This window comes from Ochotona curzoniae, unplaced genomic scaffold (assembly GCF_017591425.1).
Source record: "Ochotona curzoniae isolate NIBS_2020 unplaced genomic scaffold, NIBS_Ocur_1.0 contig_2404, whole genome shotgun sequence".
NCBI classification, from domain to species: domain Eukaryota; kingdom Metazoa; phylum Chordata; class Mammalia; order Lagomorpha; family Ochotonidae; genus Ochotona; species Ochotona curzoniae.
Window position 1 is genome coordinate 5,102,433 of NW_024465451.1, and position 141,915 is coordinate 5,244,347.

The 141,915-nt window shown below is 52.6% G+C and overlaps 3 protein-coding genes across 4 annotated transcripts; 1 reads left to right on the forward strand and 2 right to left on the reverse strand.

Annotated features, from left to right (window-relative positions):
- Nucleotides 1–1,705: 1,705 nt before the first annotated feature.
- GJA4 (gap junction protein alpha 4) lies at nucleotides 1,706–3,173 on the forward strand. The gene has a single exon (XM_040974407.1). The coding sequence runs from the start codon at nucleotides 1,718–1,720 to the stop codon at nucleotides 2,717–2,719; it is 1,002 nt and encodes a 333-aa protein (XP_040830341.1). The 5' UTR covers nucleotides 1,706–1,717; the 3' UTR covers nucleotides 2,720–3,173.
- Nucleotides 3,174–44,993: 41,820 nt separating this feature from the next.
- SMIM12 (small integral membrane protein 12) lies at nucleotides 44,994–48,253 on the reverse strand. The gene is made up of 2 exons (XM_040974183.1): nucleotides 48,182–48,253; nucleotides 44,994–45,856 (listed from the first exon to the last, which is right to left on the reverse strand). Exon 2 carries the CDS (start codon nucleotides 45,849–45,851, stop codon nucleotides 45,573–45,575), a length of 279 nt encoding a protein of 92 aa, XP_040830117.1. The 5' UTR covers nucleotides 45,852–45,856; nucleotides 48,182–48,253; the 3' UTR covers nucleotides 44,994–45,572.
- A 6,247-nt stretch (nucleotides 48,254–54,500) lies between these two features.
- DLGAP3 (DLG associated protein 3) lies at nucleotides 54,501–114,970 on the reverse strand. Of its 2 annotated transcripts, none has more exons than XM_040974409.1 (12): nucleotides 114,814–114,970; nucleotides 93,510–93,589; nucleotides 91,011–92,168; nucleotides 87,052–87,257; nucleotides 86,744–86,816; nucleotides 73,379–73,592; nucleotides 72,829–73,142; nucleotides 72,392–72,477; nucleotides 57,612–58,096; nucleotides 56,324–56,415; nucleotides 55,955–56,098; nucleotides 54,501–55,446 (listed from the first exon to the last, which is right to left on the reverse strand). In XM_040974409.1, the coding sequence occupies exons 3-12, from the start codon at nucleotides 92,115–92,117 to the stop codon at nucleotides 55,228–55,230; spliced, it is 2,940 nt and encodes a 979-aa protein (XP_040830343.1). In that variant the 5' UTR covers nucleotides 92,118–92,168; nucleotides 93,510–93,589; nucleotides 114,814–114,970; the 3' UTR covers nucleotides 54,501–55,227. The 2 variants fall into 2 exon arrangements, with proteins under 2 accessions (XP_040830343.1, XP_040830342.1); XM_040974408.1 differs by lacking the exon at nucleotides 114,814–114,970 and adding an exon at nucleotides 111,073–111,559.
- Between the last annotated feature and the right edge of the window lie 26,945 nt (nucleotides 114,971–141,915).

Genomic DNA, 141,915 nt, shown 5'->3' on the forward strand with positions numbered 1-141,915 from the left:
CACCAACCTTCCCAAGAGCTCACAGCCTCCCCAGCCATTCTTCACCACACCTGGCCGACAGCCTCCTGCCGCAAACATCCCGGCCCCAGACTGTCCCGTCCAGGTACCTGTCCAGAGAACTCCCGCCCACCCACCCCGGATGTGCCCAGGCCTCGCTGGGTACAGGAGGCGGAGACCAGGGCTGGCCGGTAGGTGGGGTGGGGAATTCGAGGCGCAGGTGAGCAAGCGCCCCACGTGGACTCTCAGGGGGGAGGTGCCCAGGCACCGGGATGGTTGAAAACTCCGGAAGAATCCTGGCTGTAGGACGTTGGCACTGCACCCCACCCCCTCTCCCCTCGAAGTTCCCACGTGCTAAGGAGCCGGGCCTGGAAAGCCCCGCACACAAGTGGCAAAGGAGTGGTCCCTGCGCACCCGCGTCCCGTCTGCGCGCCTTCTGGCCATCCCTTCCCACGTCCAGCCACCAAGCAAGCTCTGGGCCCAAGAAGCTGTGCAAGGGGCCCCGCGAAGGAGAGGCCGCGGGGCCACCTCGGGCTGGAGGCGGTGCAGAGAGCCGCACCTCCCGGGCCAAGCCCGCCCTGCTCCCGTCTCTCCCCAGCCGCCGCCCTCCCCCGCGTTTCCTGCCCCCAACCCCGCCTCCGTGCTATTTAAGGCGCCCCCGGCAGTGCTGTCCGGCAGGGCTCCCACGGGCGCCGCTCCGGCATCGTCCCCACCTGCACCTGGGCCGGCCCGGCAGGCAGGCGGTGAGTGGGCGGCGGGTGGTGCCACCTTGCCCTGGGGGGAGGTCTGGCGGGGTACCAGGGCTCGCGGTTCCTACCTGCTTTCACGGAACCTTCAGTACGGTCCCAGGAGGTAGGAAGCCTGCGTTTCCCAGGGAGGCGTCACAGGTTATGCCTGACCCTAGGGCTTGGTTGCTTAAGAGGGCGGGGACTTGAACCCAGGACTGCCTCCGGAGCTTGGGCAGAGAAACAAAGTGTTTGGAGAAAAATGGCACCTGCCCCCTCCTGGTTCTCAGGGAGCTGGGAGCTGGTGGCCCGTGTCCCCGTGGAGTTGCAGATGGGGAGAGGGCTTGCAGGAGGGTGGGGGAGGGGGAGAAGAAGGCTGGGCGCAGGTGGTCCTTGTTGCTGACAGGTGGAGCTAAGATGATGGTGCTGGCCTCCCATCCTGACTGCAAATGCAAAGATGTGAGGCCAGCTGAGTGGGCAGCAATGAGGGAGACAGGGACCAGAGGTTTGGAACCCCTAAGCCTCAAGCAATGCACCTGTGCCCCCCCACCCCACAGGCAGGGGCAGGGGAAGGCAGCCTTGGGCAAAAAAAAAAAAGCATGAAGGATGTAGCCCCAATGGGTAACCTTGGGTCAGTTCCTAAAATTCTCCATTCCTAAGGAACCTGAACCCATTCCAGATATAGAACTCGGCTCGTCAGGGAGGCAACATCTGACTGGGAATGAGAGCGGACAGATACGTCATTAGACAGGGCCTCTGGGCACACCCTGCCACCACCCAGGGACCCCGCAAAGAGGGCAGTGTTGGGTCCCGATGCTCTGCCGGGTGAGCCCTGGGCCAGTCCAGTCTCTCCCTGAGCCTAGGTTTTCTCGTGGGCTGAGCGAGTATAGCTGATAGCATGGCAGGCTCCTGGCTAGAACAGGCGGGAAGGAGCAGCAGGCAGCCTGACGCACCATGTCTTCTCCCCTCTCCCCCCAGACGGTGGCCCCGGAACCATGGGTGACTGGGGCTTCCTGGAGAAGCTGCTGGACCAGGTCCAGGAGCACTCGACGGTGGTGGGCAAGATCTGGCTGACGGTGCTGTTCATTTTCCGTATCCTCATCCTGGGCCTGGCCGGGGAGTCGGTGTGGGGCGACGAGCAGTCGGACTTTGAGTGCAACACTGCCCAGCCGGGCTGTACTAATGTCTGCTACGACCAGGCCTTCCCCATCTCCCACATCCGTTACTGGGTGCTGCAGTTCCTGTTTGTCAGCACGCCCACCCTGGTCTACCTGGGCCACGTCATCTACCTGTCCCGGCGTGAGGAGCGGCTGAGGCAGAAGGAAGGGGAGCTACGGGCCCTGCCGGCCAAGGACCCCCACGTGGAGCGAGAGCTGGCGGCTGTGGAGCGTCAGATGGCCAAGATCTCTGTGGCGGAGGACGGCCGCCTGCGTATCCGCGGGGCGCTGATGGGCACCTACGTGGCCAGCGTGCTGTGCAAGAGCGTGCTGGAAGCTGGCTTCCTCTATGGCCAGTGGCGCCTCTATGGCTGGACCATGGAGCCTGTGTTTGTGTGCCAGCGTGCACCCTGCCCCTACCTCGTGGACTGCTTTGTGTCTCGCCCCACGGAGAAGACCATCTTCATCATCTTCATGCTGGTGGTTGGACTCATCTCCCTGGTGCTGAACCTTCTGGAGCTGGTGCACCTGCTGTGCCGCTGCCTCAGCCGGGAGCTGCGGGCCCGGCAGAGCCGGGGTGCCCCCCCGGCCCAGGACGCCTCCTCGGACCCTTACGCCGACCAGGTCTTCTTCTACCTCCCCATGGGCGAGGGGCCCTCGTCCCCTCCATGTCCAACCTATAACGGGCTCTCATCCAGTGAGCAGAACTGGGCTAACCTGACTACGGAGGAGAGGCTGACTTCCTCCAGGGCCCCCCTTTTCCTGGACCCACCCCCCCAGAGTGGCCGGAAATCCCCCAGTCGCCCCAGCAGCTCAGCTTCCAAGAAACAGTATGTGTAAGAGGGGAGTCAATGGGCTTAGGCTTCTGTCACCCATCCTGAGACACGCGGCTGCTTTGAGCCCTTGACGAAGGCCCCGCCACGATGACTGAGCTTGGAAAACCCAGTGCCTGCTGGCCACAGGGCCTCCCAGACTGTTGTTTTCTGGGATAATTGGGCCATCCTGGTGACCAGAGGGCACAGTGGCTTCCCCTCTAGAAGGCGGCTTTGTGGCAGGCACAGAGCAAGCTGGCTTGATGTGCCTTTGACCAGGGGTGTTATGTGAGCCCTTTGCAGAGGAACCTGCAACCAACTTACAGCTCCCTTCTCTACCAGCCCCTTCAGAATCCACCTGTGCCCAAGCCAAGGCTGATGGAGGCTGCAGGGTTGGCCAGACAGAGCCTGGGCTAGATCTGGCCCTGTCAACGGGACTGGGGGCTTGTGTCCATCACTCCTTCCTAGTTCCACTGTTTATGCTTCCAGAATAAACTGGACTTGATCACAACTAGGTGTGTATGGCCGCTGTCAAGATGTGCCTTGGGGCAGGGGCTGGGGGAGTCATTTCACCCCAGATTCCTTTTCTCACTGCTGTGTACTCTGTGCTCTCTGCAGCTCCAGGCAGCACCTGCTGAGCTCTGTGCTCAGCCTCTTTCAAAAGCCCCGGCTTCTTCTTAAAGGCCTTGGGCTGTGTCCTCTCGGCCCATCTGGTGCCCTGTTAATCCACCTGTCCATGAACTGGTGACCTTCTCTGTCGCCAGCCCCTGCCATGTGCTTGCCTATAGACATCCCAGACCCTAAACATGGCTTCTGATTCAAGTCCCCCATATGTCCCACCTCAGCCTGGGGCCCTTGGTATCAGGAAAGGAAGTATATCTCATTTGTTTTCCTAACTGCAGCCCTTTCTGGTGTGCCCGGCAGCAGGAGTGAGTCAAGGGGATGTATCACAGTCCTCCTCACCCTGTGTACCCAAAGCTCAGTGAGGGCGGACCAGGATACTACATGGATCCGGGAAGGGGTTGAATTCTGCCTTAGTGCTCACAAACTGCAACAGCAAAATGGGGACTCCAACTGTATCCTGACGGGCAGATGGGAGCTGGTGGGGGCAGGCAGGGAGAGGGCCCAAGCTATGGGCAGAGGACATGGCCTTATAAAAGCATGACAGAGGGGCATGGCCAGGGCAAGCTGAGTTACTGAGAATCTGGGGAGCATAATGAGGGGAGAGTGGGAAAGCCCAGAGCTGGCCCGGTTGCCTTCGCACATGGAAGGTGCCCAAGTTGAGTCAGGACAGCACCCAGCAGGAGCCCCCCCAGAAGCAGGTGGCTGTCCTTGCCCAGCTGGCAGGGTGAGGGCTGGACTGGGGCTGGAAGAGGAAAGGGGGTCAGCTCTGTGTGGCTGTACACACCCTGGGCACCATGGTGTCCTTGGAGGAGGCTAGCAGCTTGATTCCTCTGCCATGTATCAGGACAGGGTCCCCACAGCAGCTCCGGGGCCCTTGCCCCACTGCTGTGTACGCTCACATGCATGCCCGCCTGAGGAGGTCTGCCTCTCACACTGTGAGCCACCATTGCCCTTATTCTTTGAGTCCCTGATGCAACCCGGCATGCTCCTTGTGGTCACCCACAGCGCTCCTTTGTCTGCCCGGAGCATCCTCCCTGCACCCGCACATGCTCAGAGCCTTGGTCAGAAGGAGGAAACCAGTAAGCTTTAGGCTTAAGGGGCTGGGTTCAAATGGTGCTCCCAGCAGAAGCAACCATGTGGTCAGCAGCCCGCCTCTACCCTTCTCTGCATCTTTGTTTTCCTTAACAGATAATGTCAACTGCCTGGCAGTGACAAGAAACAACATGTGTAGCTGGGGAGGGTGTTGTGGCACTGCAGGTTAGGTTGCCACTGGCAGTACCTGCATCCCCAATCCAAGTACCTGGGTTCAAGGCCCAGCTCCTCTGCTTCCAATTCAGCTTCCTGCTGATGCGCACCGAGGGAGGTGGCAGGTTACGTGCTTGGATCCCTGCCGCCTGTGTGAGACCCAGAAGGAGATCTTGGCTCCTGGCTCTCAGAGGCATCTGGGGAGGTAAATCAGCCAACGGAAGATCAATGTGTCTTGTTCACTCCCTGCCCCGCTAGGACTTCCAAGCAAAGAAAAATAGGCAGATTTTTGTTTTATTTTGTGAAAGTATGACTGCACCTGGCTCACAATAGTCAAGCCGTGAATTTCAGCTCATGCCGGCATCGAGGTTAGTGCAGGTCCTTCCTCCTCCAGGAAGCCCTTCCTGACTTCTCTAGCTCTCACCCACTCAGTGCATGCCCATCTGTGTAAGTCTGTAAGCACCACAGGGACACACTCACAGTCCCCTATGGGCATGGGCCAACATCAGCCTCAAATGTGAAAGGAGGGATTCGTGACGCTGTGTGGAAAAAGGTTACTGACATCATCTCCGAAGAGCAGGAGCCTGCAGACTGAGGTTTTTTTCTAAGAGACGCCTCCACGGGACAGGGTGAGAGGCCAGAGGCCGCGGGTTAGAGGTTGGGCTCTCAGGGCCAGCCCCACCTACAGGCCCTGGGAGACTGCTGCTGGCTCGGATGGGTAGGAGAAGAAAGGTTGGGTAGAAGAAGTACCCTCTCTGGGCATGGGGTTGGAGCTGGGGTCAGGGCAGGGCTCAGGGACTTGACTTTCGGCAAGACTTTCAGCCTGGGCTGATGACCACATAGAGGGACGGCATGGCTTCGCCAGCGGGGGGTGGGGATGAATGGCATAAGCCCCCCCCCCCCCATGGTTAGGCATGCTGGGGTTTCCTAACACACTGGGCAACTTAAACTGGAGTTTATTCTGTCACAGATCGTGGTCTGAAGACCAGTTCCATCGGAGCTCTGTGAGGAAAAAACCTGGGCCAAGCCTTGCCCCCAGCCCCTGGCATCACCCCCAGCCCCTGGCCTCACCCCCAGCCCCTGGCATCACCCCCAGCCCCTGGCATCACCCCCAGCTCCAGCAACCTCACACACCATCCTGGCTGCCCACTGTCTCCATGTCTAAATACCCCCTCTTTGCAGGAACGCGGGTCCTGTCAGAAGAGGGATTCACCTTTGCTCGACTACTTCTGCAAAGGCCCTTTCCCCAAAGAGTGTTGCCTTCAGAGGGGCTGGGGTGGGATTTTATCATGACCTTGTGCAGCAGGGTGCATTGTCCAGCCGCCCCGCCTCACCTCCACACACCGTCGATCAGGGCCTCCACTGCAAAGGCTGTGCTGGCCCTGGGCGTGCCCACGGCTGTGGGGCCTGCAGGAGCGCAACCGGCTCAGCCCTCAAAGCTCCCTTTTACTTCTACCTCCCTGCAAACCTACACCTCACCACCATCCAAAGCAAGTGGACCAAGAAGCTGCTGCTGCTGGTGGCTGTGGGTCACAGAGCGGACCCCTACCCTCAGTCCCCCATCCCTCATGCTCACTAGCCACTGGTTCTCTTCCCGGGCCTTGGTGTCCCCCACTGTGCCATGCAAGGGTTGGCTGTTTAGGGTTGAGAAGTACTACAGGGGGTCCCTCCTCACCAGGAGGCAGCTGCAGAGGGGTATACTGTGAATCAGAACAGACGCACTGCTATTTCTAGAAAATGCGCAATTCCAGTCACTCGGGTTCAGATTGGCTTCCTGAGTAGGGAGGAGAGGTTACTGGGAGTGCACTGGGACTTTTGCAAAGCCCGAGGTCACCTGCCCTGTGACCCAGGGAGCATTTGAACATCACGGGCTGCACATAAACAAGGCAGAGAGCTGTCGGGCAGGATGACAGCAAAGCCTCTGCCCACCCTAAGGCGTGTGTGCACTGACCAGTATGAGCACCACCGGGCGGCTGCCCACACAGCCTCCTGCTCACCAGTGGGCCCTTGACTGGGTGGGGCGGGGAGCTTTATTCCCCCTTCACACCTCTCAGTGTGACCAGGGGGAGTGCAGAAGTCTCAGGGTTCTTGGGTTGTCTTCCTCCACCTGAGAGTGTCCCCAACAGCCCCCTGCATGCCCGGAGCCGCTCAGTCGCACCCACCGCACTGCAGCCACACGCAGGGCCCCATTCTCATCCCACCATTCAGCTGACTCCAATCCGTGGGACTCTCCTGCCACCGTGCACTGTCGCCATCCCCATATCATGTCCCACACTCGCCACGTGCTGGCCAGAGTCCAGACTATCCCTCCTCCTGCTCCAAAACTCCCTCCTCCGTTAATACAACTTAGGCTTCCGCTGACTTTTGCCTTTCCTTTTCATTTGCAGATTTGTTGTTGTTGTTACAAAGAGAATATGTGGTCACTATATGTAGACAATAAGGTGCTACCATCTAGGACCCACAGCTATAAATATTCAGAAGGAACTTTTCCAGCCCCTCTATACATGATTCTTAATCGAATTGGAATATACAGATACACCTACAATTTTGTGTTCTCATTTTGGGTTTTTTTGTTGTTGTTGTTTGGGTTTTTAAGATTTTATTTTTATTACAATGTCAGATATACAGAGAGGAGGAGAGACAGATCTCCCGTCTGATGATTCATTCCCCAAGTGAGCGCAACAGCCGGTGCTGTGTCAATCCGGAGCCAGGAGCCAGGAACCTCCTCCAGGTCTCCCATGCGGGTGCAGGGTCCCGAGGCCTTGGCATGACCTCGACTGCTTTCCCAGGTCACAAGCAGGGAACTGGATGGGAAGTGGAGTTGCCAGGACCAGAACCGGTGCCCATATGGGATCCCGGTGCGCCCAAGGCGAGGACCTTAGCCTCCAGGCCATGGCACCGGGCCCTCATTTTGTTTTTCACTTTGTATTCCATCATATGCCTTGGCCCATGTCGCAAAGTGACTTTGGAAATACCCACTTAATGCTGTATCTGTGGCTTTGTCACTAGCTGCTTGACCATGACCCTGACATTGGGTTTTTAGTGCCTGCCACTAGCTATCCTCTGTAATCAATTGTACTGTGATGTAGGTGCCTGTGAGTGAGTGTTTTCCAAATTCCCATTTCCCTAAAAGAAAGATATTCCTAGAAGTGACATTACTGGGTCAAAAGGTATGAAATTGTGAATTAAAAGAAATTTAGGGGCTTTTCAGGATTGTGAAAGTACTTTGTTGAAGATGATTCAGAAGCATGAGTGAAGGGACCTTGGAGTGGGAGCCCTGGTGGAGCTGCAGCGGAGGGCAGCAGGCCCGGGGGTGCCACACCACCCTGTGGAAGGGCAGAAGTTTACTCTCTGGCGAGGGTAAAGCGGCGTCTTGGGATAAGGAAGTGCCAGGCATAGCGGAGGTGAGAGTGCCCAGAGCAACAGGACAGTGAACCTACAGCCTGGCAGTGAAGACACCCACATCCCACACCAGAGACCTGGGTTCAAGTTCCAGTCCTGGCTCCCTGCCAACACAGAGCCTGGAGGCAGCAAGGATGGCTCCCTGCCCCTCAGCTGGGTGACGTGGGTTGAATTCCTGGCTCCCAGCTGCAGCCTGACCCCACCGTGGCTCGTGTGGGTAGGTGGGCAGTACCTCTTTGTATTGTCTCTGCGTGTCTCTCTCAGACGCATACACTTGTATTTGAGAGAGAAAACAGAAGTGAGGTGGAAGTTTCCGTCCTACACGTGGGCTGGCAGCTTTCTCTCCACTGCCAGCTCTCAGGACACTTTCCGGAGGTCAAGGCTAAAACACCTGTCCGAGCAGGTGAGTGGCAGCACCTGCAAGGTGAGAAGGGGAGCCAGGCAGAGCCAGGGGACGCAGGCTCTCAAGAAGAAGAAAGGAGCCAGATACAGGTGTGGGCCAGGGCTGTGTTTACTCTCCTCTGCCGGGCTGCTTTTCAGAAAAAAAAAAAAAAGACTCCCATGTTCAAGGGCGCAGGGGAAAGTGCTCCTTTCAAGGTGCTCACGGCAGCCAAGTTAGAGTGCTTCATCCCTTTGCTTAGTAATGATTGAACAAGCGAGAAAAACAGGTCGCTCCTCAGAGGGCCGCCCCGATGACAGACAAGGGCAGACGTTTTCACATACATTCCTTCAGCACTTTGTGACCCATTTTTTAAATCAAGTTTTCTTTTTTGTTTGTTTGTTTGTTTTAGATTTATTTAAGTTTTTGTTTTTGTTTGTTTTACTTGAAAGGTACATTTACAAAGAGAGAAGGAAAGACTCACAGATCTTCCATCTGCTGGCTCACTACCCAAATATCTGGAGCTGATCTGATCTGAAGCCAGGAATCAGCAGCTCCTTCTGGGTCTCTCACATGGGTACAGGGGTCTAAGCCAGCTGCTGCTGCTTTCTCAGGCCATAACCAGGGAGCTGGTGTTGGTGCAAGTCCTCACTTTTTTTCTAGGTTTCTTTGTTTGTTTTTTTGTACAATCAGATATACAAAGAGGATGAGAGGCAGAGAGGATCTCCACTCCCCAGGCAGCTGCAACAGCCAGAGCTGAGCCGATCCAAAACAAGGAGCCTGGAGCCTTTTCTGGGTTTCCCATGTGGGTGCAGAATCCCAAGGCTTTGGGCCGTCCTCCACTGCTTTTCCAGGCTACAAGCAGGAAGCTGGATGGGAAGCAGGGCCACTGGGATTAGAACCGATGCCCACATGAAATCCCAGGAGTACAAGGTGAGGACTTTAGCCACTAGACTACCACTCCGGCCTGCAAGCCTTCTTTGAAACAGAGTGCTACTGTCTGAATTTTCAGTCTTCCCAGATTTGCATGTTGGAATTCTAACCCTCAAGGTGATAGCAGTGGAAGGGAATCAGGCCTCAAAGGTAGACCCTCATGGATGGGATCAATTGCCCCATAAAGAAGGTGTGAGAGCGACCCTGCCCTTCCCAGTAGGTGACAAGGAGAGAAGGAAGCGCCCTTTGGGCCCTCAGTGGGCCCTCTCCACACACGTAAATCTGCCGGCATCTTGACAGACTTGCCAGCCTCCCAGACTATGAGAAATGACTATTGCTTCTGTGCTGTTTGTTTTCCATCTGCTCAGAAAGGCTGAGTAAGAGAGACAGAGAGAGAGGTCTGCTGGTTTACTCCCCAGATACCGCAATAGCTGGGACTGGGCCAGGCCAGAGCCAGGAGCTCCATCCTGGGCTCCCACATGGGTGGTCAGCGACCCAAAACACCTGGGCCATCATCTGCTGCTTTCCCAGGTCCAGCAGCAGGAAGCTGGATTAGAAGCACAGTAGCTGGGACTCCGCCCCAGGAGACGTAGCTACCCTACCACGCCGCAGTGCTACCCATGTTGGCTCTCATATGTGTCACATGTAAGGAAAACATGTCGTCAGGCCCGCAGCAAGCAAGCAGAGCCTCGGGTCGGCCTGCTTTCCTCGATGTGACTTTTTATTTGCCTAAATATGCTGGTTAAAAACTCCCTATGCAATGCTGAGTTTTGTCTGTTTGATAGACTTCTTTTTCAGAGCAGTATTAGGTTCACGGCAAAATCAAGAAGAGGAACAGACACGCCCTGCATCCCCTGCCCTCACTCGCCTGCCGCCTCCCGTGATTGACATGTGCCCACCCCCCAGAGCGACATTCATGACCACTGATGACGCCACATGGACACGTGTGCATCCTCCAGGGTCCACAGTGCGCATCCTCCAAGGTGCACAGTGCGCATCCTCCAGGGTCCACAGTGCGCATCCTCCAGGGTCCACAGTGCGCATCCTCCAGGGTGCACAGTGCGCGTCCTCCAGGGTGCACAGTGCGCGTCCTCCAGGGTGCACAGTGCGCGTCCTCCAGGGTCCACAGTGCGCGTCCTCCAGGGTGCACAGTGCGCGTCCTCCAGGGTCCACAGTGCGCGTCCTCCAGGGTCCACAGTGCGCGTCCTCCAGGGTCCACAGTGCGCGTCCTCCAAGGTCCACAGTGCGCGTCCTCCAGGGTGCACAGTGCGCGTCCTCCAGGGTGCACAGTGCGCATCCTCCAAGGTCCACAGTACATGGGAGGGCTCACTCGCGCTCATGCAGCTCTGTGCTGACTTTGTCTTAAACATGAGCACGCAGCTCAGGATGGCAGGCGTGTGAGAAAAAGATCTCCTATGAAACAGTCTGAAATCAGCAGAATAAAGTTTCCAGAACAAAGAGGGATTATGCACGGAAAATAAAGAAAAATGGTTTTAAACTGCCACTGCTTTGTTCGGGAAGATTAAAAAAAAAAAAAGTCAATTGCATCCAAGAAATAAGATAATGCTCCAAAAAAGAAATACTTGCAGAACATCAGGAAAACAAGTGACTGGAGAGTGGAAGCGCAGCAACAGGACTGGGAGGTTGCAAAGAAGGTCGAACTCCCTAGAAACTAGAGCGAAGTACAGAGCCGTCTGAAAAAAAAAAAAAAAAAACACGACTAAAAGGCCACAGCAGGAGGGGCACAAATAAAACAGGAGTGTAGGTAACCAAAGAAAATTCTAGAATGTCTGGATTAAGAAGGTGCTGAGTGAACAACCCCAGTAGGAAGAATGGAGGTCCTCATTAGCAGGTGTTCCCAAAGCACCAGAGACAGAGTGATGAGCTGGCACGTTTCCAGAGAGACAGCATGGTGCCAACAGCATCTTCAGAAACACAACATAATTAGATTCAGCAGCAGGAGTAGTAACTCCGGGACCAGCACCATGGCATAGCACGTTAAGCCTCTGGCTGCAGCACCAGCTCCCATATGGTTAGAATCCAGGAGCCAGTTCTTCTTCTGAACCTGGCTCCTGGATTCTAACCAACCCAGCTCTGGCTTCTGAGGTCATTTGAGGAGTGAACCAACAGATGGGAGAAGATCTCTCTCTCTCTCTCTGTGTTTCTCCTTCACTCTCTGTAACCCTGCTTTTCAAATAAAAATAAGCGAATATTTTAAAACAAGAGTAAAAGCCACAAGACAAAGGAACACAGTGCTTTCAAGCTCCCAAGAAACGTGCTTTTCCCCTAGAATCCCACCGTCACACCTGCAATTGTCCTGGTAGCAAGGTCCTTTGGAATGCGTGACACCAGCTGGACTGTGTGCCTTTTGGACAACTGATTCTTCAAAAACGTCTTCACTGTCCTCATCAACTATTTTGCTTCATCATGAGTCTGTTCTAGTAATATGTATTTCCTCAATCCCCCAAAAATATAAGTGGCCAGGTAGCTGCAGATTATTGTTATTGAGTCTTTCAATTTTGTTCATACACTCACTAAAACCCGTAAGTGGAATTTTATCTTGGCACGTGTGTGTGCCAGGTGGAGATGTTCCATAATCACGGTTTTGCTCATCTGGGAACCTCTTGGGAAGCTTTCCAATGAAAATCCCCGAGCCTTTGGACAAGTGGCCACCACTGAGCTATGGCTAAGCACAAGCTTTTCGAATTGGGAATTTGGGGCAATCAGATTGATACATCTGACATCTGCACCAATTAAAAGCCATCATGTCCGCCTCAGCTCACTGACCACACTGACAGGGACCATCCTGTTAAATCCAGATTCATTCAGGGTCAGCCACATCCAGCTTTGTTCAGATGGGCTTTACCAGTCTGATAAAGCTAAGAAGCTAAATGCAATTAAATGGTATTCCCTGGCGGAAATGACGCTGGTGGCTGGAGCTATGTGCCTGAGGCCTTGTCAACCGCTACTCCAAAAAAGGACAGGGCCCTTGTTTCCACCCTGCCCTCTGGGTGTCACAGAGAGCCCAGGTCTGTGGACCCTCCAGGCTGTTTCCTGAGTGCTTTGGCCAGTGCAGCTCAGTGAACAGGAAGGAATCTCAAACGCCAGACATGGGACCCTAGGGTCGAGGCACCATGACGTCTCTAGAGCAAGGGATCCCAGGTAGACACAGGAAGTGAGAGATGTCCAGGCATCAGGTGAGTCGCACAGGACGAAAACTCAAGCTGTAACTGCCTGAAACAACAGCCTAAGCCTGTGGAGCTCCCGTTCTGCCCCGGCCACATCCTACAAAGAAGGGAACGCCAAGGCACTGTACCCAGCTCCGCTCCTCCCGCTGCCCCCGCCAGGCCCTGGACGCCCCAGGAGCACTGAGCCCACGGCAGCAAGGTGTGTCCGAGCCAGAATAGCGATGACGAGCAGATGGTGAAATTAGGCAATTGCTGGTTGAAATTAGGCAATTTCTAAGGAACAAAAATGTATTTCTTACAGTTTTAGAGGATGAGAAGGCCAAGTTCAAGGTTCCAAAAGGCTTGGCATCCGGAAAGGGTCCTGATGGTTACCACGGTAACCAGAGGAGGGCCAAGTTCGCTTCCAACTAAACCCGAAACAGACAGCAGAATTCTGGCGGTCCTCTGAGGCTGTGAAACCACCATTGCACCATTGAAAGGCACAAACCCATAGCCCCCTATTAAATAAGGGCCAAGGAGACTCCCCATTTCAGCTTCCGTGTCAAGGGGAATTCAAAAGACCCCTGCCCTGCTCTTCCGTGCTTTTCTTCCTCTGCCTATCTTTTTGCTGCTCAGGGAAGGGAAGCCTGTGACCGAGGTTCCCTGAAATAAAGGCCAGCTAAATTCTGTTTATACATTTGGTTGAGTTATTCTTTCCGTGGTGGTCGGCAGATCTAACAGGTCCAGTTTCTGCTTCCCAGAGAATGCTTTGCTGCTTCCTGTCCCCTAACGTACATGCATGATGTCTCTGCTGGGAAGCACAGCAGGGCGTTGGGGGCCTTGTGAGATCCTCCACTCCTTTTCTAAGGTGGCTGACCCCATTCCACACCTCCGGAAGGGCCTACTCTTTCTACTGTCACATCTGTGTTGAAATTCAACAGGAAACTCACATTCAAAACACCCACCCACCCAAATTCAAGTTCTTCTCAGCTGCAATGTGCATTCCTCCTTTCTCTATGGCCTCAAAAGGCTTAACTCCTTCCAGTACCAACTCAAAAGTCTTACGTCCAAAGTCTCAGTTGACCAGCATTTAAATTTTCTAAAATTTTAAATTCCTGTTTCCCTTTGGATTACAAGCCCCGTCTGTGGTCATCTGTCTCTTCTTGGATTTCATTATAAAAGAGAAACACTCAACCCTTTCTTCTGAGGTCTCACTAGAATCATCTTCATGGGCCCAGTGCAGTAGCCTAGAGGTTAGATCCTTGCCTTGCATGTGCCAGGATCCCATATGGGCACTGATTCATGTCCTGCCTGCTTCATTTCCCATCTAGCTCCCTGGCTGTGGCCTGGGAAAGCAGTAGAGGATGGCCCAAAACCCTGGGACCCTTCACCTGTGTGAGTGACCCAAAAGAAGCTCCTGACTTTGGATCAGCTCAGCGCTAGCCATTGCAGCCACTTGATGAGTGAATCAGAGGATGGAAGATCTTTCTATCTCTTCTCTCTGAACATTTGCCTTTCCAACAAAAACAAATAAATCCAAAAAAAGAAGAAGAAGACGACGCCGACTCATCTTCATGCCCTCCACAGCTCGCAGGCGTCTAGTACCTACACATTTCTCAATCCCAACGCGGCTGCTACAGGTTTAGGTTTTTGTTTTGACACGCTACCCCCAGTACTGATTTCTCAGTTCTTTAGTATTGCTATCCTGAAACAAGAGACTGGGTGATTTACAATAAACAGAAGAGGAGAAGCTCAGGATTAAGGGGCTGTCAGGTTTGGAGCCCCCCAAGGGCCTGGGCTCAGCTTTCACCACGCACTGGACCGCCGCATCCTCAGCAGGTGAGTGCTAGGCCTGCACGTGGTGGAACCCCGCCTCGTCCTCACATGACAGGGGAGGGTGGGAATCCCCTCTCACTGGCCGGCTCCCACCGCTCCTAGAGACGTCACTACCCCTCAGGCCTTATCACCAATACCATCACGTTGGTCATTAGAGTTCTTCTGTGTAAGATTTATTTATTTTTATTGGAAAGGCAGACAGAGAGAAGGAGAGACAACAATCTTCCATCTGCTGGTTCACTCACCAGGTAGCTGCAATAGCCAGAGTTGAACTGATCTGAAGCCAGGAGCTTCCTCCAGGTCTCCCATGTAGGTGCAGGGTCCCAAGACCTTGGGCCATCCTCCACTGCCCTCACAGGCCACAAGCTGAGCTGACCCCAGGCAAGAGGGCAGAAGTCTCTTCTGGTCTCCCACATGGGTGAAGGGCCCCAAGACTTTGGGCCATTTTCTACTGCTTTCCCAGGCCATAAGCAGGGAGCTGGAAGGGAAATGAGGCAGCTGGGACATGATCTGCTGCCCATTTGGGATGCTGCAGTTGCAAGGTGAGGACTTAGCTATTGAGCCATTGTGCCAGGCCCTGGTCATCAGATTTCACCCAAATTTTGAAGGAATTGCACATATTCAAAGCAGAGCAACCGGACTGTTTGCCATAAGCAGAGAACTGGATCAGAAGTGAAACAATCAGAATTTTAAACCAGTGCCCATATGGGATGCTGACACTAGCAGGTGGAAGATTAGCCTGATATACGATTATGTTGGCCCCTAGACTAAGTAGTAATACGATAGCTATAGCTTAAATGAATACCTATTAAAAATCACTGCAGGCTTTTTGGGTAGTAATTGACCTAGGGCCTGGTACGGTGGCCTAGTGACTGAAGTCCTCACCTTGTACGTGACTGGGATCCCATATGAACTCCAGTTCTAATCCCAGCAGCCCTGCTTCCCATCCAGCTGCCTGTGTGTGGCCTGGGAAAGCAGTCAAGGGCAGCCCAAAGCATTAGGACCCTGCACCCACATGGGAGGCCCAAAAGAAGCTCCTGGCTTCCAGCTTTGGATCAGTTCAGCTCCAACCATTGCAGCCACTTGGGGAATGAATCAACGGACAGAAGATCTTTCTCCCTGTATCTCCTTCTCTCTGTAAATCTGACTTTCCAATTAAAAAAAATTTTTTTAAGAGAATTCAATTCCTGCTAGCTATGCTTTTAAACAATCACTGTTTATTATGTCCCAGCCTGCCAGGGCCCAACCATATCACTCAGTCTCCTTCCTGAACCTGCTAGGCTCCTTATATCTGCTGCAGCAACAGGATGTGGGTAACAGGGATGTGTGCCAGTGAAGGGTGGGCTGCCTTCTGCATGGTCCGTATGTGCTGGAGGATGGAGGGCATCCGTGGAGGACTCTGAGACCCCAGAGAATGAGGGCACCACTGCATGACAGGAATCGGGGTCCCCGAACAACAACCCGGAGCAGAACAGTTGCCATAGCACTGGATGGTGAAGTAAGGAAAAATAAGCCTCCATCATGGTCAGTCTTGGGTTCTTACTTTTACTGTGACTACAGCATTAATCTGATTACAGTAACCCATCCTACTGCTTAGAATAGCTGTTGCCCCCTAGCCTTTCTTCTCTAAACCCAGCTTCTGAAACACCCTCATTTGCTTTGGGCTCAGCTGCCCACTCTCCAGTTCCCCTCCTGGCCAAGGATATCACCTCCACTTTCACTTCCTGTTAAAACCCAGTGTTGACTCTCACCAATGAATCAAACTTCAATCAACAATCTGAGGCTCATGACACAGCTTCATCCCCAGGCTGTGAGGCACAAGAGAATGAACACAGCGTGGTGCTTCATTTCGTTTTTCTTTTTTTAAAGGCAGAATTCTAGAGAGGGGGTGGGGGGAAGACAGAGACACAGAGAGATAAGCATCTTCCATCTACCGATTCACTTCCCAAATGTCTGCAACAGCCAAGGTTGAACCCAGGAGCCAGAAGGTTCATTAAGATCTCCCACATAGGTGCAGAGGCCCACACATTTGGGCCATCTTTTCCTGCTTTACCCAGACACATTAGCCGGGAGCTGGATCAGAAGTGGAGTACCCAGGACTTGAACCGGTGCCTATATGGGATTCCAGCACTGCAGCCAGCGGCTTTACTCCCCTGCACCACAGCAACAAAGCGCTATGTATCTAATCATGTGACCTTGCCATGTGGCTCCATCTCTGAGCCTCAGTGTCACTATCCATAAAATGAGAGAAGAAATGTGAAGAATAAATTAAGTTCTGGGTGTATAAGGGCCCAGCACAGCTCCCCACCAGCCTTTTGGTAGACTTCACATTACTTTCCTGAGTCCTGTGGAACACCAGAACTAACCAGGCCCCTGAAGCCAGCCTGCAGTGCAGAAGGACCTGTGAGCAGGTGGAGAGATGTGCTCCTGGTTCAGCTCCCTTCCCATTCCCATGGAAACAAAGCTACAGACCTCTTCTTGGAGATTCTGCAGCAACCTCATCTAAATCACAGACAACAGCATCACAGTAGCAGCAGCAATCACACACAACTTACAACTTGTGGGTTTATTGCATTGGATGCGTCCCATGAGAAAGCCAGGATGCTAGAAGCACAGTTCGTTTTCAGAGCATTTCTATGAGGAAAACAAGGTTCAAAGAGATTATGCAACCTGCAGAAAATCACACAGCCCCCAGGAAGCAAAGCTAGAAAATGAAAGTGTTCACATGTCCAGTCTTTGGTTGACGTAATGAGCAAGGGTTCTCTGCCTTTGCCCCACACTGCACCACATACAGGCTGAGGACACAGACCGCAGGGAGACAGGTGCCGAGGGGCAAACAGACACAAGCCCCAGACAGAATGGAACCTGTGCCCTGCCAGTTCTGGTTCCCTTCCCTAGGTCTGCTGTGTCCAGCTACAACAGTCCAGAAATGCTGCTCTTTTCCTTGGCCCCCCGAGGTGGGAGACTAAAAAACAACAGCTTGCCCCAACAAGCTAAAAAATAAGATGGGCAGGGCAGGCTGGGGGAGGTCTGTGCCTGTCCCCTGCAGCAGCCTGTCTCTGTGGCTGGTGGAAACAGCTCCCCCTGCCCCCAGCAGCCCATCCAGGCCATTGTTCCTTTGTTGTGACAGGGGGTTCAGCTGGGGCCCTTGGCGGCCAGGGACTTCCTCTGCAACTTTCCACCATGCTTGCACAGCTGGAGGGGCCCGGCGGCCGAGAGCCAGCACTCCAGCACTCGCTCCAACAACAACAGGCTGTGTGCCCACTGGCTGCCTCCCTGCGGGCCGGCCTGGAGCCAAGGAGGCCACCCCACTATACCCCGCCACTGGCAAAACATTTTTGCTTGTTTTCTGAGGGGGAGGCAGCAGCCTGTGCCCACCCTGAGCAAACACGAAAGCTGATAAGCATGGATAGACTGGGCGGCCAAGCTGTCCAGAGGCAGGGCTGGGGGCAGGCAGACCCTGGGGGTCACCCAGGCCACACGAAAAGACAGCACAGACAGAAAGCTCCTGGGCGCTCCAGGGACAAAGCATTCAAGCCAAAGTCCATCTTCACAGACACAATGGCTGCCCTCAAAACCCATCGGGCTGCCCTTTGAGGGTGGGTAGACACCTGCTCCCTGGCCAGGCCCTGTGCCTGTCCTACCAGCAGTACCACGTTCCATGCTCACAGAGAATGTGAGACATAAGGGCTGCTGCCCATCAGTGTTTCAGAGGACATAATGGAGGCTCCCAGAGGTTAAATGACTTGCCCAAGGTCACGCACTCACTGGTTCCCATTTGAGACATCAGTATGCACCTGCCCAACCATCAAGTTCCTGTCTGGTCCCATGGTCTCCTGCATTTATAGGGCTTCTGGTTTCCAAAGCACCTCTCAAACTGCTGCATTAAGGACCACTATCCACTTGCCACGGCTCCCACTGAGATTTTTTTTTTGTAAGATTTATTTGTTTTTATTTCAAACTCAGATATACAGAGAGGAGGAGAGACAGAGACGAAGATCCTCCATCCAATGATTCACTCCCCAAGTGACTGCAATGGCTGAGGCTGCGCCAACCTGAAATCAGGAGCCAGGAATCTCCTCCAGGTCTCCCACATGGGTGCAGGATCCCAAGGCCTTGGACCATCCTCGACTGCTTTCCCAGGCCACAAGCAGAGGCCTGGACGGGAAGCAGGGCCACCGGAATTAGAACCAGCGCCCATATGGGACCCTGGCATGTTCAAGGTAAGGACTTTAGCTGCTAGGCCACCACGCTGGGCCCACCACTGAAATGTTTGAGCCAGGAAGTTCCCACCAGACCAGTTAGATCAATATCATGGTTTGGGCCCCTCCCCCAAAGCCAGCAGTAAGGATTTGAGCTACCAAGTGCTTTAAACATCTCACAAAAGGAGAGGGAGAGTTGAGCCTAGTGGCTAAAGTCCTTGCCTAACATGCACTGGGATCCCTTACAGGTGCCAGTTTGTTTCCTAGTTGCTCCACTTCCCATCCAGCTCCTGCTTGTGGCCTGGGAAAGCAGTCAAGGTCGGCCCCAAGCCTTGGAACCCTGCTCCCACGTGGGAGACACAGAAGAAGCTCCTGGCTCCTGACTTCGAATCACCTCAGCTGCAACTGTTGTGGACACTTGGGGAGTGAAGCAGCAGGCGGATGATCTTTCTCTCTGTATCACTCTCTCTCTCTGTAAATTTGACTTTCCAATAAAAATAAATCTTAAAAAAAAAAAAAAACACCAAATGCCTCATGGGGCTTTAATTCAGAAAGCTCTTTTGATTCCAAGTCTTTGTGACAAAGTAGGAGCATGCTCTGTCCCTAAACTTTCTATCAGAAGCTGAAAAGGGCAGCGCGGCTTCCATTCTATACTTACAAGTGTGCAGGGGTATACCACCGAGGGGAGGATGGGAGTGGCCCTCCCAGGTGTGAGCAACAGACAGGTGTCAGGTCTGCACTGAATTTATCATCCCTACTTGCCAGCTGTCTGGGCAAGTCTGTGCCCCAGAGATGGGCTGTGCCACCCCCGCTCCTAAGGGCACCTCTGCATTCTGTAATCACACAGGCATTGGGAATCAGTCAGGACTGCCAGCCAAGTGCTCTCAGCACAGTGGCTCACAGGCCTGCCAAGGTACTTGCTAAGATACCTGCAGCCCTCTTCAGACTCTGTGGGTTCGATTCCTGACTCCGGCTCCTGATCCCAGCTTCCTGCTGATGCAGCAGTGCCAGCCCAGGGGAGTTCTTCTCACCCACATGGGAGAGCCGGACTGAGTTCCTGACTCCCTGCGCAGCCTTGCCATTGCAGGCATTTAAGAGAGAGAAAGAGAGATCAGCATACAATTTCTAAATTTAACCCCTAGAAGTGCATGCTGCCTCAAAATCTTCCACACGTTATCCTAAGTAACCATGTTTGGAGTTGTCATCAGAACCGATCCCTGGCACCTAAGATCCCCAGGACCGAAGGGTCTGAATCCAAGCCCTGATCAAGAGTGTCGCTGGGCTGTTTCATGGACTAGAGAAGTTTGGGGAGGGGCCCTGTCCCCACCTCTTTGAGTTCACAGTCCCCACTAATCTTTCTTCACCAGCTTCACCTCTATTTTTGCTCTGTCATCCAATGACACACCTGCTTCCTGCCCACAGGGCACGTAGGGTCCTGGCCTCCCAATTGGATCCAGAAAGCCTTGGCCTCCTGCCTGGCAACCTGTGGACTGTCCTCTCCGTGTGGTCATGGAGCACAGTCCCACGGGAGCCCTGGAAGGTGACTTCTCACCTTTATTTTATGTCCTCCATCTAACCTTGACCTCCCCACCCCAGAAGACCTGGCCTTGAGTCCTGATGGTTATCTGAAGTGATCTTAGAAAACCTGCTTCTACAGCTTTGGTGTCTCCCTCCACTGGACTATTAACTCCTAGAGGACAGGAGCTGGTTCCATCTTCTCTCCTGCTGGATCTCAGAAGCAGGTAGGCTTTTGTCTTCCCAGGCTAGCCACAGAGGCCTGACTGTATCCACAGGGTACAGCCTTGGCCTTCAGGATGGCTCTGGCTCAGTCCCAGCACATGTGCCATTCGCCACACCGAGCATCACCGAGCCCACCCCACCCCACCTCTGGGCCTCCACCCCTGCCATGCTCTGTTGTCTCCCTGTGTTCTCATCAGTCCTCAGCTTCCTTTGTCAGACCAGCTAGCAGGAGGTGGGGGAGCAGAGTGCTTGAGGGCTCCAGCCTCAGTCGGACAGGCCCCCTTTCCGGCATGCGTCGACCAGCTATGCACCTAAACTCTGCCAGCCAGAATCCACTTGTCAGCAGAGGGGCGGAAGTTGCAGTACCCACCTCGAGGGTTCTTACAGGATCAGAGAGTGATCAAGTACGCCAGATGTGGGGCGAGCTCTTGGGAGTGCTGACCCTTGTTGATTCTACATTAAAGGGCTGTTGTTACATTAAAGGGGAATGTTCCAGTTCACCTAGCTTCCCCTTAGCCGGCCAGGGGCCTCAAGAAAAAGTTCCAGCTGAGGTTTGCACAGCACTCACGTTGGAAACCTCTGGTCTAGCACTATACATTTTGGCTGTGTGGTGGTGGTGACTAGACAACCCACGACCTCGGCCATAGGGATTTGCTTCCCCACTCACAGTGTCTCGTTTCTTCACTCGCCTGCCCTTGAGTCTTAGACCTGGCCTTGGGCTTGCTGGGACCAACAAGGGCGTGTAGAGTTGAAATCAAAATGGAGTAAACGTGGCTCATTGCTAACTGCAATTCTTTTTACTTTTGTAACTTCTGCTTTACTTGCTTGGCTAACAAACTGTGTGAGCTTGCAGGCCTAATGGCCAACGCAACCTTTAGTGCCAATGGTCCCAATTCCCATAAATCAAGGCCCCAGCACTATTAACCCATAGATAATTCAAGATAGGGGTCTGCTTGTCATAGGTGGCGCCAAGGTTGGAGTCCAGAGCTGAGGAGAGCAGGCAGGGGCTGGCAAGCCAAGATAAGCAAGGAATGCATGGCCCTTCCTCCCTCACCTTTCGAGCTGTTATAAATTGTGCCCCCCACCCCCACCGCTTGAAGCTGTGTCAAATTCTCCTGTAAAATCTTTGTAATTGTACTGCTCGGGGCTGCACTCCCGTAAGGAGTGTTGGTCCTGACTGGCCAGTCAGTGGGTCAGTCAGTTGCTTCACCTCTCATTTTATAATAAAACTTTGTTGTTATTGTCACTGCTGAATGTAACATTCTGTTTTAGTGTTCGAGTGGCTGCAACAGGCTCAGCAGAAATCACAGGGTACCAGTTCACATCTCAGGCCCCCTGGATCTATTGGCACCAACCCCAGGGCCACAGTGTCAGCCAGCAGGCCCGTGAGACACACGTGCAGCCGAGCCAGGCCACATCAGCCAGCTGAGGTGAGGCAACACAGGCCAGCCTGTGTCCCCCACCCCTCAAGCCTGTGAACGAGCCCAGCCAAGAACAACAGAGCTGTTAGCCAACACTCAGCATGTGCTCCAGACCTGAGAGGTGCTGGTCCTCTCTGCTGGGTGCCACTGACGGTCTGTGGTTCCTACGTGGACTAAAGCCACTCACACCAGGCCACCCCACCACCACCACAAGCCAGGCATGCACCCCACTGTGCTCCGGCCTCTCTGCCAGCGGCTGACCAGCTTCTTCTGCTCCACCAACAGAAACCCGATCACCATTCGAGGCAGTCACTTCCTACAATCTGTCCGTGTTCTCAGCTGAAGATCTCAGTCTGTGTCCGCCAATCCTAGGGACAAACTCCTAGAGCCACACACACAGAAGCAGCTGTTTCTCTCCCAGGCCCATCTGCGCATTCATCTAAGTGTGTACCAAGCCCTTCAAAGCCAGAATGGCTGGCATAGAAAGCTTCTCTCCACCTTCCGTGTGCCCAGGACAAGGACTCTTCTGCTCATGCTACCAAATCTCAAAGGTTTTACTCTGGCCCTCTCCTGCCTCCCCCATCTGCCCCACCCAGAGGCAGACCACAGTCTCTAGGGCTGGCTTCACTTCCCTGGCTGGGATCGCTCCAACAGCTGCCCCCCTGTCTCCACCAGCTTCCATTCAAGCACTGTCACCTGGCAGTGACTCAGGCCCAGGCACTGCACTAAGAAGGCGAGAAAAGAGGTGGCTCCCGCCCTCTAGGAGCTGGCTGGGAGAAGGGACTGCCTTCCAGCACAGGAGCTGGATACTGACACTGTCCTCTGATGGGTGTCTCTTGGCACCGGGCCCTCTGTACCACATAGCACCTCAACAACTTGTATTGTGTCCATTTTTACAGAGAAGCAAACTGAAGCTCAGAAAGTCCAGGGGCCTACCCTAAGCCATAGCTCAAACATTAACTGCTTCCAGCTGTTGGCTTTGAATCCTGGGCTTTTCTTACCACAGCAGATTAACTTTCAGGCTGTTAGCATCCCTTCCTCTACTCAGCAGTCCCCCAAGGCCAACAGCGTGGACCTGGCCAGCACACCCCGGGTCCTTCTATGTCCTCTGGCCTCTGCTGTTTCCCTGGCCCACGCTGCATAGTCTCACATCTTGATCCTCATGCCGCATTCCCCTAGCTCCAGCTCAGGTGTGCCATCTCCTGGAAGTCTTCCCTCCAGCTGTGACTCCCTCGTGTCCCCCAGCAGAGTGTCAGGCCCTCTGTGCTGGCCCCAGCCAGTCTCCCACACCAGGCTGAGGGCCTTGGGATCTACAGACCTAGTCTCACCTGGATTCCAGGCTGGATCTTACAGAGAGCCCGGTGCTGTAGGACCAGACAGACTCTGGCTTGGACCAGATGGGGTGGCAGATAGATAAGAAGTGAGCTCAATCATGGGACAGAAATCAAACACTATGTCTTTTTATTTTAAGGTGTATTTTATTTTATGTATTTGGAAGGCAGCGTGACCAAGAGGGAGGGACAGAAAGACTTTTCACTAATTCATCCCCCACTGGTCACAATGACCAAGGTTAGGCCAGGCTGAGGCCAGGAGTTTGTAACTCTATCTGGGTTTCCCACGTGGGTGCCAGTAACCCAAACACTTGGGATTCTTCTGCTACCTTCCCAGGCACGTTAGTAGAGAGCTGGATTGGAAGTGGAGCAGCCAGGATTCAATGGGCTCTCAGAGACGGGGTTCCAGTGTTGCAGGCTACGGTTTAACCTGCTGCACCACAATGCTATTCCTTCCCACCCTGCCCCAACTAATATCCCTTGGGCATGTGTCGTGTCCTCAGTCAGAACCTTTGGTTGTAAGCAATAGTAATGTTTCAGGATATCCTTGACACCCATGTGTCCTGGCTCCTGGCTTCTGCTCAGCTGTTAAGGACATCTGGGGAGTGAGCCAGCTGGTGGAAGTTCGAGCTCTCTCCCTTTCTCTGCATCAGTCTGCCTCTCACATACATCGATTAATACGCCTCTAAAAAAAGAGGGCTCAGGCCTGGTACCGTAGCCTAGTGGTTAAAGTCCTCACCTTGCACACACCGCAATCCCATATTGGTGCTGGTTCGTATTCCAGCTGCTCCACTTCCCTTCTAGTTCCATGCTTGTGGCACAGGAAAGCAGTGGAGGATGGTGCAAAGCCTTGGGACTGCATCCACATGGGAGACCCGGAAAAAGCTCCTGGATCCTGGCTTCAGATTGGCTCAGCTCTGGCCGTTGCAGCTGCTTGGGAAGTAAACCAGCAGATGGAAAATCTTTCTGAATCTCCTTCTCTCTGTAAATCGGACTTTCCAATAAAACATAAATTAATTTTTAAAAAGCCTGAGGCTCAGAGAACAATCAAGAATCTAGGCAGGCTCAGCAGAGGAACCCCCAGCCACAGTGATGTTTTGGGCAAAGTCCTGGCGCATGCTGCCGCTGCCCCCACATCTATGGAAATAAACTCTTGGGCACCCCAGCATCTGTGGATGCCAAGTGCCAAGCCTCTCTCATGTGCCCTGGTCCAAGCTGCCAAGAAGTGGGAGGCAGTACCATCTGGCTCCCAGAGAGCTCCCCTCCAAACAGGGGGACACGGAATATTTGGCAGCAAAGACCATGGGATCAGCATCCCTGGCCTGCAGGAGACAACGCTCTGCAGGGTCAGGAGTATAAAGGAGGATGTTGGCCAAATAAGTGCCTTGAGAAACACTGGCAACATGAGGCTTTTTTTTTTTTTTTTTCCAATTGCAGGACTTCTCCAAGTCTTTTACATGCTACCAGGCACTGAGGACGCCATGGAGCAGACACAATTGTCTGCTTTTCCTGGTGCACATGACCAGGCAATCTTGCCCTTGGGCAGTTGTCTGCAGGATTCATGTTCAGCACTCAGGGGAACCCCGGCCTAACCCAACCGTCTGGTGTTCAGAGTGGGAAATGGAGGGACTTTCCTGGCCTCCCTTGGTTCCTGGTCTCCTGTCAACCCAAGACACAAGGATGGAAGCAAGGACGTGGGCCAAGAGTGTGTAGCGGCCGCCTTCCCCATCTGCCTGCCGCCATGAGCTCACCCTGCAGGTGCAGCTGAACAATGCTCACTCCCTTCACCTTCGGGTCTCGCTTCCACACTCAGGAAGCCTCACAACATCCCGGGCAGCTCCAGGCATCTGGACCAGCTCTCCAGCAGCTGAGGGAGCTGGCGGGAGGCGGAGGATGCCCCGGGCCCAGCTGTGAGGCACGGACTCTGGACTTTGAAGGCCGGTCCTGCTTCTGCCACTTGGCTATGGCCTTGAGCCCATTCTTGGAGCCAGGTTTTCTCCAGTGGTGGCAGACAGGAGGATTGCTCAGCTGGGTGTGAAGCATTCAAGAGTCCTGGCTGTATTAGAGACAGGACTTGAACCAAACTCTCCTCTTTCTCCTCATGGCAGACTTCTCAGGTATCTCATGGCAGTGAGTTTGCCCCTGTTTGGTTATTTGGCAGAGCTGTGGCTGACCATGGAATGAAGCCAGCACAGCTGCATTCTAGAAGTATTTAACTGAGAGCTGCTGGAGGCCAGGCACTGTGCTTGGATTCACACACATACCTCACACCAGCCTTTACCTGCTTCTCCAAGCCCTGGCCCTGACCCTCCAGGCTCCCCTGGGGTCTCCTCTTGAAATTCTATTCTTCCTTCAATATTCAGATGAGGTGCCACCCCCTCAGGGAAATCTTCCTGGCTCCTCCTTCCCCCTGCAGGATGAGCTGGGCCATACCCTGACCCTGTGATCTGAAGCTGACCTGCTGTTACCTGCTGGCACACCTGTCTCCTCTCTGACAGACTGCAGGGGACCCGAGGACACTGACCCCAGAACACACTGCGGTGTAGCCAGTGGATGTGTGTGTGTGTGTGTGTCCCAGATCTCAGCTTGGGCTTCATCTCCCTCTAACCATGGAAGCAAGATGCCCCACATCTTCACATCTTCTCACGGAGTGCCTGAGCACCGAGGATTCTGTTGGGAGGACAGAAGGGCTACACATACCCACAGCGAGATCCCCCAGTGCACGCGGGGCCCGTGTCTTTCCCCATCTCTGTCCCAGCACTGCTGACCTTGGTGGTGGCCAGAGTGATGCTCCTGCCCCAGCATGTGGACATGCAGACCCCGGGCACCCGTGTGCTTGCCAGGTTGCCAGACAGGAGAGAATGCAGGTGGCAGGTGGAGCTAAAGCGTGGATCTCCACACGGGAAGGTTGCCTGGACAGAGTGTGACACTGAAAGTGTGGCGAGGAAGGCAGAAGCCTGGGTCACAGTGATGTGATGTGAAACGGACAAGCTGCTGCAGTTAAAGATGAAGGCAGCCACATGCCCCACCATGCCCATCCCAAGCAGTGCAGCTCTGACCTCAGACGTGCACATCTCTCTCAGCTGAGCAAAACCCTGCAGCTGCCCCAGCCGACCTTGCTTAAATTAAGGCAGCTGGGCACCCAGACCCACTCCTGCCCAGGAGGGCTCCCACCCTAGCAACTCCTGCAGCTGTGCCTTGCCGCCTAGGGTAGGGCTGGTAAGCGCCAGCTCCTCACCCGACCCCAGTGAGATGACAAGGTGGCCAATGTGTGTGAGCGTGTACCAGGGGCTGAGAAACATACACCATCCTAGCACCTGCCCTCAAGTGTCTCAGAGCCCGTTGGGCAGGCAGGAGTGTGACTCGGCACAGTGGCACAGTCTCGGGGGGCGGGGAGGGGCCCGGGAAGGGAAACCAAACTGCACAGGAGGGATCAGGGAGAGCTTCCTGAGAGACGTGGCACTGTGATGGCATTTTAACTATCTATCTATCTGAAAGGCAGGGCAACAGAGAAGAGAGACAGAGAGAGGTCTTTCCTCTGCTGGTTCACTTGCCAAATACCTGTTAACAGCCACAGTCAGACCAGACCAAAGCCAGGAGCCAGGAATTCCACCTGGGTCTCCCGCATGGATGACAAGAACTCAGGCATTTGAACTACCACCTGCTGCCTCCCAGAATACATGAATAGAAAGCCATACGGAAAACGAAATTGCCGGGATTTAAACCGGGCACTCCGGCACGAGATTCAGGCATCTCAAGGATCAGCGCAACACCAGGCCCACCCCTGTGCTTTCAGAGTGCAGTATAGGCCCCAACTGAGGGAAAGCTGGGATCAAAAACACCCCGAGGCCTGAGAGAGCAAAGCAGAGATCGGACAGGAACCCCAAGGGACAGGGCCACACCGACCGCAAGCTGTCTAGGCAGAGAACAGCTGGCTGTGCCGTGACTGGCTGCTCCCGGCCCAATGTCGCTCCGGCCTGGGACAGAAAATAGCCTGGCTGACCCACAGTGCACGAGGCATTTCCTGTGCAGCCCTGGGGACCCCTGAGCCATCCTTTCTCAGGGGTGGGGCTAGCTGGGGGAGGGGTGTGAAAGCCGAGCAGGAGGGGGCAGGCAGTCCTGAGCCCAGAGCCCAGATCAAGTCAGCAGAATGAGTGTCAGCATTGCCCTCTGCATGGGTGCCCGCGTGGGTGAGAGTGCCGCCAAGTGTGTGCGTGGCTAAGCCTGGGCACTACACAAACACACAGCAGATCACGGTGGCTCCTCCCTGCCTTAGGTCCCAGGGCAAAGGGCCTTTTGGAGGTCACAAGCTCGGAATCAAGAGCTCCTCCTTGGGAAGCTTCCAGCTTCCACATTGCAGCTGACTCTTTATCCTGGTCCCCAAGGACACTAACACGCTGTGCGCTCCCTTCATGGGCCAATGATCTGATTCCAACTTCTGCTGGGGACCAAGTGACCCAGCCAGAAATTTCTCTGAGGGCTTTTCCCAGGGACGGGGGTGGGGGGGGTTGGGGGGGTAGGGAGAACCCAGAACTCAGCCCATCTGGCTTGGGGGGCAAGGGGGAACATTTCCTCTCACACCAAGCACCCCAGTGACTTCTCCCCCTCACTGGCCTGAGCACCCTTGTTAAGGCCCTGTCCCCAACCCCAAGGCTCCTTTTTAGATGAACTATGTTTTTTTTTTTTTATGACTTATTTATTCAAAGCAAGAGCTAAAGAAAGAGACAGAGAGATCTTCCATTCCCAAGTCACTCCCCAAACAACCCCAACAGCTGCGGCTAAGCCAGGCTAAAGCTAGGAGGCCAGAACTTCATCCGGGTCTCCTGCATGGGTAGCAGAGGTCCAAGCATTTGGACCATCTTCTGCTGCTTTCTCAGGTGCATTAGCAGCGAGCTGGATCGTTGTGGCAGCACTCCAACAATAGGATGCCTGTACTGCAGTCAATGGCTTCACCCACTGTGCCACAATCTAGAAACCAGCTCTGCCCATCCTGTTTGATGCAGTTTGTTATTCTAGCCTCTACCCCATGGATTGTTACTATCATGCATTTGAATCCAGTGCTTCCTGTTTGTCGGGCGTCCAGCAGGGGCAGGGCTGTGGGGAGGGAAGCTGGGCCTTTCTTCTCCTCCTGGCAGACATGCTCACTGTAGGGGCCAGGGCCCACAGGGGAACACCTGTTTTCAACACATTCAAAGCCTGCAGCCTCCTGCTCCCATCTAAAGTCTGAGTTCCCCACCCACATCTCTGCCAGGTTTGCCCCCAACCAATACTTCCATCAACCAGAATACTTTTTAAATAATATATGTATATTTAAATATATTAATAATAAAAGTATTGTTTTAATTAATTAATAATAAAAATATTATTATTATTTTAAAGGTAGCATTCTACAGAGAGAGGGAGAGAGAAAGAGAGATCTTCCATCCACTGGTTTACTCCCCCGGCATTCACAACAGCCAGCCCTAGGCCAGCCTAAAGGCAGGAGGAGCCAGGAGCTTCTTCCAGGTCTCCCATGTGGGTGCAGGGACTCAAACACTTGGGCCATCTTCTGCTGCCTTCCCAGGAGCATTATCAGGGAACTGGATGGAAAGTGGAGCAGCTGGGCCCCACAACTGGTTATCCACATGGGATGCAGGTGGCACAGGCAGTGGCTTTATCTGCTTGGTCTTGAGACTCACAGAGCTCCCCATCAAAGACCATGCAAGAGCAGCTGGGCTGGAAGAATCCAGGTTTAATCTGGCTGGATTATGCCAGGCCTTCCGGGTCCTCGGGACCTGCTCCTCTGGATCCCAAGCAGTGACATAAAGAAAAAGGGAACAGATGCGCTGTGGAGTAAGAGAAGGAGCTGAGCACCTGCTGAGCACCTCTCCTGCACCCCTGTAACTGACCCATGATGGCAGTGAGTGAGCAGGAAGGCTGAACTGGATGCAGAAGCATCCTCTGGATGAGGATTTGGGGTGGGATGCATCCGTGCGCTGGAGGTGAGCGCTGGAGGGAGGGGCCCACCTCCTGAGATGTGGCCAAAATGTTCCAAAGAGGGTGGGGGTTAAGTAAGTCTCACAAGCCACCCTGCCCTGGGTGCCCAATGGCAAAGTGTGAACTGGATGTGGTGATAGGAGCCAATTCTCAGTTCCCCAGAGGACACCAACAGCTCCCGTTCAGTGAAGCCACTGGTCCCCAGGCCGGCTGCTGGTTCAAAGGGCAACAGAGCAGAACTGGATGAGTAAGGAAGATCCTTGTGTGGTGGCTTATGGACCAGGATTGTCACGAACGCACATCACAGGCAGTGAACACATGGGAACAGCCCTAGACTCTGAGCAAGAGAAAGTTGCATCCTATAAACCAAGGCCCGGCAGGCAGCTGAAGTGGGGCACATGGCCAAGTGGCTTTGCTTGCATCCATGGCGTGGTGAGGCCAGAAAAACTTGTGTCTTGTGGCTTCAGAGGTGGGACTGGCCTCAAAGAGGTCACGTCACTTGCAGAGACAGTGGGGCCGCTGCCAGGGCCCGGACTCTCACAGCCACACTCTTTCCAATCCACCTGTTCACCCGTATCACCTCCAGTGCTCACTGATAGGCTGAAATCCTGGGAACCCCCTCAGCCATCATCACCTCAGTCCCACACCTAAGACCCCTGCACTTCCACTAAGCAATCAGCACACCAGGGGTGAGTGTATGGAGCAATTAATCCATATCCCATCATCACAGCACTCAAGTTTGAGTCCTGGCTCCAATCTTCATTCTCGCTCCCTGCTCATGTGCAGCAGGCAGTGAGTGGCTCCAGTACACGGGAATGGAACCAAACTGGGTTCCAGTCTGCTGGTTTCCACCTGGCCTGGCCTCAGCTAGTGTAGGCATTCAGGGAATGAACCAGCAATCAGGAGATCTCTCTCTCTCTTTCTCTGCCTTTCAAAGAGAAGCAGAAGCAAAAGGTACTGGCCTGCCACTGCCCTGAGTACTACCATCTTCTGTTGCTTGAGCAATTATGAGCTGCAGCCTGGACACTTGCCCAAGGTCCTGCCCAGCGCTCTGGGAAAAGAAAAGTCATGGTGGGGGTGAGGGGCAGGGGCAGGGAAGGAGCACCCTGTGGGTTGTCCCTTGGGACTCTCCCGACAATGGCGTGGGCCACCTCATTGTTTCTGGGATCAGGAGCAGAACCCTCCCCGGATGCCCCTGCCCCTGCCCCAGTCACTGAGGGAGGCAGAGGCAGGAACGGGTGGCAAGGGCAGTCGTTGGCATCTTTGGAAACCTTCTGGTGCCTGGGAATCACCTCTGTGACCACAGCTTCATGTGGACTGGGAAGGGAAGAGGAGGGGTCAGAAGGGGACGCGAGAACAGTCTGTTTGTGCCAGGGAAGGAGAGAGGCCCGGGGCTTGGATGAAGACCCTGGCGCAGCAGAGCAGCATGCCTACCCCCCACGCCCCGCCCCTACCTCACCAGACTGCACAGTGTGGCCTCAGGGCCTCCAACTGGGCAACAAGCCATGGAAGTAGAACATTTTCTGCACCAGTCTCCCGAGACTAGAAACAATTGGCCCCTCATATGACACCAGATGGCTCCTAACCTTAGCACCTGTCAAGCTTCTCTCAATTCCAACCACTGTGAAAGACCCTGAACCTGCCTGTCCCATGTGAACAAGGCCCACAGGAGCCTTCCTAAATCTTTCAGCACCAGTGGCTTCAGCTGCCAGGCATGCTCAGACCTCTTGCATAAACAGGTGGAAGAGGACAGGAATCTGGGACTTGAGCTGCTGCAAAGGCAAGATCTATTCCTGCCTTGACCTCTTCAAGCCGGTGTGGTATTCGGATCAAACAAGATTCAGAAGTTGAGTTTCACAATGACCAAGCCTGGCTCCCAATATGGTAGAGCCTGCTTGCACAGCCCAGTATGCTAAGGAAAACTGAGGGGCACTTGCAGGAATAACAGTCTATACTTGGGGCTGAGTTTGTCACCAACATCAGGATATGGCCATGGGGATACTGATGGTTTGCGATAAGCAGTCTAAGCAGGGCTGTGGCTTCCCTGGGCCTGAGCAGTCACAGTTCATAGCAGTGGCACAAGGACTGTGGAACACAAGGAATACTGCCAGTCTGTGAGGCTCAGAGACAATCTTCTCTGGCACCATGGGCCCACTTGGGCAGCTTTCTCTGTCCAGTCTAAGAGGTCTCTGGCATTTCAGCACGAAGCTACATATGCTGTGGGCCAAGTCCCTGGTGGTAGAATGTATTGACATGAAGTGTCCAAATGCCACCATGCTTGCTCAGCTCCCCATGCCCTCTTTCCTTGTTGGCTCCTTTCCTTCTGCTTGCCAAGCCCTGGGGTTATAGGACATCCCTTACTAGGCACAATCTGCAAGGATGGCAGTGTCCCGGGGCTTCAGCTGCTGGGCACATATGGCCACTGGGTACACATGGGCAGGTGGCAAGCAAGGAGCTCTAGTGTTCTTTTAAGTTCATTTCACCTGCAAAGGCCATATGCAGCTAGGGGCCACCACCTTGAACCAAGCCATCCTGGCTCTTCTTGGCGGTGGGCTGGGCAGTGAAGTCTTCTGAAATCCCAACACCAGACCACATCTGAGTGGGGCTCCAGCATCAGAGTCGGGATGGCAAAGAAGAAGGAGGCGCTGAGCAGCACATACATGATCTTATTTCCTTATCACAGAAACCTACAAAGTAGATCCGGCTATCTCCCACCCTATAGCAGAGCAGACTAAACCTCAGATAACTCACTGCCTAGTCCACCATGAGAGACAGCCAGAGCCAAGCCCTGAACCCAATGTCTGACTCTTACGTTCATGGTTTTCCACTCATTAAACAGAAAGGTGGCAGGGGGAAGGGTGGGGAGGACCTTTCCTGGCACTGATGGGCCTCGGGGTTGAGCAGGGTCAAGCCCTGGGCTGTTGGGTAGTTGTCTAACTCACCTCTTCCTGAGCAGCGTCTGATCTGCTGCAATGACATTATTTGGCTGGATGTGAACTTCAAGAAATCACATCCACCCAGATGTATACACAGGGCCAAAGGCACGTGGCCAAGGACAGAGTATCTTACGACTGTGCTGTCCATTAGTGCAGATAATGAACGGTTGGTTTGATATTCTTGGCGTGAAGGCAGGCAGGGCATGGCTTTGTTTAGGCTGATAGTGACATTACCTCTTCAGACCCCTGCACACTGATTCCCTCGCTCACCAGTGGAGCAGACAGCGGGGTCAGACGAGAGCTGGAAGGGAAGCAGACGAAGGCGGAGAAGGAATCAGCATGCCTCAGACAAACACAGCGTGCCAGGTGCCAGGTCACCGAGTGCAGCGGGTGACCGCAAGTCATGAGCATCCCTCTAAGCTGGCTAGGATCATCCCACCTTTTACAGGAATGAGAGCAGGGCTAGAGAAGCAGGGCAACTTTCTGAAAGTCAGAGGACCATTTCAAAACTGGGTCTGCCGAACCCCAAACCCCAGATCTCTTCCCTAGCACACTGGCTCTGGGCCAAGAACCTCAACCCCGCCACATCCACCGCTAATCAGGTACTGGGACACCTTTCCCCAGGTCAAGCCCCTCCTGCAGCAGAGCAGGCTCCCACGAGCAGGAGAGGACCCCAGCCCCCAATCCCATTGTACACATGATGACAATGAGAGGCAGGCGGCCCCTTTCTTACCCACCACCTTCCTCCCTGTCCCACGGGGTGCTACCAGTTCAGCACAATAGTGCATTCTGTGTCCAAGAGCCTCTACTGGCGGCCCCCAACCTCCCGCAGCCCCTTCGGACAATGGCAGGGTCCACAGAGCCTGATAGGCAGTGACAAATGTATGTGAATGACCAGCTCACCAGGAAGTGGCCTTCAATAGTCCGATAGCTTCCTGTATCCTGACATTGTGAAGGCCCACTTCCTGTGCTGTCTCCGAAAATACAGCCAGCCGAAGCCGGGGGGCAGGGGCAGGAGTCGGTTTTCCCTGAATGCCCCTTGACCGGGCACGCCTAAGACACTGGGCTCTGACCCTATCCCAACCCCCCCTGCAGAGATGCCCACAGCCTCACCTGGCTGTCTGCAGCGCTCTGACTTAAGATCAACTTATGGCCACTCACCAGTTCTTCCACCTCACGGCCAGCCCCACCCAAGCCCAGTGAGAACAAAATGACCTATTTTTAAAGATTTCACAGCTCTCTGTAGTCTCACCCCTGCCCGCCCCCCTGCCCTCCCAGCACCCAGATCTGCATTCCCCCAAAGCCTCCCTCGTGACTCCACGCGCCCCTCTGCAGCCTCATAACACCCTTCCGGGGGCAGCACACTTGGGTCTCAGTGATGACCTTTGAGAGGCTCCCCAATGCTTCCTAACTCCTTCTTCCAGGAACTTTATCTCCCCAGGGAAGAGAGCCACTATTCCCTTGGCTTCCTCTGTGTTGCAAAAAGCAAAGCAAAGCAAAAGAGCTCGGGGAGCCGGAGCAGGGAGGCCTCCTTTATCGCTGAGCGCCAGCCGGATTTAGCAGAAGGTTTTCTCAGCTTGTGCCCTGCCCCGTCCCCTCTGCACCTCACCTCCCAGCTGGGGGGAGAGGGTGGGGATCCGAGACCACGGAGCAACCAGCAGTGTAGCAGGGGTCAAGATGGGGAGTGAGTGAATGCCTCCTGCGGAGCCAGGCACTGGTGCTGGGTGCTATCCTCTTAATCACATGAAGATTAAAACAGGGCAGGGGCGGGGGGAGAGTCAGGTCCCTTGGGTCAGGGTCAGAGCTACGCAGAGCTATGGGCCCCAAGGCATGTAGGAGGGAGCCCACAGTACCCACAGCAGAGACTGGGGGTGGGTGGGTGGGTGGGTGGGTGGCTGGGGGTGGTAGCAAAGACACAAACAGCCCCCTCTGACACACCAGCTCCCGGGCCCTACACCCCTTCTTTTCCCGGACATGCAAAGTCCACTCTCAACTTCCTGGCACTGCAGAGGGAACCCTGGCGGGGGGCTGCACCCAGTCCTGCCAGCAGCCAGTCTCAGCGAGCATTGTTCTCAGCTCCAACAAAGCGGGCACTGAATCAGCCTCAGGCCATTGTGGTCTGTCCAAGTTAGGGGGGTTGGCTGGGTAGGGGGGCAGGTCAAGAGGTGACAACCCATTCATTCCCTCCGGGCCACTGGAGATCTGAGGGCTACAGCTCAGATTGTCAGGAGCCCTGGGCCGCAGCAGTGCGGGAATCAGGGAGAACAAAGAGGTCTCTGGAGATGGAAGAAGAGGGCAGGAGGCAGTACTCTCCGACTTTCCCAGCCTCCACCCTCCACTGTCCGCACACAGGGCCATGTGGAGCTGGGAGGGACTGCCAGCTTCCCTGGGGTCAGGCGCCCCTGGCTCCCCTCTCAGCCACCCACCTCCAAGTCTTGGTTTCTTCTTCAACAAAGGAGACAGAGCAAACCACAACCACCTGTAGGACTGGAGAAACTTCAGGAAGCCCCCCACCCCGCCCCACCCGGCGTCCCAGTCCAACATGCAGTCCCACGAGCTCCCAGGCATGACTTGTAGCCCACCAGACAGGCCTGCTTGGAAGAATGACAGGGAGGCTGGGCTCCAGGGCGAGGCTGTCAGCTGTGGCTAGTTCCAAGTCCCAGAAAGCCCTGAGCCCCTTCCCCACCCTTGCCTTCAGCTTCTATCAGAAAACCCGCAAGCAAGGGTGGGTGTTCCCTGCTGTGATTAAGATGGAGACTAACAACCAGATGTGAGGATGCAGTGTGGTATGCATCTCTGTTTCCAGACAAAGATGGACTTACAGTGAAACTGTTTATATTATATTTTGACAATAGGATTCGGGACTCTCTGCCATTGTCCATGCCCGCAATGATGAACATATGACTGAGTATGAAGAACTATATGTTAGTAATGATATAAAGGAACTGGGGGGGGGAGGGAATTGGGGAGGGGATAAGGGAATATGGAATTGTATCGTAAAATGATAGCAATAATAATAAAATGTGAAAAATAAATTGAGTAATTAATTTTTAAAAAAAAAGATGCCACCTGGGACTCCACACCCCCGATCGGGCCTGGTTCCAATTCCGACTGCAGCCTCCTGCCGATGTAGACTCTAGGAGGCCAGCAGGTGACGTGACAAGCCCTTATGGGAGACCCACATGGAGTGCCCGATTCCTGGCTTCAACCCGGCCCAACCCTGGTTGTTGCCTTCTCTTGCTTCTTTGTCTCTGTCTTTGTCTTTCAAATCATTCATTCATTTACTACGAAAACAAAAACATGAGCTTGTGCGGGGTGGAGATCTCTACTGGAATATCAACATGGATCAATTCAAATCAGGTAGGTAAATCTGGAAAAAACAATGGGAGTGCTGTTTGCATTTCAGGTGTTCTGTCTACCACTCCCCGCCGGTGGGCTACGAGGAGCGCTGCCAAGCTCAGCTGAAATTGGGGGTGCCACCTGCTACAAAGTCCATGGACTTGGAGGCGGAAGGGTGTCTGGGCTCTGATAAGACCGGGGCAGGACAGGGCCGAGCCCAGGACTGCTGACTGTTCTTTCACCCCAGGGACCACAGGGATAATCAGCTCACAGAGCCTTCCGGTCCTGGGCATTTGGTTCCCAGCCCGAGTCCCCTGGGGAGAGGGGAGGAGGCGGAGCCATCACCAGCCTCACCTCCCGGCCGGGCAGGCAAGCAGGACACCACGTCCAGGGTCCCGCTGCTGCCACTTGCCTCTGCCAAGAATATTGGAGGCTTGTACTTACTCCAGTAACTCAGAATCTGCCTAGAGTTAAAGAGGTGAGTAAAGCAGAATGTAGTCATTAGGGTGGGCCCAAAGCTGGTGCTACTCGCGCCTTTGTGTGTGTGTGTTTTAAGGTTTATTTGTTTTTCTGGAAATTCAGATATACAAAGAGAAGGAGATACGGAGATAGAGAAAGATCTTCCACCTGCTGATAGAGAAAGATCTTCCACCTGCTGATTAACTTCCCAAGTAGCTATGACAGCTGGAACTAAGCTGATCTGAAGCCAGAAGCCAGAAATTTCCTTTGGGTCTCCCACACAGGTGCAGGGTCCCCAGGCCTTGGGCCATCCTCGACTGCTTTTCCCAGGCCACAAGCAAGGAGCTGGATGGGAAGTGGAGCTGCCGGGACATGAACTGATGCCCATATGGGATCCTGGTGAATGCAAGGCAAGGACTTTAGCCACTAGGCTATAGCACTAGTCTCGCAATGTGCAACTTTGTAAATCACAAAATGTGAAACCAAATGGAGACTCTTCTAAGTGCACACGGAGGGTTACTACTGCGAAACAGCAGCGGGAAAGCGGTCCCTGCAAGCCACGGAACGAGGCCGTGGGAGAGGCCGTGGCAGCACGACCTCGGCTTCCAGCCACCAGGTCGGTGGTAAACTCAATTCTGCATTGGAGTCATTCTGTCCCAGGTGTTTGTTGTGGTAGCCAAGCAGAACATGCCACCCTCCCATGACTCCCAGGGATCAGGAGCAAGGTTCTGGGGGACGCATACTCCCACATTCCTAGCCTCGCTGTGGCAATGACCCATGCAGGTGCCTGAGCCAAACTCCTCAGCTTCCGGAGCAACCTCTGGGAATCTCTTGTCTTCCACAGGCCAGTCAGGTAGCCAACCAACCAAGGCAGGGCTAGTGTGTGGTACAGGGGAACCACAGGGGACCCAGCAGGAGCTGCAGGTGCTGCAGGAGGCCAGCACACTACACACTGAGACTGGGGAGCAGGGAGTCAGTAACATGGGGGGCAGAGAAGCATCCGATGACAGCCAGCAGGCCTCTATACTGGCGAAACCAGCCTCCACTACAGCACCACTTTTCCTGACACCACCTTTTCCCCTCTTCACTCAGGCACCCCCTTATAGTCCAGAGGCAGAAATCCCAGGTCCCAAAGTGTGGTTAAATGCATAGAGTGGAACCAAAACTATCTATCACAGCAACCAACCTGCCCTAAGGGCCACCTCTGCACAAGCCCAGCTCCTAAGGCCTGTGTGAGTCAGAGAGCAACATCCGATCCCCAGGCATGTGAGCAGGAAACACACAGAGAAGACAAACACTCAGAGGACGCCAAGCTGCACCGAGCCAGGCTGAGCGCTGCCCAGGAGCAGGGCAGCTCTGCAGCAGGGTGTCTTGGGAGGGATGGGGATCTGAGCCCACACTAAGGCCTCCCTTGCGAGTGTCAGCAAGGTAAGTGCCAGCCCAGGAGCGGGGCTATAGGGACAACAGCTGAACTGTCCCTTGTCCTCAGTCGGCCCGGTGATAAACAAACATGACTCCCATTTGTGGGAAAGATGGTGACCTCCTAGCCTTTCTGCATGTGGGGGAAACAGCCAGTGGAGCATCAAAGGGCAGAGCTACTCCTGAAGAGTACATCTTTGTGCACTGGGAAAATGAAACCGGGAAGCAGGCAGGAAAAGCAGGCTCCAGCAGAGGCAAGTCACGGCCGGCAAGCTGGGGCTGGGGGACAGCTCTGCCTAGCGGCCAGGGGGCCCTCAAGGCTGCTTCCCCTCACCCTGGAGCCAGTGATGCTGCAGGTTGGGGGCTGACCGGCTTGGCTGTGCTGGGGACGGGGAGAAGCAACTTAGGGCTACGGGACCAGTTCTGATTCCAGTTCCCTTCCTGGATCCTCTGTGAGCAAAAGGAGGGTGAGTGCTATTCTCTTTTCTATCAGAAATCAGGGATGAGAAACAGGAGAAAGAGGGTTTCAGATGAACTCTGCACTGGTGTTTCACATTGGCTCCTGGATGAACTGAGGGGTGGGGTTAACCAGAGCCTGCCCCGTCTGCCTTCTGGGATTCAGGTCTCACCTGCCAGGCCACCCCCAACCTTTGCAAGGCTCAGCCACCAACCCCGCTCAGCGAACAGCATGCAGATCCAAATGACCCATGAAGCTGTGCCTCCCTTAGTCTCCCCAGCAGGCAAGCCCGTCCCTTCCCATCTTTGGGGCTTGGCCAGGGGTCTGCTGAGAGGCAGGCCGGCCTGGGCTCAGACCCAAGGCCTCCGGGATTCCTTGGAGTTTCCCCATCCACCCTGCCGAGCTTTGATCACGGCTACACGAAGGGTTTCCTGAATGCTTTCCTGAGGACATTGTTCCCCCACTATGAAGTCATCAGGGTCAAACGCATCATGGGCCGGTGCTGGTCTGGGTCCTACACAGTGGGGAAGCGCAGCCCTTCTACCCAAGCCCCAGGGCCCCTGCGATCATCAAGCCAGCAGTTTCTCTTGATTTAGTTCACGACTAGGCTCGGGGAAGGCAAAGCGGGAGCAAACCTGTGGCAGCACAACTCCCACTTGGCACCTGCTTCCTCCCCAGTCACCCTCCAGGGTCCAGTGCTTCCTCCAGCACTGATTGGCAATGACCAGGTACATCAGCCACTGAGTGCAAGGAGTGGGAGGTAGGACTCGGCCCCTGCCCTGAGGGAACTTACCATCTAGTGGGGGGCACAGACACACACCAGGCACAGCGCTTTTAACATAGGGCTGGGAAGGCTGAGAGGGAATGTCCGTCTCTACTCAGGGGAGTCAGGTGCAGATCCACGTGCTGACCCTCTCAGCATAAGCAGCAGCTCATCAGGCGGCCAAGGAGAGAAGAGTTGGGGAGGCAAAAGTGGATGGAGGTCTCAGGATTCGAGCCAGCCTGACACATTCAGGAAATAGCAGGCACGACCTTCTGTCACAGGGGATGATGGGTGACGAAGCTAAGCCGGCGGGCTGGGGGATGACAGTGAAAGATCTTGCCTGACCTGCAAGGGGCCAGGATGACCTCTGCCACTTCGGGAGTGGGCATTTGGCACAGCGGGTAATTGGCCGCCTGGGAGGCCCCCACTCCATTTCAGAGTGCCTGCTTCTGGTCCAGCACCTGCTGTGCATACAGGTGACAGTTCAAGTAGGTCCCTGTCACATTCGGGGGACCCAGATAGAGTTCCTGGCTCCTGACTTTGGCCTGGATCAACACTGGCTTTTGTCAGCTTTGGGGGCAATGAATTACAGATGGATCAATCTCTCTGTTTGCCTTTCAAATACATGAAAAATAGAAATCTTTTTTAAAAAGATGTTTTAGAAGCAAATGCTGTTGGAAACAGGTAGGACTTTTGAGAAGAGACTGAGAATCTAGGGAAGAGAGAAAGGTAAGGACAGGAGAAGGAGGAGAGGATGGGATCCAGATAGGGATTAAGTGGGGCACCCCAGGCACTGTCAGGTACCTTGTAAACATCGCCTCAACTTCAGTGCCCTGGCATCTTCTCCAGCCACACAGCCAGGTGACAGAGCGAGGCCCACACCCAGGCCCTAGTGTTCATGTCCAGACAGAGACACAGGATTTCAGAGAATCACGCAGCATACAGGAGGTCTCAGAATGAGAGCTATGCATTTGGGAGTCAAGACACTGATGGTGGTGGCTGCAGACGAGGCCAAGACTGTCCACCAACAAAACAGGTGGGGACCAAGCGGGAGGAACACCCACATCAGGCTGGTGGGGCCGCGGGGGAGGCCAGACCAGCAAACTGGAATGACAGTGGTGCTGTGGGAATCCCGCAGAGAGAATGAAGGCTGGGACCAGGGAACGACTAAAGCACAGATCCGAGCTTTGCACCGACACAGGCTCCTAGCAAACACCATCTCTCCCTCCCCAGCGCCACCAATCCAGAGGCAGAGAGCCAGCAAACAGCAGAGTGGCAAGAGGAGGGCAGTGACGTACGTGTCAGAAGAGAGACTCCTTGGGGTAGACACTTGGCCTTAGGTCCAGACACCTGCTGAGGATGCCCAAATCCCGCACTGAGACCCCAGCTCCAGCGTCAGTCCGGCTTCCTGCCACTGTGACTCCTGGGAGGCACCTGTGAGTCACTCGCCTCCCTGGGCTCCCTCCCCCCGCACTGGCCACCTGGACCGAGTCCCCAGCTTCCAGGGTGTCCTGGGCTCAGCCCCAACACGGCAGAGACCAGTGCTCGCTCTTGTTCTTCGTCTTTCTCTCAAATGAATTTTAAAAATGGAATTAAGTTCCATTTAGGGCCCAGCGCAAGAGCCTAGTGCGTCTGATGGGATCCCATATGGGTGCTGGTTCACGTCCCGGCTGCTCCAGTTTCCATTCAGCTCCCTGTTTGTGACATGAGGACAGCCCAACACCTTGGGACCCTGCACCCTCATGGGAGACCCAGAAGCTCCTGGCTCTGTTGCAGCCACTTGGGGGAATGAATCAGTGGATGGAAGATCATTCTGTCTCTCTTTCTCTCTGAAAATCTGCCTTTTCAATAAACAAATAAATAAATCTTAACAAAGAACAAAAAAGATCCACATCCACTTATTTTTATTGGAAAGGCAGATTCGCAGAGAGGAGAGACGAAAGATCTTTCATCTACTGGTTCATTCTCTTAATGGCTGCAATGTCCAGAACCGAGCCCTTCCAGAGCCAGGAGCTTCTTCTGGGTGTACCTTGTGGATGCCACCCTCCCCTCCCTCTCAGGACACGAGCAGGGAGCTGGCTCAGGAGTGGAACAGCCAGGACAAGAACGAGTGCCTGTATGGGATGCCGGCACTTGCATGTGGAGGATTGGCCAATTAAGCCAATTGCGGGCCCCTCTCAACTGAATTCTAAGGAGGATTGCATTGAGGCGCCGCAGTGAGCTGTGGAACATGTAGGTGGCACGCAGGGGAGGTCTGGTGATCCACACTGCCCTAGCAGCTCTCAGCAGCTCAGGCTTGGAAGCCAACGGGAATGGGGCCGGGGTTGGAGGAGAGCAGAGACAGGCAAGCAGAGGGCGAAGGGCACAGACTTTGGACTCTTCCAGATGGGTACGCTGCGCTCGTCGGGGTGCTAAGAAAGACACTTTAAAATCTCAGTCACTTATAGGGCTCATTTGGCGGCTTCTCAGCAGCAACACAAAGCCAGCGTTCGCTTCTGCCTCATGCAGAGGATTCGATAGACAGATGTTAATCAATTTAATTCCAAGAGGATAAAATGCACTGAAGACTATCAGAGGCAACGCAGGAGTGAAGGGAACACACAGGCCCGTGACTCACTCCTCTGTGGGCTCTGCCAGAGTCGGCCTCGGCCTCGCGGCAGGCTCTTCGACACCCCCAACAGCAGCATTCCTTTCCTTGTATCTCACCACTCAGACTGGACCAGGCTAAGCCCCTGACACCAACCCAGCCATGGTTTTAATCCTGTTGTGCTGAGGGGCATGGTGAGGGCCAAGGAAGTCTCCACGCAGTAGCCATCCGTCAGCCTCTAGGAACCACTTTCTTTCCACCCTGCCCCACTGCCCGGGTCCCTCTAGGCACTCAGGGGCTCACACCTAAGTGGGAACAGAGCAGGGAGGCAAGACGGGAGCTTCCTCATCTCTGCTGCCTTGGCTCCCATCCCAGACTCCAGCCAGGTTAGCACAGTGGCGCTTCACTCGGCCGGGGCCCTGGGAAGCCGACCAGAGTCAAAGGGCTCCCTGGCAGGCGTGTGCAGGCAGCCGTCCAGCTGCCTCGTGCTAACACAGCAGCAGGCACAGGAAAGGGTCCAGGGAGAGTGGAAAAGCACCAGCGGGGAGCCCCTGGAGGGAGGGAAGGAACCCGTGCCTGGCTCAGACAGCACCGCCCAGCCCCGGAGCAGCCACCGTCATGGGCCTGAGGACACCCAAAGGGCCCCCAGCACAGCCACTCACAAGGCTGTCAGAGAACTGGGACCCATCAAAAAGGGAGTCACAGAGGCCAGCAAGGGGGAGCAGCAGGTAAAGCGGCTGCCCACAGTGCCGGTATGTCATATGGATGCCAGTTCATCCCAGCTGCTCCGCTTCCAGTCCAATTCTCTGCTGATGTGCCTGGGAAAGCCATGGAGGATGACCCAAGGACGTGGGCCCCTGCACTTACACAGAGGACCTTGGTCCTGGGTCCAGGATTCAGATCAGCTCGGCTCTGGCCATTGCGGCCATTTGGGGATTCAATCAGCAGGTGGAAGACCTTTCTCTCCATCTCTCTAACTCTGTTTTTACACACACACACACACACACACACACATATATATATACATAATTTTTTTTTCCTTAACGGGGAGAAGGGAGTCACAAACCTCCAAGATGAGTCAGCACACATGGAAGAAAACCAGGCTGTGCCCTGGTCCTTCCCAGCAGCCCTGGCCTGACCACATCCCTGTAAACACTGCCACCGATGGCACCTGAGCCGAGGCGACACAGCACGCCGTCTTACAAGCCACCACCCCCGCAGCAGATTCCAGCTGGTCCACGGGAAAGACTCAGCCGGGAGTATTAATAGACCTGCAGGAACTCAGCAAGGGCATGCCTGGGAAGTTGATCTAAAAGGGGGCCCAGTAAGGGCGAGACAGGCGACATGGCTCTCCAGAGGGCCTCCTCCGCAGACACAGGGAGGGGCACCCTGGCAGGGACACTGAAGGCCTAAAATGGACTGCAGGGAAGTGCTCTGGTCCTGTTCTTTTCCCTTTTCTTTTTTTAAATTAACGATTTATTTAGTCTTCATTGGAAAGGCAGATTTACAGAGAGAAGGAGACAGAAAGAGGTTCCACCTGCTGGTTCATTTCCCAAGTGGCCACAAAGGCCGGAGCTGAGCTGATCCAAAGCCAGGAGCCAGGAGCCTCCTCTAGGTCTCCCATGAGGGTGCAGGGTCCTAAGGCTTTAGGCCCATCCTCAATCTACTACTTTCCCAGGCCACAAACAGGGAGCTGGATGGGAAATACAACAGCCAGGACACAAAATGGTGCCCATCTGGGATCTCAGGGCATGCAAGGTGAGGATGTGGCCACTGAGCCACCACACCAGGCGCCCCAGTGCTGTTTCTGCAGGCTTCCCACCTGCCAACGCTCATTTGGGGTCAGGTCACTTGGGGTCAACGTAAGAAGGGAAATGCAGGATGCCCGTGAGGAAGAGCTCATCTTTGTCCCGTGTTGCTAGGTCACTACAAAAATCTGCCCTTAGGGGAGGGTGTTTCAGAAGCTGCAAACTGGCGGTCACTGGGTCAATTGAATTGACAACACCTAAAAACCTGATGGCTTAAACAGGAAAAAAATCACTGAATTTCCAGCACTTCTCAGGGAAAAAGTAGAGAGCCTCATTCCAGCAGTACAAGCAGCACGAGCTGGAAGCTGAATCTGCACTGCCTCCTCTCCACAGGCCCGGGGTTTCTCCTGCCCAGCTGGTCCGGCCATCAGGGCTCACTTCTCCAGGTCCTTCTAGGGAAGTCACGCCCAGGCTTGGTAATGCACAAGGAGGCCACAGGGTGGCAGCACTGGACCATCAATAGGACAGGCACAGACTACCAGGTGAGCTTCCAGGACTAAAGAAACCTCTTTCTCCACTCGCCCCAGGGCATCCATCTCCACATTTCCACATTCTCCCTGGACCTCACTCAAAGAAAGGCATCCACTTGCTGGCCTTCGCTCTCCTTGCATTCCTGCTCCGCAGCCGCTCCACAGCTGGCCTGCCCGGGGAGGCAGTGGCCATTCTGCAGCTGGCTTGTTGCTTGTACTGCTCAAATCAGGTTTCCATGCCTTCCCTAAAAGAGCCCAGAGAAAGTGTGGCGCTTTTTTTTTTTTTTTGGCAGGGGGAGGGAGTGAGGAGGATCACTTGATTTTTTTTTAAGAATTATTTTTATTGGAAAGGCAGATTCACCCAGAAGAGAGAGATCTTCTATCTACTGCCACAATTTCCCAAGTGGTCACAAATGCCAGAGCTGAGCTAATCCAAAGCCAGGAGCCAGGAGCTTCCTCTGGGTCTCCCACACAGGTGCAGGGCCCCAAGCACCTGAGCCATCCTCTGCTGCTGCTCTCCCAGGCCATACGCAGGGAGCTTTACCAGAAGTGGAGCAGCCGGGACACTAATTAGTGCCCATATGGGATGCTGGCTCTGCAGGCAGAGGCTCACCATGCTATACCAGGGCGCCAGCCCCAGGAACCATCTGATGTTTAAATGTTGACCATTTTAAAAAGATGGCAACATATTTGTGGGGTCACGTGGACCTAGTGACTCCCATGATTACTTTGGATGAAGGACTTCCCACTGTCCCCCTCCTAATGACGAGAGGTTTTTGTAGTGATTTCCACAAGGCCAAAGTTGTGGCACAGCAGGTTCTGCAACGCTGACGTCCAATCTGAGCGTCTGTTAGAGTCCCAGCTGCTCCACTCCCTATTCCTGCTGATGCACCCTGGCAATGGAAGACAGCCTCGCATTTGGGGACCTGCCACCCACACAGGAGACCTGGACAGAGTTCAAGGCGACTGACTTCGGCCTGGCCCAGCCCCTGGTGCTGTGGCCAGGTAGGGAGTAAACCAGCAGATGGAGATCTGTGTCTCTCCTTCTGTGACTCTGGGTTTCCAATAAGTCATACCCTCACCCAGCTGTGGACGCCCTCGGGCTTCAGGGGAGACCCCTTCCCATTTTCAAGGCTGGTTCCTTCTCTCCCAGGGCTCATTGCTTCCCCTCCCTCCCTCAGGGCAGCCCCCCATCAGCTTCATCAGGCTGCAGTCCCCCACTCTTCCTGCCCTCTGTCCACTCCCCTGGCAACCTCAACATCGTGACGTCTGGCGAAGCTCCCACAGTTGTGAGGAAGGGCACCAGGTGGGACCTGGGGGGCCCCCAGATAGCTCATCGCCTCCAGAAAAGCTGTTGTTCCTTCTGTTTGCTCCTAAGGCAGGAAGGGCCCGGGCTCGGGGCACCAGTGACCCTAAATGTGCTCGGCATCCCGACACCAGATGTAGCTGCTGAAAGCAAGCACTGTGACTGTGGGCTTAAACGGACGGTGATTAGAATGTCAACCAAGTGAACATCCCTCGGTGCCGCCTTTAGAAGCTCTGGAGAGAACTGCTGAAAAAAGCAAGAACGTAAACCCCCGCTGTCAGAACAGCTGTGTGTCCCTCATGCCCCCATTTCTTACAGGGAAAAACGGACGTGCACCCTGCTCCAACTGACACATGCAAGGTGCTGCCGCCTCCGCCGAGCATGGCAAATGGCTCACAGTACTACCACCATGAGTGCCCAGCCGCCAACATCGGCCCACCCAGAAATGCCAGCCCTTGCTAACTCCTAAGGAAACATGATGGGAAAGGTAGGATTCCAGCAATTCGGTTCTCAGACACCACTTTAATCATGTTTTGTACTACACAGTGATGGGGGCTGGAAGGTGGTGATTGCTTTCAAGTGAGTTCACCAGGCACACATTCTGCCTGGAGTATCAACATCAGCAGCCTGGGATTCCAAGAACAGGTAAAGTGCTTCCCTTTCCGGGAGGTCGCTGGGGGGGCCCCCGCAGGCACGCCAGGGCTTCAGGAAGGATGAGCACAGAACGAGGGCAGCCAGGGAGGCCCGGGATGCTTCCCAGGAGCACAGCCACAGCCAGATCCCAGCCACTGCCCTGGAGTCCAGGCGGCCCCTCCAGGGACACTGCCGGCCTCTGTGCGTGTCACCCCCTCCTCCCATCAGCACACCTCTCTGCTCACAGCCTGAGAGCCTGTGGCCCCTGACAACAGGTGCAGTCTTTGGACCACATCTCCCAAGAATCAGTCTGCCCAGAATGGAGCAGTGTGGGTGCAGACGGGGCCAGAGTAAGCAGCAGAGCAGGTCAGCTGCGGGGCCTGGGCTGACAGGGTGGCGGGCCAGCCCGGCCTCTGGGAGGACGGCAGGGCCCGCGTCCTCCATCACATCAGTTCTTCTCTGGGCGGTTTCTGTTCAGGACAGCTTTCGGGGCAAACTCCAGCTTGTCCTTGAGGCTCACCACCTGCGTGTGGTCCTTGCCGAGCAGCTCATCCAGCTTGCGGTCCTCGCGGCGCTCCGAGATGCTCTTCTCCTCCTCGGCGGACTGCGGCGCCTTTCCCCGGATGAACCATTCCAGGTGGTAGCCTACAGCCCCGACCACGAAGGCCACAGGAAACGTGACGTAGGGGGCATAGGTCCGCACCACCGTCCAAAACACAGGCCACATGACATCTGCAGGGCGCACAAGGCAGCGTTAGGGCGAAGCGCACAGCCTTGCAACTGCAAACAGGGCACTGGGCTCTCCAGGCACAATGCACCGAGCACGCACCCCTGCAGAATGAGCCAAGAGGGTGCCTGGCCCTACCCAAGAGAGCTGGCCCCCCGAAGTCACGCGGGGCACTGTGGAACAGGCACCCCTTCACGTGCTGTGGGCAGTGGTGTCACCCAAGGAGACTTCTGAGCCATACCGTGTGGTGCGTCCAGCCTGTGGCTGACGCCAAGCCCTCCCTCGGCAGCTCGCCGCCACTTCAGGAAGTGACGCTAAGCTGCGCTCTGCTCTGAAATCTCCACGAGCACTGTGACCGTCCTCTCCCACCACACATAACCCCACTGCTCACTCCCTGGCACCCAGGCAGGAAGGGCAAGGGAAGAACAGCTACAACAGTAATCCACACGCAGCTGACGTGGGTTTCGGGAAGTCAGCAACCTTTGTTTTCTATTTTGAACCTGGCTCCTTTAACAATGGGGCAGCCTGTACAGGGTGCGAATGTGCTGGCCCAAACCGACTACCTTCAACCAAATCCATCTCCTTGTATTTACACAAACTCCTGAAACAGCACAGACCACTACATGTACTCTGAAGACCCAGACCTTGAAAATTCTTTGAGAAAACTACTTGGGGTGGGAATGGGGAGGAAATGGTAGGGAGAAGACCCCCCAGGGCCTCCTGAAACAAAGTAGGACAAAACCAACCAAAGTCACGTGTAAACACACACACACTGGGTCACTGTGATGACCGACAGTATTAACAACCATCAAATATCACTCGCCACCATCTTAACCAGGACAGCCACCATCTACTGAGGACTTCTGCCAGGTCTTGGGCTAAACACGTTAGAGCCACCCTACAAGGCCAAGGGCAAAATCAGGCTACCAACCCAAAGATGTGTTTGTGCACCTGCCAGTACTTCCCTCCATCACTTCCTCGCGGAGCACAGAACGCGTCTGCCTCTGGGTCCAATTGTCTTTGGAGGATTCGCATTGGCCACCCCAGTGTGGACCATCCTGAGAGGTGGAGGAGCCTGTGGCTGCCCTGAGTTTCCCCTCCTGGTCCTGGGTCTCTGCCCTGGGCACCATGCTGACAGCTTCCGCACTTGCCATACTCTAAGACACAGAAGTGGCCAGGGGCCACAAAGACTCCAACGTAACGTTAACTCACTCAACATCTCCAGAAGCCACAGGGCCGGGTCTAGGAGCTTCTTTTTTGCCACCTCTGAGACCATTCTGGGGCATTTGTTAAGATGCAGAAACTGCTGAGAGCATAGCTTGAGGAACCCTCTGCAGGCTGGTGTTGTGGTGCAGTTCGTTAAGTCCGTCTCTTGCCCTTCCTGCCTGGGTGCCTGGGACAGAACCCTCCAGAGGAGTGCAGTCTGAGGCCTGCCTGCTCTGTTTTCACTCCAGGTTTCTGCTAACGTGTCCAAGCAGCAACAGATGGCCAAAGTCTTAGGCCCCTGGCACCCACAAAGGGAACCAAGATGGGGCTCCTGACTTCTGCCTCCCGCCTCCCGTTTGGTCTAGACCCAACTGCTGCAACGACCTGGGGAGTGAAACAGTGGATGGAAGAATTCTCTGTATGTATGTCACTCTGCCTGGACGCCGGTTCGAGTCCTGGCTGTTCCACTTCCCTTCCAGCTCCCTGCTTGTGGCCTGGGAAAGCAGTCGAGGATGGCCCAAAGCCTTGCTTGGGACCCTGCACCTGTGTGGGAGACCTGGAAGGAGCTCCTGGCTTCAGATCACTGTGGCCATTTGGGGAGTGCACCAGCAGATGAAAGATCTTTTCTGTCCATCTGATTTTCCAATAAAAACAAACATTAAATAAACATACTTCTCTTGGACCCAGCAGGTAGAGGAGCTGTCCCTGTCTGTAACCGTGCTGGCTCACCTGTCCCCAGCACACCTGTCCGCCTTTCCCCGTGCCATGCTGCACCCCGCAGCCCCAGCCGTGCCCCAAGGGAGTGAGGGAGACCTCCCACCAGTCACCGCACATCCTCCTCCCAGCCGCCCCGGGGCAGGTCAACGGGTGCCCCTCCCCCGGAAGACTCAAAGGCCCCCCAAGAGCTCACAAGGACATAAGAAGCCGCGGAAGTGGCCAGGATGACCCCTTAGGGTCAACAGGGCCCCTGGACCACCCGCCGGTCCCCGGTCCCTACAGCCTCTCCACAGCAGAGCCGGGGTCTGGCCCAGCCCGAGCCGCAGCGGACACTCCCGGTCCCCTTCCCTGACTCGGCCGTCCCCGTCCGCGGACGAGAAGGGACGACCTGCCGGCCCCGCGCTCACCTGCGGCCCGGCCCGCACGCCTCGGTCCGGGGCCCCTAACCTCCGCCCCGCCGGCCGGGAGCTCCCAGCGGCCCTCGGGCCCGGCCCCGCCCACCCGCAGAGGAAGCCCGGCCTCCTCCGGGTTGGCAACAGCGCCCCCGCATGGCGAGGAGGCCTCCAAGTCCCGTTCTCCACGTGTTTTCCTCGTGGGAGAAAGTGAAAGGTCACCCATTTATTTATTCAACCAACGTTTATTAAGCATCTTCTGAGACCTAGGTCTGGGCACACAAAAACCGAGGACTTGATCCGTGACCTCAAGTAGCTCTTCTTTGCAAAGTATAAAATAGTGCTTTAGCAGCTCTGTGGATCCAGACTTTCTGGCTAGGTGACCTTCAGAGCAATTTTAACCTGCGTGAGCCTCTCCAGACTTTTGCAGCGATGTCGTAAGGATTATATGAGATCATGTATTCAAGGGCTGCGCCAGGCACGAAGCAACCAGGGAAAATGCATGCCTGTTACTGCTACTCTGCAAAACATGGAACTACAGTAAAACCTGTCTTCCAGGACCCGCTCCTGTGTGTCTCCACTGTGCACTCCATAGACATTTATAACGGGGAAAAGTCCCTTGTGGGGTGGGGGGGGCTCCCACAGGGCCCTGCCTTGCTACCTTTACTCCATTAATCCCAGTCTGGCATGGGAGGGAACTTGCTCAGGTTAAAGGCAAACAAATCCAAAGAGAAGCCCATTTTGGTGCAAGAATTTTTTAAAATCCACTGCTGTGGTTTGATATTAGAATGCCTACGCATTCCCCAAAAGCTTGGCTGTGGGACCATCCAGGCCTGCTGGAATTTTGGCCACTCTTTTTTTTTTTTAAGATTTATTTATTTTTATTGCAAAGTCAGATATACAGAGAGGAGCAGAGACAAAAATCCTCCATCCATTGACTCACTCCCCAAGCAGTCACAACAGCCGGAACTGCGCCAATCCAAAGCCAGGAGCCAGGAGATCCTCTAGGTCTCCCACGTGGGTGCAGGGTTCAAGGCAATGGGCCGTCCTCAACTGCTTTCCCAGGCCACAAGCAGGGAGCTGGAAGGGAAGTGGGGCCGCCGGGATTAGAACCGGTACCCATATAAGATCCCAGCGCATTCAAGGCGAGGACTGTAGCCACTAGACTATCAAACCAGGACCTTGGCCACACTTTCAAGGGTGGCACAAGCATTGCCCACCCATTTCCTAACTGGTTAAGGGACTACCAATGGGGGGCATCATACCTGTAGGTTCCAGCCCAACAAGGCGGGGTCAAGGAATGCTTAAAATCCCAGGACCCTTCCAAAGACCCCTTTGGCGTCTCTCCCTCTTCTTTCGAGAAGCACCCCGCCTCCCAGATTTCTCTTGAGAGGTACTCTCCCCGCGCCTCTTCTTTTCCCGCATATAAGCCTTTCTGTTTATTTCCTGGCTTTTTATTTCAATATCAAGCTGAAGAAAGTACCTACCGGGTTTTTCTGGCAAAAGTTGGAGAAGGTGAAAACTCAATCCACCTGTGGCCTTTGGAGGTGCGGCCTCTGAGAACTGAGGACATGGCGCTCCTGCGATTGAGTCGCGGCTTCCGGGGGAAGACACACAGTGCCTGCTTCTGCCCTGAGATGCTGGGCCCTGCCTCAGGACTCTGCCAGCAAGACCGTCACGGAAGCTGAACTTACAGGGCTGCCTGGCCTTCTGACCCAGAACCTCCACACCATGACCTCCCCCAACCCATTAAACCTCTTTTCGTCTTTTCTCTCTCAAGATCTGTGTATTTTTATTGGAAAGGCAGATTTACAGAAAAAAGGAGATCTTTTTGGGGGGTTCACTCCCCCAAAAAGATGGCCCACAATGACCAGAGGTGAGCCAATCCAAAGCCAGGAGTCAGGAGTTTCTTCCAGGTCTCCCATGCAGGAGCAAGGTCATCTCCCAGGGCACAAGCAGGGAGCTGGATGAAAACTGGAGCAACTGGGAAACAAACCAGCACCCATATGAGATCGCAGCACTTGGAGGTGGAGGATTAGTCAGTTGAGCCATCACGCTGGCCCCAACCTCCTTCTTTCTTCAGCAGTTTGTTCGAGGTATTTTATTGTAGTCATGAGAAGCAGAGGAATACATCCACGCATAGCTTTTCCAGTTCCATGTTTCTCATGGATGTTCTTTTAAAATCTGTTTATTTGAACAGCAGAGTTACAGGAGGGAGACAGAGAAACCGAAAAAGTGATCTTCCATCCACTGGTTCATGCCAAAATGGCTGCCAGGGCCAGAGCAGGTCAGAAGCCAGGAGTCAGGAGCTACTTCCAGGTCTCCCCCATGGGTGCAGGGGCCCAAGCACTTGGGCTATCGTCCACCGCTTTTCCAGATGCATTTGGTAGAGCAGCCAGGACTGGACCTGGGACGCATGCGCCACAGGTGGCAGCTTTACTTGCTAAGCCACCTGGTTTCCTTCCATGAACTTTTTTTTTACTATATATATATAAAATAAAAATATAAATATATACATTATTTTTTTATCCATGAACTGTCTAAGTGTCCCCATGTTTATTTTTGGATTCTGCACTCAGACCAAAATGTTGCCTGTCTGTGTCTCCCTTCATGTTTGTTCATCCTCCTGGAGTGCCCTTCTCACATGTCACCCGAGCAGCTCCGATTGCCTCCTGAAGGGCCACCTGCCCAGGAAGCCCTCAGCCTGCATGATCAGGTGAAATACCCTTTCTTTATTACAGCAGAGTCCAAAGCTAGGCCCTGGCAGGGAAGATGGAGAGAAAGGAACAAGATAAAGAACCACAAAAGGGCCCAGTGCCGTGGCCTAGTGGCTAAAGTCCTTGCCTTGAACGTGCCGGGATCCCATTTGGGCACCTGTTCTAATCCTGGCAGCTCCACTTCCCATCCCGACAGCTCCACTTCCCATCCAGCTCCCTGCTTGTGGCCTGGGAAAGCAGTGGAGGATGGCCCAAAGTCTTGGGACCTTGCACCTGCATGGGAAACCTGGAAGAGCTCCTGGTTCCCGGCTTTGGATCAGCGCAGTACTGACCGTTGCGGTCACTTGGGGAGTGAATCATCGGATGGAAGATCTTTCTCTGTGTCTCTCCTCCTCTCTGTATATCTGACTTTCCAATTAAAAATAAATCTTAAAAAAAAAAAAAAAAAGAACTACAGAAGCCTCACCTGTACGCTGAGTATGTAGAGTAGAATTGTCTAGGACAAAGGGAGCCAAGCCATAGGTGCTACAGGCTGGGGTTGGACACGACAAAGCCCAACCCTGCGTTCAAGAGCTCTCCAACCGCAGTTGGGGCACAGCATCCAAAATGTGAGGACAGAAGCATGCTCGGAGGAGGAGCCTCAACCCAGCCAAGAAAACCAGGAGAAGCTCCCTAAAGGCACCCACAGGGAACCGAACCCTGAGCAGTCTGGGTTCAAACCTTGGCTCTGCTAATCTGCAAGCTATTTACACTCTTGGTTCTAGAAAAAAAAAAAACAGTAATATGCACATGCCCCAGGTGTGAAATCACGTAAAGGTATGAAGCGTTTGGTCTAAGACTTCACACCTCACGATTACCACGCTATGTCTTCCCGACTTAACCTCCCTTCCAGAATGCCCGATTCTTCTAGAATGCCTGATTCCCATGGATGGCATCACATGCACTGACCTGGAAACCTGGCCATATCTTCCAGGCCCAGCACTTCTAACAGAACTGCCCAGACCCAGCGTGGCGCATCACCCTCCTGGCATTGATAGTGTCTCCTTGCCTTCTCATTGCTCGCTCGGTCCATTTCCATTACTTCGGCCAGCCAAGGGCACTTGCAAGACTTCAAGCCATGCAGTAAGTCTCCAGCGCAGACCTCTCTCTTCCTTGGGTTTGTTCTGGCCCCTTGGCTTCATGTCTCCCATCATGCAACGCAGAGGCCCTCCCACGCCTTGCCCAGGCTGCTCCCCTGGCCTGACATGAATGTTCTCCCTTCTCTTCAACTGCAAAATGCTCATGCATCGTGCAAGGCCCAGGTAGAAAGCTTCCACGGACTCCCAGTGCGGAGACTGGAGTATACTCCTCTTCCCCCGAAACTCACCATGCCACCGAACTGCCATTGCAGCAACACTGAGAGGAGAGACCATGAAGAGGATATGAGGCCACCTGGACACTCCAGGAGGCCTCAGTGCCTCCATAAACGGGGTGAGCCTAGCCACTCCTCAACCTTTCCACCCTCCCAACTTTGCCAGGTGATGAGGCAGCAAAAAGGCCCTCGCCAGATGCTGGAGGGGCACCTTGACATTGGACTCCTCAAGCATGAGCCAGCACATTTCTACTTATGATGAATCGCCCAGTCTGTGGTTTTGTTTTTCAGCCCAAAATGGATTAAGGCACCAGAGGTCTTCTCCTCCTGTCTCCTCATCCCTCTGGGAAGGGAAGTCTCCCTTGGTAGCCCAACTTTCCATGTGCTGTGGCCACAGCGTACTGACAGCACCGAGTGCAAAGACGGAGCTCATTTCTCATTTATCCCTGCGGCTCAGCGATGCTGAAGGAGACGCCCTCTCCCCCTCGAGCTGCAGCCATGGTGCCAGTAGCAGGGCAGCCACAGGGTCACAGGTTTCCAGGTTACCTGGAAGACCTGGCCCCACTTCTAAGCAAAGACATACACCTACAGAGGGAGAGAATCTACACAGAGGACTGTACTCAGACTCAGCCACTTCCAGGATTTGGGATCTGGGGGCAGTTGTTTTTCTCCAAGCGCCCATCTCCTCATCTGTGTGGAGGTTGATTAACAACACCTGCTCCATAGGATAGCGACTACTAGCTTGGATAGCGTCTAGCTCAAGCCTTGTCCTACTTTCAGAGAAACAGCCTCAGAGGTCGAGCCGCCCAGCCAAGGACTCCCTTGGCTGGGTGTATGGGAAATAGACAAATGAGTATTTTTTTAGTGAGAACCAATGGACAGCCATCCAAGCTAAGCGTTCCCAAACCTGGCGGCTCATCAGAGCCACCTAGAATACTGGTCAAAGACGCACTCAAGGGCACAGGCGGTTCACGCCGTCTCGGACCAGCTCCAAGGTGGTTGGTTTTAGAAATTCGGGGCACGTGGGAGCCCTTGCATTTTCCAGTGGGCTAATGTGAGTGCCCCTTGTTCCTCAACCATCTCCCAAACCAACCTGAAAAATGTTAGTGCCATATGCGTGGGGGGCTCCCATGGTCCTTAGGCCCCAGGCCCACCCATCTCAGCAGGACCCAGAAGCTGAGCCATCCCATCTCTGTGCCCCTCCCATGCCTCCTTCTCCCCCAGGCCTCTGCACATCTGTTTCCTGCTCTCAGAGCACTCGTCCCAGCCCTGCTCGCCCTTCCCCCAAACCCCAGCGGCTAATAATACAGTCATCTTCCTGGCACTCACCCTTGTGTCTTAACTGCTTATCTGTCTCTTTTCCTCCTAGGACCAGAAACAAACACATCTCGTTCACGGCCATCTCCATGGTGCCCAATGGCAATAAACATGTGTTGAAGAAGTGAATGAGAAGGTCTGGCCGAGTCAGCGGGGACGGCATCCTCTTCTGCCTCAGTGAACAGACACAACTGCCATGTGTGTGGAGGGCGGGAGGGGGGCTTCCTGCTATCCACCCCTTTCCGGGCATTGCCTCTTATCGGAGCCTGGGACTTTGCACAGGTCACTTAGCCTGCCCCAAGCCTCAGGCCCAACACCTCGGACAGGTGAGGTCCATGTGTGCCCAGCATCCAGCCCCCGCCTGGCCAGCCCTGCACGTTTGGTTAACTGTGTACCCTAACAACTCTGGGAGCTCCGTGGCCTTCCCAGGGCAGTCTGTTCTTTGACCCTCCATGCCCTAGACACACACCCCCACCCCTGCAAGGTACTGCACAGGATTGCACCAGAAGATGCAGTAACATTGAACTCCGGTGGGACTGTGAGTTTCCGATCATGAAGGGCTGGAACAGAACGTGGTGCTTTCTGCGACAGGGAAACCAGTATCTGCTTTACCTGTAACTGTATTCCGTTTATTGGCCCACATACCCTGGTGTTCCTGTACTCCCCCTGCCTCGGTGGGCACATCCCTGAAGGACTGCAGGACAGAACGGGAGGAGGAGAGAGGTCCACCCCTGCTCACGCCTCCAAGAAGGCCGGGACTTCCCTGTGGCCACCAGAGGGCTCAATTCCCTTCTCCCACATTTCTGCCCTCCCCACACCTCCAGCAAGCCCGGCCTCCTCTCCTGCCCCTTTCCCCTCTAATCCAGGACACCCCTCACTGTCCCCCACCTCCAGGGGAGCAGGGGCAGGGACACAGATGGCCTCTTGTGGAGAGAGCAGCAGGGCTCAAGTGCAGTTCTGCCGTTTTATTTTTCCTGGGATACTCAAGGGGAATGTGGGAACAGCCACAGGTGTGGTGAAGGGAAGCCCCCATTCTCCCATCCCCAGCCGCACGTGGGAAAGAGGAGCTGCCCAGGCGCCCTGGTCCTGGGGTTGGTCCAGCCACTGTGGTCCCTGGGCCCGGTGGGCTGAGTGAGGGCTGAGAGGGGAGCCCTGGGAGGGTGGGGCGGGCTCCTAGGTGCGGGGCGGAGAGGGGAGGGTGGTCGGGAGTCTTCATAAAAAGCCACGAAGCTTGGTCCCCACGAAGCCCAGCCCCGCGGGGTGGGAGAGGGGAGAGGTGGGAAATCGCAGAGCCCAGATGGGGGACCCGGCCCGGCCTGGCCCGTGGGGGGAGGGTGGGGATGGGGGTGGAGGGTAAGGGGAAAAATGGCAGAGATGGTGCCCAAGGGGAGGAGGTGGAGAGGAAGCGGAGGACCAGGAGAAAGTGGGTCCAGGTGGGGAGCGCAGGGCGGAGAGGCGCGGCCCCCAGCCCAGCCCGGGCGCCTTCGCGTGGGCTCCGGAAGGTTTAAAAAAAAAAAAAAAAGAAACCCACGAGAGCGCTCGGGCTGCAGGGCCGGGGCGTGTGGAGCCGGCGCGGCGGGCGCGCGGGGCGGCCCGGTTCACAGTGACCTCGACGCTGGGTGTACAGTACGGGTAGAAAACCGCGGGCCGGGCCGGGCCGGGCGGGCCGGGGCCGGTCACAGCCTGGTCTGGGCCTCGGGGATGTAGATCTCGATGCTGTCTGCGCTCTCGGTGGCCGAGCTGTGGCGGAAGGAGGCGGCGCGCTTGGCCGCCAGGAGCCGCTTGCGCGCTTCCTGCCGCTGCCGGTCCACGGAGTCCAGGGAGCGCTCCTTCACCGGCACGCCCCGGCCCCGCGAGGGCTTCTTTGGTATCGGCGGAGGGACCTTCTTCTCCTCCTGTGGTGGAGGGGGCGGCCGCTGAGGCGGTGGGGGGACCCCTCCCCCTTCCCTCACCACCCCCAGGGGAGGACCTGAGGGCACCTCCCACCCCAAAGGAGCGCCCAGTGTTCCTGTCTGATCAGGTCAACAACTCTCCTGGGGGACGGGTTAAGAGCCTCCTGGTGGAGCGTTCTCAGGGGCTTGCCTCACAAAACCTGCTCTGGGTCCCCCGGGACCAGGCAAGGCCAAGTTCGGAGGTCCTGGAGGCCCAGGAGACCTAGTGAGGCCCTGCCCTTTGTGCCCAGGCCCGAGCTGAGGGCAGAGTGTCTTTCTGGAAGGTCTAGTCCTGCTCCTTTTCTCAGGCAGGGATGCCCACCAGGGCCAGGCAGCCAGCAGTGACCAGCAGGGTTGGGTCATTCTGAGAGAGGAGGCTGGCACCTCTCCTTTCCGGGGCTGCCCTGCTCCTCACGTGGGCCGCGTGGAGCACCTGGCCTCTGGGCTTGAAGGGACACCGCTAAGCACACACCTTAGGTTCTAGGAGTTTCCAGCTGTTGGCCTTGAGTTGCTGTAGCTCCAGGAACTTGAGGGTCACATCTTCTATGGAGAGCTGCAGGAGGTCCCAGAAACCCGCCAGGTCCTGGAAGGTGGGCACGGGGAACGCGGTGGGGTCCTAAAGAGAAAGAAGGCAGAGGACAGGGGTAAGGGGAGCAGAGGAGGCCAATCAGGACAGATCAAAGCACCATCTTCACTGCCCCCATCTGGAAGCTTGGCCAGCGGGGTAGGGGGGCACCCAGGCCTTTCCCCTCGGGGCACCATGCTTGGAATCTCACCTCCCTGTGAGGTCTCCAGCCGGGTGCACACACCTGGGGGGGGCTCTGCTGCCTCAGGTACTCACCATGCTCTGCTGACACAGCCGGAAGAACTGCTGAACCTTCTGGGACAGGAGAAGCTGGGTGCTGCCCACGGCGCTGCGGATCTTCTCCAGGACTGCAGAGTCAACGACAATGCAGGGAGGGGACTAAGGCCCTGGCCTGTCCCCCCCCCCCCGCCCCTGCCCCACTCCCTCCAGGAGGCGTGCTGGAGGGGACCTGGGCGCTGAACTCAGGTCCAGCCCAGGCTCCAGTTGCTGTCCCCCATCTGCAGTACCCAGGCAGGCTGTATCCACAGTTTCTGATGCTCCTTCCTCCCTACAACCTCCATCTAGCAAAGCCTCATCCTCCTACATCCATGCCAGAGAACAGAGGGGACCCGGCCCAGCCCAGTCCCCAGGCCTTGGCTGGGACACCCAGTGACTAAACCTTGTTACTTGTGAGTATGTGACTCCATGCCTCGTTAACAATGAGTGGACTGCTGCTGTGGCATAGTAGGTGAAACCTCTGCCTGTCGCGCTGACGTCCCATAGGGGGTACCAGTTCCATTTTCTATTCAGCTCCCTGCTTATGGTCTGGGAAAACAGCAGAGGATGGCCCAAGACCAACGACCCCTGCACCCATGTGGGAGACCCAGAGGAAGCTCCAGGCTCCTAGTTTCAGACAGGCTCAGCTCTGGCCATTGTGGCCACTTGGGGAGTAAACCAGCAGATGGAAGATCTCTTCATGTCTCCTCCCACTGTAACTCTGCCTTTCAGTTCTTTTTTTTTTTTTTTTAAGAACTCCTAAGAGGTTATATGCACATGACACTGTCTTCTTGGCAGCCATCCCATGAACTTGTGTCTCCCCTAAGACTAGATTAACAGGAAAAGGCCATGGCCACTTCTGTGCAGCTCTGTCTCCTTAACCATACCTCAAACCCTGATGTGACACTGTCAGCACCCCCTCTGCCCTAAGGCCACCTGGAGCATGCCTGCCTCCTCACCCCAGTCCGAGCAATGCTTCTTCCTGAGTCCCCTTGTCCTGACAGACTTGAAGACCTGCATGGAGCCACCATCCCCTACAGACCCCGGCCCTTCGGCATGTCAAGTGTCCTGGCCTCTGAAGCTGCTCTCTGTCCCTTCCCAGGAGTTCCCAGCAAGCTCTGCTTCCAGGGGTGGGGCCAGGCTCCAGTGCCAAGGGACCAGACACGCAGGGCAGCACACGCATGGGGGCCTGCCAGTGGGTGGTAGCTCCGCCCCAGTCCACTGTGCACAGGAGGCCAGTGCCTGTCCTCCCCACCCTGGTCGGCCCCACGGCCCCGGGCCCACTCACTCTCCTCTGGCAGCTCATAGTCCTCCGCCTCGCGCTCCATCTGCTGGCACCACTGCTCCAGTTTCTCCACCTCAGCCCGCAGCATCTTGATGAACCACTCGCCATCCCGGGGGCAAGGGGACGCACGGCCTGAGTCAGGGAGGCTGCGGGATCCGCGCTCCATCCAGGAGTCGCGGCGGCCCGCCCCAGGGCCAGGGGCAGGGGCAGGGGTCGGGCCCTGGGACCCGTCGGCAGCAGGGGGCTCATAGGACAGTGGGAAGCCCTCGCGGTAGGCCCACTGGCCCTGCGTGTGGACCGTGCGGAAGACAGAGTAGGTCGGCGCTCGGGGCCCAGGCTGCGGCTCCGAGGCGTGCCTCTGGAAGGAGCGTCCGAACTGCAGGGCCTTGTCTTCGGTGGCCACGGCGGCCAGGCCAGCCAGGCCCTCTAGCTCCAAGTCCGCCTGCACGCCGGCTGTCACGCTGTTGGAGCGCTTGAACCTCGCTCGTCTAGGGGGACAAAAGGACCCTGTCATGGCACCTCTAACCCAGGCAAGCTGTGCAGGAGTCAGGGAAGGAAACCAAGAAGGTGATGGACAGCAGTCCAGGTTCTTGAAATCTATTGGGTTTTGCAGCCAATGAGCACTGCACACCCACCTTTTGCAAAGTCAGTCCTCTAGGGACGGAGGCTGGTGCGCATCGGTCCAAGCTGAGACCAAAGTGCTGGAGCAGCACCCTACAGAAGCTCAACAGTAGAGAAGTGACAAGAGGGGCCCCAGAGAGGACCCCTGGGGTGACTGTTTCCCATCGAATGCATTAGTATTATGTGTCTGTATTGGTTCACACCCACTCTTCCAGCTGTCTTCAGCCCAACCCAAAGATTAAGCTGATGGTGGTCAGCCAGCTACGAAGCAGCAGGGCCAGGAGGTGGGCCCAGGACTGTCCGGCTCCACAGCAAAGCCCTTCACACAGCACCGGCTGCTAGAAATATCACTGAGAAGAGAGGCCTGGCAGCCGCTGGGGCTGGAGTGGGCCTGCGGCTAGGAGGACCTGTTCCCCAGGGATCCCGACAGCTCAGCCCAGGGCCCAGCCAGAGCCAGCAGGCCGGTGCCAGTAGAGCCAAATTAAGTTGTTGGCAGGCATGACACAAGGCCTGGAAATTTCTTGTCTTGAAGTTAATAATATGCAAATCCTATGCAAAACAGAAAGTCAATTGGCCTTGTTCATTTTATTCCCCCTCCCCGGAGTTCAGACCCAGAGCTCCTTGCTGTAGAAGCAGCCTGTGGCCCCCTTAGATGCACAAGGCTGAGGCCGGACAATACCCTAAGCAGCACGGGCAAGGGATGTAGAGAGTGGGGGAGAAACAGAAGTTCAAGGCCTGGAAATTCAAGGGCCACAAAAGAAAGGCTCACATGTTCTGGGCTCCCTCCACCTCCTCTCTGTCAACACAGAGAGGGCTTGTCGAGCCGGCTCTGGGGCTTCCCAGGGGACTCTCCCAACCCCCGAGGCTTCAGTCTTCTTTCTGCTGCCCAGGCCTTCTCTCCCTGCCTGCCGGCTTCCCTCCAGCTGGCGGGCTGCCTGCTGGGAGCCTGTTGCCATAGAAACCAGGCCCAGAAGGATGCTGCAGGACCCAGGAAAGAGAGATGCACTCATGTGCAATCTCCAACGAGCCCAGTGTCCCCACCCCCCATGCCAACCCCCACCCGGAGAGAGGGAGCAAGAGAACACGGCCTCATGGCCTCCCACACGCTCCTCGCCTTGGTGCATGCCCAGCTAGGCACTGCATGATCATCTGCCTAGACTGCCTGGCCTCCTCTCAGCCACCTCAGCCTCCACTCAGGACAGGGCGAAGGATGAACAGTGGGCTAGGAGGCTGACCTGCCTTCTCACGCTGACTGTGCCACGGTGTGCCTTTGGGAAGTCTTCCATCTAGGCCATCTCATGGGAAGGTGTATGATATATAATCATCTCTATCATGTATTTTAAATCTCTGCATGAAGATCTAAAAATACACATGGATATAAAATTATAGGAACTAATGGCCAAGGTGGCTCCTTCTCTCTAAAATTATCCTTCATGCCTGTTAAGACACTGGGCCCAACAATCCCTCTCACATTTATGTGAGACTGGAATAGTTTTCCTAAAGCCGATCCTCTGCCAAGTCGTTCCCTGCTCTAAACCCTTTCATAGCTCCCCACTGCCAACCAGATAAGGCTCCAGTGTCCTTTGCCAGCGTTTACCTGCTCCTTATCTCCCACATTCTTCTTGTTTCCCCAAAGACACCTGCCCAGGCTGGTACCTTGCCTGCTATGGTGTTACTCCCTTCCACTTCCTGCACAAATCCCTCCTCCTTCTCAGTAAACCTTACCACTTCAGCTACTCCTCAGGCAGGTGGGCTACCTACCTCAGTAGTCTCCCCACGTCCACACAATCCCAGAGTGCTCTCGGGGAGCGTCCTGTGTGTCCACCCACAAGGTGAGACCCCACCAGGGCTCCCCACCACAGTTCCCAGGCCTCTGAGTACCGTTAGTTAGCCTTTGGCGCCTCCAGGGCCCCAGCAGCTGCAAAGTTCATCTCCCACAAAAGTGTTAGGGAAGAGCTGTCACCCCTACTTGCTCCCGTTACCCTATTACTCAAGGATCTGTCCCTTGGCACCACTGGGTTTTCTGCCTTCCACCAGTCCAAAGGGAAGGCCCAGGGTCCACCATGGCTCTCAAGTCCCTGCCTGGATGTGTTCTCTCACTGTGCCTGCCTCAAGGAAGGTGGGAGAAGTCAAGAAGCTTATGGGATTACTGGGAGCACAGTCCTTAGCACTGCTCCCGGCCAGGGACCAGAGATTTACACAGCACAAGCAGGAGTCAGTCAGCCTTGAGTAAGTGGTATTTTTGAAACTGGTAGTGTAGGCCAAGGTCACAGGAGAAAGAAGCAACAGAGCACCAAAGAGCCAACACCCTGGGGGAGAGAGGCATGTTAGAGGCTGGATGGAGACAGCAAGGGAAAAGCCAGGAGGAAGAGGAAGAAAACCAGAAGACAGGGAGACGAAGGTCAGAGGAAGGAACGAGCAGCTGCTGTGGGAAACGCAGCTGGAAGAGAACGAGAGCTGCCCATTGCTTGGCAACCTGGAAGCAAGATGTGCCCAGAGCCAGAGGAATTGAGGAGGCATGGTGGAACGCAGAGGAAGACGCAGGTGCAATGGGTGACCAGGGGGTGAGGAAGACAGGTTGTCTCCAAAGAGCTTGGCGGAGAAGGATGTGAACTGCTATGCGAGGGGCACGTGGGTTGGGACGGTCGTCATAAGCACAATGCTAGCCACACAGAGGCCCATGTCCTCAGCTCCCCTATGAACACATTACCTGCATGGCGGCAGGAGAGTGCAGGTGGTGCGACTCAGCAGCCTGACATGATGAGTGGCCTGGGCTATCCAGGTGTGTTCTCATGAGTAAGCAAAGGAGGCAGGAGAGGCCTGGGGATGGAGGGAATGGGACCTTCCACTGTTGGCTGTGGCACAGAAGCTGGCCTACACTAGGGAGTGCACGCGGACTCTCCTAGAGCCCCCCAGGAAGGATGTACCCCACGGGCACCCAGAGAATCTGGGCTCAGCCTGGTAATCTTTGGAAATGCAGGCTTCTCGGCCCTGAGGGTGGCAACGTGCTATGGCGGGAAGAGGAAACCAACACGACCTGAAATGCAATGAGACGGAGAACAGAGACCCACAGGCCCAGGCACCAGCTGTCAGGAAGATACACAGCGATGACCAATGTCCTCGCTGAGCTCTGTGTTCAGCCGTCACAATCCCTGTAGGTGACACTGTCACCCCTCAGTATAGATGAGAATGTTGAGACTTTGAGGGGTTTGAAGTGGCTTGCTCAGCTGAAGTCGTTACCAAGTTCATGAGAAGGTCACCTCTTAGGTCATGGCCCTCCATAGGACGCAGGGCAGGGAAGGAGTTTCGAGCATGTTGAATGTTGGTATTGGAGCAGAGAGGGGTCTTGCCAGATGACCGCAACTGTCCCAGTGACATGGGTGGGGAGGTTGGTTGGTTGCTCAAGACTAGGGGCTGCTGAGGGGAGGTCTAAGGATGCCTTGAAAGGCATCGGCAGGTCTCAGAGGTTAAGCCCAGATCCTCAGGGGCCAGGCTGTGCCTGGGTTCAAATCCTGGCGCGCAGGCTTGTGCCTTAGTTCCTTGTCATCAGTGAAGAAAGCGAGGAGCCTCAGCTGCTGAGATGGCTATGGGTAATATCCACAAAGACCTCAGAACGGCACCTGTCCTGCCACTGTGCTCGCGATTAACAGGGAAGTGGGCAAGTCTGCAGTTCCCACTGAAAAGAAAGGGACCCGGATCAACGGGATAATGGGAACACAGCTTCAAGAACCCAGTTTGGGCATCGCCGCCATTCATTACGATGATTGCTGTTGATCATTTCCATCTGTTCTCCCGCAGCACTCAGCACAAAACCTCTTTTATCCTCCATATCACATTGTGTGGTGGTTAGTTATTTGCATATCTGTCTCCCTTGCTAAATAGGGCAGTTGCTCACACACCAACATTGGCTGCATGGTTGGTGGGTCGCTTGCTGGAAGGGAGAATGGTAGAGACTAATAATTATATCCCCCAACAGTCATTCTCCCTTTCTTCCTTAGTAACAGAATCCCACAATTTGAAGCTGGATGCATAGCTGCTTTGGAAAAAGATTCTTCCTCCAGTCCCCCTTATAATTAAGGGTAGCCAAGTGGCTACGTTGTAGCCCAGAGGACAGAAGCAGAAATGGCATGTGCAGTTTCAGAGAGGAGAAAGCGTATCTGTTCCTTCCCCCTCCCAGAAGAACAGAGTGCAGATATGCTAGCTGGACCTCAGGCAGCCACCTTGGAGTGTGAGACAGAAGCAAGGATCCAGAGTAGAAGAGCAAGAAGATGGGAGAACTCATGTCTTGATCCTATGGAGCACCCATAAGCCCCTGATGGCCCCTCTCTGGATTTCCAAGCAAGAAAGAAACCTCCATCAGAATTAAGTCACTGCCACAGGAGAGATTTTCTGTAACTCACCACCTAACGGTGACTGATGAACTTCCGGGGTCGTGAAGCCCAAGGCTCAGGTGTCTGCTTGGTTTGGGGTTTGGCAGCGCTGGCTGTGGCCTAAATACATGGCTGTAAACCCAGGATAGAAACTGGCTCCAGCTGTGAGCGCTCACAGATGTGTCTGTTAACCATTCACACCCGGCATTTTCTCCCCTTGGCACGAGGCTGCCGAGTCTCCTCCCGTTGAGTTCTTCAAGGTGACCGTGACTAAATCCTGACCTTCTGGAAATTGTCATGACATCACTATCTTCATGGGACAGGTTGCTACTCTAACTCCAGGGCTAGCACAAGAGCCCTTGGAAAGAACCTGGATTATCCCAAGGGACACAGTGTCCAAAGCAGGCTCAGGCTCCAGAAACTCTCAGAAGTTGTGCCAGGAGTATTTGGCAGCAGGCGCTGGGGGCAAGGAGGGAGAAGGGCAGTGGCATTTCAGCAAGGCAGAGGCACGGTATGAGTGTCTGGGGAAGCTGCTCTGTGAGACAGAAGCTGAGAGCTTCAGCAAAGCCAGGCTGGGGCAGATCTTTGAGGCCGCCTGGGGGCTATGGTGGCGATGCTACAAAGGGGCTAGGGTGGGAGAGTCCCAAGGACCTCTAATTCAATCAGGAACCATTCTGGAATTCAAGGCTGAGGAAGGGAGACAGAGCAGGACCCCGGGATGGTCACAAGCCCCTCACTGCTTTCACTGGACTCTTGTTGGAACACTACTTCATTGAGGCGGGAAGCTTCCTGTCCAGAGGTCAGGGGCTCACGGTTCAGCACGCACTGTGCAAGGACCCAAGGCCACACGTGAGCATAATGTTAAGGAGGAGACAGGCAAGTCATCTGACACAGTTCTCCCTGTGGCCCCGGGGAACCACAAGAGCATCCAGGCAGGGACGTCAGATCAAACACAGGATTCTCATCGAAAGCTGTGTTTCAGATAAATAGCAGACTTTTTTTTTTTTTTTCTGAAGTCTGTCCCAAATATTACCTGGGACATCTTGTACTGACATCTATTCAGTATGTATGTGATAATCAAATTGAGCTGGACATCCTGATGGTGCGTGTGTGTGTGTGTGTGTGGGTTTCAGTGGTAGCTTTATTTCTATTTTTGTTAAATCTAGGATTTAACATAAGGTCTTAGTGGGAGGGAAGATGCAGGAGGATAGTCCTGGTTAGAGAGAGCTGGAGGCAGAAATCACATTTTCTATGACTTCAAAGGACCCCAGGCCCAGTCTTCTAACATGAAGCAAGGATATTTGATGTCCTCCTTTCTTCTGGCTCAGAGGAAGGATGCCTAGGGCAGAGGCTGGCATCTGCTTCTTAAGTACACCCCCTCTCACCCCAGGGCCTTAGCATGTACCACTCCTTCTACTTGGAACACTTCTCTTCCATTTCCATTTAAGAGATTTTTGCTCATTCTTCCACTCCCCACCCAAATGTCACTTCCCTGGGGGAGGCGGTGCCTGACAAGACAAGGTCAAAGCCCCCTACTGTACAGATAGACTTACGGTGCATGTAAATCCCCTCTGTGGCACCTGGCACAGCCACAGCACACAGCAGATCCGGACATTCATGTAATAGTGACACCTCCGGGCAGGAGCTGCGTGTCCTGCTGCTCCTCTTAGCAGCCTGAGTCAGAACGGAGTCTGACAAATCACAGGGGGTCGGAGAAGTATCCAGGGACAAATGAATCTGGAGGCAGGGGCACAGTGGGGATGGAACTGAAGGAGCACCATCACCACCCCCAGTCCTGTACAATGAACTGCAAGCCAAGTCATCACGGATGCCAGGCAATGGGAAGGAATCCCAGGTTAACTCCCAGTGTGAGGTCCAGCAAGTCTAAACTCTTCACCCGGGAGGTCAGCAGGGAACACCCCAGAAGACAACAATTTTTAAAACCAAAGAACACAGACAGAAATGAATACTGGGTTGAGAGAGACAGAAGTCCAGACAGGAGAGTCCAGGAAAATGGCGTGGCAGTGGGCAGGGGGTCAGCCTGGACGTTTGCCCAGCAAGGCTGCTGGGCTGTATGGCTTGCTTTTATGTGCCAGTTGGGGCATGGCGTGTGGTGAGTCAGACTTAAAGTGCCAGGGACAGAAGGGACAGCAAGGACCGTGCAGGTGCATAACTAAGGATGCCTTCAGCAGACGAGCAAGGGAGCCTGGCCAGAGAGATGGGCCAGATGCCCCCCTTGCCCACCTGTCACTCCCTCTGAATTCCCAGTATGATCACCTGTCCCAGGCGATGTGCTCCTTCAGACACTCCACACCATCCCCCTGCTTGGCCTATCCCCACCAAGACCTCGGTGGTCTTACATGACAGCCCCACGTGCTCTGCCTGCCCCTGCACTTCCAAATGCCTTTTAAACTAGTCCACTGTCACCTTTTATCTGCTGCTAGCAGCCCAGAGCAGACAACTGATCAATGCAGCAGATGGAATCACCTTAGCAGGCTCCCACCCACGCCCCAAACACACAGAAGGGCTGGATGAAATAAGACCCAAAAGGTGTTTTAGCTTAGAAACCGGAAGGAGAGATCCTCAGATAGCAGGGGGGAAAAAAACCCACACACAATGGCAAAGCCCGAACAGTGAGTGTGTGTCTAAGCCAAGTGAGTCACAGAAACGTGGGGCCAGACATATGCTAGAGGCTGGAAGGGAAGGCGGGGCTGGGGAGGACAGGAGAGACCCCAGGCCCGCACATCACAGGGAGCTGGAAGGAGATCCTGTGCATTAGGCTGGCAGTCTGCTGGAAACCTGGATGAGGGAAAGCTCGCGCCAGGAATGCAGGAATGTGTCTTGGAAGGAGGAGGCTGGGAAGTCGGAACACTGAGGCTGCTTTCTGTGTGGGTGTGGGTTCAAATGAGTACTCCCAGAGAAACACAGAAAGCCCAGCTGAGACGCAGCCTTGAATGCCAGCCCCAGGCTGCAGCCATACTGCAGGGGCAAGGAAACTAGAGCCACGAGGAAGGAGTAGGCAGGAGTAAATAACAACCAACACGCTGATTGTTAAGGCATGTTTGTAAATCTGAGCTATTAAAACACAAAGGATCTCACAACAACGGATTTAACAGAGCCCATCAAGGAGGCCTAATCAAAGTCCAAGATAAATACAGCTCGGAGGAGGGTGTGGGCATCGGCCCTAGTGGTTATGCCACAGCTCAGACCATGACAGAGTGCCTGGGTTCGAGTCCTGCCTCTTTATTATTATTATTATTATTATTATTAGAAAGGCAGACATACAGAGAGGAGGAGAGACAGAGAGAGGAAGATCTTCCATCTGCTGATTCACTCCCCAAGTGGTCACAACGGCCAGTGCTGAGCCAATCTGAAGCCAGGAGCCTCCTCCAGATCTCCCACACAGGTGCGGGGTCCCAAGGCTTTGGGCTATCCTTGACCGCTTTCCCAGGCCACAAAGCAGGGAGCTGGATGGGAAGCTGGGCCGCCGGGATTAGAACTGGTGCCCACATGGGATCTCGGCGCATTTAAGGCGAGGACTTTAGCCACTAAGCTATCACGCTAGGCCCAAGTCCGGGCTGTTGATTCCAGCTTCCTGCTCATGCACACCCTAGGAGCTAGCAGGTAATGCCTCAAGCAGCCGGGTCCCTGCCACCCAGTGGGAGAGCAGGAGGGAGGGCCCAGCTCTTGGCACTTGGCTTCAGCCCTGCTCAGCCTTAGCTGTCTTAGGCATCTAAGTTGGATGAGAGATCTCTCCGCTTCTCAAAATCAATAAAACTGGGAACAGTCCAAGGCTCTTGTTTTATATTAAGAGATGCAGAAATACTAACTTTAGACTTTATTAGAAAAATATTAAATATAATCTTAACATTTTTAGGAAAAGTCACTTCCAAAATGTGAACTTCCAAAACAGTAAAGAGAAAAAGAGAAATAAATCTGATTAGTTCAACAGAGAGACAAAGAAAAGGCAGATCAAACAAAACATTTTAAAGAGATCATAAAAGGACTCGGCACAGTAGCCCAGTGGCAAAAGTCTTTGCCTTGCATGTGCCAAGATCCCATATGGATGCCGGTTCAGATCCCAGCTGCTCCACTTCCCCCACTTCCCTTCCAGCTCCCTGCCTGTGGCCTGGGAAAGCAGATGATGGCGGCCCAACATCTTGGGACCTTGCATAGATGAGGGAGACCCCAAGGGGGCTCCTGATTTCTGGCTTCGACTTGGCTCAGCTCCAGCCATTGTGGCCACTTGGGGAGAACCAGCAGATAGAAGATCTTTCTTTATCTTTCTTTCTCTATAAATCTGACTTTCCAATAAAAATAAATAATTATTAAAAAAAAAAAAGATGATTGGGCAGTAGCCTAAGGCTAAAATCCTTGCCTTACATGCACTGGGATCCCATAAGGACACTGGTTCATATCCCAGCTGCTCCACTTCCCATCCATCCAGTTCCCTGCTTGCAGCCTGGGGAAGCAAAGACAGCACAAGGTCTTGGGATCCTGCACCTGCGTGGGGACCCAGAATGATCTCCTGGCTTTGGATCAGCTTGGCTCTGGCCGATGCGGCTGCTCGGGGAGTAAATCAGCAGACGGTAAGATCTTTCTGTCTCTATTTTCTTCGTAAATCCGACTTTCTAAATAAAAAATAAGTAAACCTTTAAAAAATAAAATAGAATGAGAAGATCATAAAAGTCAGTCCAAATAAATAATCAACATACATAAATAAATGTCTATTAACTTTTTGCTGCCTATCACTTAGAAGCAACAACTCTACAATGTAAGCAGACAAGAAAGTTGAAAATAAAGGCATGGGACAGGCATGCGGGCCTTGCAGGAAAGCCACTGCCTGAGACTCTGGTATCCCACACGGGTATCAGTTCATGGCCGGCTGCTTCGCTTTCGATCCAGCTCCCTGCGAATGTGCACCAGAAAGCCACAGAAGCTGGCTGCAGCATGTGGGACACAAGGATAGAGTTCAGCTCAGTCCAGCCCTAGCTGTTGTGGCCACTTACAGAGTGAGCCAGCAGATGCAACACCTCTCTTTTTTTCTTTGTCACTCTTGCAAAGAAATAAATATTTTAAAAGTAAAAGAAAATTATCATGAAAGCTATTGATGACACATTGAAAATGTTACATCTCCAAACCTGTGAGAGGCCATTTGCACAGGATGGCTGGAAGAGAATCGACAGCCCAAAAAGGCACTGGCTAGGAAATAAGTGACACCAGCTGGTTTCCTCGAGGCAGTGAGGAAAGAAACATGATAGAAAACAAAATAACAACAGTGAAGTAATTGAGGAAAGGAAATATTACAGACTGCCCACCAAGACCAAAAGCTGCCATTTCAAAAGGCTAATACAACATAATTCTTAAAGTCAGTTTTTAAAAGGCTAATGAAGTAGACCTAGTCCTGTGGCTTAATTGGCCAATTCTCTACCTCCAAGTGCCAGAATCTCATATGAGCCTTAGTTTGTGTTCTGGCTACTCCACTTCCCATCCAGCTACCTGCTTGTAGCCTGAGAAAGCAGCAGAGGACAGCTCAAAGCCTTGGAAAACTGCGGACATGTGAGAGACCCGGAAGAAGCTCCTGGCTCCTGGCTTCAGACACGCTCAGCTCTGGCCACTGCAGTCTTCTGGGGAGTGAACCAGCAGATGGAAGATCTTTCTCTCTGACTCTTCTCTCCATAAATCTGTCTTTCTAACAAAAGCACAAGTGAAGAATTTAAAAAAAAAAAAGGCTAATAAAGTATAATTTTAAAAATCTGTTTACTAATTCATAAACTTCAGGTAAGGTTGATCCTGAAAGAACAGTAAGATATCAAGCCACGGTATTAGGAATGAAAAGGGAGATACAATCCACAATACAATAAACATTTATATAAGTATGATAATATCAAGAGAAAGAGTATTTTGTGCCAAAAAATTTGAAGGCTGTCAAGTTTCATAAAATGGTCTGCTTTTTAGAAAACAGAATTCTACAAAACTGACTCAAGGAGAAAATAAGACCGGAATAGATTAATAGCCACAAAAGAAACTAGCTGATGTTTTAAAAGCTTGTTCTATTCCCAAAAGGCGTCCAGCTCCGGGTAGTTTCATAGTTTACCAAACACCAAGTAGTAGACAACTCTTACTTCATACAAATTGTTCCACAAAACAGAAATACAGAGAAAGCTGCTAAATTCCTTTTAGGAGTTTAGCATAACCTTAATCCCTGATTAGAATAATGAAAATAAAGTTGTAGGTCAAAATCACTTATGACCATAAATATAAAAATCTTGAAGTGATAACCGGAAAAAAACAAACCCTAGCAATGTGAATATAAAAATAAAATAAAACTGGGACAAAAGCTGCTACAGCACTTCAAGTCTCGGTTATTAGCCACAAGAACAGTGCATGTTAGCAACGTACTCCATACCTTGCATGGCGTCCTTGCTAAGACCTCACTCCCAGCCTCCCTTGCAGCTAGGCGTCCTTGCTAAGACCTCACTCCCAGCATCCCTTGCAGCTAGGCGTCCTTGCTAAGACCTCACCCCCAGCCTCCCTTGCAGCTAGGCGTCCTTGCTAAGACCTCACCCCCAGCCTCCCTTGCAGCTAGGCGTCCTTGCTAAGACCTCACCCCCAGCCTCCCTTGCAGCTAGGCGTCACCAAGTGATAAGGTTCCAATCTGCTGCAGGTGAAAGTGATGTGTGGGACTTCCAAGAAGTTGTGTTGTGGTTGTTGTCGTTGTTTTTGTTTTATTAAAGACTGCATCCCAGCATCCTTCTTCCCTGACTCCTTTCCACTGCTCAGAATGCACACGTGACAGGTGGGTACTTGAACTTGGGTTTCTTGACTACACAGTGACATACAAAGTGTAGAACAGCACAACAGAAGGAAGCAGGTCCTGAACAGCACTTTCTATATTCCGGCTGGCTCCTCCCTTGGTCTTGAAACGTCGAGAAACAGATTTTCTACCTGCTGGTTCACTACCCAAGTGCCCACAAGAGCCAGGACTCAGCCAGGCTGAAGCCAGGAGTTCCACCTGGGCCTCTCCTCTGGGTGGCAGGGATGCCCTGCTCTCCCCAGGAGTGCGCATTCGCAGGAGGCTGGGCTGGAGAAGGAAGCAGGACTCCATCACAGGCATATGGAATAGCACGCAGGTATCCTGAGCAGCATCCTAACAGCTGTGCCAAATGACCACCCTGACGTTACTTTAAGCGAGAGAGAAATAACGCTTGCTTACGACACTATTGATGCCCTCTTTACTCACGGCCAAATTCAATCCAAACTGATAATGCTATCGAGCAGGGCTTATCTCAACATTGAAAGAACAGGCCGACGTGAAAAGTCACATTAGAGATGGAAGGAGAAAATCTACGATCACCTAAGTAAATTTCGAGAAAGGATTTCATAACATTCCACTCGCATTTTCTACTTAAAAAAATAAAAATAAAAATAAGAACCCTTAGCCACCAAGGAATACGAGGGGATTTTCTCAGCCTTTAACAAATGGTACCTGTCGAAATTTACAGCCAACACTGCCATTGAGAAGCAGAGGCACTAAAGCCGGGAACCGGTTCAGCGGGCTGCTTCTGTGAAGGGAACCCGAAGTCCTATTCAGTGCGTTACTGGAAGAATTTCAAAACGCAGGCTTCAAAGAAATATTCTCATGTGCCAAAAACTGACTACATAGAAAACCCATCATGATTTTCAGAGAAGCTATGAGACCTGACAGGAGAGAGCAGCAAAGCTGCTATACATATATAGTCAATACACAAAAACCTAATCACATTCCCACGTTTGAGCACTGTCCAATTATAAAATGCGATGGAATCAAAGGACCCCAATCACTACTGTCACCATCCTTTCTGGATCACAAAAGATGCCTCCTCTCCACTGGGACTTGCTCCCCATTCATTCCCTTCTTAGCAGCTCTGACCTTTCATAGAGACAGGTCACACTCCTTCTTGAACCTGTCACCTACTCATTACTTCCGGCTCTCTATGCGTGGCCCCTGCGACTGTCCACACGAGCCACTCCAGCCTCTCCGGCTCCCACTGTCGGTCCTTCTCTTTCCACCCCCAGCACCTCTACGTCGGCTATTCCCCATTCATCACCTGAGTGTGCCTAGTCAACACTCCAGAGTCCACTTAACCTAAATAAGGGCCCTTTCTCTCTTATCTCCTCTGGCTGTAACCCAGCCGTAATTGGCAATAACATCCCACTACATGTTATATCATAACGTATAATCCTATTTTTCATTCAGGGATGATTTATTCCTTGCTTCCATTTCCCTCTAGACCGTAACTCCTAGGAAGGGAAGAGTCGTGTCTTTGATGTTTCCTCCATCGCAGAACCCGGTGCACAGGCATCATCCCAGGACGAAGGCTGAGGCAGCACTTGTTGAATGAATGGATCAGTGACTGAATGAAAGAGCCTGCTCACTGAGCAAGAGCCCAGGCTGCACTGCCTGCCCTGCTCTGCCAGGATTTGGGCTTGGGAGGAGGGTCTCTCCGGAGGAGGAGCTTGAGGGAGTGGGTGGGCACAGGCGGGCTTGGGTTCTCAGGCCCATAGGACAGCAGCAGGCTCCAGGAGCAGTGGGCAGGAGCACAGCTGCCTCTGCCTAGGACCCCACCTCCTCTTCCAAGAACTTGTATTGTGGATTTTTGCCAGATGAGCTGGCAATCGCGTGCTCCTTGTCTGTCATCGCCGTGGCATCCTAAGAGTCTGGCAGAGAGCCGCTTTTTAGAAGAGATGGGGACAACTGGGGTGGGCTTTATGTCAGGCCCAAGGTCGGCTTCTACAGCCTCAGGAGCGTGGGAAAGTTCTGGGAGCAAGAGTGGAGTGAAATGGTGAACCCTACAGAAACCCCAAAAGGATTCAATCAGGAACGCACTTGCAAGACATCCGCAAGGGGTTCCCAGGAAGTGCTGCAGGGGAGCGGGAACTGTTTGGGGGATGGACGTCCAACCACAGCCACTTAGAAAAAAGCTATGAGACACTGCAACCGGGACAGCAGCTTCCTGCCCCCTGTGGGTGTGGTCTGGACAACTCTGATGAGCAGCAAAGCCTTCCAGCCAGCTCTCCCAAGTTTCCTGGATGGACAGCACTATACCCCAGAGGGCTGCTAGGCCAACATGGCATGGCCACCTGGTCATCAGACAAACTGTCTCCTCAGGAGCAGCCGGCAGCAGAGGATTCTTTTTTGTGAGGAGCCCACAGTGTTAATTCTTCCACTGAAAATGAAGGCAGCCGTGTCTCAAAGGCCACCTCATGTCAGAGTAGTGGCTGCTGGTTAATGCTACCATCTCGAAAGACACTGCAGACTCAGGCATATAATAGGGACCCCCGACTGCTTAAATGATTGTGGGAGCCAAGCGAGGAGGAGTGCTCGATCTGCCAGGGGCTGGGGAGAGGCAATCTTCCTGTTTGTTTCTTTCTGAGCTCATATACTTGCACACCACAGGACATAACGAGGGACTGGCAGAACCCTGTCATCCCCAGGAAGGGACGAGAGCTGCAGGTGCTGGAAGGCTGCTCGGCACCTACGGCTACCTCTCCTTACCTGTCCCTCCGCCCATCGCCCCCTCCCTTCCCACACAGCTTGCCTCTGCACACCTGAGACCAGCGGTGACAATTTTGCAGCTGCTCTAACTGCTCCGAGAGGCCACCCTCGCCCCACCCCCTCCACCCCCCACCCCGACACACCATTACCACTACAGGAGAGCGTGCATGTGGAGGCTGGGGACAGTATGGAACCTCTCTCCTCTCCTCCCCCCCGCACCGAAGGCAGCCAGAGGCACCCTCACCACCACCTACCGCTTGTCTTCTTCCACCTGCACACCGATGGAGTGGAACTCTCTTCGGCTCCTGTTTTCTGTGTCCGAGTCTGAGATAGTCTCCACCTGGTGGCAAGCGGGCAGGAGTCAGCGGCTGCGGCTGCCCAAGGGACACAAGCTCTTCCCAGGGAGGAAGACCAGCAACAAGCCAGCAGATAAACCCTTGGAAGTCATCTGTCTAGACAGGGGCCTCAAGGTGGCAACCAATGGGCACCCCTCTGCACTGGTGGGCAGGAGAAATATTTGGGATTGAGGGAGTGCACAAAAAAAAGTGGGCTGGGGCTGTCTGGAGACTCCTGTCTACAACCAAGGCCAGGCCAAGCCAAGAAAAAGGTTTATATGTTCAGAAGGTCCGTGGGTTCCCCTCTACCCATCCACAACTTGCCAAGGCCTTGCACCCTCCTGGTCCAGCTGTACCTGCACCCCAATGGACGGCCGCCACTTCCGCTGCCGGGCCAGGCTCCTCAGCTCCTCCCTTCCAGGGATGGTCTTGATGATGAGCGTGGGGGGCTTGGGGCTGGCTCGGGGTGGAACCGGTGCCAACTCGAGGGTGCGCACGCCCATGGCTGGACCGTCCAGCCCGTCGGCGGAGCTGCAGCGCCGGGCGGGGCCCTCGGCTGTGGTGAAGCTCTCGTGGGCCGAGTCGGTGCTGCTCTGGGCGGTGATGGAGATGCGGGGCGGGGCCTGGCTTCCCGGCGGGATGGGGGGCGGGGCCTTTCTGAAGTTGAAGGCTGGCGGTGACCAAAGGTAGGGAGAGCGCAGGTGAGAAACGCGTCCTGGGCAAGGGGTCTGGGGCCCAACTCAGAGCACATTCAAATGGTATCACGAGGCCTGGCAGCCACGTGCTGCAGTGCCCCTGACCGGGAGTTTTCTCCCACTGCAAGTCTGGTCCCTGGAATGCCCCAGGCTAGGGTCTCCCCGCCACCCCTACCCGGGGTTGGGCCTGAGGCAGATTGTGCATACTCACAGGAGCCGGGCCTCCCTGAGACAGAGGCAGGGGCGGCAAGGAGGGGCAGGCAGTCGTCGTCTTGGGAACAGCCGGCCTGGATGGCCCGGAGGTAGCTGTGGCTCCGCATGCGAAAGCAGCCGGGCAGGTCCAGGGCATCCACAGCCTGGGACTCAAGCTCTCCGAACACGGAGCCGCACACGGCCTCCAGCTGCTGGTTCAATTCGTCGCTGAGCTGGAGGGCAGGGGGAGGACAATCAGTGAGGAACTACCAGGGGCTGGTGGTCATCGCGGGGTGCTCCCTGTGTTAGGAAACATCTGGACCAGTGGTGACTGTGCCTCTGTTTTATGAAACCCTCATTCTGCAAAGCAAGTTTGCAGTGGCCAACACCTGTGCAGTGCACTGCAGTTCAGGCCTGCCTTGGAGCCTGGCCCTTCCTTGAAATACCCCCCACGTCCATCCCACCTCTGTTGGCTCTGGGTTGGCAGCACCCCAGGCCCTAGACCACTATGTCTTCCATCCCAGAGCCTCACCTGTCTCTCCCTGCATCCACCAGCTAGGGGTTGTGAGCAAAACCTGGATGACCTATCACCCACTATGATATTGCCAGAGAGCAGCCTATAGAGACAGAGCAAGTCACAGGACCAAACTCAGTGGATGGAGCAACAATGATTCACCTACAAGTGTTCCCAACCTTCCCCACTTTCTGCCCACTACCCAGGGCTCTGGACATGGGCCTCACCCTCTGAGGTGCCCCATTGTTGCACGAGGCACCTGGGTTTTGCTGCTGTTGTTGTTTTAAGATTTATTTTCATTGGAAAGGTAGATTTACAGAGCAGAGACAGAAAGATCTTTTATCTGCTGGTTCACTCTCCAAATGGCTGCAACGGCCAGAGCTGAGCCTATCCAAAGCTAGGAACCAGAAGCTTCTTCCAGGTCCCCTACGTGGGTGCAGGGTCCCAAGGCCTTAGGCCATCCTCGACTGCTTTCCCAGACCACAAGCAGAGAGCTGGATGGAAAGCAGAGCAGCCAGGACACGAACTGCTGACCATATGGGATCCTGGGGTGACAGGCAGCCCTCTCAGTCATCAGAGCACAGCATGACTTCACCAGAACCACCTCTCCAACAGAACAGGCATTTCCATTCACCAAGGATGACTGCCAGGTGAGCAGTAGAACAAATCAAACACCACAGTTCCTGACTCCCATGACAGTCTGAGTATAGAATCTCCTGGGAAGCTTGTTCATCCTAAGCATAAACTCAGTCCCTACTAACTTAGACCCGAAGCTCTCTGACTATCTTCTTTGCTGTGGCTGCCTGGGTGCTCAGTATTAAATCTGCTGGGAATTTTGATTCAATGGTTCCACTGGGAACCTGGGCATTAAAAAAGGGGGGCTGTCTGAACTTCTTCATGAAGTTTTTTCTAAAACAGCTTCACTGGAAGTGTACAGAAATCACAGACCTCACAAAAGCCAAGTTTTCTCACATCTGACTGGCACATGTGACAGCTGGGCTCTCACCAGGACTTCCTGGAGTCTGCCTCTCAGTCTTGGAGATGCCAAGAACAGGGGTTGCCAGGGCATTTCCTGAACCTCCTCCTGCTACTTCTGGACCAGGTTCAAGACCTTCTCAATAAGAGCAGGTCCAGTCGGGGGATGAACTCCCTTCCTGGATCCCAGAACAGCTGACCTAATCCTGGGACAGCACTGTGGCCTTGAGTCTAGACATCTGGGAAGGAACAAATCTCACTCTGAATCCTCAACCCTTCTGTGCATTAGACATCAAGCACACTTCTTTGGGCACATAATAGATGCTTAAGCAACATTAGCTACCACAACGAGTATGGCAGGATTCTTACATCCCAGTGGCAATGACATAGAATGAAAAGGCCTCTCTTTCACAGTGGTTCCAAACCTCTTTAACAACACCAGTAGGCTATACTCAGTGGCAGACAGTGGGGAGAGGGAGCACCTCCCTGGGGTCACACACCTTCCAGTTCAACTGAACAATGACGAGGACCCAAGTGAAAAAAACACTCATAGAGGGGCTCAGGGAGCTACTGTAGCTGAGTTATCACCACTAGATTGCCATGATAAAATTGGGATACTGGGGAGCCAGCATTATGGTGCAGCAAGTTAAGCCACACCTGAGACACCAGCATCCCAAATAAACTTCAGTTTGAGTCCTGGCTACTCCATTTTTAATCCAACTTTCTGCTCATGCACCTGGAAAAGCATCACAGGATGATTCAAGTGTTTAGGCCTTTTGCCACCCATGTGGGAGATCAGAAGAAGCTCCAGGCTCCTGGCTCTTGGCATCTATCTGGTCCTGTCTCAGCCACCGCAGCCATCTGGGAAGTGAGCTAACAGAAGATTTGTGTGAATCTCTCCCTCCATCTGTGTCATTTTGCCTTTTAAATAAATATTTATTTATTTTTAAAAGCCTGACATTGTGGTATAGTTGGTAATGCCATCACTTGCAATGCCACGATATCCCACATAGTACTGATTCATGTCCCGGATGCTCTACTTCTGATCCAGCTCCCTGCTAATGCCTTGAGAGAAGCAATGAAAGATGGCCCAAGTGTCTGGGCACCTCCCACCCATATGGACACCTGGAAAAACATCTGATTCCCGGCTTTTTAGCCTGGCCCAGCCCTGGCCATTGCAGCCTTCTTGGGGAGTGAACCAGTAGATGAAAGAGATCCCTCTCTTTCTCTCTCTCTGTAATTCTGTCTTTAAAATCAATAAATAAAGCTTTTAAAAAAAAAAACTGTGACATTCAAAGCTGAGCCTCCTCAGTGGCTCAGACAGAGCAGTAGACAGCATATCCAGGTGCACATGGAAGATATGGCAGCCCATTGGAACCTGCAGAGGACACCTGGTACCACAACAGAGGACAGAGGACAGAACAAATCAATCAACTACCCCAGCCACGTGTTGGCAGTAAAAATCTTAGCAAAAGGAGACTCTAAGGTGGACTATGTCAGCAAGTGAATTCTGGAGAGATCTCATCGTGCTTGGAATAGCGAAACTGGCAGCAATTCAGAACTGTTGAACTATTAAAACCACTTGAGCAGGACCCTTGGAGCATGCCCCACATCGGGGACCCAAGGATGGGTGGGAGGCTAAGTGGGGCTTCTCCCTTTATCTCTTCCCTTACCCCAGATACAGGAAGAGAAAGAGCGAGAGAATGTGGAAACAATGGTCTTACCCACTTTCCTGTAGCCCTTGACCTTCTGTGCCCTAATCAACTATGTAAAAATTATCAAAATAATAAATTAAAAATTAAAATAACTGTGATATTGTACTTTGAATATTCCTATTATCACTGCACTGACTTCCACCTCACTGCCCTCAATCCTCATTCACAAGAGTCAAAGAATGATCTTGGGAAATGAGATCCTTAGCCTTTGTCCAAACCTGTATCCATCGCAAAGCTCATGGGATGCATAGAGGGAAATACTTTGTTAAGGTCCACTGAAAATCGTGCCTGCTGGAGTTGGTGGGTCCAGCTGGAGGTCAGGCAGCATCCTTCATCTTTCACATAGGTTATTTAGTTTAGATAACCTTTAGAAAAGCCTCTCACTTGAAAACACTCTAAAGCACTGGCTAAAATATAACAAACGTCATTTTATATGCATAGCTGAGCTCACAAGAAAGCAAGATAAGTCCCGAGGGGACAAAAGCAAAGAAGAGACTGGAAAATCAGAATATTAACTGTGTGAGCCAGTGCTGCAAACAGCCCGGTGGAGGCAGGAGCTGGGGGCAGGGGTTGCTGGTCCAGGAACCCACTGGGGCCCAGGAGTAAGACTGTGGACCCATGGAACCCCCAATGAGAAGTGCGAGGCGAAAACCCACATAAAGCTAGGAAAGGGGGAATATTTGATGAACAAGATGACTAGGAAAGAATTCCTCGGGTCATTTGGCTCAGTGGCTAGGATGTCACCACTAGGGGCTCTTGTATCCTGTATTGGATGGAGAGCTTGGTTTGTGTCCCACCTCCTCTAATTCCAATCCAGCTTCCTACTAACACATTCTGGGAGGCAACAGATGATACTGTACCCATGCTGCCCACAATGTGGACCCTAATGAGTTTCAGTCTCCTGGTTTTGGAATGACTCAGCCTTTGCTGTTGGGGGTGTTTGGAGAATGAATTAGGGAATGGGAGATCTCTGGCTCTCTGTCCTCTCTGTTGTCTTTCAGATGAAAAAGTGAAAAATAAATTAACATAGATTTATTATACATATTTTTAAAAATTCTGGCCTTTGGCCTGGCCAGCCCTGACTGTTGCAGCTATTTTGGGAGTAAACCAGACTAAACATCTATCTATCTGTCCGTCTCTCTCTCTCTCTTGCTTTCTCTCTCTCCATGACTCTGCCTTTAAAATACATAAATTAATAAATCTTTGAAAAGACTAAAATGATTTTAAAAGGAACAAATCAAATTTTTAAAAATGAAAAAAGCCCACAGTTAAAAGTTCACAGTTTAAAATGCAATTAATTAGTCAATAGGATATGAGACACAAATGAAGAGAAAATTAGTGAACTAGAAGATACACTTGAGGGACTTATCTAGGAGGCAAAGAGATGCAAAACATGAAGGAAGGACTACAGTACATAGCGAAAAGAACAGGACATCCCACGCGCAACTAGCTGGATTTCCAGACCAGACAGAATGTGCAAGAGGCAATATTTAAAGAAATAATGAAGTGGTTACCGTTTTTCCAAACTCCTCACTTCAGATATAACAGATAAGGAAGATACCAAATCCCATCACCTGAAACAAAACTACGAAGCTGGAGAAAGGTATCAAAAAATTTAATCACTCTAAAGTATCAGCCAAAGGCATAATAAAGAAATCCTTGTTCATAGGAATCCTTGAACTTTGGGTAGTAAGAGATGATTGTGTTACCTCAGCCCCAGGCTCTCCCACTCCCCAGGTTCCCAACCCCTTTCCCACCAGTTTCAATAATTCAGTAAGTACCACGCAGGTACTTCACTGCCAATGCCAGAGGGCACCACGAAATTTGGAGCACCATAAGTTAGCACGTCAAGAACCAACAACATCACTAGGCTAAGGCTTCAGCATTGTTCGGGGAAAGCGGCAGGCTAACCAGGTACTTAGTGAGCAAAGGAGCAAGACAATCCTAGCGGGTTTGGTAAGTTCTCCACATATCTTGGCAGAGTCAGGACCTGCAGGAAGGCACAGCAGAGAGCCTTCCCCAGGCGACATCCAAAGAATCACAGACAGAGAGGGGAGGCCTTCCTAGCTTGTCATTCTTTTAGCCCAACCTTTGATCAAGCTTTGGTTGGACATGAAGCTATGCAGACACAGTGGGAACCCCTAGGAAACAAGGCTAGCAAATAAAAAAAAAAGAAAAATAACTTGAGTGGAGACTTCAGAGGCTGCAAGGAAGGAAGCTGTCCTGGATTTAATTCAGGGATTAACAAACAAATAAACAAGTGATAGCAAAATTCAAGAAGAAAAGGTAAGAATCCAGAGTTGCTACAACACATTACCTAATTGTTGAGTATGCAAGGCAAAGTTACTGCCCATGCAAACAAAGGAAGTGTGTCTGTCCATTTGCTGGGTTTATCAAAGACTACAAAGTAGATAGTACAAATACAGCCAGTCACAGGATTACAGCAAACCCTACTTAAACACATAAAGGCAAAAATAACAATAATGACTTCATGAATGCAGTCTCTTACAACAGAGATAAAATACGTTCAAAGAAACAAAGGAAATGATGGGGCTGGAAAGTATAATCACTGAACTGGGAAACTGAGTAGAGGCACTCACCTCTAGCAATGGGGAAAAAAAAGACAATAGAAGCTACCCAAATAGAGCACTGGAGAGAGAAGATCCAACAGAAATGAAGAGAAGCTCTGAGACCTCTGGGGCGACCTCAAGCGTTTCCACGCACATACACCAGCACGCCAGGACTCCAAGAAGGAGCAGGTGTGGGAGACCACAAGCACAAAGCAGAAGGGGAAGAGGACGACAAGACCTTAACGGAGAACATCAACAGAGGTAGAGGCAAACGATTTTGAAGAAATCATGACCCCAAACTTTCCAGACGTGATTTAAAAATGAATCTATAAATCACCAACACTCAATAAACTTAAATACTAATAAGAGACCCATACGCAAACACATTAGAATCTAAACGCTGAAGCTGCAGACAAGGCCACCCTCTGGTGCAGCATGTTAAGCTGGCGTTTTGGACATCAGCAACCCATATGTGAGTACCAGTTTCAGTCCTGGAGGCTGTAGCTTTTGGCTTGCCCCAATCCTGGGTCAGTGCAGCCACTGGGGGAGTGAAGTAACAGACAGAAGATTGCTTTGTGTCTCTTCCTCTCCCTCTCTTTGTTACTCTTGTGAATAAATAAATCTCCCTACAAAAGCAATGAAACTTGCAGCCAGACACAATCTCATTACCATCAAGAGACAATTCATCACATGGAGGAAAACAGCTGGCTTTGCATCAGAACCCATGAACACCAGAGGCAGTGGAATGGTCTATTCAAAAGGCTGAAAGAAAAAACTCTAAGTCAGGAGAAATTCTATATCCAGCAAAACTACATTTCAACAATGAAGGAGAAAGACACTTCCAAAAACATACACACTGAAGAATCTCTTGTTGACAGACCTGTCTTACAGCAAATATGAATGGAAGTCCTTCAGGCTAAAAAAAGTAACTTTCTATGGCAACCCAAATACTCAAAAAGAAATGAATAGCACCAGAAACAGTATGTGACTGAGTAAATACAAAGCCTATACAAATACATCTTCTTGCTTACTTTCTCTACTTTAAAATGCGACACTATCATTGTTGATTTGTAAAAACTGATAGATTTGTAACATGTATAGGTAATATCTATGACAAGAACAGTGCAAAGAAGGGAAAGCAAAAGGAGATATGTTGGAGCCCGATGCTTCTGTGGATTTTGCCACAATTAATAACATTTTGATATGCTAAGGCACACACTGTAATTCCTAGTGCAAACGTTAGGAAAATAACTCAATTAGAACAGTAAAAATATTAGCAAAGAAACTTAAGTGTTGCACTAAAAATATTTATTTAGTTAATACAAAGAAGGCAATAAGTGAGGAACAAAAATTATGAGACAATCTAACCATACTGGGACCATATTAAATGTTAATGGAGAAAAAACTTCCCATTCCAAAAACAGAAATTGTTTGATTGCATAGGAAGAAAAAAAAAAAGCCAAAACCACCTACATGACTTCTGCAAGAGACATAACTTATAATGAAAATACAGATAGAACCCCCACAGTCACACCACGCTGAACATACCCAATCTTGTCTGATCTTGGAAGCTAAGCAGGCTCAAGTCTGGCTAGTCCTTGGATGGGAAAGATACAAAGAGGATGAAAATAAAAGTGGGGAAAAAATATGCATCATGCACACAGCAATCATAAGAGAATTTTCCAGAAGTGATAAAAGACATGGATTCTCAGATTTAGGAAGCCTACACAGTGAAACCCAAAACACCAAGATCAAAGCAAGACCTTGACAGCAACCAGAGAACTGAAAGTTACCTACAGAGACAACCGAGTTGAAGGCAGACCTCTTAACAGCAACAATGGAAGACGGTGACAAAGAAGATCTTCAAAAGGTCTAGAGAAAATAAATGTTGACCCAGAATTCCCACGTGGAACTAAGCTATATCAAATAATGAGGATAAATACGTTTTTTGTTTGTTTGTTTCAAGTCTGAGTTTGCTGCTTACAGATAACCATTAAAAAACAAAATTACTAAGGGGGTGGTTTATCAGATTAAGTGGTTGCCCATGATGCCCGTATCACATCTGGGTACCAGTTCCAGTCCTGGCAACTTCCCCTCAACACAGCTCTATGCTGACACACCTAGGGAAGCAGCAGATGGCCCAGGCACTCGGGTCTTCGCTCATAGCCAGAAGTTCCTGGCTCCTGGCTTCAGATTAGCCCAGTCCCGTCTAATGTAGCCATTTGAGAAACAAATCAGTGCATGCAAGATATCTCCCCGCCTCGCTCTCTAACTTTGCCTTTCAAATAAATTTTGTTTTAGTCACTAAGGAATGTACTTTGGTAGAAAGGAATGTAAGAAGGTATAGGAGGAGGAAAAATGGCAAAGATGTGAGCAAATATAAGCAAGTAAACATAGCACATACAAAAAAAGATTAATGCAGGATGTAAAATAATGGAACTAAAATAGCAGGCAGAAACTCCATAAAGGAAGAAGTCCATCAAAATTACAAGTGTCCTAGCATCATTTTAGCATTTGAAGTGATAGATATGGTAAGAGTTTGGGTTTAACTATTCCATACATATTCGCAAATCACAGTATCACTTTGAACTCCATAACCAGGAGAGTTTTTCGAAAACGTTATGAAAAATGCTTATTATGAACACACTGTGCATGGATTTCAAAATCTTTGGCACCAAAATAATCCTTTCATTTCTCCACAAACTTATTAAGCTTTTTTTTTTTTTTTAAGAGCGGAAAGGAGAAATCAATTATCCGCTGGTCCACTCCTTAAATGCCAACCACCCTCTCCCAGTCAGGTCTCCCATGTATGTGGCAGAAATCCAAGTCCTTGGATTATCACCTGCTGCCTCCCAGGGTGCTCACAGAGCCAGAAAATCCCAACTGGCATCTTAACCACATCACCAAACGCCCACTCCGGCCATGAACGCTCTGAAGTGCTATCATACAAACTGCAACTTGTCCATTTATAATAAAAAAAAATGTTTAATTCTGAAAGGAATCAAAGACTTGAATACATGAAAGACATCTAATGTTCAAGGATAGCAACTCTTGGCTGAACTACAAATTCAATGCAATCCTTTCAAATTCCAAATTACATTTTTATAGGAATCAACATGTTTCCCCCAAACCCATCTGTATATGCAAAGAAAACACAAAGCCATCCTTAAAAGGAGTGACAACATTTTCTATGATTTAAACATACTGAAATAAATTCTTAGTAAAAAGTTACAGTAATCAAAACATGTGACAACAGACTCATACAGACCAATGAGATGGATATGGATTTTCATTAATAAGCACATGCATTTACGGTAAATTGATTTTAACAAAGGAACCAGGAAATTATACTGAGGAAGCAAAAGTCTTTTCAACAAAACACACATATACTCAAATACACTTCCCCCTACCACAAATACTCAAAATGGATCATATATCTAGGTGTCAAAACTACGTAATTTTGGGCCTGGCACAGTATAGTCTAATGGCTAAAATCCTTACTTTCCATGCACCAGGATCCCATATGGGTGCCAGTTCTAATTCCAACTGTTTCACTTCTCATCCAGCTCCCTGCTTGTGGCCTGGGAAAGAAGTAGAGGACAGCCCAAAGCCTTGGGACCCTGCACCCACGTGGGACACCGAAAAAAGCTCCTGGATCCTGGCTCCAGATTAGCTCAGCTCTGGCCGTTGCAGCCTCTTGGGGAGTGAATGAGTGCATGGAAAATCGTTCTCTCTGACTCTTTGTCTCTGTAAATCTGACTCGATGAAAATAAAAAAAGCCTTAAAAAAGAAAATTAAAAAACCTATACAATTCTTAGAGAAACGTGAGAGTAATTTTTGTGACCTTGGATTAAGGAAAAGATTTCTTAAGGTTTACACTAAAAGTGCAATCAAGAAAAAAAAAATACAGCATTTTGATTAATTTAAAATACATTATTTTTCAAATAAGGACATGAAAAGATATGAAAATACAAGCTACGGATAGGGGAAAAACAAACCTAACTGACAGCCTGAGAGTGGCTTTCGGAACTCTAGGATGGTGAGAACATAAACTTTTGTTGCTAAGAAGGGAAGAGATCATCAAAAGTAGTGTCCTAAGGTTTTTGTGTTGTTTGAGTCATACATGCATATTAAAATTACGAAGGTAACTGCAAACCTTAAAATAATAGGATTGGGCAGAGAGAAAACTAAACCAACTCAATCTAAAAGAAGGTAGCTAAGGAACAGAAAAGTATCATTAGAAAGGCAGGACAAACAGAAGTCACAAAATAAGAGGATAAATGCAAGTAATCACAATAAATATAAATGTACTAAACTCTCAATTTTTCAGAGAGGACACAACACAAAATCTAACTACAACTTCTTTACAAAACACCTACTAAAACATGAAAGCTAAAGGAAAAGGAAAAATGTTTAGGTAAATATGTATGTATTTATATTTAAATAGACTTTGTCGGGAAGGACATCACTAGAGGTGATAGTGTAACATCTCTGGAGCCTTAAATTTCTCCTTTCCGTAAAGTAGGGATTATAAACCAGCAACGGGGAACTTTTTTTCTGCTGAGGGCCATTTGGCTATTTATAACATCGTTTGTAAGCCATACAAAATTATCAACTCAAGTGAATTTGGAGCCCCACCTCCAAATGCCTTAGCAGGCACAGACCACACGTTCATGGACCTCATTCAGCCCACAGGCCAGACATTCACCATCCCTGTTATAAAATTATATCTCTGGAGACAATATATCAAGTATATGTGATGTTAAATAATGTGGAATACTAAAGAACAGGAGCAGAAGCAAGAAAAAGAAACCAGAAAGGGGAGTAGGAAATGTTAGGAAGAATTAAATTAAAATCTTAAAAACATTTGGGTGCCAGTGCTATGGTATAGCAAGCTAAGCTTCCACCTGCAATGCCAGTGTCCCCTATAGGCACCATTTGAGGCCTCTACTTGCAAGCCACTCTATGCTAATGGCCTGTGAAAGCATGGAAGATGGCCCAAATCCTTGGAACCCACACTGACATGGGAGACCTGGATGTAGCTCTTGGCTTAGTCCCATCCCCAGCTATTGCAGCCACTGAGTAGAGAATCAGCAGATGGAAGCACTTTGTCTTTCCCCCTCCTCCTCTCTGTAACTATGCATTTCAAGTAAATAAATAAATCTCTCTAAAAAAAAAGTGTACAGATAAGGAAAATGTGGCATATAAACAACGGAATGTTATTCAGCAACAAAAAGTACGAAATCCTATCATTTGCAGCAAAATGGATAGAACCATTTTTTGTGTATGTGTGTGATAAAAGCAGACACCAAAGAAAAATACCACATGTTCTCCTTTCTAGGTGGAAACTTAAAAACAACAACAACAACAACGCAGTGCGAACACGGAATAGCTGTTACCAGAGGCTCAGAGGGTATGTGGACTATGAGGAGCTTGGCTGTGGGTAGCGACCCAGATCAAAGGAAGAAGTGTGACCCAGCACGGTGGAGTGACTGTGGTTTACAATAACCTACAGAAGAGAGGAGCTCCAAGACTCCACGCCCAAGGCCAGGACAAAAAGGGGGAAATGTTAATTACCCTGATTTGATCAATGCACATTTCACACATGTGCTGAAATGTCTCACTGTAATCCACAAACACGTACAACGATTGTTCATCAACCCACCAATTAACAAAACCAACACTGGCAGGTTGAAAAAAAAATGGTTGAGGAACTGATCCGCGGGGATGTCTGGAGAAGAGACATTAAGGAGGGGTAGTGGAGATGCAAAAGCTCTGGGGTTGGAGCTCCCCTGTGGGGGCTGAGGAGGAGCCAGGGGAACAGCATAGGCACAGGAACTAGGGCGTAGCACAGCAGGCCTTGAAGGTGCTTGTGTGTCACAGCAAAGCTCCTCTGAGCAGGATGAGGGCGTGGAATGGAAGAGTGAGTGAACATAATCAAGCTTTCAAATGACCACTCTGGCTGAAGTTGAGCAGGGGCAAACATGGGAGACCAATCAGAAGGCAGGACAGCACCCAAGACCAAAGGACATGGAGCAGTGGCCAAGAACATGGCAGAAGAGGGGCAGGCCCTGCACATACACTGAAGCGAGGACCAGCAGGATTTGATGCAAGGATGGAGTGTGGGATGTGGGAGGCAACGAGGGAGTGACCAAGCAGTCAAGACTGACTTTTGGACATTTAGGCCATAGCTCCTGGAAGGACAGCACTGCCCCAGTCCGAGACAGGAGCAAGGGTAGGGAACAGATTTTAGGGGAGTTTTGGGTTGAGATGTCTACCAGCCACCCAAGAGAGATCTCAACACACAGTTCCATAAACACACTTGGTGTTGACGGGAATCTGTGGACTGAGAAGATGCGTACATCCAGGAGCCCTTGGGCTCTCAGTAACTTTCACAGCCAAAATGATGTGATGACATCACCCAAGGATCAGGTGTAGACAGAAGTGCAAGGACTGAGCCCCGAAAAACTGCCACGTGCAGGTCCTAGGCAGGTACAGCGGCACCTACGATACAGATGAAACACAGGGAGAGGAGAAGAGAGGAGACAGGGAAGGACTGGGGGGCGGGAAGGCTGGGGGGAGGCTCATCAGCTGTGTCAGATGTTGCTGACGGAAGAAGGAAAACAGGGGCATTAACGAGTGGGTTTAGCAACACAGGCTGGTTGATGTGAAAAGATAGCTGTGCCAATCAGATTCCCTGATTCAGGGACCGGAACAAAGCAACACTGAGAGGCTGCAGCGTCAAACAATAGGAGCGATGTGGCCGGTCTTTGGCACGGCTTTTTGCATTGCTTTTTTTTCCCCCCCCCAACAAACAGTAAAAATAGCTAACCTTTATTGAGTGCTGGCCACGTGCCAAGAACACTATTATGATGACTATTTTTAAATAGGAAAAACGGGGCTCACAAGGCTTCAAAAAAGTCAAGTAACTCGCCCCAGGTCACGACAGAACCGATAAGCAGCTAAGCTGAGATGCAAACCCACCTCGCGCATTTAATTACCGCCCCATGCTGCCTCCGTTTCATGAAGGAGAAAGTCTGTGCACTGAGGTGTGCACCTCACGTTTGTGAATGCATCCACTTTGAACCAGGTACCTTGTGTTTACACACATCTTCTCACAGAGCCTGCACAAAAACCCCAGCAGTCCCCACTACGACTGCTGTCATTTTAAAGATGAGAAAGCAGAGGGGCAGGCAGGGGGGCAGAGAGAAGGCAGGCATCTTGCTGGTGGTCACACAGCAGGGAAGTGGTTGGGGCAGGCTCAGATCCTCCTGCAGCTAGACCTCTGCCCCTGGTCATACAAAACCACGTGACCCTTTGCAAAGGGGGTGGGCCAGGAGCAGTGGATTGCTCTGATGGAGGTGTCCTAAGGACAAGCTGCCCTTACAAGCTCATCACTTGGAGGCCACATGATGGGTTGCGAGGATGAGAGTGTCTGAACTCCAGGGACAGAGTCCGCTCCAGGAGCCCCAGTGAGCTTCCTTGCTTTTCCCATGGGCAAACACCCTGATTTTATGGCCTAGACTGAGCGAAGACTGAACCCCCTCCTCCTCCTCCTCACCCTTCCAGGATGCCAGGCGAGCAGGGTGCGGGGGTGTCTCTCTCCTTACCTGTCCGGTGGTGAGGGATCGGCTGTAACCAGGGATGGAGCTCCGGGGGTGGATCCGGGGTGGGACACAGCAGCTGGAAAAAGTCCAATTCCACAGTTAGAACTGGTGTCTGCTAGGAGACAGGGGTGCAGGAGCGACAGCACTGGGGGTTTGGGCAGGTTCTAGTTGCCTTCCTTCAGAAACCGCTAAGGAAGCTTTCAGTAGGGAGACTCCCCCAAGGAGTGGCTCAGAGAGACAATCCGCAGGTACATCCCAGGTAGGCACCCCTCCCACAGGACCCAGCATCAACCTCCCCACAACACACTTACTTTATCCGGGCCTGGTCCACGCTGGAGGAACGGCGGGAGGCGAACCGCCGGGCGAGGGCTTTGGGAGAGGTCTTGGGGCTGCCATCCGAGTCTCCGCTCTCCTCATCCCCCATGGCTTTGATGTAGCTGCCGCTGCGCATTCTGCGGCAGGGAATCTCCCCGTCCTTGCCACCCGTGGGGTAACCCCCCCAGTCATCTTGCGGCACCTGCAGGGGACAGGGGCCTCTGTCTCTCAGATGGGTCCCTGGTCCCTTCTTCCCCACCGACCGTGGGAACCACCCAGCCACTGCTCAGGAACACACATAAATAGGCAGCACTGGAAGATGGGCCCCTCGTGCACAGAGAAGCCTCATCCCAGATGTTGCTCCTTCTTAACTGAGGACCATCTGGAAAGACTAGGAGGGGGCAACATCCCAGGCACTTAGGGGTGGGAGATTAATGGCCATTGGACTTGTGTCAACCCCATTCCTAGGGAAGCGTGGCCCAAAGGTTTTAGGCAGGAGTGAGCCATCACCTGGTGCCCCAGATGGCACCAAATACACACAGTGGCTGGTGGTATGTGAGGGGCCAAGAGCAGGGCAGGGACCATGACAGGAGGGAGACCAAGTAGAAGGCTGAGGCAGCTACCACTAGCAAAATAAGGCCAAGACTGACAATGGCAACACAGGGGAAAAGAGATGGGAGTGAGAGGCAAACAGGAGATCACTGGGCCCGGGGAGAAGGAAGTGAGAGCAGGCAGAAGGACTGCAGGCTGCTGGCTGAGGATCCACTGAACCACCAAGCCCCAGAGAAACAGCTCTGGGGAAGGCTGACAGGCTCAGAGCTGAGCCCCTGGGGCTCGGCCCAGACCTGCCATGCAGGTGGCTGCAGGTCGGGTTTCGGTGCTCAGGGCAGGAGATCAGGGTTGGAGGCAGACGCTCAAGAGTCTGGGGTAGCGACGGAATGCATAGAAGTGAAGGAGATGGCCCAGGAGAGAGGAGGAGAGTTAGGAGAGATCCACTGACATTTAAAAAGGATGCAAAGAAATGAAGAGGAGTCTGCAGTCACGTGATAAGGAGTGGGCAGAGGGGTAGGAGGGAAGTCAGGAGAATGCCATGTCACAGAAGCAGGAGACATTTTAAGAAGAAAAAGAGTTGGTTGTGTCAAATGCCACAGTGCACCCTAAGGTCAATAACTCAGGCTCTGGAGTCAGAAGATCCATGTGCCCATTCTGGCCCCGTGGCTCACCGGCTGGATGGATGGGAGCCAAGCAGGTGCATCACTGAACATCCACTTCCTGGTGTGAGCACCAGACCTGCATTTGAGCTTGGGGGCAAAGACAACGAGCAGAGACAGAGTTCTCAGCACAAAGACAGGACTCAGGAAATTATATGAGTGTGAGCACGGAAGGAGACTGTCCTGAGGATGGCTCTCAAGGAAGTCCGTTGGCAAAAAACCTCTACCCACAGCACTGGCAAGGATAGGATCTGGAAGTGAGACTCACATGGCGGCGACGGGCAGAAGGGAAGGGGAAGGGGAGTCTGTACCTGAAGGCCTCAGGTGGGAAGGAAAGACAGGAGATGGAGCAGCGGGTAGAGAGCGGCTCCCTCTTGGCCTGGGGCCAGATGCAGGGAAAGAGCCAGGCTAGAGATCCTGAAAGACGGGGAGGGGGCAGCTCAGAGATGCATGGCATGTTGCCGGGATGGGATCCAGCCCTGGAGGAAGGAATGGCCTGGGGTAGACGGTCCTGGATCCTCTTCTGAACCAGGGAGAGAGTGAGGGAGCTAGGAGCCCAAAGGTAGACTGGTGGGATGCTGAGTGTCTCCAGGAAGGTGGTCGGTGCTAGGAAGAACGGAGTGCGAATAATGCAGAGAGGGCAAGGAGAAAGTGGAGTGGAGGAGGAGGTGAGGTGTGGAGTAGGAACGAGAACCCCTAGACGGGGCTCAGGAGAGCGGTGTGGCTGAGTGAGGAGACAGGGACCAGTGTGAGGTCAGGGACCCAGGGAGCGGAAGCAAGGGACGAGGCTCGACGAGACGGGAAGACAGAGGAGAGGTGAAACTGCAGAAAGAAATGAAGCCCAGAGAGGAAAGAAGATTCCAGAACAGGGTTGAGAAGGAGCTGGTGTCCAGCAAGAGGACCAAGGACAGATGGACCAAGCAAAGATGCTGGAGTCCCTCGGAGGCATCTCGTCGGATGGGGCCGGCCTACCCTGCTTCTCTCCAGAAGCGCCCGAATATCCCAGCCCCCCTAAAGAGCGGCTCATTCCCTTCCCCACATGGAGCAAGCGGAGCAGCAGGCAGGCGGAGAGGCCGGCCGGCAGGTGGGCCAGCCAGGGCACACTCCGCTACACTGCAGGGCTCCCCCTCTGCGGCCACTGCGGAACGCTCACTCCTCCGCAGGACACTGTGATGTGCATGTTAAAAAGGAAGCCCCCAGGGAGGTCAGGGCAGCCCTGGAGAAGCAGCTGGAGGAGAGCAGCCTGCGTGGTGGCCGGGGCTCGGTCAGAGGGGAGGGAGGCTGCAGAAGCCCTCCCTCCACCCTTTCATTTCCGACTCAGAGCACCTCCCTGCCCAGGGAGGGGGGGCAAGCCAAGGTCAACCTTCAGGTCCTGAATCCAGCAAGTGCTTTCTGGTTTCACCGCGGCCCTCTCTATCCACCCTGAGCTTTCCTGATTTCTCCCAGGAGAGCCCTCATGTGCGAACAGCAGCAGCCAAAAGACACAGGCAGTCTCCATTCCCCACCCCTCTGAACACGCTCTTCCTGGAATGCCTTTCAGCTGCACTTGACTAACTCTGACTCCTCCAGCTCCTCCGTGGAACTGGAATCCTGTAACACTCCTCCCAGAAGCTGTTCCAAGCCACTGGGATCGGTGAGGGGCCTCCTTCACGCCCCCAAGGTCTTAGGGCTCTCTCCTCTCACTGTTGCATGGCACTGTTCCCTCTCCTTCCTTGCCCACCACCCCTTCTGGAAACTGGGCATTCATCCCAAGCACCACCTGGGTCTGCATCCTGGCACCCACAGTATGCGGGCAAGGCTGAATGAATGAGTGAGTGAATGAGAATCAACTCTGGGTGCAGCTTTGGGGGGCTGGGGGGAAAGCCACTCTAAATGCCCTGCGTATCTAGAACTTGCCTGGGCATCTCTGCGTCACACTCTGCAAAGACTAAAGAAAACCAGCCAGGGGGCACAGGCAGTGTGGGAAGAGGACCGCTGTTAGCAAGAGAACTTCCAAGCAATGCCTCCTTGTAAAGAAAGGATCCAGCGTGGATTCAAGGCAGGGATGGGGGCCCCAGGAGAAGCAGTGATCAAAGCTCCCAACCTCACCTGCCAACAGGGCAGAGACTGTGCCAGCCACTCCCGGCACCATCCACTCCCGGCACCATCCACTCCCAGGAAACCCTGCCCGATCCCAGCTGAGGGCTCAGACTTCAGTGCATGCCCCAGTCACGGAACAGCAGAAAGAAAACAAATACCCAAGGGTGCCTTCATGGCCTCATAGGCTGAGGGTCCTACCCAGAGTAGTCCACAAACAGAGGCATTGCAAACAACTGAGCATATTTCAACAACCCCTGGACCACCTAGAGGTGGGCAGAGGAAAGATCGGAGAAGGCCCTGGGGCAGGAGAACTGCCTCCTGATACAGCCTCCAACAACGAGGGTGGCAGCACCACAGAGCATCACAGTCTCCTATCCATCACCACCCCCCGTAAGATGGGGACCAGCGTGCCCCAAACCCAGAAACAGCCCAGAGAAAAGGCTGCCTGTTCCACTCACTGGCACCGTCAGAATAGTGGGGGAAATGGAAGCCCCAAACGTGATACAAGGAAGCAGAACAAAGACCGCCCCCCACCTCCAGCCACTCTTCCCCCAGGGCCATCACAAGGACAGCTGACAGCCCCCAATCAATCCTTCCCCTCCTCCCTGCAGGACAGGACTGGTGAGGGCCGAGGACCCTGCTCCCCTTCCTCACCACAGCCTCACCTGCAGATAGTGGTAAGTCCTGGCTTTGGCCTTGGCCTCTGGACCCAGGAGCCCCTTGCCTGGCCCGGCCCCCGGATATCCATCCCGACCCTGGCTGACCATCATGGTATGCCAGGCACTTCGCTTGACCGATTGTCCATCCAGCGACATGGACATCCCAGTGCAGGCAAGGCAGCGGCCTTCAGACCCGCCTGAGCGCCCCTTGAAGCTCAAGTCCCGGTAGGACCCATCTGGAGCCTCCAGGCAGAAGGGACCCCCGGGCTCTCCGGGAGGCCTCCCACCTGCCAGGAAGCCACTGTCACTGTCCAAGTTGTCATCAGAGCTCCACCAGCCCGCGGCCTTGGCCTGGTGCCGCCCGTCCCCCTTGCGGTCCTTGCTCTTGCTTCTCTTGCCGTGCCGGGACTGGTGGTGGTGATGGTGGTGGTGGTGATGGTGGTGGTGGGAGGTGTGGGGGCCTCCAGAGCCCGGGCCGGGGTAGCTGTCTGCCCCGGAGCCACCTCTCCCTTCTGCCTTAGGCCCGTTATAGTCCCGTTTCCCCGGTGCCTCCAGGGAGTGGGACTTGGCAAAAAGCTTCTGCACGGAGTGAACCAGGTGCCGGATGCGGCTGGGGCTCTCACTTCGGGCCTCGGGAGCAGTGCCAGAGCCCTGCCCTGGCCCAGGCCCAGACGCAGCTGGACCTCGCTGGTAGGGCAGCGTGTGGAAGCCATCTTGTTGAACGGGCAACTGCTTTTCAAACTGATCCAGAAGTGTTGGGGGTAAGCGGGGGGCACCCTTGCCCGGGGGGTGGCCCACACAGTCTTCACAGGTGTCAAAGGGGCCCTGGCCAGGGTACATCCTGGGGAAGGTGCTACTGCCCCCCCCAGCCCCGCCCCCCCCTGGCCCTCCCTCAGGGCCTACCAAAGGCCCCTCACTGAGGCTTACTGGCCCTTCGGGGGAAAGGTGTCCCAGGCCAGCTCTTGGGGCACAGAAGCGGGGCTCAGTGGAGAAGGCCTCCCTGGAGCCCAGCAGGTATGGGGCCCTGGCAGCTGGGCCCACATCGGTATGCTGCTGGTCAGCAAAGCGGGCTGGGCGGGGATGGCTGCCTCGGTCGCCATGGTAACCCCTCATGGCCTCAGCAAAGGCTCTTCATAGTGTTGGGGGCCAGGCCCCAGGAATGTCCTGGGGAAACAGGGAGAAAAGGGGGTTGGGATTGAAGCCACCTCATCCTAGCAGGCGTGCCCCACTCCCTTTCGGTAATGCGTTCAACACATCGTGATTAACTCTATCCTCTTCCCACCAAAGGGCTCTGAAGTCATCGGAGCAATCCTAGCAGACAGAGGCTCACCAGGACGCAAAGGAAGCGAGAGCCTCAGCCAGCCAAGGCCGCAAATGTGATAAACACTTATGCATGGGAAGAAGTGCCCTCGGCCAGGTGGACTTGTAAACATCCTCTGATCACCAAAAAGAAAAGGAGACCTGGGCGGCCACACAAACTGTTCCAAGATGAACTCGCTTTCAGCAAGCTGATTTGAAGTAAACTGAGCCAGAGCTACACCTCTGCCCCAGCCCTCTATCCCACGCCGCGCCGCTGCAGGTGCCAGAGCTATCACCCAACATGGCTCTATGGAAAATGCCCCCCTCCCCACTTCCTTCCCGCTGGCTGAAGGCTTCTCCTCCCTCCCCTAGGGACTAAAGTAAGAAGAAACTCAGAGCCACTCCTCCTTCTCCCTCTTCTAGAAATTTCCCTTGCCCTTTGTCCCCACTCCACAGGAGGGAGTAATGGAAGACAGGAGGGCTGGTTGCACCAGGCAGCATCCCAATCCTGAGCTGGGCCTGGAAACCAGGAGTTCCTCCTCCCAGGAACTGTGGCAGGGCAAGGAGGTGATGGCCAAAAAGCTTCGGAGTCCGTGCTGCTGGCCCCTGTCCCAGGCTGGCCAAGGCTCCAGGACAGAGAGGTCAGCGCTCAGCAAGAGCCGCCTCTAATCAGGACTCCAGGAGCTGCCAGGACAGGAGCTACAACAGGAGGGGGTGACAGCAGGAGGGACAGGGACTGAGGAGCTGGCAGACGGAGCCCGCCCTCATCCCAGACCAGGCTCCCTGGGCCATCTGCTGACTGCGAGAGGTGGACAGCCTCAAAAACTCCAGACAGCAGCACCTCCGAGCCTCACCCTCCCTTCCTCCCCACCACAGCCTTCCCACACCCGCCAGCCTCTGGTTTCTTGTGGCTCCTGCTCAGAGCTCATCTGCTACTGTTTCCCCGAGCAACTGCCACACAACCAGCACTGTGCAGAGTCTTTTCTAACCCTGCTCAAGTGCTGCAAGGGAGATTGTGTCCACAGTCACCCATGAGAACATGGAGCTCAAAGCGGTGACGTCCCGATGCCAGTAAGTGGGCAACTCACTTTAAATCCATTTAAGCTCAAGATATTCTGATCTGAAAACCCAACTCTAACCCCACCTCCTCCCGTCTACCGCCCAACCCCCCACCCCCCCAGTCTCCCAGGCTCATCTACCACTCACCATCCAGGATGTCCCATCCTCGTCGTCAGGATCCCCACTGCCAGGCAGAATCCTAACTTCAGGAGGCTCAGGATTGGCTCCTGGTAACAAAACAAGAGGTGGTCAGCAAAGGGGCAAAGGACTGTAGGGGTTGGAGGTGGAAGATTTTCCCAGGATCCTCAAGAAGACTCATCTCTGGCCCTGACTGTTTCCCTTCCCAACCCCCCAGGCCAGGACTGATTGGATCCCCCATGATGCAAAGCCTCTGGACCCCAGGGAAATGAAGTTGGCTTCATTATGCAAATACTTGCAAATGAGCTTGTAGGTTGGACTACCTCCAACTGCAGGTGCCTGTGCGATCTGTCCATGGTGCTGAGCCACTGCATTTCCATAGCCCTCAAGTAGGATTCAACCCCAATAGCTAAACACAAGGAAGGGTCTGAGAGAGAAGTATCTGGAGAGAATTTAAGGGTGCTCCTGTCCTCAAGGGGGTTAGAGCCGAGCATGGGAACAACTTGTCACAGGACAAAGTTATTCCGGGTCCCTGTGCTTCTGCACAAGCTATTCCCTCCTAGACTTTCTTTTCATCCACTCCCAACGTCTCCTCTTGGCTAATACTCATATTAAGTCCACCACCCCTTGAAGACTTTCTATACTCTTATTCTGGGTGATGTCTCTCTATTGGGCTTTTGTATCACCCTGGAACCTCCATGAAAGCAGCTCCCATGGGTTTCTGTCTCCAATTAGGACGGGATCTTCCAGGGGGCAGAGGCAGGAACCAACTCCTCTGTGGCTCTCCAGCACCTAACTCAGTGCTCAGTTCAAGGATGGTCCCTAACAGAGAGTCACTAAGGAGATGCATGTATGACAGTTTAGATGAATGTCAGACTCGTTTAGATGAAGACAAGACTAGAGTCAAGAGAGGGAAATCCAGGGCTGGCGTGGTGATGTAGCTGGCTAATCATCCACCTGGAGCACTGGCATCCCATTTGGGTTCTGGTTCAAATCCCAGATGCTCCACTTACAATCAGCTCCCTGTTAATGGCCTGGGAAAGCAGTGGAGGATGACCCAAGCATTTGGGCCCCGCATCTATATGAGAGATTAAGAAGAAGCTACTGGCTCCCAGCTTTGGAGCAACCCAGCTCTGACCATTGCAACCATTTGTGGAATGAACCAATGAATGGAAGATCTCCCTGTAACACTGGCTTTCATGTATTTTAAAAAACAGAGAGATCAAGGAGGACTTAACAAGGAAGAGAGCATTCAAAGTGAAGTACACAATGGCTGTGTGTTCCCAGGATAGGGACAGAGGGACAGTCACCACTAGCACAGACAGAAGGAGGCTCACAGCAGAAGAAGTGCACAACTAAGGAATTCTGAGGACTAGGCAGCTGGGGTTTGGCGAACACTGGAAGACATGAGAGTGTCTCAGAAAGGAAGACGACTCTGAAGTTTGCAGCAGCCGTGACTGGAAGACTAATGATGCCATTATTAGACGCAGGGATGTCAGGGAGAAGGGAGAGCTTTGCAAGCATGATTAATAGTAGTGGAAGAGACACAGTCAGACATCAGGAAGAACTTCCTGGCCCGGAGGGATGGGAGACAGTGAAGACGATAGTGCAGTCTCCTGGGAATCTTCCACAGTGGTGGGGGGAAGACATGCCCGGTGTGGGTCTTACACCAGAGACCAGGTGACATCACAGATACCACCTGCCCCTGCTCAGAGGACAAGTCCCCTCCCCACACTGCCCTTGTCTAGGGAACCTGAAGGAGCTTCGGCCCAGCTTGCACAATGGTGAAAAGTACCTGGAAATCCCTTCGCCCCTCCCTCCCCCGCCCCCAAAGGAGCTCTGACAGCCTGGCCCTTGATCCATGGTGCTCTTCCCCTCCTGTCCCAGGCAGCACCTGTGCAGACTCAAAGCATGAAAGGCCAGCCTGGCAGGAGGCCCACAGCATCTCACTAGCTGTGTCTGAGTTCACATCAAGCTGGAGGCTCACACTGAACTTCCCAGAGGTAGATGTTCCTGGACCCCTTCCCCTGCAGCTGCCCACAGGTGCCACTGCTTGGACCAATGAACCACCCGCAAAATGACCTCGCTCACCAATTTTTAGTCCCTCTCGCATCCACTGTCCTCCATGCTCCACCCTAAGAACTGGGCCCTGTGATTGCTCCTCTCCGCCTGACTCCCTAACCCCTATCCTGCAGACTTGCAAGCAGAAACCTGTGGCACAACACAAGTGACCTCGTCTCTCTAAGTCTAATGACACTTGCTCACCTACCAAGGATTTTAATGAATAGCAAATGACACAACACACATGAGACCGCTTAGACAACATAATCTCTCACATGAAGCCTTTATGCTGGATTTCCAAAATCCCCAATGTCCAAACAGTTCACAACAGAACCAAATCCAAACCACCAGGAGTAGGCACTAGCCAACTGATAAGTTCCCCAAGGGAAGGATTTAATGAATGACTGGCTTCCAGCTAAGGGTTAGACTTTGCACTCACACCTCCTACTCAGTGGTAAGGAAAAAGAGGGAAGGAGGGGGTTAACAACTCAATCCATCACCAAAGACTCTGGTTTCAGCTCCTGGAAAAACATGGCCCACCTAGCTCCATGTCCACCCAAGCAGCTAAACAGAATTCACTTTGAACCTGTTGCATGTCTAGCCAAATGATAGCTGCATGAAAACACCAATGTTTCTAAGCAATAGTCTGCCTTTGTGACAAAGGGGCACGACACCGCGTTCTCCTGGCTCTTTTCAGTTTAAACAAAACCACCACGGTAGGTGGCTGGGCTGCCATGAAGGGTGGAAGCCTGCCCCTCCTGACACCCTGGAGCCGCAGGACAGACACAAACCATTGCCTTTTGATGGAGTTGGGTATGACAAGGAAAAAACGCTCCACTGAGGCCTCATGGGGCCTATTTTCTGCACTTGACGCAGAAGCACCGTCAGCGGATCTAACGCTGGTGTGGAGCACGTGCGGCCGTGGGGGGGGGGGTCTGACGGCGCTCCTGGCTCCTACTTGCTCCCTGCTCCCACCTCAACCAGCATCTGGAAATATGAGCCCAACATTGTCCTTTCTCTGACTGAACGTCCTTGTTGGCTTTCTGACGTTATGAGAGCACAACGCCTTCACCCTCACCGGAAAGCCAGGCGCATGAGGCCTGGCCCTTCCCGCTTTCCCAGCCTCCACTTACCACATGCCCAGCTTCCTGGGCTCTAGCTGGTTTTTTGTTTTTTTGTTTTTTTTTTTTAAATTTCCCAATCCTGTGATCCTTCACATCATGAGGTCTGGTATCCCACCCTGATACACCCCTCCCATGGAGGAAGCTCCTACCCTCCTCTGTCTTGCAACGTCCAACATACCCTTCAGATCTCAACCCTGCCATTACTTCCTCAGGAAGCCTTCTCTGGCCTGACTAGGTCAGATCCCCCTGCTGCCTGCTCTCAAGGCACAGCATGCCTGGGTAGCTCTGCCATCCCTACCACTGGGAATGTGCGTGATTCCTCACTCACAGCGACAGGACTGGGATCCACGCTGCCCACTGCACTCTCCCCCCAGCCCTTCGCACAATGCTTGATATGCAGCAGGTGTCTCGAGCGACTGAGAACCTACACATAAGACGTGTTGGCGTCCTATGCTTGATTTCATTCCCACAACTATTCCAAGACAGGGGGCTCGCCCCATTTACAGACAAGTCTCGGGCTGGAGAGGCTAATGGATTTGCCCAGGATGAGAACGAGAGTCAGCTGCAAAGCCAGAAGCCAAACCCTGACTCCAGAGATGCTGCTTTTCTCCCACCTGTGCAACTGGCGCAGACAGTCAAACTTACTCAGTGCCAGTCTAAAGTAAAACACAGTTAGGAAAATGAATGCTCCCCTCCCTTGACCCCTCACCCCTAAAAACAACCCAACCAAAATTCCACAAAAGCCACACACTCCAGAACTAACCAGACAGCATGGTCTGGCCTTTCCTCTTCCATGCTGAGCCCTGAGTTTATGCCTTGTCCAAGGTCAGCTAAGTACATAAACACAGCAAGCTTCCCAAAACCGTGGGGCAGCAGTGGGTACTGGGGCTCCTCTCTCCACGGTGTTGCACCAAGTCCTCTGCTCTGCCCGTCCACAGGGAGGTGACCAGATGGTGCTCTGGGCCAAGGGACACAGCCACTTGTGTGATTGCCTGTGGCTGGCTGGCTGGCTGGGAAGTGGGGAGTGAAGGAGTCTGGGAGGGTGCACTGTGTGTGACAAATTCTCTGATGCAGCTCAAATCTATCTGGGAGTGGAAGAAGTGGCACAGATGCCGTCACCAAGAAATTACCCAATTTAGCACCAACTACACAATCCGGCAATTAGTTTCTTAAACCGGAACTTGCTGGGGGCTGCCAGCCTGGCGGAGTTGTTGTTACAAATCTCACTGGGAAACCAGCTGTGTACTTTGCCAGGAGGCTGTCACTGCCCCAAGCAATTACCTTCCAGAAAAAGAATGGAAGGGGGGGGGGGGAGGGAAGGAAAAAGGCTGCAGAGGAAGGAGTCTGTGTTTGCTCTTCCTCTCCCTCCAGGGCCCTGCCTGGCCACACAGTTGATTTTCCTTTCTGGAGGCCTGGGTGACTCATAAACTCCCAGGATCAAGGCGCTTTGTGGTGTGGACTCCGTTATCAAATGATCTGGGTTCAAATCTTTCTGCTCATAGCTGTGTGTACTTGGACGTGTGGGGCACCTCTCTCCACCTGCCCCCCTCTCTCACCCTATCTTCTCATCTCTAAGTGCAGGCAATACTAAAGCCGTGACATGACACAGGGGTTAGCAGTCCCTTAACTCTGCACCTGGCACACAGCAAATACTCGCATCAAGGGAGCTATGAGCATTCACTCATTACTTCCTCCCTTGGTGTGTACTGTGTGACCTTGAGTAGAATGCTTAATCTCTCTGAGATCCACCTCTAAGACAACAGATGCTCTGCTGGCGACAAGACAAGCAGTCCTTACTCAAAGACTGCCTACAGCCAGACACCCTGGGATCCAGATGTGTGACAATGGCCATATCTCACAAACCGACACAAAGTGATGTCTTGGGAAAGATGAAAACTGCAGAACTCTGCTATCAGCTGATCCCCACACCCCCCACCCTGGGGGTCAGTTCTATCCAATCCCCTCACACAGAGCCTATGAGGTCAGCCCCCACTTGTACTATAACAGCAACACTTACAAGCAAGAGAGGCTGAGAACTCAACTCCAGGCCTGGGGGCGAGCCAAGTGTGCCCCTGGGGAAAAGATCAGGTTTCACCCCCAGTTGGCCTAACCAGTATCCTGAGCCTTCTGCCTCAGTTTCCCTGTCTAGCCCATCACCGACTCCTGAACTGGCAGCACCTTGGGTGGCTGCACCTGAATGTTCATCGAGAATGGGACAGCCACTAGGAACCCCCAACACAGGGCTTCTGACCGCACCCACAGGCGTCTCTCCCCAGATCCCTCACCTTCCCCTGCATCCACGTCCTGCCTGAGTTCCTTTGACCAACCTGCCACTGGCTTTGCCAGATGCCCTTGGCAGCATCTCTGTGGCTGAGCTGGGGCTTTAGTCCTGGCCCCCCTGGAGACCTTAAGTTCACTAGCCCACAACTGTCCCTCTACCCACTCAGCATATCTTGTACCCAACCCTGGGTCTCAGGGCCCCAAGAAAAATCCTTCTTCTCCTATCCTCACTGGCCCAGAAAGTGGAGCAGAAAGACGACGGATGGAGGAAGATTTGCAGTTGTGCTCCTTCCCTTTTATTACCTTATTCAATCACAACTTGCTGGGGTCTCGGGGCAGGAATTTTACAGATAATGCTGCAAAACACTCAAGGCAGGCAGATGCAGGAATAAATACAGCTCCCGACCCCATTGGCCAGGCCTCAGCTCGTGAATAACCCACACCACCTATAATCTGTCTGAAAACCCCACCTCAGGGGGCTCTGCACTTGATGTTCTCTCCGCTGGAACACTGTGCCCCAGATAGTCCCACGGCGTCCTCCATCTCATCTTTTGGGGCTCAGCTCACAGAGAGCGTCGCATGAAGTGCGAGGTCATCACCTGGATTCGCTCTGCCTCGCCCCGTTTTAGGTCCACATAGCACGCACTGCTCCTTCAAGTTCCTTTCCCCATCACACGTGCACATTTCCCCTGGGAGAACACAAGGTCCGGAAGGGCAGAGACCATGTCTGTCTCATGCCCTGTGGTGTCCCAGGTGTCCAGAGCAGAAGCTCAGACTAACAGGTGCTCAGAAAAAGAAAACCCTATGGCCAGAAGGCCCGTCTTCCCTTGCTGCCCTCACCCACTCTACTCCTGTGTACACTGATGACCCACAAAAAAAGGGACTCCACGAGCTCTGGAACTCCAGCCTCTGTGGCTGGCATTGTGGTGCAAAGGGGTAAGCCGCCGCCTACAATGCTGGCAGTCCCAGCATTTCAATGTAGGAGTCCCAGCTGTTCCACTTCTGAGCCAGCTCCCTGTTAATGTGCCTGGAAAAGTACAGGAAGATGGCCCAAGCACCTGGGTTCCTGCCACCCAGGTGGAAGAACCAGATGAAGCTTCTGGCTTCCGACTTTGGCCTAGCCCAGCCTCAGCCATGGCAGCTACCTGGAAAGTGAACCAGCGAATAGAGGATAGAGATCTTTTTCCCTCTCTCTGTGTAACTCTGCCTTTCGAAGAAATAAATAGATCTTATTTTTTGAAGGGCTAAACTGCAGAACAAGACCCAGGTTCTACCATCCACCCTAAAGGAGAATCTCCTGACCTACACCTGACAGCCCCAGCTTTCTCCAGCAGATACCACACAGAGGGGTGGCACCAGAAGCAATCTGTGGACTTTAAGGCAGCTTTGTTGGCCTCACTGTCCCCAGACCCCTACTCATGGTCATGGCCAAGTGCTTCCATTCCATTCCCAGCTCCCTCCTCACTCTCTGTCGACAAATGAAATTCACAGACCAAGTTGCCAGGGCCTGGCCATGCCCTGTCCCAAAGGTCCCCAGGAGCCTGGCCCCTATAGAGGAGGACTCCCAGGACCAGAGCTTCTGCAGGTTCCTGGGCAGGAGCAGCTGGCAAGAAAGACAATGGATCACGCATCCTGAGCTAAACTACTCACGTTCACATTCCAGCTGCACCGGATGCTACATGCACAGCCTTCAGTGAGTTCCTCCAGCTCAGGCGCAGGTCCCCCATTTTGTCTTTGTTAAAGATTTATTTTCTTATTGGAAAGGCAGATATATAGAGAGGAGAGACAAAAAGATCTTGCATATGCTGGTTTACTCCCCAGCTAGTTGCAACAGCCAGAGCTGAACTGATCTGAAGCCAGGAACCAGGAGCTTCTTCCAGGTCTCCCACGTGGGTGCAGGGTCCCAAGGCCTTGAGCCATCCTCTACTGTTTTCCCAGGCCACAGCAGGGAGCTGGATGGGAAGTGGAGCAGCCGGAACACAAACTGGCACCCATGTGGGATCCCAGCAGATGCAAGTCACTAGGCTATAACGCCAGGCCCAGGTCTCCCACTTTGAAAAGGGGCAGAGCAGTCCCTTTCCCATTGTGATGTTATGGGGATGAAGACAAGGAGTCCAGCACCCTACAGAAATCATGACTGACAAGCAGGAAGAAAACCTTCATGTGAGGCAGACCTAGAAACAGAGCCACAGAGAGAGTTCTTTGGACAGCCATGAGCAAAGGCGCAGTCATCCTCGACTCGGGTCTGCACTGGAAACAGGAGCTCTGAAAAGCCATGTTTCCTCTGGGCATTTCTGTTTGCTTGGATTTCTTTCTTTCCTCTTTTTATATTTTAAGATTTATTTATTAGAGCTGGTTTGATGGCTCAGCACGGTGATCCTCTACCTGCAAATGCCAGCATCCTATACAGATGCCAGTTCATGTCCCAGCTGCTCCAACTTCTAATCCAGCTCTCTGCTTGTGGCCTGGGAAAGCCGTGAAGCATGGACCAAGCCCTCAGGACCCTGCACCCAAGCCAGGAGCCTTGGCCAAGTCTCCCACATGGGTAGCAAGGGCCCAAACACCTGCGTTGTCTTCCAGTGAGCTGCACCAGGAGTGGAAAAGCCCTTATGGGATATCTGCACCACAGCCAGTGGCTGTGATTAGGTCACAATGTTGGCCCCTGCCTAGGCTTCTTCTGAAGACCTCCCAAGTCGAGCCTGCAGAAGGCAGCCCAATGGCCAAAGACAGTGATAACTTAGAGAACTGAAAGCCCTTCATGCACAGACCCCTCACTGACCCCTGCAGCCAGCACCAGTGGTCTCCAGCTCCAGGGATCCAGAAATGAAGGTCCAGCATCCTCATGGATTGGTACTGACAAGACACCTTCACCCACTGCGGCACAGCCTACCAGCACAATCATGAGCAACTCGTCTGAGCTCAACTTTCTCATCTGTATAACAGGGGCAACAATCTCTACCTCCTTATTCTGTACCAACATATAACTAATCTCACCTCTCCAAGACAACTGGCCCTTACATCCTCCTACATTGCCTTCTGACTCTTAACACTTTTTCATTTCTGATTTGGGTTGGTTGCCAGGCTGAAACCACCAGAGAACAAAAGGGAGGAGCCCAAGGCCATGGCAAGGTTCCACTAGGAATTCCTCCACTAGGAGTTGCTTGCTAAACCAAGTCCATGGTCATGGTCCTTTCCCACCTCCAACCAAGGTGTCCAATGCCCACCTGGGGTCCAGAGCTTAAGGACTGCCTCCTGGAAGAGCACACTGGCCTGTGAGCTCTCTGGGGAGTTAAGGCAGAGGCTTCCAGCACTGGGGCATATCTCCTTTTGGACTTCTCACACAGGGAAGTCGAGCACAACGCCCCATGAAGGTGCCCTGGTTGGTTGACTGCAAGTTCTAAAAGCAGCACCTCCTCTCTTCTGGCTCTGTCGGAAGCTCTGCCTGACTTGGTCCCAATCTCAGGTCTGTGCAAGCTCTCTTCTCTGGATTTCTGGGCTTAGCAGGGGAGAAGAGAGCCTGGAGCTAAGAACACAGCAGCAGGGTGTAAGGAAGCAGTGCTGACTGCAAGTCTCCCCCGCACAGACCTGTCCTCACAGCTTAGCCCTCTGACACCTCCCCCACTCCATCTCAGGACCTAGTGCTTGCTACCTGCTGTGTGTTCTTGACCTGTCCTCAGCACAGGAGGGCGAGTATCTGTTCGCATACTGTGAGCTTCTTGCAGACCAAGATTCAGGCAATCTATCCCTGCATAAAAGCACAGCACACAGGAGATGCTTGCTGGGTTCTGGGTCAACCATTGAGCCATTAAAGAAGGAGCCCCCAGGGCCAGTGCTGTGGCATAGTGGGATCATAGTGTAGGTATCCCATATGGGCGCCAGTTCAAGACCTGGCTGCTCCACTTCCAATCCAGCTCCCTGCTAATGTGCCTAGGAAAGTAGTGGAGGACAGCCCTAACGGCTGGGCCCCTGGATCCACATGGGAGATCCAAAGGGAGCTTCCGGTACCTGGCTTCCACCTGTCTCAGCCCCAGTCACCACAGCCATTTGGGGAATGAACCAGTGGATGGAAGATCTCTCCTTCTCTTTCTCTGTAACTGACTTTCAAACAAATCAATCTTTCTAAGGAGGAGGAGAAATAGTAGTCACCCCCAGAGCTGCTGCATCGGGACAGGAAGATGAAGAGGAGAAAAGTGACTCCTCATAGCAGAAGCCGAGCTGGTCCTGTGTGATGTGCTTCCCCCGAAGAGCTGGGAGGCACCTGCTCAGGGAGGTGTGCCGAGCCGAGGTATGAGGGTCACTGTCCAGGCCAGCAGGGGTCGGACGGGAGCCCTGAACACACTGCAGAGCAGACAACTTCAGGAGCCTTTTGTCTCCAGTGGAGCTCTTTAACACCTGTCCTGTTCAAGCTCTGGCAGAGTCCCTGAGATGCTTTCATTCCATCATCTTCACCACCAGCTTCCACGGCAGGTCCCATGGTCCCATTTCACAGGTGGAGAAACCAAGGCTTAGGTTTAAAAAAAATGGCCTAGCATCACACAAGTAGAAGATAGATTTAAATTTGAGTCTGAGTTCAGACCCAACTGCTAGGAGCCCAAGCCTAGGCTGAATGAATAGAACAGGTCTAAAGTAAACTGTCTAACCAGACTGGAGACCAGCAGGTGGCCCCCCAGGGTGCCCTGATTCATCAAGAAGCTTCTGAAAGCCTCCGCCCCCAGCCTCCCCTTCTTCACACATACGGATTCCCAAGACTCTTCATCACCACTTAATGTATGTGTTCAATGAGAGGCAAATTACCCAGCTACACAGTCATACATCCCCAGCTTATATAACATCAGACCCCATCTATGGCGTCATCATCACATCATGCTGACAGACACATGCACACTTGTTCCCACCAGGCGTCACACAAATGGACCTTTCCATCCAAAGGACCCGACGCCTGTGTGCACGGTACTTGCAAGACAGGAACCTTACATATCTCTTCCCATGTTCCCCCCCACATGTCGGGCAAGATCCACCTGTTTCATTCCCAGCTCCTAGGCACCCACACCTGCTCCAGGCCCGATGTCAACTCCTCCCCCAACAAGAACTTTATCCATTGTTCCCAGATCCTATACAGGGCCCAGGTGAGCCATGCTGCTGCCTCCCTCTGGGCTTGGCTAGGCGGACCAGAGAGGGGGTGCAGGCTCGGCCTGCCTGTGATGGATGGAATTAATCTACTGAGCTGGAGAAACTACATAATTAAATCCCTAATCACCCCCCCAAGCCAGCCCAGGCCAATATAGCTGAGGGGAAGGCGGGGGCTCGGAGGCCCAGACCAATATCCAAGAAAGGGGAGGAGCTTGGAAGAGTGGTTCAGACAGAAGCCTCCAGGAGGGGTCTCTGGCAGGCAGGCAGACAGACCGACAGATGGAGCGGTTCCCTCACGTCCCAGGCTCTCCCTTACTTCGTGGAAATGGGGCAGCTTGGGAAGACAGCCCACCATCCTCCACGAAAACAGGGTGACAGGAGGGCCTTGGCACCCTTTTCAAAGTCCTCCCTGCCCCCTCCACAAGGGGCATCCTGGATGTGGAAAAGAATGGCAGACAAGCGACTCAAAGTACTCAAGGCAGGGCTGAATGGGGAATCAGCCAGGGTGGAAGCTCACCCTGCCCACCCAAGCCCGTGCAGACGGCAGGGAAGGACCCCTCCACACAAGCGCATCTGCTCCTCCGAGGAAGTGGGTACAGCACGTGGCAAAGAGGCTGAGGATGGGGCAGAGGCCCGAGCAGGGGGGCTCGACAAAGCAGCCTGGGAACAGGCCCCAGTCCGATTGGCTGAAAAGTGGGTCATTTTCCTTTTGAAAAATAGTGAGAAAATGGAGAAGTAGGTCGGGCTCTCAGCCCCTCAGCCCCTCAGCCTCAGGCAACGTCCCTACATCCCCAACGTGCCGGGTAGGTGGGGAGAAAGGCTGGCACCTGCCGAAGTCCCATCTCCCCCAGCCCCCAGCCAGGGCCCCACTGGAGGCTGAGGTCATCGTTACTCAGGACACCCAAGGACACGGCACACAGTAGGGCACCAGCTCCGCCCTGTCCCGCAGCTCCAAGGGCTGAGGGACGGACAACAGGCGAGGCTGGGCCGGCAGCCGGACCCTGAGAAGCCCCCTCCCATCCTCCAGTCTACTGTGAGGCCTCCTCTCCTTCTTCTCCTCCCTTCCCTTCCCGTCCACGTGGGCAGAGTCGTTGCCATGACACCGCGGGCAGGTGGGCGGCTCTGGCGGTTGTTCCGGCCCAACCCCCCATGCTCGCAGCCCAGGTGGGAGGGGAGCAACTGCAACGCCCGGCCCCTAGCTCAGAGGAGAGAGAGGAGAACGGCCTGGAGGCTCCCTAAGATCTTGAAACCTGGGAGGGGCTCTGGCACTGGCACCCCATCAGGCCAATCTGGCCCCAGGAAGTCTGGAAGTCCGAGGGAGGTTATCTCAAAGATAGCTAAGCCCTGATGCCCCTCCAGCAGAGGTCAGGGAGTGGCATGGGTGGGAGCTAACCTGCCACTCCCACATTCACCTTTTCTCACCAGCTGACTACATCTCAGTACCTTCAAGGTGGCATGTGGCTGGTCCCGCCAGAGGTCTAGCCTCAGTTCCTCATGCTACAAGACAAGTTCAGTTCCCCATGCTCTTTCCAAAGACAGGAAAACAAGCAAAGTTGAGAGAACCACCCCCCCCCCCATCCCCTGCCAAGCCCAGGACTGTCCTGTATAAACCGGGCCTTCCATCGCAGCCTAGCGGAACCAGTCACTGCAGCAGAACCCCTTTGCTTGGCCAAAGTCCCCAGCAGAGAGGACCACAGTGGTGCAGGAAGAGGGAGAGAGGCGGGGGCCTGAGACACAGTCTGAACACTCGGCCTCCCTTCAACATTCTCTGGCTCTAAGCCATCCCCCTTCTCCTTGTGAGGTCCGTGCACCTCTCTCTCTGCGCGTCTCTGCATCTCTGCAGCTTGGGCTTGCTCAGATCCTTGTCCCCAGCTCCCCAGCCCTGCTCCCTAAGACAGGGTCCCCTATCCCTGATAGAGCAGAATGGCAAAGACCCCTGCAAGGCTGCCCTGCTCAGCACAGCTGGCAGAGCTGGACATGTATGGGATAGCAGGGACAAGACCCAAAAGGCTGAGAAAGGCAGTCGGGGCAGCTTGTCACTGGTGTTCCTGACGGGCCACCCCCCACCCCCCGCCACATACACACACACAGACACTGTTAGCTTTGCCTAAAACAGCAGATCGGCTACAGCACATCCACACTCGAGCATGTGTGCATACATGTGTGTGTGTGTGTGTGTGTGTGTGGTGTGCACTCACGCATGTGTCTCTAGCTCCTCCACTGCCTACATCCGGTCTCCCTCACTCTAATTTCTCACCAAAGTGATTATAACAGATTTCCTACCCAGCCTCCCTGCCCCGCATCCTATTCCACCTGGAGCCACTCTCCTCACCGGCTGCCAGGGTGATCTATCTAAAATTTGTTTATTCAACAAATATGTATTGAGTGCTGGACACAATAGACTCAGCAATGAACAAAACAGATGAAGCTCCCATGCTCACGAAGTTTACACGCAGGATGATAAATATACCACATAATGGTGGTGGCAAGCGCCGAAATAAAAAGTAACGATGAAATGGGGATGAGGGAAGGGAATGACAAGGGGCTACTTAAGGTAGACTGTGGAGGAGGCCTCTCCAAAAAAAGTGACTTTGGAGCAAACACTCAACGGCAGCCAGAGAACGAGCCACGTGGAGATCTGGGGGAGCATGTAAGGCTGTGGGGGCGGGGGGGAGGCTACAGCCTCCAGGGGGCGCTGTGCTGCACAGGGCAGGGCCACAGCAATGGCCTGAGGGAGGGAGTCACCAAGGTTACACGCCATACCCAGGAGGCTTGGCCCCGCCACCAGCACTTCAGATATAGCTCCAAAGGAGACACAAAGCCACTGCACACAGAGATGACCTCCTGTTACTCTGGCCACCTTGGGAGGGCAGACTACGAAAATAAGGAGACCTCCTGTTGTACCTGTTGTCCCCAAAACAACTTTTCCTACAATTACTACTGTGGTAAACATCTGCTTGACTTCTAAGCCTCAGCTCCAGATCCCACAGCAAACACCTGTCTTCCCCACGCTACAGCCCACCCAACTACTTCCCAGTTCCGTGTGCCTCTCTATGTTCCCCTAACACACTCTCACCTGGGGCCAGGGCTTTCCTCCTGTCTACACTACAAGTTACCACCGCATGTGCACGCTGCTGGCATAAAAGAAACACTGGTTAGTGAAGAGCAATGTTTGGGGTGAGATGCACGATAGAAAAGGGGCTATATGCAGGCAGCCGCTGACCCAGGCCATGTAAGAGATGAACATGTACCTGTTGCCATCAGGCCACCAGACCAGTGTTGGAAAATGCCCATGCATGTCTGTGTACTCTGTGGAGAGTTTCTTTGGTTTAGCATGTCTGTGCATGCTGACAAACTCCCATGTTGGCATATGCCCGCCTGTGGAACGGTTCATGGATGTATCACACAGTGCACCTACGTTAACGTGCACACGTCACAGCAGACGAGCAGCAAGTCCATACACAGGAACTGCCACAGGCCCGAACGTGCGATGCATGCACTTGCACAGTGCTCTGTCCATTGCCCCTCTCCTCCACTCGGCCCAGCCTGCTCTTCCTTCTTCTTGAAATTTCTGTCGTCGTGTAAACCTTTCCCTCCCTTTACTCCTTCCCTACCTACGGTCCTGGCCCTACAGCATCTGAACAGCACTGGGTCACAGATCCTCACCCAGCTGTCCCCAAGGCCTGTATGGGATTTTTCCCTGCAAGCTCCATGGATGATGCTGGGGAAACAGCTGGTACCCCTGGACATAGGAATTTGAAGAGACCTCTGGGAGCCTGCTCTCTGGAGACAAGCCACAGGAATCTGAGTGGATTCAGTTCAGAATAGTTAGAAAACAACTTTAGGACAGCCAAAATCACTCTTTCCCTCCCTCTCTCTCTCATACCGACTCATATGTGTGACTCAACAGCACATATGTTCAGATGTTGTCAATTCATGCATGTATGGTATATGTGTGCCTCCACATATATGCTCACATGCATACTCACACATGTGCACCCATGGGTGAGCATATCACTAACACACAGTGGTCAAATTAGGTAATTTCCTTCAGTCACATTTATACAGATACAAGCACAAATTTAGACATACATACACAAGTACGCGTGTTCCTACACAGTAGATGTGTTTACACACTTAAATATATAGGTTATACTCACCCATCACTCGCCAACAGATCCACTGGAATCACAGTTCCAGCAGAGCCACCTAAGCCCCTCCTCCAGCTTCCTTCCTGTCCACAAACCCAGCAGTCCATAATCTTTCCAAGTAACATCACAAGTCTGCATTTGCCAATACGAGAGCTTTCCACTTCTCCATTTGGAAAGTTGCTCCTATTAGCGATCGGCTACGCTCTTTTCCTGGACTCATCCATTCTCACTCACTCTCAGAAAAAGAAATAAGCCATTTTAAAGAAGAGTTCTGTGACACCCTTGTCCCATATCTGGAGAACAATGGACATAACAATGAAGGGGAGGCCTCCGCTTTGAGCCACACCCCCTCAACATCCATACGTACAGCCTTTTAAGTTCAAAAAAGATAAATTTAGTTTCCTTAGAATCAAGACTGGAGGGCCTGGTACGATAGCTTAATGGCTAAAGTCCTCGCCTTACATGCACCAGGATCCCATATGGGCCCCAGTTCTAATCCTGGCCACCCTGCTTCCCATCCAACTCCCTGCTTGTGGCCTGGGAAAGCAATCGAGGATGGCCCAAAGCCTTGGGACCCTGCACCCATGTGGGAGACCTGGAAGGGACTCCAGGCTCCTGGCTTCGGATCAGCAAAGCTCCAGCCATTGTGGTCAGTTGGGGAGCAAATCAGTGGACAGAAGATCTTCCTTTCTGTATATCTGACTTTGCAATAAAAATAAAATAAATCAAGCACCAGAAGAAAGGAAACTAAGACTTTCCAGGACAGCCCCTCTTCTTCCCTAGTGAGCTGCTTCCTAATGCTTAGTGAACCCTTTCCATCCCAGGCTCAGGGCCCTGCCCACCGAGAGGGATAGACCTGCAAGACTTAAAAATGTAAAGGGGATGACCTGAACTGAAAATAACACAAGAAGCAAGTATTTAAAAGCAGGAGCTGGACAGAGAACAGGGAAGCAAGCAGCAGACACCTCCTGGCAGGGAAGCAGCTGCGGGAACACGGGATCATGAATAGCAGGACTCTCCAAGGGGCCAGAGAGAAGGGGGTGGACAACCAGCCTTCCATGTGGGGGTGGAAGGGTGACTGCTTCAGGCAGTAGCAGCAGCTCCAAAGTGAAGTCTTATCAAAGCAGTTATGTAACCAAGGGAGCCAGAGTGGAGCACAAACACCTCCCCTCCCCAAACAGGCACCCACACCCACACCCACCACCTCCCAGCACCCACAGCACAGGAAAACTCAGCTCCTCTCAAGCAGCTCAAGATTCATCAAAAACACGATGGGTGAGGGGTTCCTGATTAATGAGAAGCCACATCTGGGAAGGGACACGCTGCTTCAGCCAGGGAGGGGGAGGGATCCCTAGATACTGCTCTCTTTTCCTCAACTCCTGGCCACACCCAGTTTTTGCCCAGCACCATCTGGAAAGCCTCTCCTTCCTCTTTGCCTAAAAAGGATGCCATTTGAATATTTGATTGCACTCTTGGGGATGGGAGGTGAAGCTGCCATCAACCCCTCCTGCCTGTGGTTCCCCCACAGTCTCATCTGCATGTCCTGACATTTGGCTTTCATTCCCCTGGGATGACAAGTGAAGGGACCTGAAGAAATAACTCCTGGCTCTATTCCCTTCATGCTTACAAGGAGCACAAGGATCCACAGAGATGACCCTGACCCTAGGTCAACAGCAAGCTATCCAAGGAAGCAAGGACTAAAGCTCAGCTTCATCCCCCAATCTGAATATTCCTTACACCCCCAGATCTGCCTCCTTTCCCACTGCCCTGTCTCCAGTAGCCTCCGCCTTCTCTTCTCCATGGCAGTGAACAGCCCCACCCACTCCTTGAAGCCTCTGCTTAGAAATCTTCCTCCCCAACAAAGTCTTTCCCAAATGCTCTTCTGAGCTAGAGCTGGGGATGGGCAGAGCAAAAGACAGGCTTGCAGAATATTTCAGTGCCCCCGATCCAGAATTGCAAAGTATGGTGAGCAAGAAGATACCAAATGGTCAGTAGAATTATCCTGAACGCCTGAGCTCCATTTACTCCAGGCCTAACCAGCAAAACCCAATCCCTCTTAATGCAAAAACAGTGATGCGCCTGAACTTCTGAAACCCAACAGGAGAGAAGCTAGTGCTAGCACTGCCAAGCTTGTTTTGCTGAAAATGATCTCAGGAGAAGAGAGCTCACAACCACAATTTCATCCTCCATCCCTACCACCACACTAACAGTAAAATGGCTTTAGAAAGAGAAAGGGTACCGAAACAGAAAAGGGGAGGGGATCTATTTCCCAAACACTATCATAACTGTAAGGGCTGAGTTCATAAAAGGACCCCAAGGATCCATATTTTCGTGTAACGACTCTGCCCTTGGAAAGTGGGTCACCTGGGAGAATTTTCCCAGTGAACCCTTCAGTGTCCAGTCGCCTTCCCATCATCAAATGTAACCCAGTCCAGCACTCCGGACAGCTCCAAAGGCGCAAACCCCTGCTGAGTCTCGTTCAGCACTACGGACAGCTCCCGGACATCCCTGCCCTACAGCCAGAAACGCAGGATGACAGGAAGGACTGCTTTGCCCCCACCACAAACCCTCCGAGAACAGAAGCCCTTCTCTTCGTACCTCTCCCACACTCGCTCCCATCCACGGGGGCACCGGCTACCCCTCCCTTCCCTCTGTGTCCCAAGGGAGAAGGAAAAACTCAGACGGGGGCTTCCCAAGGGGAGCTCAGAGACAGAGCCCCACCCACTTTCTTCAGCCCTGAGCCTTTCAATGCCACTCACAGCTGGTTCTAAAAAGTACTTTCCTTCTTCATCATCACCCCACAAAAAGAGAGAGAGAAATACTCACGTGGGGGCTCCCAGCCCTGCAGACAGATGTGGTGGGGGCAAGCAGAGAGAGGTAGCTCCCCTGCACCCTGTTCTGAGCCCCCTTTCTGAAGGAGCCAGCTCCCATCTGGACTGGGGGGAGGAGAGACATGTGGAAGCATTGAGTGAAGAAGGGAGGGGTGGGGAGAGGGGAGGAGGCAGGAGCGGGGAACTGTGGGGTGGGGGTGCCAGGATGGGGGCAAGGGAATCCTTTTTCATTTCATTTTCTCCCCATGTCTACATCAGCCTTGCAGGCTCAGCTCTTTAATATTTACACACAGGAAGGGAAGAGGATAAGAAAGAACAGGAAGGGGGGGCAGCAGGAGCTACCTGAGCTCAAAGGGCAGAGGGGCAAGAGTCTTTGGGAGCAGCAAGATTAGGCCCCTCATCCCATCCCCACTTCACTCTCACTCCAAGCTCTGGACTGCAAAGAAGAAGGAACCTTGGGACTATTCTGTCCCTTTGTTAACAAGACACTTTGAAGATGCAACAGAAAGATCAGATCCCCACCCACATACCTGGACACCCCCACAAAGCCAGAATTCTTGGGTGCCTTACGTGCAGACAGAAGAGGCAGTATTCATGCACAAGCATGTTCCAATGCTCAGAAACATGTTTGCCTGTGGGCTGTTCTATGAGAGTGCTTGAAAGCGTGTCAGCTAGCAGATACAACCTTGCACCAGCACATACTGAGTGCATCTGCATGATAACAGCCCATACCATCAAATGCAAACCTAGGACCCCAGCCCCCAGTCAGCTTCCCCAGATCCCCATCTTCCACCTCCCCAGACTCCCTTGTTCCCAGGCACCTCCCTCCAGCCTCACTTGTTCTGTCTGTGACATGGGATGAAAGGCTGGTGGGAAGGGATGCCGCATTGAGCCCAGGGGCCTGACAAGTTATTAGCAGCGATGAGCTGGCAGCTCGTTACCATAACGATGTTGCCACTGCCTCACCCCAGCTCAAACCCAGACTCCCCAGACGGCAGGAGGCCCGCTGAGCTAGCAGCCTTCAGACTGGAGGGGGAGCGGATAAAAAGGGGATGGAGATATAATGCTTGCAGAGTGGAGGGCAAGCAGCTGTTCTTCCAACCCCCACTGAGAGACAAAGCTTTTGCATTCCAAGGGAGGGGGGAAGAAACCCAAGTCTGGAAAGGTTTCCTGGCCACAGGGAGAGTAACGCACTAGAAGGGGGTCTCCAGGCAAACGTTCTGATGTCATTTGGCTTCTTTCACGCCTGCACCTTGAGGATCTAAGAGCCGACTCAACAGAAGGCCCTTCACTGAATTTCCATCTCTCCACCTGTAAAATGGGGACAAGCATCTTTATCATTCACCCTAGACTCAAGAAAGGGTTTGAGCAAGCGAACTCAAGGCCTTCCCACATCAAAGTCCCAGAAGCTCCTAGCAAGGAGCTCCGAGGGAAGGAATCAGCCCACCTAGAGGCAAAAATGTGTCAGAAACTAGGTAGGATAAAGGAGCATGAGCTCAACCAGCTCAAGTCCCCAACATCAGCTGGGAGAGATGATGCAGGTGCCAGGCACCTGCTGAGAGAAGCAGCGACACAGAGGAAAGTCTATGAGTCTGGCTCTTCACCAACAGGAATCAGCACAAGCCCATGACCTATCTCCGAGGTGGCCATGGCTAGGAACTCCCAGCCCCAGGACCATCTGTGGCTCCCTCCCACAAGCAAGGAGTTCCAGGTTGAAAAGCAGCCTTAAGCCAATGAGCCTGTCTCCTCACCCCTAGCTCCCTGGACTCGGCTGTGGTGTGGTGGAGGTGGGGAACAAGGAATAGAAGCCAACATGGAGGGTTGGAGAATCCTGGACCAAGAAACCCCCAAGTCTGTTGTGTGACCTTGGGCAGGCCTCCTTCTCTCTCCTGGGGCTTAGAATCCCTGCTCTGTCATTAAAAGATTCTACCAAGTCCATTCTGAGTCTCTTCCCTTGTCCATTATTCTATAACTACACAGAAGCTCACTCCTTGGGTACGAGCCCCCTGGCACCAAATGCAGTGGGCACTGCCTGCCAGATTAGTGGGGCAATGGGGAGGGGTTGCGGGGGCTGTATCTGAGGCTGTTCATCCTATGTGCATGTTCCTTTTAGAAACACCTGCCACCCTGGCCCTCCCAGCTCCCTTTTTAGACCCTGATTCACTGCCAACTCACGAAGCCTATCCCTCCCTTCCTTTCTCTCTTCTCCCCCTCTCTCCCTTTCAGGCACTGGCAGCTGGGTGCACAAGTAGCCCCAGGATTCAGGGACTGCTGGACAGAGGTGCGAAGGCAGGGCTTCCAGGGTCATGGACAGCACACCACGAAGCATCTCTAATCTTGGCCAGCTCTGTCCTGCAGGACCCAGAAAGACCTGGGCTCCAGTTTTGGTTTTTTTTTTTTTTTTTTTCGCTGTAACACTGACTACCTTCGTGCGACTGTGGAAAACGCAGCTCATTTCTCCCAGGCTCGCCATCCTCATCTGAATCAAACCGAACCATGTGAAATTACTGTTTTAGTAGTTAAAAAAAAGTAGAATATTGGCCATTTCATAGGAATGAACCGGAAACCTGCCCTGCTTTGCTTCTCAAGGCGGCTGAATTCACAAGTTAGAGTTGAGAGGGGAGCATTTTCAGAAGCCCGGAACGGACAGAAGGGCATTGCTCCTGGAGGATGACTTTAAAGAACTTAACAGAGACCCATCAGGAACCCCGAGGGTTGAGCCAATGACCCAGAACTTGGAAGTCACATCGACAGCCACCTGCTTCCATGACATACAACAGGGCTGTGGCTTCCACCTGGCCTCCTCAGCCCCTGGCTCAGCAGGGTTCTCGGTGACATGGGCTCCCAGCTCCAAGGAGGCGGCAGCAGCACCCCAGGGGGGCACACAGGCTCCAGCTCACCCTTCACCCCCTCCCAGTCCCCCAACCAAGGAGCTCCAACAGCCAGGAAGGCAAACCGGTGATCACAGAGGGGAGCCCCAGAGGCCGGTGGAGCCCCAAGGTAGAGAGCGCCCTGAACTGGCCTGAGTGGGGGGAGGGGGTCCAGAGTCCCCAGGGAAGGAAGGGGTGGGGACCGTCTGACCTCTAAAAAGTCGGATCTCCCCGTCCCACTAGGAGTGGGGAGGATGGGTGGACCACTGGGAGTGAACCTGCACAGACACATCCTCACACGGCCACGCACACGCGTTCACACACATGTTCCCCCTACACACACACACAGTCACACCCTGCACACGCACGCTCACCCGCCCACGGCGACACTCGGTGACACACACTCGCACACTCATCACGGGCACTCACACACCTGCCCGCCCAAACTTCTCTCCGGATCTCCCCGACACCACGACTTCCCCCCACCCCCCACACCCCACCCCACAACCAGCCGGCGACTCCCTTCCACAGCCAAGCCTCCCAGCCCGGCAGGCGCCCGGTAGGCGCCCGGCAAGGGCTGGGCCAGGACGCGCGGGCCCCGGCGGCCCCCCGGCCGGGCAGCGGGCGCTCGGTCCGCGTGGTCGCCGCGCGCCCCCTCGCTCAGGCCCACGGGCAGCCAGGCCTGGGCGGGGGGCGGGGGCGGCCGAGGAGGCCCAGCCCTTCCCCCGCTGCCGGGGCCGCGAGCGAGCCGAAGCCGCCGGAGCCCGGGGCGTGGGCGGCGCCGGGGCCGCGGCCGGGCCGAGCCTGGGGGGCGCTGCAGAGGGCGCGGCAAGCGCGGCCCGGTCCCCACCCCGCCCGCGGCTTACCTGGCCCGGCTCGGGCTCCGGCCGGGTTACATGGTGCCGGCGGCCCGGGCCGGGGCGCTGCTGCGGCGGGCGGGCGGACAGGGACGGGCCCGGCACTGCGGAGCCCCCGGCGGAGGGGCCGCGCCGGCTGCGGAGCCCCGAGCGAGCGCCGAGCGGCAGCGGGCGCGGGAGGCGGCCAAGCCGCGGAGGCTGGATTTCCCGGGGACCAGGAAGGGGAGGCGGGGGGGATCCCGCCCGCGCGCTCCGCCCCCGCCCCCGCCCCCGCCCCCGCGCAGGGCGGCCGAGCCGGGAGCCCGGAGAGGGAGGGGGACGAGCGGCCGCCCCCGCACCGGACCCAGGAGGACCGAGGGCGCAGCCGGCGGCCGGCCGCCGGGTCCCGGAGGAGCGCCCGCGTCGCCGGGCGTCCGCGCTGGGGAGGCCCGGCTGGCGGCGCCAACGAGGTCCCCCCCTTCTCTGGGGACCCGCGGGCTCCAGGACTTAGGGTCCAGCGGGCGGATAGGAGCCGGCCACAGCGGCCTCGCCTCGGGGTTCCGCGCCCACAGGGCAACGGTCACACCCTGAATGTCACACACAGCCCACCCCCCCAGGCGCGTCCCCGCGGGAGACTGTCCCTCGGGTTTTCCGAAACAGCACCTCCGCCTTCAGAAGCCAGCCCTGGCTCCAGGAGCCCCCCTCTCGTGCCCCACCCCTGCCGGGATGGGGCGCTGCGCCCCGGCTTCAGAGCCACCGACAGGCGTCCTCCACCCACGGCCCACACAGTCGAGGCATCCCTGGGGTGCAGGAAGAGCCCCGGAACCCCGCTGCACCTGCCACGGGGCCCCCGCCTGCGCCCACTGCGCCCGCCCACCTCTGGGCCCTGAGCCAGGGGGTGCCACGCGGGGGCGGCGTGGGGGGAGGAACAGGGGACTGTCCGGGGCACAGCCGAGCTGCAGAGCCAGGACTTGGGCTGCGGGAGCGGGAGAGGCGGGGAACCGACTGCAGCAGTGCTTGGCTGGAATCCGTCTTGGCGCCCGGAGCAATGCTGTAATAGGGGGGAGGGGGCGGCGTGAGGGAAGCCGCAGGGGGGAGGGGCTGGGAGGGGGAGGGGAAGCCTCTGGATTCCGACCTTGCCGGGTGGGGTGTGAGGGAACCCCGACCGCCTCTGGCGCTGGGAGTTGGGGTTGGGGTGGCAGGGTATGTGTGCTTTAAGTTCTCCTGGCCCCTCCACCTCGGAGGTTGGGGTGGTGAGGAGTGGGCTCTGCTGACCTGGGAGACTGTGGGCCTCTCTAGGAACGAGCGGTGAGTTGTTCTGACTCATGGTCCCCAACGACTCCTGGTTGTCTGTATCCTTGTTTAAAGGGGGAAGCTGAGGCACAGCAAAGTAGAAGCCACAGGGCCAAAAGAGCACCGCCCGCCGCCCCTTGCTTAGGCGGGTGTTTCAAGGCGCCCATTTCCCCAACATGGCATAGGGGACTTAAGGGGTCGTCCCTTGTATGCAGGGAAACCTAGGGGGCTGGCAAATGATCTCCTGTTGCCCCCTAGATCGGGGCCGTTGTCCCTTCAGTCGCCCGCTAGGGTTGCCGGCTGTTCCCACCCGGGGAAAGGGGTCAGAGAAAAGATAGAAAGGGGGGGTCAGGAATCCACTTGAGAATGGCAACAGCTCCCCTCCCAGTCAGGCTCGCCCTGGGACGGCCATCAGGAGGGACACTGCAGGGCACCCGGAGCCTCTCAATTCCAAGGTATGTAGTGTGCACACTGTTCCAAAACCAGAAGGCGGACATTGAATGTTTCGAATTTTTTTTTTTTAATGTTTTATTTTACTTTGCTCCTAAAAGTGTTATTCCAGGAGTTGTTGTGTTTTAAAATTGAGAGCATCATACGATTCTCATGAGTTCATCTAACAATCGTGGACTGGTTGTACCGGACACCTTGTTAGCCTTTAGGGGTGTAATTATTCATCAGACAGGTTTGCCTTACCAGGGAGAACCCCTCCCAGCAATGAACCAGGACAGTAAAGATGGCAAACCAGTAAGGGTACCAGCCAGCTTCCTGGGAGCGTGACCTGGGAGGTGGTACAGCGCCCCAGGCGCAGAGGGCCTTATCCCTGGTAACATACTCTGTTGTCACCGTGTCAAAGCTTTAATCAATACCTGCACAAGGGCACCCTGTCAGTCCTGACTACTATTTTAGCAATTCCACGTCTTGATAGAAGCAGGCACAGCATTCGTTTAGCATCCAGAGGCAACAGCCAGCTCTGCAGAGGTGAGGATGGACAAGTCAAGGAAACATAAAGGGAATATTTGAGGAACAGCTCAAGGATGGTGGGAGAGATTTTCAGGCAGAGAGCCACACTTGTGCAAGGACAGACTCATCAAAGTGTCACTCAAACAGGATGGCCAACTGGGTGCCGTGGTTGATTCTCCACTGAAAATAAGAGACATGATAGAATGTTCCTTGAAAACTCTTAAATCTGTCAGCATGCAGGTGAGAAAACAAAACTCTCTTTGCCCAAGCGTGGGCAGGGCAGACCTGAGAAGCAAGCAAAGCCCTGAAACTGTTGCAGGCTGTTAGACCAGCTGCAACAAAGAGTGTTGCCTCCTCGCTGTCTCGCCCAGACTCTGTGTCCTTTACCATGTGACTTTGTAACTCCCTGCGTCCAGAGAAAGGCTGCTTTTGCACCTCTTCTGCCAGGATGGATCTGGGACTTCGCTTTGACCAATCAGAAACGCGGAAGGAGTCATGATGTACCAAGCCTAAGCCAAGGTCTTCAGAGACTGCATGCTGCTACTCTTGCTCTCTGTCTCCTGCCTCCAGGGCGAGGACAGGCCTGAGATTGCCTGCTGGAGGATGTGATAAGGTGGAAGAGAGCCAGGCCATCCTAACCGTCTGAGCCAAGACCACTGTAGACCAGCCCATTGCCAGCTGATCCCCCCAGAGGTGTGTGAAAGTCTGCCCAATGGCAGCCGGCACATCTGCCCTGCCACAGCTGGCTGCAGACACATGAACAAGCCCAGGAGAACGAGAAGACCCGTGGAGCCAATCTGAGAATTCTTGAGTAATAATAAATGCTTATTAATTGGAGCAAGGAATGTTGGGATGATGTGCTTTATGCTACAACGTTTTAGAAATAAATAAAAGATCCAAAAGTATTGGTTGGCACAGGAAATTTAATTTCAGCTTCTGTAGTCTGCCAACCCCTACCCATACTTAGGAAATGGCAGGATTTTAAAGTTATTTATTTATTTTACTTATTTGAGAGGCAGAGAGACGCCAGAGAAAGGCAGAGAGAGACAAAACTCCCAAATGCTTTCACTCCCCCAAATGCTTGCCAAAGCTAGGACTGGGGTGAGCTGAGGCTAAAGCCCAGTAGCTTGCACGCCATCTGGGTCTGCCACACAGATACAGGAGCCTAATCACCTGAACCATCCCCAGGGCCTCCCAGGTCCTGGGTGGACAGGAAGTTGCAATCAGGAACAAGGGCCATATGCCAAAGCAAGACACTGCAGTAGAGGGTGCTGGTATCTCAGGGAGAGAGAGACAGATCAACAGACATGATGTGTGTGGAGAGGCGGCTGGCAGAGCGGAGCTGAGTACTCTCGGCAGCTGTGTGTCCCACTCAGAGTCCACCTTTCATTGCAGACCAACAAGTTTCACTGCCTAGGAACAGCACCAGCTAAAAACCATCCAATACGGCTGCAGGCTACATCCCTACAGTAACCTTTAGGTTTTTCTAATGTCATTAAGATGAGATGATCCCACACTCCCACACTGCATCTGATGCTATGATGCTTCTAAGCTCTCCAAAAAGGCATGAAACGGATACTAATCAAGCTATGCTGCAAACTCCACCCTATTTGAAAATTCAGATAACCCCTAACCCGGACACCACCCCCTCTGACTCCAGAGCAAGTATGAGGATAGCCCAAGCCTTGTTAAATGACGCTCATTCTCTCTCGGCTCACCTTTGCTTCTTCCTGGAGTATGTGCTTCTGCATTAAACAAGTCTTGGTTCTCTGCTTACCTATAAAGGAGTTTCTCCTCTTCCTCCTTGAATACTCTTTCATATGGAGACAAGAATGAGAACCAAGATTTCTTAGGGACCAAACCTGCAGCAGACAGAGATCGTTGTGTGCTTTTTTTTTTTTTTTAAGATTTATTCATTTTTATTGGAAAGGCATATTTGCAGAAAGTGAAGGAGAATCAGAGAAGGATCTTTCTTCATTCGCTGGTTTATTCCCCAAATGGCCACAATGACTGGAGGTGGGCCAATCTGAAGTCAAGAACCAAGCACCTGGAGTTTCTTCGGGGTCTCCCATATGGGTGCAAGAGCCAAGGACTTGGGTCATCCTTTGCCACACTCCCATGCACATCATCCAGGAGCAGTCAGAACTTGAACTAGTGTGCCCATGTGGGATGCCAGCACTGCAGGTGGAGACTTAACCTACCATGCCAGCCCTGAAAAAGATCCTTCATCCACAAATGCATGAACTAGCCAGGGATGGACCAAGCCAAAGTCCAGTAAACCTGAAACTTCATCTGGGCCTCCCACATGAGTGGTAGGGACCCAAACATCTGAGCCGTCTACTATTGCCTGCGGGAAGACGCATCAGAAGAGGGTGTCCCAGGTGGTGATTTAATGTGCTGAGCCACAATCCTCACTGCAAATTGCATTTTTTCACCTTGGCTCCGGGTGGAGAGGAATCACCTCCTGAGAATCCACAACTCACATCATGTACAGGCAAATTCTCTCTACCTAGTTGATCTGAAAAATATGAACCAAAAAATAATGAATATAAAATGGTCCCCAAATGGCAGTGCCCCGGGGAGCCCGGCAGAAGCAAATGCAAATCATTATTAGAGGAATTCACCTGCAACTCAGACCTCAAGAAATTCCCATAGATAAAAGTCCCCGTGAACATGAATAGCTCCCAATCAGATACCACTAAATGCACAAGGAAATGTGGCACTGGGAGCAAGAGCCAATGTGATGGTTAATTTTCTGTGTCGCGTTTTTCTGGGCTGCAGGATACCCAGGTAGCTGCTAAGGTATTTCCGGAGGGGATTAGCATCTGAATCAGTAGACTGAGTAAAGAACCATCCTCTTCAGTATGGGCAGTCACCAGCCAATCCACTGAGCGCCCGGAAAGAACTGGCAGACAGAGAAAGGACGAACTCATTCTTTTCTTCTGAAGCTGGGACATTCATCTCTGACGCTCAGACACCGAGCTCCCAGCCTCAGCTTGCAAGTTGCGTCATTTGCTGCTCGGTTTCTCAGGCCAATGAGGCTGTGGACAGAATTACATCACTGACTCTCCTGCTTCTCCGGCTCTCAGTGTATTCAGGGATGTCTCAACATTTGTATGAGCCAGTGCCCATAACAGATTCCCTCCTGGATGTCTGCTCGGTACTATTAATCCTTTTTCTCTGAACAACCCTAGCAGAAACAACCAGAAAAAAATAAACAAAAATAGAAACATATTTGCAAACAACTCAACTATTCAACTTATGAGAAAAGGATAAAATAACTACATTTAGTTGGGATAAATGAATCAGTCTTATGGCTATTGGTTTGTATGGTGCTGGCTGGATCCTAGACTGTAAAATTGGATAGAAGTGGTAATGACGGATATATTTTTCACGCTCATCACATTTTAAAATTTTTATTAAAAAGAGTCAGACATAGATCTTCCATCTATCTACCATGCTCGTAGTTTAATACTTTTGACATTTGTATCAGGTAAAGAAAGTTTTATTTCTCTAAGATTTTTTGTCAAATGTGTGTTGCATTTTATCAGAGGCTTTCTCTGTATCTTTTGATACACTCATATAATGTGATCAATTACATTTTTAAAGTTTCCTAATACCAAATTTTATTTTCCTGTGGTAATACCAGCTTACATGAGTTATTTTGACTTATTTTATATAGAGCATTCATCAACCTGCTTCTATGTTGTTGGAGGTTTTTACATCTATATTAATAAGTAAAATGAGCCTGACAGTTTTCCATCTTTGTTATAAAGCATTTGCTGTCTCGATTACTCCACCTGCAGAGGATGTGCTACGAGAGATCACTTGTTCTTCTTTTCTCTGAAAAAGTGTACAGAAGATTTGAATGAGTTAGAACCCAGGACAATGGCTCAATAGGTTAAATCTCCCCCTTCAAGCACAAAGCTCCTGTTTGGATACTAGTTCATATCCGTGGCTGCTTCTCTTCCCATCCAGCTCTCTGCTTGTGGCCTAGAAAAGCAGTCGAGGACGGCCCAAAGCCTTGGGACTCTGCACCCATGTGGGAGACTTGGAAGAAGCTCCTGGCTCCTGGCTTCAGATCAGCTCAGCTCTGGCTGTTGTGAAGCCACTTGGGAGTGAACCAGCAGATGTAGGATCTTCCTCTCTATCTCTTCTTCTCCTTGTACAGCTGCTTTTCTATTAAAAAAATAACATATAAAAACAGACTTGAATAATTTAGCATCTAACTTTAGAACACATCTGTAAAACCATCTAAAGCTGATGTTTTATTTATGGAAAAGTTTTCTAAACAATTGCTCCTTGGGCTCAGTGCAGTGGCTTAGCAGCTAAAGTCCTCTCCTTGAATGCGCCCGGGATCCCATATGGGCACCAGTTCTAATCCCGACAGTCCCACTTCCCTCCGGCTCCCTGCTTGTGGCCTGAGAAAGCCTTCAAAGACGGCCCAAAGTCTTGGGACCCTGCATCCGCATGGGAGACCCAGAAGAGGTTCCTGGTTCCGGGCTTCAGATTGGTGCAGCACCAGCCATAGCGGTCACTTGGGGAGTGAATCATCGGATGGAAGATCTTCCTCTCTGTCTCTCCTCCTTTCTATATATCAGACTTTGCAATAAAAATATATAAATCTTAAAAAAAAATAAACTATTGCTCCTTTGTTTGACACAATTATTTAAAGGAGTATTTCAAGGTTTCTATTTCTTTTAGAGTCACTTCTAATGGCATTTTAAAAAAAGATTTATTTATTTTTATTACAAAGTCAGATATACGGAGAGGAGGAGAGACAGAGAGGAAGATCTTCCGTCCGATGATTCACTCCCCAAGTGACCACAAAGCTTTCCCAGGCCACAGGCAAGGAGCTGGAGGGAAGTGGGGCTGTCGGGATCAGAACTGGTGCCCATATGGGATCCCGGGCGCGTTCAAGGAGAGAACTTAAGCCGCTAGGCCACGCCGCTGAGCCCTAATGGCATATTTTTTAAAGATTTATATTTTTTATTGGAAAGGCAGCATTATAGAGAAAGCAGAAGAGACAGAGGCACGGAGTTCTTCCATGCTGTATTTCATCCCTGAGATGTCTCAATGGTTAGAGCTGAGCCTTTGGTAGCTAAGGACCAGGAGTTTCTTCCAGGTCTCCCGTATGGGTACAAGGGCCCAAGGACTTGGACCATCCTCTGCTCTTCCCCAGGCCATAAGCAGGGAGCTGGATGGGCAGCAGAGCAACCAGGACTTGAACTGGAGTCCATGCGGAATGCTGGTACCATAGGTGCAGTCCTAGCTTGTTACACCGCTATTCCAACCTTGACGATTTATATATTTTTAAGATGTATCTAAATTTGTCCCAGCTGTAGACAACTGCCTAGGCAAGCGTCAGCTAGTAGGAAAAAAAAACAGCCAACAGCTGGCAGGCATTCTGAGCCTGTTTAATGCCAACATTGTGTTAACTACGCACTAATGTGTTAACTACAACTGTGTATAAGCATAGTTACCTGTTCTGTTATTTTTCTAAAGATTTATTTTATTTTTATTGGAAAATCAGATTTACAGAGAGAGAGAGAGAGAAAGATACTGGTTCACTCTTAAGTGGTGGCTGTGGCTGGAGCTGAGCCAATCCAAAGCCAGGAGCTTCTTCTAGGTCTACCACACGAGTGCAGGGTCCCAAAGCTTTGAGCAATCCTCTACTGTTTTCCCAGGCCATAAGTAGGGACTTGCATGGGAAGTGGATCAGCTAAGACATGAACCGGTGCTCGTATGAGATTCTGGGGCATGGAAGGCAAGGATTTAGTCACTGAATCATTGTGCTGGGCTCCTTATCACTACTGCTGCTGCTCCTACTACTACTATTGTAAGCTGTACAAGATCTCTATATTGTCATAGCATGCGGGCAGGAAACACAAGGCCAGGATATAACACCCTGCCCCTCCAGTCATGGGGAAGGGGGTCTGGGCCTGTTAGAGTGGGGCCACTGAAGGAATGTTTGACAGGTGAGGAGTGACTTCTGGGTGCTTCTACAGATTAGGCCACTACAGTCTCAGGTAGGTGAGGAAGTTGAGACAGGGTGATGTAGAGAGAGAAGCAGAGGATATGTCTGGGTCAGGCCAAGGTCCCCGCCATGTGGAAGACCTGGGCTGGGCTAAATAGCATTGCCCTCTTTCTGCCAGTGCAGGGCGGGGGAGACAGGGGAGGCAGGCCTATTTGGGCTAGACCACTGCCACCACCCATGAGTGCTGAGGCAGGGTGCGGGCCACAGGAGGCACCATGCGAGAGAACTGAATCTGGAGGCAGATTCTGTAAGGGAGTTGCAGGCTCACCCTTGTGGCAGCCAGGATCTGTCTCAGCACCGTCTGGCAAGTGCTAAGACTGGGTGTGAGGCATATCAGGCTGGACTGTAATATCCCTGGTATTTATTTATTTTTATTGCATAGTCAGATATACAGAGAGGAGGAGAGACAGAGAGGAAGATCTTCCGTCCAGTGATTCACTCCCCAAGTGACTGCAATGACCGGAGCTGAGTCTTTCTGAAACCAGAAGCCAGTAGACATTTCCAGGACTCCCACATGGGTGCAGGGTCCCAAGACTTTGGGCCATCCTCAACTGCTTTCCTAGCCGCAGCAGGGAGCTGGATGGGAAGCAGGACTGCCAGGATTAGAACTGGCACCCATATGGGATCCCAGTGCATGCAAGGCAAGGGCTTTAGCTGCTTAGCTACTGTGCTGGGCCCTATCTGTTAACTTTTAAATAAAAACTAATTTTGACAGATATAAAACTGAAATTAATATTCTCAAAAAAAAAAAGGATCACCAACTGGCCAACAAGCAGAGGATACAGTGTCTTTACTCATGAAGAAAATTACATTTAAAACCTCAGTAGGCTACTATGACACTTCCAACAAAAGGGTATACGTAAAACAGATGGGCAAGGGGCAGGCGACTGGCCTAGTTAAAGATGTCTTAGTCCCATTTCTGAGTGCCTGGGTTTGATGGCAGGCTCCAACTCTCGGTTCCAACTTCCTGCTGACACAGACCCTGAGAAGCAACAGGTGATGGGTCCAGTGGGTTAGACCTGGTATCTGTGTCGGAGACCTGGATTGAGTTCTTGGTGTTTTGGCTCTGACCCAGCCCAGTTCTGTTCATTGTGGGCATTTGGTGAGTAGTGAGTAAGCAAACAGGAGTGTCCTCTCACTTGCTCTCTCTTCTCTTTTGCTTACTCCCCTTCCCGTGTGTGTGTGTGTGTGTGTGTGTGTGTGTGTGTGTGCCTCTTGAGCCATTTTTTAAACATCAGCAATACAAAGCATTGGTAACATGTGGAACAACCAGAGCTCATACATTGCTGGTAAGATACAGTGACAAAGCCATTTGTAAGAACTGCTTCACAGTGTCTCCTGAGGCTCAACCACATTAGCCTGTGTGCGATCCAGGAATTCTGTTCACAAACTCACCCCCAAACGAGTGCACATGCCTACCAAATCTATGCAAAAGAACATGCATAACAACCTATTCGTAGTGGCCAAAAATGTTCACTGATGGGGAAAATATGTAAATAAATTATGGAATTTTTCTTTCACGGTATGGAATAATCCTATAGCAATTTAAAAAAAAAAAAGAGCTTACCATTGTGGCATATGAAGTCCATCACAGACTGCTGAGTCAGAACCCACATTTTAGCAAAGTCACCAGGTGATTCATACATGCATTAAGGCTAGAGAAATGCTGTCCTATTTCTCCTTTTGAGTGATGGTTGCATCGGCGAATATAAAAAGTAGATTTTCATCAATTCCTACATTAAACATTGTGTTTTAGAGTATACACATTAGGAGACATTTAAGCTTTACTTGACTATGTCTTTTTTAGTTCAATAAAACCTTAAATAAAAGTAATGATTTAGTTCCCTAGCATGTTTCAAAGGTGATAATGAGGGCTACTCTGGTATCATTATGAATTCATGCACTCAGACATACCGGGGATAGTTTCATCCATTAGAGCCATTATTCCACTTACGCTCTACTTTTCCCATCTTTGGCCAAAGGTGACCTGGCTGCTGGGTCCTTCACAAATCAAGAAATGTTTGGTAATTTCCATGCTTTCTAACATAAGAAAGTATTTCAACTCATTTGATAAATTTTGTGTACCAGACCCCCAAATAACCATTTTTCCAAGGATTCAAGATGAGTTTTTTTTTAATGCAAATGGTATTTACAGCTCCAAACTGGGTAGTGGAAGACCTCACTAGTTACCCTAAACATTTTTGCAAAAGGAAGAGAAGAAAGAAGTATAATTTTTGCTATTAGAAATCAGGATTTATTAAGAAAAGCTTAACATGAAGATGATGTGATGCTGACAGAGACAAAAAGCTATCGATCTACTACACTGCAAAGCTCAAAACCAGGTTAAGCCTGGACCGGATTCATGACAGAGGAACAGGAAAAGGAGGAAAAAGGGGAGAAAGGGGATGGATGATTACAAGTTTTAAAAAATGCGTAATTGGATCTCCATTTTATACAACATACAATCTAAGTCTAGTTGGACTGAGTAATGACGTAAACATCAAATGAAACACTGGTTTTTTAGAAAGATTCATTTATTTTTATTGGAAAGTTAGATTTACAGATGGTTCACTGCCCAAGTGGCCACAGTGACCAGAGCTGAGCCAATCTGTAGCCAGGAGCCAGGATCTTCCTCTGGGTCTCCCACATGAGTGCAGGGTCCCAGGGCTTTGGGCCGTCCTCGACTATTTTCCCAGGCCACAAGCAGGAAGCTGGATGAAAAGTGGAGCAGCTGGGACAGGAACTGGTGCCATATGGGATTCTGGTGTATGCAAGGTGAGGATTTAGCCACTAGGCTATCACGCTGGGCCCAGTTGGTATCTGTTTTAATTCTGTCTTTGAAAACCCTTCCAGACTCCATTGCTGTTAAACATAGGGATTTATTTATATGGATGCACACATTTACCAGTGCATCCTAAAATTTCGTTCAGGGATAATCTCTCTTTTTTCCCCAAATATTTATTTAGTTAGTTAGTTAGTTGAAATTCAGAATTATAGGGCCCAGCATGATAGCCGAGTGGCTAAAGCACTCGCCCTGAATGCCTGGGATCTCATATGGGTACCGGTTCTAATCCCGGATGCTCCACTTCCTGCCTGTGGCCTGGGAAAGCCTTCAAGGACGGCCCAAAGCCTTGGGACCCTGCACCCACATGGGAGATCTGGAGGAAGTTCCTGGCTCCTGGTTTCAGATTGGCTCAGCTCCAACCATTGCAGTCACTTGGGGAGTGAATTATCAGACAGAAGATCTTCCTCTCTGTCTCTCTCTCCTTCTGTCTATCTGACTTTCCAATAAAAATTAATTAAATAATTAAAAAGAATGCACCCTTGGACCAGCGCCATGACCTAGTGGGTTAAACTTCCACTGCAGCACTGGCATGCCATAGGGGCCCTGGTTTGAGTCCCTGTGGTTCCACTTTCTATCCAGCTCCCTGGTAATATGCCTGGAAAGCAGTGGTAGATGGCCCAAGTGCTTGAGCCCCCGCACCCACGTGGGAGAATTCAATGAAGTTTCTGGCTCCTGGCTTTGGCCTGGCCCAGCCCTAGTTGTTGCAGCCATCTAGGGAATAAACCAGTGGATAGAAAGTCTTTCTCTTTCTTCCTGCCTATCCTTCTCTTTAACTCTTTAAAGCAAATAAATAAATCTTAAAAAAAAAAAAGAAATTAATCAATAAGCAGGAATGAATTTTGATTAGTTACTTTGTAAAGTAAAAGAAACCAAGAAAATGGAGTCTGGAGAGATTTTATCGTGATTGAAATGGCAAGATCAGCAGCAATATAGAACTGTTGAACTATCAAGACCACTTGAGCAGGACCCTCGGAGCATGCCCTGCATGGGGGACCCTGGGATGGGTGGGCAGCTGAGTGTGGCTTCTCCCCTTATCTCTCCTCTTCACCCAGATACAGGAACGAAAGAAGAGAATGTCAAAACCATGGTCTCACCCACTTTCCTCTAGCCCTTGACCCTTCGCACCCTAATCAAATATGCAAAAATTAGCAAAAATAAAATTTGTGCAAGAAGAAAAAGAAACGATGGAATATTTCTCAGTCATAAAAAAAAAGAACGAAATCCTGTGTTGTTGTTTTTTTTTTTTAAGCAAAATGTATGAAATTGGAGGACCCCCTGGTAAGTGAAATTCAACAGCTACAGAATGACATTAAGGCATGATCTCCCTTGCGCTGCGAGTGCTGGTGACGGGAACAGTAGACACTCCCAGAAGGAGGTCTGCTACTGACTGGGGGAGTGGGAGGCATGAAGGGAGTTTGGGATTAAAAAACAGAGGAGGCTGGGGGTGATTTATTAAGCATAAGAAGTATATTCTACTAATGTAAGATGTTTATCAGAAAACCTCAGTGTGGGGGTATATGGTGATGCTTCTGTTATAAAAATGTTTATTCAGGGCCCGGCGCGGTGGCGCAAGTGGTTAAGGTCCTCGCCTTGCACGCCCGGGATCCCATATGGGCGCCAGTTCTAATCCCCGCAGCCCCGCTTCCCTTCCAGCTCCCTGCCTGTGGCCTGGGAAAGCAGTCGAGGACGGCCCAAGGCTTTGGGACCCTGCACCCGCGTGGGAGACCCGGAAGAGGCTCCTGGCTTCGGATCGGCATAGTATCGGCCCGTTGCGCTCACTTGGGGAGTGAATCATCGGACGGAAGATCTTCCTCTCTGTCTCTCGTCTCTGTATATCCGCCTTTCCAATGAAAAAATAATAAAAATAAATCTTAAAAAAAAATGTTTATTCAAAAAAAAAGGGAAGGAAATATAATAGCAAATCACAAAAATTATTAGAGAATCAGGGAATGGAAGATCTTTCTCTCTGTCTCTCTCTTTCTCTCCCTCTCTGTCTTTTCAAATAAAAATAAATAAATCTTTTTTTCGGGGTGGGAGGAAGGCAGGTTTACAGAGGGAAGGAGAGACAGAGAGAAAGATTTTCCGTCTACTGGTTCACTCTCCAAATGGCCGCAACAGCCAGTGCTGAGCCAGTCTGAAGCCAGGAGCCAGGAGGTTCTTCCAGGTCTCCCACATGGGTGCAGGATCCCAAGGTTTTGGGCCATCCTTGACTGCTTTCCCAGGCTGCAAGCAGGGAGCTGGATGGGAAATGGAGCAGCCGGGACACAATCCAGCACCCACATGGATCCATTGCTTGCAAGATGAAGATTTAGCTGCAGAGCCATTGCACTGGGCCCAAAAATAAGTACATCTTTTTTTTTTTTTTTTTTTTTTTAAAAAGCATTCTGGGCCCAGCGCGGTGGCTCAGTGGTTAAGGTCCTCGCCTTGCACGCCCGGGATCCCATATGGGCGCCGGTTCTAATCCCAGAGGCCCCTCTTCCCATCCAGCTCCCCGCTTGTGGCCTGGGAAAGCAGTCGAGGACGTCCCAAAGCTTTAGGACCCTGCACCCGCGCGGGAGACCCAGAAGAGGCTCCTGGCATCGGATCAGCATAGCATCGACCGTTGCGCTCACTTGGGGAGTGAATCATCGGACGGAAGATCTTCCTCTCTGTCTCTCCTCTCTGTATATCCATCTTTCCAATAAAAAAAAAAAAGAGCATTCTAATAACAATGTGTGTTGGCCTAGTTTTTAATACACACACAGTGACCTATCGTGACCTCTGAGGTTAATGCCTGTATCATTAACTCCATCCCCTATCACTTGCCCCGCAGAGACTAATCCTGAACTGGTACTCACATCCCCATTTTACTGAGAATCTACTCTTGTACAACTATGGCTTCACTTCATTTTTATAAACTATTTCTATTCTTTTAATGATTACTCTAGAAATTCCAACATACATATTTAATCTTATGAAGTCTGCAGTTAATCAGTCTTTTTATCTTCCTCCTCTGAAATAGAAGGACCTTAGACATTGTGAATTCAGCTTTTCATAGATAGATGGTAGAAATAGATTTTTCTCACGTTTTAATTATATATATTAAAAAAAAAATAGGGGCCCAGTGTAGTAGCCTGGTGCAAAAGTCCTTGCCTTACACACACCAGCATCCCATATTGGTGCCGGTTCATACTCTGGCTTCTCCACTTCCCTTCTAGCTCCCTGCTTGTGGTCTGGGAAAGCAGCCAAAGACGGCCCAAAGCCTTGGGACCCTGCACCTGCATGGAAGACCTGAGAGAGGTTCCTGGCTCCTGGCTTTGGATGGGCTCCGCTCTGGCCACATTGCAGCTACACGGGGAGTGAAGCAACAGATGGAAAATCTTTCCGTCTCTCCTGTCTGTAAGTCTGCCTTTCCAATAAAAATAAATCTTTTCGGGCCCGGCGCCGTGGCGCAAGTGGTTAAAGGTCCTCGCCTTGCACGCCCGGGATCCCATATGGGCGCCGGTTCTAATCCCGGCAGCCCCGCTTCCCTTCCAGCTCCCTGCCTGTGGCCTGGGAAAGCAGTTGAGGACAGCCCAAAGCTTTGGGAACCTGCACCCGCGTGGGAGACCCGGAAGAGGCTCCTGGCTTCGGATCGGCATAGTATCGGCCCGTTGCGCTCACTTGGGGAGTGAATCATCGGACGGAAGATCTTCCTCTCTGTCTCTCCTCTCTGTATATCCGCCTTTCCAATGAAAAAATAATAAAAATAAATCTTTAAAAAAAAAAAAAAAAAAGAAAAGGAAAAAAAAAAAAAAAAAGAAAAAAATAAATCTTTTCTAAAACAAAAAATATTGTCACTATTTTTTTTTAAGATTTAATTTTGTTTGAAAGACTGACTCGGAGAGAAAGAAAAACAGAGACATGGCGAGTTCTTTTATCACTTGGTAGCGACAGCCAGAACTGGGCAAGGCTGAAACTAGCATTGTGAAACTTGTTGTAGATCTCCCACATCTCCAGGGAGATTGGATTGAGCGGAGTAGCCGGGACTTGAACCCATGCCCAAATGATATGCTGACACCACAGGCCAAAGTAAGTCTACTTTGCCACAGCACCAGCCTCATTATCACTGTTTTATATGATCAAGATTTAGTTATATTTACCTGCAAAATAACTTTTTTAAAAAAAAACTGTTTGTTCCTTCTTGTACCCTAGCCTTCATTTAAAGATACACATCTAAAGGCCCAGTAAGGTAACTGGAATTCCCAAACTTTGGCAACAGAAATGTCACCCACTAGCACTAACAACTCAATATTGGTAGCTTGAAACCTGCAAGTTTTGCAAGTAAAATTGGGGGCAGGAGGGGAGCTTTAGGCCTTCGCCCACCCAGCCAGGTATCTGCATTGCCTACTCCACGGGGCAGCTAAGCCGCAGCCTCACCATGTGCAGTGGTTGGTGGACGTGGCACGTTGCTGCTGCTCCGGCTGGATGCCCTAGATGAAAGCTATCTCCTGTGAAATGGAGAGAATGCTGTTTCTATGTTGGACTCGGTTGGAGAGGTCCGCGGTCCAATTGCTTAAGCTGTGAGTTATCGGGTTCCTTCTCTCACGGCCATGGACATCCAGGCAGGGACTCTGTAACCTCACTACCCGACAATTCCACCCGAATCACGCTCCTGCTGAAAACCGCGTTCCTGTTCATGTTATCACCGCTCTGCCACCGGGAGCCAACGAAGCGGAGCTCAGCCCCGAGCGCGGGGGGTGGTCCTGGAACAACTGGGGGCTGGCATTGCGTTCACAAGGCTTCACTCCCTGAAAGTGAAGGGAAAACAGGAAAACCACTCTTGTTTCTGAAGTCCGCAGGGTGGAGGAGGGGCGCATAGTCATAGGGAGAGAACCGAGCCCTGCAGCTAGGTGACCCAGGCACCTGTTAGTCAGCCCCGCTCTCAGCCCCCTTGTCTTTTTTTTTTTAAGATTTATTTATTTTTATTGCAAAGTCAGATATACAGAGAGGAGCAGAGACAGAGAGGAAAAAAATCTTCCATCCGATGATTCACTCCCCAAGTGGCTCCGACGGCCTGAGCTCAGCTGGATCCGAAGTTAGGAGCCAGGAGCTTCTTCTGAATCTCCCACACAGGTACAGGGTCTCAAGGCTTTGGGCCATCTTGGACTGCTTTTCCAGGCCACAAGCAGGGAGCTGGATGGGAAGCCAGGCCTTCAGGACACAAACCAGCACCCACACAGGATCCCGGCGTATGCAAGGCGAGGCTTAAGCTGTGAGTTATCGGGTTCCTTTTCCTGGTTTAGCCATTAGGCTATCGTGCTGGCCTAGGCCCCAGTCTTGTACCTGGAACCAGAGAGCATCTTTCCATCACTTAGGGACTAGAGTTGGGGTTGGAGGTCACTTGTTTAACTGCTTCTGCAATTCAGAGGAAGTTCTCCTTTCCCTGACCTCAGGCTCCTGTGGGAAGCCTCCCTCTCCCCCCATCCCAGTCCACCGGCCATATCCATATATGTCTGGGAGATGAAGATTATCTTTTGGGGTTCATCGGGCCTTGTGTAAATCACAGAGGCAAAGGGAGGGGGATGTACCTAACTTTTATCAGAGCAAACCTCAGCCCTAGTTCACACACAGTCATGGCTTTCTGGTGTGTTTTCATAATTTTACAGCAGTTCTAGAAGCACACTGTAAAAGCACATTTCTCCTTGGGCCCAACATGGTAACCTAGTGGCTGAAGTCCTCGCCTTGCATGCACCAGGATCCCATATGGGTGCTATTTCTAATCCCAGCAGTCCCGCTTCCCGTGCAGCTCCCTGCTTGTAGCCTGGGAAAGCAGTCAAGGACGGCCCAAAGCCTTGGGACCCTGCACCCACGTGGGAGACCCGGAAGAGGCACCAGTTTCCTGGCTTTGGATCGGCTCAGCTCTAGCCATTGAAGAGTGGACAGAAGATCTTCCTCTCTGTCTCTCCTCCTCTCTGAATATCTGAATTTGCAATAAAAATAAATTAATTTTAAAAAACCACATTTCTCCTTTTGCAGCATAACATGTTAATAAAGTATTCGTAAACATTTAATTGAACCACAATCACATCATATATGCGTATGTATGATAGGTATACATATATACACACACACCTACATCCAATGCATACATTATAGATGTGCCACACTTGATGATTGTCAAAGTAAACATGTTCCTATAACCATCTCTGGCCAAAAACAGAACAGGATGAGCTCTAACGTGCATTTATACAAGGAGGGTGTGTGGGAGAGGACAGGAAGGATGCGATCCTGGGACCATACCAGTCTGACTGGATGGCTGAATGGATTGGGGGGCCACTCACTGAAACAGGAAATGCAAGAGGGGGTGGGCATTTGGCCCAGTGGTTGTTGCTACCTGGGGCTGCACAGCCCACGTAGGAGTGCCTGGTTTTAGTCCCAGCTCTTCTATTTCTTGTCCAGGTTCTTGCTAGCTCACACTTTGGGACATGTCAGGGTATGTGTGAATGCTTGGGTCCCGGCCATCCACATGGGAATCGGAAGAGTGAGTTCTGGACTCATGGCTTCAACCTGGCCCAGCCCTGGATATTGGAGGCATTTGGGAAGTGAACCAGCAGATGGAAGAGCTCTCTCTGTCTCTCTCCCCTTCAACTAAAATGAAAACAAGCGCAAAATTTAGGGGGAAGAAAATGAAAAGGAGGAAAAGCAAATCTAGATGAGAAACTTTGGAGTTTCATTTTGAACGTGTTGAGTTAGAGACACCTGTGGAACATACAAGAGACCAAATCTTGGGCTTAGTCAGAATGTGCAGCTGGTTAGGCAGGTTCGGTGACCCTGTTTTCTGAGCCAAAATGTGGGTTTTCAATACATTGTTGTACTTCTAGACTTAAGAGAAAATTCTAATACTAAATTTTGACGTTCATGGAATAGCTTGATGTTACTGAGCCCTCTCTCCTCGCCTCCCTGGTCTGTGACGTTGGGAGAATCATGACATCTACTTTTCAGAATTCCTGTAACTGAGTAAATAAGGTGAAATGCTTCTGCAACACAGGAAATATTGGACTTCCTACTTGAAACAGGAAAGTTTTTAACAGTGAGGAACTTCCAATTGCCTAGGAGTGACCGTTCCCCTTTACAGAGAGGCTAGGGGGATCCAGGCTAGGGCGATCCATCCCTGGAATGGGTTTTTTGTGCTTCGCTAGTTCTCATAGGCTAGTAATTCTTTTTCATCCTATTCCATATGTGAGTATACCAGAATTTACATACCCACTCTACTGTTGGTTAACATTTAATTTGCTTCTAGTCATGTAATAATGTCGCTATTCAAATGTTATGGAGGGTCAGGGTATAGGTAAGTCTGCTCAGAGGTGTGCGTGTCTGAATCTCCAAAGCACTTGTGGCTGTGGCTGGGAGAATCTATGGTCATTCAGGCTTCCTGCTGGGGATTTTAGCTCCCCCTCCACCACAGCCAAGTGGTGGGCAAATCCTGGGCTTGCAGGCAGCCAGAGCAACAACAGAGCCTGGCTTCCCCCACTGGCTGGCGAGCTCTGGGTTCTTGGGGATCTGAAATTATCAGGAAGGGACATCCATGGATAGGGTCACAGTATGTGTAGGTGAGGAGTGAATCCTGAGGGACACTCAATAACAGGGCCACTGTACTTGCAGGTAAGTGAGGGGACTGAGATCTGGTGGTTTGGAGGGGAGAGACTGGAGGATCTGAATGGGTCAAACTCATGCACCAGACCACACGGAAATCCAGAGTTGGGCTTGTTTGTATGGAACATTGCTGACTACCACATGCCAGTCCATGCAAAAGTTAGGATTGGGGGCCTGTCGAGCAAGGCTATATCTCAATACCTGACTGAATGTCAGAACAGGAGACAGGTCATATTAGGCAGGAAAAAGACAATAACAAATATGCAAGAGAACCAGGTCCAGGGGTAGATTCTGTGGGGGATTTGTGGGCCAAACCCTTGTGGAAATAAAAGTCCTGCTGGTTAGCTTGAGAGTTGGGGTGGTGATGGACTGAGTTAGGTGTGACCGTGGAACTTGCCAAAGGAGACTGAGAATAATCTGGGCAGGTCCAGTCTGTAGCACTCGCATGAGCATCCTAAAACAGGGTGTGGGGCAGGCCGGGCAGCAACACTGACCAGTTCATACTAGGCCAAGATGGAGGAGCAGTCTGTGTCAGACAAGGGCCTAGCACCTGCTGGTATGCTTGAGATCTGGGTGTGGGAGTGGGCTGAGTGGGGGAACTTGGGAAACTCCCCTAGTGGGTCATAGCTCCCACTGGTGAGCATGTGGTCCAGGCCTTGGAGTTGGGTGGGCTAGGCAAGGTAGCTCCAACTGTTGGCAAATGTGTGGGTTGGTTTTGGGAGGCGGTGGACTGGACAGGGCTGAGCAAACCTTAGGTCACCAGCAAGTGCAGAAACCAGGCAGAGCGCAGGTATGCCAGGCTAGGTGGTTCTACCTACCTATTTGCATGAGCCAGGGATGGGAAGCAGCCTGAGCAGGACCAGGTTGCAGCACCTGCCAGTAAGAGTTGGGATGTGGGGCATGCTGGGTCAGGCCAGGCTGTTGCATCCGAAGGCAAAGGCCAAGACAGGGGAAGGGTTATGTCAAGCTGGATCAGAGCAACTACTGGTACACGCAAGATCTATGGTTGAGAACAGGCCTGGTTGGGGAGCTAAGGGGATGCCCTGACTGGGTTGTGGTTCCCACTGGTGAGTGTGAAGGCCAGAGTGGGGGCTGCTGTCTGGTCTTGGCATTCTTTCAGTGTCCCTCAGCACAAGTGTGCCTGGTCTGGGGTGTGTCAGACTGGGCTAGACTCCTGCACCCATTGGTGCTCATGAGAACCAGGGTAGGTGTAGGACAGGCTAGGCTAGGTCTCTGACCCTGCTGAGCCATGTGTGAGCTGTGTCTGGGTGTGGACCTGGCTTGGCTAGGCTGGAATACCCAATAGTAAAAACCTGAATGGGCGAAGGCCAGTCAGGAAAGGCCACTGTTCCTGCTAGGACAGGAGCTGGACTAAGTAGGGCTGGCCCACGGACCCACCAATGGGTGCAAGATTTGGCATTGGGAGAGGTTATGATGGAGGAGCTTGAGAAACTCCTCTGTCGGGACATAGTCTCTATAGGTGAGTGCAAGAACCATGATAGGGAGCAGCCCAGACAGGGCCAGGGAAAGGTACCCAGCGGCATACATTTGGCACAGGTTGGGGGAGAACCAGGCTGGACCAGTTCACATCACCCATTGGCAAATCCAAGCACCAGAATAGAGTGTGGATTGGGTCAGGTATGGTCATAACACATGCCAGTTCACATGAGGGCCAGGATTGGAGGCTGGCTGAGCTGGCTAGGCTGTAGCCCCCACCAGCATGAGCTGGAACTGGAGGGAGGCCAGGCTGGGCCAGGCTACAGCACCCACTGGCAAATGCTGAGGTGAGACGGGCCATGCCACACCTGGCTGCAGTGTCCAATCAGCATATGTGAGACCAGGGAGGGCAGGGGACAAAGCCAGTAAGGGTGCTATGGAGGCCTCTCTTGTTATATCACCACTTCCACTGGAGAGCATGAGTTGGGATGGGAGCAGACCAGACCGGACAGGGCTACAACCCCTGTTGGCCTCATGTGGCCTGGATCTGGGAAAGCTAGGCTGGGGTGACTGTTCTTACTGATGCATGCATAAGCCAGGATGAGTATGAGTTGGATGGGCTTTGCTGTAGCCTCAGAAGGCAGATGCTGGCACCCGGGACTAATTCTGTTAAGTTAAACAGCAGAAACACCTGGAGATTGCAAGATCTAGGATATGGACTGGGCTCATTAGGGAAACAGTGGGCACCTCCCTCTTGGGTTGTCACGCCAACCCAAGAGCATGAGAACTAGGACTGGGGCAGACCTGACTAGACAGAGAGTGACACCAGCTGGTACATGTATGGGCTGGATGGTGGAGCTGGTTGGGTTGAACTAGGCTGAATGGGATGTGGGACAAATTGGACCAGTCTGCTGTACATACTGGCAAGCACGGGAACCAGGGCAAGGAGCGGGCCCCGTGGGGGTTATTGCATGTTGTTCCAACTAGGCTGTAGCTCTCACTGGTGTACATGAAGGTCAAGTGTGTGGTGGGAAGGATCAGGCCGGGCTGCAACACCCATTGGTTTGTGTAAAAGACAGAGCTGGAGACAGAACTGATTCAGCAATTGCAACCACCAGTATGTGCATAAGCTGATTGGGGCGACAGACAGTGCCGGACCGTGTACTGGTAAGCACACACAAGAATAAGATCTGGGATCACTTCAGATGAGGTTTCTTTGTGAAATCCTCCCAACTGAATTGCTGGACTGAGAACCCCAACCATGGAGAGAATTACAGGTTCCATGGTCTGACTGTGGAGTGCATGTATCATAGCTGGGCCTCCTCGGTGGCTTAGACAGAGCAGTGGACAGTATATCCAGGTGCACATGGAGAATATGGCAGTACATTGGAGTCTGCAGAGAACACCTGGTACTACAACAAAGGACAGAGGACAGAACAAATTGATCAACTACCCCAGTCAAGTGCTGGCAGTGAAAATCTGAGCTAACGAGGACTCTAGGGTGGACTATGTCAGCCAGTGGATTCTGGAGAGATTTCATCATGCTTGCAGTGGCAAGATTGGTAGTAATTCAGAACTATTGAACTATAGAAATCTCATGCAGGACCCTTAGAGCATGCCCCACACTGGGGGCCCTGGAGTGGTTTTGGGTGACTGTCCCCCATCCCAGGGTGCAGAGGCATTTGGGAGGCTGGGTGTGGCTTCTCTCCTTGTCTCCCCCCTGCCCCCAGATGCAGGAAGGAAAAAAAGAGAATATAGAAATGGTGATCTCACCCACCTTCCTGTAGCCTTGACCTTAATCACCCTAATCAACTATATAATAATCATCAAAAATAAAAATAATTAATAACATAAGCATTTTATGTAAATGTATCTTAGTGGACATATGCACTCATCTTGACCCAAGAACTGCTTGCCCACTCACACATTAGATGTAAACTTAGCTTTCAAGATGCCACCAAACACTTTTCTATAATGCTGATGAAAAATTATACTCTCATAAGCAATATCTGAGACTTCCCATTACTCTGCATCTTGGTCAACTTGAAACCACCAAGTTTTTTTTTTTTTTTTAAATCTTAGTCATTCTAAAAGTATTTGATCATGAGATGGCTTTGCACAGTCATCTTTCAAAAATTTTTTAAACTTTTTGTTTTTACTTGAAAGGCAGATTTACAAAGAAGGAGAGACAGAGGGAGGGGTCCTCCATTCATTGGTTCACTTCCTACACAGCTAGCTGCAATGGCTGGAGCTAAGCCTGTTCGAAGCCAGGAGCCAGGAGTCTTCTCTGGGTCTCACATACGGGAGCAAGGGCCCAAGGACTTGAACCATCCTCTGCTGCTTTCCCAGGCCACAAGCAGGCAGCTGGATAGAAAGTGGAGCAGCCAGGACAGGAACCAGCGCCCATATGGGATGCCAGCACCACAGGCTAGTCACGAGCAGAGAAGACAGGAAGAACAGCCTGGTACGCCGCTGTGCCAACCCCTGCACAGAACTTTTTGTTTGCTTTTACTTGCTAGATAGTGATTTTTAAAAACAGTTTAGTTCATATTCATGAGCCATTTGGAGATCTTATTTTGTGCTGTGCCTTTTCAAGTATCTTATGGTTTTAAACATTTATTTATTTAGTGTTCTTTTTTTTTTAAAACTTTATTGGAAAGGCAAAGAGAGCTAGTGATGAGAAAAAGAGAAAGAGACAGAGAGAGAGAGGTTTGTCCACCTGCTTGGTCACTTCCCAAATGCCACAACACCCAGAACCGGATGAGGTCAAAGCCAGGAGCCCAGAGCTCAGTCCACGTGTCTTACAAAAGGGGGGGGGGCGGTACCTTGTGCTGTGACCTGTTGTCTCCGGGGTGCACTGAGCTGGGATCCCGAGTGGGTCCAGGTCTTCTGCCCCACGTGCCACACACGAGATACCACAGCCCTAAACGATGGCTTCAAGTGCCCACCCAGTCGTTTCATGCTTTTGAAACTTGCACTGTCACTCTTTAGTTAGATTGGCTTGTTTTTGTTGTTGTTGTTGTTTGTTTGTTTTTAAGATTTATTTATTTATTTTTATTGGAAAGGCAGATATATAAAGAGGAGGAGAGACAGAGAAAGATCTTCTGTCCAATGGTTCACTCCCCAAGCAGCCACATGGCTGGAGCTGAGCCAATCCGAAGCCAGGTCTCCCATGCAGGTGCAGGGTCCCAAAGCCCCTGGGCCGTCCTCTACTGCTTTCCCAGGCCACAAGCAGGGAGCTGGATGGGAAGTGGAGCTGCTGGGATTAGAACCGGCAGCCATATGGGATCCTGGTGTGTGCAGGGCGAGGACTTTAACCACTAAGCTGTCATGCTGGGCCCCAGTTAGATTGGCTTGAAGGAGTTTATTTTGTCTTCTGGTTAAGAATTCTATTTCCAAAATACGTCTTTGAGAAGTAGCTCTGTTGCAGCTTGCCTTTACACACTCTCTGTTTTGCAACTGACTGCAGAGAAGTTTGTTTCAGTGAAGTCCAAGTTACACGCTTGTGATGTTCTGGTGAACAAGCCGTTCCTGCAGCTTGGGAAGATATTATCCCTTGGTTTCAAGGGTTTCGGGCTTGTCTGTTTCCTTACATGTTTGCTTTTGGGACGCTGTATCATTTTTCACATTCAGCTCTGTGTTCCATCTCCTATTAATTTTTAATTTTGTTGATAAGTACAAATAGTGTTGTTGAGATAGAATTAATAAGTCACAAAACTTCCCAGAGCGTATATATAATTCAATTGTTTTAGTACATTCACGGCTTTGTGCAGCCACCAGCAAAGCTAGGGTTGGGATATTCTCAGCCCCCAGCAGCGCAGCAGTTGTCACCAAGGAAGCTGAACCCATCTGCGCCTCTGCCCAAGGCGAGCCCCGTCAATCTTCAAGGGTGCCGTGATGTTGTTCAGCTTGCTGAGAAACCGGAGTTCCTCGTGGTGTGGGAGAAGAGCTCAACGTCACCGCTGGTCGTGTGTGGATAGTTGATGGGAAGCCCAAGTTCAACCTTGGAGGTCCCAGGGAGACACCTTACTCTGCCTGGAACCATCCCATCAGCACCTGCATCCCAGGCACCTGCAGCACCCGCAAGACGCTCAAGCGGGAGCCACCCACACCCCCACCGCCTACATGAGTCCTTGGCTCATGCTTGGGTATTCCGTGGCTGCCATAGGGCACAAAAGCCCCTAGGCTGGTGAGCAGAATCTATTCCTGCGGCTGCACTCACCCCTGCATTCCCCTGGCAAAACGACACTCAGTGGACTTCTAGGCAGCGTGAGTCTGAATGCCAGCCTGGCTTCCTGCCGAGCCGTGGAAGCCAACAGACCTTGGCTTTCCGCAGCTACAAGCAGGTGACGTGTAGCAGATACAAGTGGAAAGCGAGCATAGGCAGGCCATGCGGATTTACCTGCCAGATGTGGCCTCCAGCGGGAAGAGCGGCGTGCTGCAGCGTGCGGTGGAGGAAAGCACGCACCTAGAAGTACGGAGCCCAGAAGCGTTAGGGGAAGGTAGGACTGGTTCCCGGGCCGTGGCTAGCTGAGGCTGGCTGACCGGTCTTTGCTCTCCAGAACGCCTTGGCGTTTGGAAACGAGAGCAGGAGCGGGGTGGAACAGCGACACCTTCTGCTCGTGGTGAGTAATTGCAGTAGTGAGTTGCAGACCTGGCAGCCACGGGAACCCTGAGCGTTTAAGATAACTGGGACAGAGACACGGAGTTTTCTAAAGCAAGGACAGCTGGGGACTGGAGCCGTGAGTTTGGGGAACAAGCTTGTGACCATGTTTGTACACAGTGCGGGAGACGGGGCACAGCACGCGCATGCATACACACCTCTCTCTCTCTCTCTCTCTCTCTCTCTCTCTCCAGTCTCAGTCTGTGCAGGGAGTGCCTGCTCAACAGCTCAATTTGGAGTTCTACATCAACCCCAACCTTTGTGGACCCTAGTTTCCCACTGTAAGCTAGTTCCACTTGGCTTTGGATGCTGTGCCACGAACTGAATATCTGTGTCCTCCCCACGCATGGGCCCTACTCAATTCTTACTCCCAGTGCAGTGGTATTCAAAGCTGGGGTCATTGGGAGGTAATGAGGTCATGGGGTGGAGGCACCAAGCATGGATTAGAGTCCTTGTAGTATGCATGAGAACCACTCCCTTCTGTCTTTCCTTCCTTCTCCTCTCTCACCTTGCTCTCTGCCTTGTAAAGATCTGAGGGGACAGTTATCCACAAACCAGAAATTCGGCCCCCACCAGACACCACATCTGCTGGCACACTGATCTTGGACTAGGGAATAAAGACGTGTTGTGTAACCCAGTGGTTCCAGTGGAAGTCGGGAGTGAAAACAGAACCAAGCCAGCAATTGCAACCACCAGCTGATTGGGGCGAAGGACTGTGCCAGACCCTGTACTTGCCAGCACATACAAGAATCTGGTCTGAGAACACCTCAGACAAAGTTTCTTTGGGGATCTCCCCAATCGAAATGCCGGACTCAGAACCCTAACGAAGAAAAGAGAAAAGACAGAACAGGTCAACCAACCATCTCAGCTATATCTTGGCAGCGAAATACAGGGCAAACGGAGACTCTATGATGGACTATGTCAATCAGTGGATTCTTCAAAGACCTCATAGTGCTTGGAGTGGCAAGATTGGCAGCGATTCATAACTGTTGAAATATCAAAACCACTTGAGCAAGAACCTCGGAGCATGCGGGACCTGGGGAGGGTGGGAAATTGGGTGGGCCTTCTCCCTTAATACCCCCTTTAAACATGAAGGAAACAATATGGAAAAAATAATTGTCTTTACCCACTTTCCTGTAGCCCTTGAACCTTTTTTTACCCTAATTTACTATGTAACGATTATATATATATATATATATAAAAAGACGTGTTGTGTAAGCCACCCAGTCCGTGGTGTATTTGTCACCGCAGCCAGAATGGACCGGCACAGGCTGGCACTTGGCCCACCTCTGTTCCTTCCGTGCCATGTTGGGGCGTGTGCATGTGCTCGAGACAGAAGCAGGAGGGGAACGTGAGAGAGGCTGCAGGGGGCGGAGGGGTGCCACCTGCTGAGGATGTGGGTCTGCCTTCCCGTTGCCGCGAGCCTGACCTGGCAGCGCCAGCACGGCAGGAGCGCTGCCTTCGGAGCAGCAGCCGGAGCCGGTCTGCAGCTTTCCTGGTACTGGCGAGGACCCTCTGGACCGCCCTCAGTCCCAGAGGCCTGGCACCGCTCCTTTCCCAGGGGCAGTCCCCGGCTCCCGGGACCCTCATTTGTTCTTCACTTTCTTCTCTATCATTTGTTTAAAAGCCCTTCCTTCTGCTACTGACTTAGAGTGGCAATATACACATATGCTTGTTTCTCATCTCTGCTCTGTTCCTGTCTGTTCTGGATTACTTGTCTATTCTCGGACCAATTACATAGTCTGTGTTTAAACTTATGTATTTAAAAGGCAGAGTGACAGGAGAAACAGGGAGAGCACAAGAGTGAGAACCATAGAGGAAGAAAGAGAGAGAGAAGGAGAGATCTTGCATCGGCTGGGTCACTGCCCCAGATGGCCACAACCCACTCTGGGCCAGCTTGCCCCACAAGGGTGGCAGGGGCCTAAGGAATTGGACCACCTTTTGCTACTTTCCGAAGCACGTTAGCAGAAAGCTGGGTTGAAAGCAGAGTCGTTCAAGCTCAAATCAGCACCTGACTATAGGATGTGAGCATTGCAAACAGCCTAAGCAGCTGTACCACATGGCCAGGTCCCTAAAGTACGCCCGCTGAAAGCAGCGTCTGCCTTGGCTTCTGCTTTGAGGCAGGATGCAGCAAATATGGGCCACATTCACCTTGACTTTGATGGCTAGGTCTATGTTTCTGATGCAAGAAGGCAGTTGAAGAGAAGACACAGGGGAAAGTCACTAGGGAAGCAAGATTTCTTTGCGAGGAAAGCAAAGTTAGGCCCTCTAGGAGCAGCACTC

Coding starts and splice junctions, on each gene's coding strand:
- GJA4 (XM_040974407.1), top strand. CDS start 1,718: ATGGGTGACTGGGGCTTCCTGGAGAAGCTGCTGGACCAGGTCCAGGAG.
- SMIM12 (XM_040974183.1), bottom strand. CDS start 45,851: ATGTGGCCTGTGTTTTGGACGGTGGTGCGGACCTATGCCCCCTACGTC.
- DLGAP3 (XM_040974409.1), bottom strand. CDS start 92,117: ATGAGGGGTTACCATGGCGACCGAGGCAGCCATCCCCGCCCAGCCCGC. Junction 86,817..87,051: donor GTGGACCAGGCCCGGATAAA/GTAAGTGTGTTG, acceptor GACTTTTTCCAG/CTGCTGTGTCCCACCCCGGA. Junction 58,097..72,391: donor CAGGTGGAAGAAGACAAGCG/GTAGGTGGTGGT, acceptor TTGTCCCCCTAG/ACGAGCGAGGTTCAAGCGCT.